The following is a 123444-nucleotide window of genomic DNA, read 5'->3' on the forward strand; positions in this document are numbered from 1 at the left end:
ATTGCGGGGGTGACATCACACGGGGGCGGAGTAGTGATGTCACGATACCCGGCAGTTTATGAGCTGGCAGCGCGGCATGCAGCTCAAAGAGGTGGGTGCCGAATGCAAGATTGCGGGGGTCCCCACGGTCCTTTGGATAGGGGATAAGATGTCTTAGGGCCGGAGTACCCCTTTAATTCCTTGTCATCTTGATTGGTCGCCACAAACAGTTCTTTTATTCATGGGAATGAATCTTCTGCCCAGTAAATTTAGAGCTTTGACCTGCTTAGTCTGTATAATAGCTAAAATAATCCTACTTCAATACTGGAAGTCTCCTACTATTCCAGATATGACAGAAGTAACTGAGTCCTTACGAGACAATTATTTCTTTGGGTAACAACTCTTATGATGCTTTTACCTTCAAATGGTTTTATTGGACCCACTCGCCATATTGTTCCCTGCCTTAACATACACTGACATTATTAGCCTCAAAATGAAATGTCTTTGCCTTCCATACTGCCTATTTACATGTGTTCTCCATTATAATTTCTCTCTTTCTCAGGTTGTGCTTCTGTTTTAGTTATTTCCATATTCATACATTCTGTAACCTTCATTGGTCTTTTCTATGTATTCCGTGTTAAATCTACATTTGCCTGATGCATTTGCAAATTGTTGCTGGCTATTGCTCTGTATATTTTGTTCTGTTTCTTTAAATGTGTATTTCCCCGTATTGTACTATAATGTTATGTATACCTGGGTACGTACAGTCTGTTTGTAATGTTAAAACCCAATTAAAAACATTTAAACAAAATAGATATTTACTCAATTCTGTCCCCTACAAAAGTGTTTGATTAGGTCTTTCTTGTACAGTTTACCCTGTAAGAAGAATTTGAAACAGGACCTCACATACAATTCCAAACTAGGACTCAAATGAGATGACAAAAAATCCCTAGTACAGCAGTGGTCAGCACAATATATATATATATATATATATATATATATATATATATATATATATATATATATATATATATGTATAGATGCAAATCATAAAATGTTGCAGTATCTTGTATCACTGGATCCCTGGACTAATATGGCTACTCAAATTTTATATATATATATATATATATATATATATATATATATATATATATATATATATATATATATTACAGACCTGCATCCTACAGCTGGGAATTGATGTTCTAAAAAATGATTATTTAAAGAAAACAGAGCTAAATAGTTATAGATGAGAGAGAGAGAGAGAGAGAGAGAGAGAGAGAGAGAGAGAGAGAGAGAGAGAGAGAGAGAGAGAGAGAGAGAGAGAGAGAGAGGGGGAGATGTTACATAGTTACACAGTTAGTACGGTTGAAAAGACACATACATCCATCAAGTTCAACCAGGGAATTGAAGGGTAGGGGTGTGGCGCGATATTGGGGAAGGGATGGGATTTTATATTTCTTCATAAGCATTAATGTTATTTTGTTCCAGGAAAGTATCTAACCCTGTTTTAAAGTTGTTAATTTTTCCTGCTGTGACCAGTTCCTAAGGTAGACTGTTCCATAAATTCACAGTTCTCATGGTAAAGAAGGCGTGTCACCCCTTGAGACTAAACTTTTTCTTCTCCAGATGGAGGGATTGCCCCCTCGTCCTTTGGGGGGGTTTAACCTAGAACAGTTTTTCTCCATATTTTTTGTATGGGCCATTAATATACTTATATACATTTATCATATCCCCCCTTAAACGTCTCTTCTCAAGACTAAACAATTGTAACTCCTTTAATCGCTCCTCATAGCTAAGATGTTCCATGCCCCATATTAGTTTAGTCGCGCGTCTCTGCACCCTTTCCAGCTCCACAATGTCCCTTTTATGGACTGGTGCCCAAGACTGAACAGCATATTCCAGGTGAGGCCGTACCAATGCTTTATAAAGGGGGAGTATTATGTCCCTGTCCCTCGAGTCCATGCCTCTTTTTATACATGACAATATCCTGCCGGCTTTGGAAGCAGCAGCCTGACATTGCATGCTATTCTGCAGTCTGTGATCTACAAGTACACCCAGATCCTTCTCTACCAGTGACTCTGCCAGTTTAATCCCCCCTAAGACATACGACGCATGCAGGTTATTAGTATCCAGATACATAACTTTACATTTTTCCACATTGAACCTCATTTGCCAAGTGGATGCCCAGACACTTAGTCTATCCAAGTCATCTTGTAACCTATACACATCCTCTATAGACTGTACCGTGCTACAAAGCTTGGTGTCATCTGCAAAGATAGAAACAGAGCTGTTAATACCATCCTCTATATCATTGATAAATAAATTAAACAACAGCGGTCCAAGTACTGAAACTTGGAGTATACCACTAATAACCGGGGACCAATCAGAGTACGAATCATTGACCACCACTCTCTGGGTACGATCCATGAGCCAGTGTTCAATCCAGTTACAAACTAAAATTTCCAAACTCATAGACATCTATGAGGGATAGTATCAAACCCTTTAGCAAAATCCAGAAACACTATATCCACAGCCATTCCTCTATATACAGAGCCCCCCTCTATATACACAGCCCCCTCTATATACACAGCCCCCCTCTATATTCACAGCCATTCCTCTGTCAAGGCCTCTACTCACCTCTTCATAAAAGCAAATTAGATTGGTTTGACAACTTCTATCCTTAGTAAACCCATGCTGGTTATCACTTATAATACAATTATTCCCTATGTATTTCTGTATGTAATCCCTTATAAGTCCTTCAAACAATTTACCCACAATGCACGTTAGACTTACCGGTCTATAGTTTCCTGGCGAATACCTAGAGCACTTTTTGAAGATTGGCACCACATTCGCCTTGCGCCAGTCCCTTGGCACAATACCAGACACCAGTGAATGTCTAAATATCATGAACAGGGGTACAGATATTACTGAACTTACCTCTCTAAGAACTCTTGGGTGTAGTCCATCCGGTCCTGGAGATTTGCTTACATTTATATTACTTAACTTACCTTGTACCATTTCTACATTAAGCCAGTTCAATACATTATATGATGTGTTACCAGCACTGACCTGTCCAATGTCAGCTCCTTTTTCCATAGTGTATACAGAACTAAAGAACCCATTCATTAGCTCCGCTTTCTCTTGATCGCCTGTGACAACCTCCCCATTATCATTATTAAGGGGTCCTACATGCTCTGTCCTTGTTTTTTTTGCATTTATATATCTAAAAAATATTTAGGATTAGTTTTGCTTTCTTTGGCCACCTGTCTCTCATTTAGAATTTTTGCTGTTTTTATTAAATTTTTACAGATTTTATTTAGCTCTTTGTACTGTTTAAATGTTATAGCTGACCCATCAGATTTGTATTTTTTGAAGACTATTTTTTTGTTGTTTATTGCTCTTTTAACATAATTTGTCAGCCATGTAGGATTTAGTTTTAATTGTTTATATTTGTTCCCCTTTGGTATATATTTAGCTGTATAGTTATTTAGAGTTGATTTAATTTGATGTTCCTATGTTTGGAACCATCTGTATGAAATGTAGAATGGGACTTTCTTATCTCCATGATGTCATGTACAACTAAATGTTTCACAAATTCTTATAAATTAATAATTCTTATTTTTGATCTGTTAATGAATTACAGATTTATTTTTATATTTCTCCATTGACCTGAACCCTGTAGACTCATCAGACGATAGCAGAGATATCTCCTGGGGGTTCTTCTACCTGGTCCCTTGTCTTCATCTTGTAGATAAATATCGGCAGGAAATGCTTCACATTCAGGGGTCTGGGGGTCATAGAAGCTGATGCTGCTCCTGTGTAACATTGTCCTCCATCCCCCCGGAGACCTGAGAGATGAGAAGAGATATTCATCTGAACATGAAGAATAAAGAAATATCTGATGTAAGTGACATATATATAATCCAAAAAGTGAGAAAAAATAAGCTGCCGAGCACTCACCTCTAAAAACTTCAAACTTTATTCAGCCATCTAAAATGCAGAAAGATTCCTGGCAGATAAAAAGGAAAAAAAACGCTACTGCATAGCTGGGCGTGCACGAGGCAACGGTGCCGTTTCGAGGCCAGAGGAAGCAGGGAATACCGCAAAATGGCTCCGTCACCTTGTGCATGCTCAGCAATGCCGTGGTGGTTTTTTCATTTTTATCTTTCTGCATTTTAGATGACTGAATAAAGTTTGAAGTTTTTAGAGGTGAGTGCTTGGCAGCTTATTCTTTCTCACTTTTTGGATCACAGTTTCTTATTATGTTTTCTTAGCTCCTTGTACCCCTCAGTTTTTGCTGTGGCTCCCCCATCCCTATATTTAATTATTGTTTGTTTAGTTCTGCATCCAGTTGTGCCACCCGCATCTTTCCTCTATTGTGCCTTGACATTTATATAACATTACAGGAGAAAGATTTCTTATAGGTGACTGGAAATGTCTGAGATATTATACAATCTACACAGATCAGATATAACTATAAATAACCTAATATTATGTAGATCCTCCTCACACTGTCAAACATCTCTGGCCCATCGAGGACCGGACTCCATAGACCTGTGATATGTCATGTGGTGTCAGCAGCAGATCCTGTAAGTTGTGAGGTGCGGCCTCCATGGATGGATCTTATTTCTCCAGAAAATCTCACAGAAGGTCAAACAGATTGAGATATGGGGATTTTAGAGGCTTAGTCACCATTTTAACCTTTTTGTCATGTTCCTCATTACTGAAGAATGTCTACAGTGAGGCCGGGGGCATTATCCTGTTGATAAAGGGCACTGCCATTAGAGGATCCTGCTGCCATGAAGGTCAAAGACTTTATCTGCACAATGTTCTAGTGAGGGATAACATGGTCCCCTAATATCCACATGATGCCAGGATCCATGGTTTTTAGTACAAAGCATCCCATCACCTTTTTCCCATACTGCTTCCTGTTACAAATTATGTAAAGGAAATCTTAATTTATCAGAAATAGGTGGAAACTTGTCAACATGGGCCCCCAGACTGTCCTGCTGCCTTACACAGTCCCTTACAAAGGAAGCTGCAATGCCCTGAGTGATCTAACTCCTTTCTGTAATTTTGCTCCTTGGACAAGTTTTGGTCAATGCCAACCAATGCATACAAGGAGCACCCAGCAAGATGTTCTGTCCCTGATATAAATATATAAAGTTATAGTATAGTAGACAATATATGTTATAATATTTCTCCATAGATCATATATTGGGGTCACTCTAAGTCTTGTGTCTTATGATAAGAGTAATTTCTTCTGGATTTATAACACATTATACCTACTGCCTAGATCTACATACAGGAGAACAACAGGACGGAGGTCACAGAGTTCCTTCTCTTAGGATTTCAGGTCAGTCGAGGTTTAAGACTTTTCCTGTTCTGTCTGTTCCTTGTGGTTTATTGTCTGATAATATGTGGGAATCTCCTGATCATCACCCTGGTGTCCACCAGCAAGAACCTCCACACCCCAATGTACTTCTTCATCTCACATCTGTCCATCAGTGACATCTTGTTATCCACAGATATTGTCCCCAACCTTCTCCACATCCTACTAAATAATGGGGGGACCATGACTTTTATTGGTTGTATCACTCAGCTTTATTTCTTTGCCACCTCAGAAGGATTTGCATGTTTTCTCCTCGCTGTGATGTCTTATGACAGATATGTGGCCATCTGTAATCCTCTCCGTTACTCCTCTATCATGACAAGTGGACATTGTGTTATACTGACCGTCATCTGTTGGTTGTCTGAATGTTCTGTTACTTTGATTTACACCATAACAATAACAACGTTAAACTTTTGTCGTCCCAATATCATTGACCATTTATTTTGTGACTCTATTCCCTTACTAGAACTTTCCTGTTCTGACACTTTCATTGTCCACTTGGAGATTTATGTAATAGGCATCCCAGATGTCTTCATTCCAACCACCATCATTGTAATGTCTTATACTTATATTGTTTTAGCAATCCTAAAGATCTCATCCAATACTGGTAGACAGAAAGCCTTCTCCACCTGTAGCTCCCACCTCATTGTGGTCTCCATATTCTATGGAACTTTGTTCGGGGTTTATGTTGTCCCAACAAATGGACAAACACTGACCATGAGTAAAATCCTCTCCCTGCTAAATACTGTGTTTACTCCTTTGGTCAACCCCATTATTTACAGTCTGAGAAATGATGACATTAAAAAAGCCGTACAGAAAACACTTCATAAGCGGGTGATCTGGTAAATCATCTATAATATTATAAGCAACTAATGCACAAGTAGAATAAAAACCAGATCTTGTGGGAACTTTTATTCTAAAACCTTGTATTTTTTTTTTACTCTACTTATTAAAGAAACAAGTCAAGCATGTACAATACAGTCCATCATCACCATTTCTAGAAAAGCCAAACAGACCATTTTACAAAATATAAAATGCACGAGAAAGAATCACGATTAAACATCCTCCATCTGAGAGTCTATAGGTCTTAAATCTTACCCATTGTCCTGCATACAGATCTACCATATATTAATTCACATGTCCAACTGCATAGGAATATGGAAAAGAAGATATATTTCTCAGTACCATGCCAGTGGTTCAAGGGTGAGATCAAAAAGTAGGGGAGATATTGGGCAACCCTGTCTCATGCCCTTCTGTAGGGTGACCAGCAGTGACAAAAACCTGGGGTGTAGACCTTTGCTTTTGAGGTGGAATACATTACTGACAAGTAATGTCTAAAACAACCTGCAATAATAAATGTATCTAACACTAACTGAAGCCAGGTCCAATTGACATTGTCAATGGCCTTCTTGGCACCCAATGCCAAGAGTTCTGGCACTCTCGCACTAGCTGGTGAATGAGCTACTGTATCTAGTACGGCCAGAACTGTAAGGATATTTGTCATCGACAAGTGCCCCTTAATGAACCCTATCAGATAAAGCCCTATGAGTACAGGCAAAAAGGCAGCTAATTGGCCAGGAGTTTGAAAATTATGTTCTTGATGTCTGGATTAATCAGGGATATGGGCCTCTAAGTGCATGTTTCTAGATGGCCTTTACCCGGTTTCTGTAGAAAAATTTGTTTCGATCTAAATTTATTTGCGGTGAAACTATATAAAAAACGGCTATTTCTGGCCAACATACAGCCTCTATAGGGGTATAGAACACTTTGCTGTGTTCTAACATGCATATGGAGTGTGCTGGGGAAGTGAAATAATACTTTTATTCAGAATAACATACAGATTACTGACATCGCTTTTAGAATCACTGCCACAGAGCATCACAATGACAGAGCCTGGTGGTGGCATCAGTGTCAGGAGACCATATAGTGACTGAATGACATAGTGTGGAGCTGTTGGCAGCATGAGGAGACCATATAGTGGCTGAATGACAAAGCTTGTAGGTGTTGGCAGCATGAGGACACCATATAGTGGCTGAATGACACAGCGTGGAGGTGTTGGCAGCATGAGGAGACCATATAGTGGCTGAATGACAAAGCGTGTAGGTGTTGGCAGCATGAGGAGACCATAAAGTGGCTGAATGACACAGCTTGGATGAGGCTGAAGCATGAGGAGAATATATAGTGGCTGAATGACACAGCGTGGAGGTGGTGGCAGCATGAGGAGACCATATAGTGGCTAAATTACACAGCATGGATGTGTTGGCAGCATGGGGAGACCACATAGTGGCTGAATGACACAGCGTGGAGGTGTTGGCAGCATGAGGAGACCATAGAGTGGTTGAATGGCACAGTGTGGAGTTGTTGGCAGCATGAGGAGACCATATAGTGGATGAATGGCACAGTGTGGAGGTGTTGGCAGCATGAGGAGACCATAGAGTGGCTGAATGGCACAGCGTGGAGTTGTTGGCAGCATGAGGAGACCATATAGTGGATGAATGGCACAGTGTGGAGGTGTTGGCAGCATAAGGAGACCATATAGTTGCTGAATGGCACAGCGTGGGGGTGTTGGCAGCATGAGGAGACCATATAGTGGATGAATGGCACAGTGTGGAGGTGTTGGCAGCATAAGGAGACCATATAGTTGCTGAATGGCACAGCGCGGGGGTGTTGGCAGCATGAGGAGACCATATAGTGGCTGAATCACACAGCGTGGAGGTGGTGAAAGCATGAGGACACCATATAGTGGCTGAATGACACAGCGTGGAGGTGTTGGCAGCATGAGGAGAACATATAGTGGCTGAAGGACACAGAATGGAGGTGTTGGCAGCATGAGGACACCATATAGTGGCTGAATGACACAGCGTGGAGGTGTTGGCAGCATGAGGAGACCATATAGTGGCTGAATGACACAGCCTGGAGGTGTTGGCAGCATGAGGAGAACATATAGTGGCTGAATGGCACAGCCAGGAGTTGGCAGCAGCATGAGTAGACACCAGGCCTTAACAATCCCTAAGATTAAAAGATGAATTCAGAAATTTAAACCGAAGATTTTGGATAGCTGGTGTTACCTACCATAACAAAATGTTTATTCCCAGACCCAGGTCCAGCAGCAGTATCAGTAAACCATATATTGCATGAATGACACAGCCTGGAGTTGGCCGAAGCATGAGGAGACCATTGAAATGCATGATTTTTTTATTTAAATTTACGATTTTGAAATTTAACTTTTAACTCCCAAGTTACATAGTTAGTATGGTTGAAAAAGACATACGTCCATCAAGTTCAACCAGGGTATTGAAGGGAAGGGTGTAAGGGGATAAGGGGAAGGGATGTTGTTTTATATTTCTGCATAAGCATTAATGTTATTTTGTTCCAGGAATGTATCTAACCCTGTTTTAAACCTATTAATTGTTCCTGCTGTGACCAGTTCCTGAGGTAGACTGTTCCATAAATTCACTGTTCTTATGGTAAAGAAGGCGTGTCACCCCTTTAGACTAAACCTTTTCTTCTCCAGACGGAGGGAGTGCCCCCTTGTCCTTTGGGGAGGTTTAACCTAGAACAGTTTTTCTCCATATTTTTTGTATGGGCCATTTATATACTTATATACGTTTATCATATCCCCCCTTAAACGTCTCTTCTCAAGACTAAACAATTGTAACTCCTTTAATCGCTCCTGATAGCTAAAATGTTCCAAGCCCCATATTCGTTTAGTCGCGCGTCTCTGCACCCTTTCCAGCTCCGCAGTGTCCCTTTTATGGACAGGCGACCAAAACTGAACAGCATATTCCAGGTGAGGCCGTACCAATGATTTATAAAGGGGGAGTATTATGTCCCTGTCCCTCGAGTCCATGCCTCTTTTGATACATGACAATATCCTGCCGGCCTTGGAAGCAGCAGCCTGACATTGCATGCTATTCTGAAGTCTGTGATTTACAAGTACACCCAGATCCTTCTCTACCAGTGACTCTGCCAGTTTAATCCCCCCTAAGACATACGACGCATGCAGGTTATTAGTACCCAGATGCATAACTTTACATTTATCCACATTGAACCTCATTTGCCAAGTGGATGCCCAGACACTTAGTCTATCCAAGTCATCTTGTAACTTATGCACATCCTCTATAGACTGTACTGTGCTACAAAGCTTGGTGTCATCTGCAAAGATAGAAACAGAGCTGTTAATACCATCCTCTATATCATTGATAAATAAATTAAACAGCAGCGGGCCCAGTACTGAACCTTGGGGTACACCACTAATAACCGGGGACCAATCAGAGTACGAATCATTTACCACCACTCTCTGGGTACGATCCATGAGCCAGTGTTCAATCCAGTTACAAACTAAAGTTTCCAAGCCCAAGGACCTTAACTTACCTGTCAGATGTCTGTGAGGGACAGTATCAAACGCTTTGGCAAAATCCAGAAACACTATATCCACAGCCATTCCTCTGTCAAGGCTTCTACTCACCTCTTCATAAAAGCAAATTAGATTGGTTTGACAACTTCTATCCTTAGTAAACCCATGCTGGCTATCACTTATAATACTATTATCCCCTATGTATTCCTGTATGTAATCCCTTATAAGTCCTTCAAACAATTTACCCACAATGCACGTTAGACTTACCGGTCTATAATTGCCTGGCGAAGACCTAGAGCCCTTCTTGAAGATTGGCACCACATTCGCCTTGCGCCAGTCCCTTGGCACAATACCAGACACCAGAGAATCTCTAAATATCATGAACAAGGGTACAGATATTACTGAACTTACCTCTCTAAGAACTCTTGGGTGTAGTCCATCCGGCCCTGGAGATTTGCTTACATTTACTTTACTTAACTTACCTTGTACCATCTCTACATTAAGCCAGTTCAATACATTATATGATGTGTTACCAGCACTGACCTGGCCAATGTCAGCTCCTTCTTCCATAGTATATACAGAACTAAAGAACCCCTTCAGTAGCTCCGCCTTCTCTTGATCGCCCGTGACAACCTCCCCATTATCATTATTAAGGGGTCCTACATGCTCTGTCCTTGTTTTTTTTGTATTTATATATCTAAAAAAATATTTAGGATTAGTTTTGCTTTCTTCGGCCACCTGTCTCTCATTTTGAATTTTTGCTGTTTTTATTACATTTTTACAGATTTTATTAAGCTCTTTGTACTGTTTAAATGTTATCGCTGACCCATCAGATTTGTATTTTTTGAAGGCTATTTTTTTGTTGTTTATTGCACTTTTAACCTCATTTGTCAGCCATGTAGGATTTAGTTTTAATCGTTTATATTTGTTCCCCTTTGGTAGATATTTAGCTGTAGAGTTGATTTAAAGATGTCCCATTTACCTTCTGCATCAGCATTTGAGAACACCTCCCCCCAGTCTATGTCCTGTAGTGCAGCTCTCAGCCCAGGGAAGTTTGCCTTTTTAAAGTTATATGTTTTTGCCTTCCCCGTCTGTCTTTGTTTTCTACATTTTAAGTCAAAAGTAACTATATTGTGGTCGCTATTACCAAGGTTTTCCCGCACAGTTACATTACCAACCAGCTCTGCGTTGTTGGAAATGATCAGATCCAACAAGGTATCACTTCTTGTTGGGTCCTCCACAAGTTGGCCCATAAAATTATCCTGCAATAAATTTAGGAATTTTCTCCCCTTTGTAGTTTTAGCCAACCCCCGGCCCCAATCTATATCTGGATAGTTAAAATCTCCCATTATTACCACTGTACCTGCCCGGGCGGCCCTCTCTATTGGTTTATACAGCCGACCTTCTATCTCTTCAGTGATATTAGGGGGTCTGTAGATTTCACCAAATATTATTTTTTCAGTATTTCCCTCCTTTTGTAATTCTACCCACAGTGATTCCACCTCCTCAGAATCATCACACACTATGGCATCGTTCACACTGACTTTCATACCACTTCTAACATACAGACAGACTCCACCACCTTTTCTGTTCATTCTATCCTTGCGAAACAATGTAAACCCCTGCAGATTAACAGCCCAGTCATGCGAGGAGTCCAGCCATGTCTCAGTGACCCCAACTATATCAATATGTTCCTCCAGTATCAAGGCCTCAAGCTCCCCCATTTTATTTGCTGGGCTTCTGGCATTTGTGAACATACACTTTACATTTCCATTAAGTTTTACACATATAGTCTCACTAATGGGATTTTCAGAGTTATTGGGGTTAATGTTATTTTTTGAGTTATAAGGGCTAATTGTACTATTTAAGCTATTGGGGCTAAAGGGATTTTTTGAGTTATTGGGTCTAACGTTATTATTTAAGTTATTGGGACTAATGGTATTTTTTGAGTTAATGGGGCTTATTGTAGTTATTGAGTTATTGGGGCTAATGGATTTTTTTGAATTATTGGGATTACAATTTTTCGGGCTACATTTATTTTTACAGCTGGTTTGTAAACCATGGATCTCCTTATCCACTGCTCTTAACCTCCCCCCACAGGACTCCTCTCCACCCACCATTATGTCCTGACCCCTCTCTAACCTAACCATCCCACTGTCTGCTTTCTTTGCTTTATTATCCTCCCCCCACTCACCTAGTTTAAATACTTAGCCACCCCTTCCAGGATTCTCTCCCCCAGCACAGCGGACCCCCTTCCATTCAGGTGCAAATTATCCGTAGAATAGAGTTTCTACCCCAATGGAAAGTCAGCCCAGTGCTCTAAAAACCCAAACCCTTCCCCCTTACACCACGACTTAAGCCATGCATTTAACTCCCTAAGCTCCCGCTGTCTTTCCTGCAATCCGCATGGCACAGGAAGTATTCCAGAGAACACAACCTTAGAGGTCCTTCCCTTCAGCTTGGCACCTAGTTCCTTGTAATTATTCTTCAAGGACCTCCACCTACCATATATTCTGTCGCTGGTTCCCACATGGACCACGACAGCTGGGTCATCCCCAGCCCCCCCTAGTAATTTGTCCACCTTTTCCACCACATGTCGAACCCTGGGACCAGGGAGACAGCAAACCATTCGGTTGAGGTGGTCTTGGCGACAAATTATTCTATCCGTCTTCCTGATTATATAATCCCCTACCACAACTAACTGTCTTGGCCTACCTGCGTTACCATCCCCCACACTACTAGTTGAGCTGTTCCCCCGGCTGTTAGGGAGACCAGTATCCACTAGGGTTGCCATCTCTGATACTGAGGCCCTCGCATCATCGCCCAACTTGGCAATTTTACTTGGGAGATCAGAAGCAGAAGTGGCCTTCCTTTTCCTTGCCCCCTTTCCAGTCCCTCTAACTACATTAACCCAGCTCCCTACTTGGGCCTCCTGGCTAGTTTCTCCAACCTCCATTTCTACCCCACTAACTGCTTGCTCTGTAAGATTATCAATCGCCCTCAATGTTGCATTTTGCTCCTCTGGATCTCTAATACGAGCTTCCAGGTGGGCAACATGCTCACATTTGTCACAGCGGTATTCACCCTGAAGCTGCTGCTCCAGAGATGTATACAAGTGGCACAATGTGCACTGAAGAAAACCTCCAATGCTGCTGTCCATATCCTTGGTGACAAACCGCTGTTATTAACTATTAAGAAAAACTACTTTTATCAAGGGAGTTTAATACTTACAGTTACAGTGGGTCCTGCTTACAACTCCTGCTTTTTAAAACTTCTGCGTATAAAACTTCTCAGATGGTTACACTTAAGAATACAACACTTAAGAATACAAACCAAAGCTTCAGAGAGACTCAGCCAGAGCAAGGCTCAACAGAGTATCCCAGTTAGTTTTATACACCTGAGAGCAGTTAATTAATTAACCCCTCCCCCAGGTGTGCTACGGACCAGAGGAAAAAAAATTCAAGGGTTTTACCACTGCTGGAGACACCCTGGTTGGAAAACAATGATCTACAGTATCTGCACCAACCCAAACTTGTCTTAGACTAAATTCAAACACTCCAAGCTTACAGACTTACACTCAGCACATGTACTACTGCGTATACAACTTCTCAGATGTTCACACTTAAGAATACAGCAGACCATTTGTTGTATAACCAGCAGACCATTTGTTGTGGAACAAAGACACAGATTTGCGCTAAATAACATATTCCTCCCTCCTCTCCTAACTACAGCTGAGCCAGCTTGTTCAAACGTATGAGGCAACACACAGCTCTCTGCCCCTCTCTGTAATACAATGCTGAAGAAAGTGACTGGGAGGTTAATGGTTGCAGTAAAAAATATTTTCTGTGCAAAAATGCACTGCTCTCTGTCCACCAGAACGCTGATGTGACTAGGAGGTGAAACACTGCTGGAAAAAGCTTTTCTGTGTAACACACAAAGTGCTGTCTGTCCTATCTCTCTGCAGTGAAAGGATGAAGTGACTAGCCGGAATATGGCTGCCGATTATATAGGGCTGTGACATCACAGGGCTATCTGGCTGCTGATAGGCTACATGCTGCACGTGATTCAGGGTCTTCCCGTCTACCCTTGTTCCAGCCTTCCCAGGCTTCCTTGCCCCATGTCATCATATGTGGATCCACCATTTTAGATGCCCTGGAGCCTGGATCGCACTAAATGGAGTTTAATGAAGCGATTCGCGCAATAGAATCACGGCGATGTTCACATTTGTTGCGAATCAAATTTTTAATGAAATTTGTAACGAATTTGGATTCATCAGATTTGATTAGCTCTTCTCTAGAGCTTATCGCCAAATACGGCTCCCTGTCCTGCTAACACTTAAAGGGGTTAACCAGGAAAAAAACTTTTTTTTTTTTTTTAAATAACATATATATATCTTAATTGGCTCCAGAAAGTTAAACAGATTTGTAAATTACTTCTATAAAAAAAAAAATCTTAATCCTTTCAGTACTTATGAACTGCTGAAGTTGAGTAGTTCTTTTCTGTCTAAGTGCTCTCTGATGACACCTGTCTCGGGAACTGTCCAAAGACGAAGCAAATCCCCATAGAAAACCTATTCTACTCTGTGCAGTTCCCGAGACAAAAAATTAAATACACAATAGTCCTTACTGGGTACAGATCTGTTACTCTCATCATCACTGTGACCAGGTTCCCAGGTGACCCTATTGTAGTATACATGCTGCTCCATGAGAAATGTGTATACAAAAAAAGCCGTGATGTCATAATGCTCAGGCCCTGTTATCGCCAATTTGGATAGGGGATAAGATGTCTTAGCGCCGGAGTACCCTTTAACCAGTGTTTAGCCAATAAAATATTACCTTTATTTAAATTCCATATAACATATATTGCACATGATCAGGTCTTTTATTGCAACAATCAAGTACCATAAAGTGCATGAAGGAAGAGGAATACCAGTTGCCAAACCATATCTAGATATTCAATCTATCACTGTATTACAATCTTATCAATCTTCCATGGGATAATTTATGTAGGAAATACACCAATACTCCATATAACAGCATGTATAGGGATGGGAAATAAATCACTCACCTATGGAGACCCTCCCCATATACTGCCCCTGTATCTATCACATACCTGTATCTCCAATTATAGCATTCTTCTTACCCATATCTTTTGACGGTCTAGCTCTGGCACCTCCCCCGACCTCAATGCACGTTCGCAGTCTTTTTCAAGAGGTCATGACATAACTTTTTAACCAAATTAATATACCCTATTTTTCGTCCTACAGGACGCACCGGCGTATAAGACGCAGCCAATTTATAGGTGCAAAATCAAAAAAAATCAAGATTTTGAACCCAATAGTGGTCTTCAACCTGCGGATCTCCAGATGTTGCAAAACTACAACTTCCAGCATGCCCGGACAGCCGTTGGCTGTCCGGGCATGCTGGGAGTTGTAGTTTTGCAACATCTGGAGGTCCGCAGATTGAAGACCACTGCATAGGAGGTAATACTCACGTGTCCCCGCCGCTCCGGACCCGTCACCGCTGTCCTGGATGTCGCTCCATCGCTGTCGCCGCGTCCCCGTCGCTCCGGAACGTCTCTCCTGCCAGCCGGGTATCCTCGCTCTCCGTCGCCGCCATCACATTGTTACGCACGCCGACGTGATGACGAGGAAGGAGAGCGCCGGCCATACAGGGGATCCCTGAACGGAGAAGACACCGAGGAGGCAGGTAAGGTCCCTCCCGGTGTCCTGTAAGCACTAACCTGGCTATTCAGTCGGGCTGTTCGGGACCGCCGCGGTGAAATCGCGGCAGTCCCGAACAGCCCGACTGAACAGCCGGGTTAGTGTCACTTTCCCTTCAGACGCGGTGGTCAGCTTTGATCGCCGCGTCTGAAGGGTTAATACAGAGCATCACCGCGATCGGTGATGTCCTGTATTAACCGCGGGTCCCGGCCATTGATGGCCGCAGGGACCGCCGCGATAGGGGTGTATTCGCCGTATAAGACGCACCGACTTAAAAAGAAGATAAAGTCTGTCTTATACGGCAAAAAATACGGTATTTAAAATCCCCCTATTTTGAAGACCTATAACTTTTTAGTTTTTCCGTATAAGCGGCGCTATGAGGGCTAATTTTTTTCGCCATGATCTGTACTTTTTATTGATACCATATTTGCTTAAATAAATCTTGTAATACATTTCTTATCATTTTTTTGGGAATAAAAAAAGCAGCAACTTTGGACTTTTTTTTTTAAGTTCACGCTGTTCACCGTACAGTATCATTAACATTATATTATAATAGTTTGGATATTTACGCATGTGGCGATACCAAATATGTATTAAATATTTTTTTTATTTTATTTTTTACACTTTTTGGGAGTGAAATGGGGAAAGTGGAACAAATTACATTTTTATTGGAGGATGGGGTTTTTCACATTTTTTTTACTTTTATTTTTACACTTTAATATTCCCCATAGGGGACTGTTTATAGCAATTATTTCATTGCTAATACTGTTCAGTGCTATGTATGGGGCATCTTCTACTCTGGTCTGCTCGAATGCAGACCAGAGCCAAAGACCCATAGAAAGCAGCGGAGGCAGGTGAGGGGACCTCCATCTGTCGTTCTGGATGATCGGATCGCTGTGGCAGCGTGGCATTCATTTTAGTGACCGCAGCGCTGCAGATGCTGTGATTTGTATTGATCACGGCATTTGACCAGTTAATGGCGGACATCCGTGCAATCGCAGATGTCGGCCATTACCGGCGGGTCCCTGGCTGCTATCAGCAGCTGGGACCTGCCTTGCATGACCCGAGCATCGCTCAGATGCTCACGGTTATGTATAGGGCGTAAATGTACATCCTGGTGCGTTAAGTACCACCTCACCAGGACGTACATTTACGTCCTGCGTTTTTAAGGGGTTAAACTCTGAAAAGACCCAGACTTTCCCTTTTCACCTCTCTCCAACCTAAGTTGAGATGCTTAGGACCACATATCCGTTTGACTGGCAAACTAAAAGTATTAATTATCTAGGTACCACCTTAATGACATCTGTTACCCAGTTGTACTCCATGAACTATGAGGTGTTGCTGGAGGATGTTAAAAAAAATTTAACTGCTTGTCTAAGCATGAAATATCTTGGATAGATAGATCTGCAACATTTAAAATGTTCATGCTCCCTAAATTTTTATATTTTTATCTCACCCTGCCTATATCAGAACCCACAACATTTTTCACATAAGCTCACTCATTACTTTCTACTTTTATTTGGGGCAACAAACATCCGTGCACAGAACGTTCTATTTTGACCAAGAGTGTGGGTAGGTGAGTAGGGGAAAAATCCCGGGTACCTGGCACGATCCACTAAAGAAGGACTTAGTCCAAGCAGGTGGTATTTTGAGGTGATTTTAATAACCAAAAGGCACAGACCCATTTCAAGGTGACAACCTCTTTCCCAATGTGAATATGGCATTACCTCCTGGGATAATACAACAAACACAAAAAGACCTCCAAGGAAACCACAGGATCAAGCAAGGCGCGTGGATCTTGAGTAGAGTGAAAAGGATTATTACCCACAATGCAACGCGTTTCGCAGAAGACCACTTCATCAGGCCTTATGAAGCGATCTTCCGCAAAATGTGTAGCATTGTGGGTAATAAACCTATTCATTCTACACAATATCCACGCGCCTTGCTTGATCCTGTGGTTTCCTTGGAGGTCTTTGTGTACTTACCTTTTTTGTCCATTCCTTTTCCTAACACATTAGGCATGACAGTGTCGGCCTCTACGACTGCGTGGACACAATTTCACCGTGTAGTTTCGCCTGATAATCGACTTGATGTTCAATCCCTAATGTTTTACTGTTTAATGGCCATGCTGCCACACACTTATCTCTCCCTATGGTCAACTAGTGGAATATGTACCGTGAGAGACCTTTATGATTAATCTACCATCCTCACATTCCAAGAGCTCAGATCCAAATTTTCTATTACTTCAAGGGATTTTTACAAATGCTTACGTTAGACATCTGTTGAGCAGACTGACCCCGTCAGGTCTTGGAGTGGAGTCATTGACAAACCTACACCTGTCAGGCATAAAAAAGGGTTTGGAGTTCTTCTATAATTCCCTCCTACACAATAATAAATTCCACACTTCACTTCCACTCCGTAGTTGGTAAGTAGAGATGGGAACCTCTTGGTCTGTATCAGTATCGTGACTCCACCCCCGTGGTAGGCACCCGGCAGTTTGTGACCTGGCAGCGCGGCATGCAGCTCAAAGAGGTGGGTGTCGAATGCAAGATTGCGGGGGTCCCTAGTGGCGGGACCCCCGTGGTCAGACATCTTATCCCCTATCCAAAGGATAGGGGCCGGAGTACCCCTTTAATTCCTTGTCATCTTGATTGGTCGCCACAAACAGTTCTTTTATTCATGGGAATTAATCTTCTCCCCAGTAAATTTGGAGCTTTGACCTGCTTAGTCTGTATAATAGCTAAAATAATCCTTCTTCAATACTGGAAGTCTCCTACTATTCCAGATATGACAGAAGTAATTGAGTCCTTACGAGACGATTATTTCTTTGGGTAACAACTCTTATGATGCTTTTACCTTCAAATGGTTTTATTGGACCCACTCTCCATATTGTTCCCTGCCTTAACATACACTGACATTATTAGCCTCAAAATGAAATGTCTTTGCCTTCCATACTGCCTATTTACATGTGATCTCCATTATAATTTCTCTCTTTCTCAGGTTGTGCTTCTGTTTTAGTTATTTCCATATTCATACATTCTGTAACCTTCATTGGTCTTTTCTATATATTCCGTGTTAAATCTACATTTGCCTGATGTATTTGCCAATAGTTGCTGGCTATTACTCTGTATATTTTGTTCTGTTTCTTTAAACGTATATTTCTCTGTATTGTACTATAATGTTATGTATACCTGGGTACGTACAGTCTGTTTGTAATGTTAAAACCCAATTAAAAACATTTAAACGAAAAACATATTTACTCAACTCTGTCACCGACAAAAGTGTTTGATTAGGTCTTTCTTGTACTGTTTATACTGTCTTTATGCTGCTTTATGTTACACACATTAAACACTGTAAGGACCTTCTAGAAGGGAGAGCAGAGCTAGTCCATCCGCTCTTCATAGGAGAAGTCAGAGGAATTTTTAGTTCAGAAAAGTGAGAGAGGAAAGAGAGAGAGAGAGTTGTTCCTATGTTTGGAACCATCTGTATGAAAGGGAGAATTGAACTTCCTTATCTCCATGATGTCATGTATAACTGAATGTTTCACAAATTCTTATAAATAAATAATTCAAATTTTTGATATGTTAATGAATTACAGATTTATTTCTAGTTTTCTCTATAGACCTGAACCCTGTAGAGTCATCAGACGATAGCAGAGATATCTCCAGGGGGTTCTTCTACCTGGTCCCTTGTCTTCATCTTGTAGATAAATATCGTCAGGTAATGCTTCACATTCAGGGGTCTGGGGGTCATAGACGCTGACGCTGCTCCTGTGTAACATCGTCCTCCATCCCCCCAGAGAGAGACCTGAGAGCAAAGAGAAGAGATATTCATCTGAACATGAAGAATAAAGAAATATCTGATGTAAGTGACATTTATATAACATTACACGAGAAATAATTTATATAGATGACTGGAAATGTCTGAAATATTGTAATCCATCTACACAGATCAAATAAAACTATAAAGCACCTAATATTATATAGATCCTCCTCACACTGTCAAACATCTCTGACCCATCAAGGACCGGACTCCATAGACCTGTGATGTGTCATGTGATATCAGCAGCAGATCCTGTAAGTTGTGAGGTGCGGCCTCCATGGATGGATCTTATTTCTCCAGAAAATCTCACATAGGATATAACAGATCTCAATATAGGGATTTTAGAGGCTTAGTCACCATTTTAACCTCTTTGTCATGTTCCTCATTACTGAAGAATGTCTACAGGCCGGGGGCATTATCCTGTTGATAGAGGGCACTGCCATTAAGAGATCCTGCTGCCATGAAGGGCAAAGACTTTATCTGCACAATGTTCTAGTAAGGGATAACATGATCCCCTAATATCCACATGATGCCAGGATCCATGGTTTTTAGTACAAAGCATCCCATCACCTTTTTCCCATACTGCTTCCTGGTACAAATTATGTAAAGGAAATCTTAATTTATCAGAAATAGGCGGAAACTTGTCAGCATAGGCCCCCAGACTGTCCTGCTGCCTTACACAGTCCCTTACAAAGGAAGCTGCAATGCCCTGAGTGATCTAACTCCTTTCTGTAATTTTCCTCCTTGGACAAGTTTTGGTCGATGCCAACCGCTGCATACAAGGAGCACCCAGCAAGATGTTCTGTCCCTGATATAAATATATAAAGTTACAGTATAGTAGACAATATATGTTATAACATTTCTCTATGGGTCATATATTGGGGTCACTCTAAGTCTTGTGTCTTATGATAAGAGTTATTTCCTCTGGATTTATAACACATTATACCTACTGCCTAGATCTACATACAGGAGAACAACAGGACGGAGGTCACAGAGTTCCTTCTCTTAGGATTTCAGGTCAGTCGAGGGTTAAGACTTTTCCTGTTCTGTCTGTTCCTTGTGGTTTATTGTCTGATAATTTGTGGGAATCTCCTGATCATCACCCTGGTGTCCACCAGCAAAAACCTCCACACCCCAATGTACTTCTTCATCTCACATCTGTCCATCAGTGACATCTTGTTATCCACAGATATTGTCCCCAATATGATCCACATCCTACTGAATAATGGGGGGACCATGACTTTTATTGGTTGTATCACTCAGCTTTATTTCTTTTCCACCTCAGAAGGATTTGAATGTTTTCTCCTTGCTGTGATGTCTTATGACAGATATGTGGCCATCTGTAATCCTCTCCGTTACTCCTCTATCATGACAAGTGCCCATTGTGTTATACTGACCGTCATCTCTTGGTTGTCTGGATGTTCTGTTACTATGATTTATACCATAACAATAACAACGCTAAACTTCTGTGGTCCCAATATCATTGACCATTTATTTTGTGACTTTATTCCCTTACTAGAACTTTCCTGTTCTAACACTTTCATTGTCCACTTGGAGATTTATGTAATAAGCATCCCAGATGTCTTCATTCCAACCACCATCATTGTAATGTCTTATACTTATATTGTCCTAACAATCCTAAGGATCCCATCCAATACTGGTAGACAGAAAGCCTTCTCCACCTGTAGCTCCCACCTCATTGTGGTCTCCATATTCTATGGGACTTTGCTCAGTGTTTATATGGTCCCAACAAAAGGACAAACACTGACCATGAGTAAAATCCTCTCCCTGCTATATACTGTGTTTACTCCTTTGGTCAACCCCATTATTTACAGTCTGAGAAATGAAGACATTAATAAAGCCGTACAGAAAACACTTCATAAGTGGAAGATCAGGTAAATCATCTATAATATTATATGTAGCAAATGCACAAGTAGAATAAATACCAGATCTTGCGTGAATTTTTATTCAAAAAACTTTTTTTTTTTTTTTTTAACTCTGCTTGTTAAAGAATGACAGAGCCTGGAGGTGGCATCAGTATGAAGAGACGATGTAGTGGCTGAATGACACAGCGTGGAGGTGTTGCCAGCATGAGGAGTCCATATAGTGGCTGAATGACACAGTGTGGAGGTGTTGGCAGCAGGAGGAGACCATATAGTGGCTGAATAACACAGTGTGGAGGTGTTGGCAGCATGAGGACACCATATAGTGGCTGAATGACACAGTGTGGAAGTGTTGGCAGCAGAAGGAGACCATTTAGTGGCTGAATGACACAACCTGGAGTTGGCAGCAGCATGAGTAGACACTAGGGCTTCACAATCCCTAAGATTAAAAGATGGATTTTGAAACTGAAATTGAAGATTTATGTTAGCTAGTGCTACCATAAAAAATGTTTAGGCACAGTCCCAGGCCCAGCAGCATCAGTAAACCATATATTGCCTAAATGACACAACCTGGAATTGGCTAAAACATGAGGAGACCATATAGTGTCTGAATGGCACAGCCAGGAGTTGGCAGTAACATGAGTAAACACTAGGGCTTCACAATCCCTAAGATTAAAAGATGAATTCTGAAATTTAATCCGAAGATTGTGGGTAGCTAGTGCTACCATATAAAAAATTTTATTCCCAGACACAGGCCCAGCAGCAACAGTAAACCATATATTGCCTGAATGACTCAGCCTGGAGTTGGCTGAAGCATGAGTAGACACCAGGACTTCACAATCCCTAAGAAAAAAAGACACATTTTGAAATTTAAATTGAAGATTTAGGGAAGCTAGTGCTACCATATAAAATATTTAGGCCCAGGCCCATCAGCATCAGTACACCCTGTAATGGCTGAATGGTATAGCCTGGAGGTGGCTGACGCATGAGGAGACCATTGAAATTTAAGAATTTATTTGGATATCCTCTATCCAAAGGACACGCTCCGGGGACATATTACAAACGGGGTGCCGCGTGCAAGATCACAGGGGTCCCAAGCGGCGGGACTCCCGCGATCAGGCATCTTATCCCCTATCCTTTTGATAAGATGTCTAAGCACCGGAGAACCCCTTTAACTCCCAGGTTTTAGTGTCCCGATCCACGAAGTGTGGGTACAAAGGACCATATCTAACAAGGAGTCACATATCCCATGGCAATACAATGACAGAGCCTGGAGGTGTCATCTGTAGGAGGAGACCATATAGATGGATGAATGGCACAGCCTGGAGTTGGTTGAAGCATGAGAAGAGACCATACAGTGGTTGAATGACTGCCTGGAGTTAGTGGCAGCATGTGGAGACAATTTAGTATCTGAATTGAACAGCCTGGAGTTGGCTGACGCATGAGGAGACCATATAGTGTCTGAATGGCACAGCCTGGAGTTTGCAGCAGATGAGGAGACAATAGGTCCTCACAATCTCTAAGAATAAAAGATGAATTTTGAAATATCCATTGAAGACCTATGGTACCTAGTGATAACATAAACATATATAGGTAATGTCCTAGGCCCAGCAGCATCACTAAACCATGTTGTTGCTGAATGGCACAGACAGGAGCTGGCTGAAGCTTTAGCAAACCATATATTGGATGAATGGCACAGCCTCTAAGTGGCCGAAGCATGAGGAGACCATAATGTGGCTGAATGACACAGCCTGGAGTTGGCTGAAGCATGAGAATTGACCACATAGTGGCTGAATGAAACAGCCTGGATGTGGCAGAAGCAGCATCAATAGTCCTGAAAGTGACCTGGTGACAGAGTGGTGTGGTGGGTGGCAATACCAGTACCTGGTGACAAAGGTGGATGAAAAAAGGTCTGATGCGAAGGAATGTTTGTAACTGGGGAGCAGCTCCTTAAATCTGTTTGGAACCATCCATATTTGTGAAGTGTTGGTGTGGGACCATGGTCAATCTACCCTCATGCATCAGTCATTGTTGGTTGGAAATCCTGGCTGATCCATGCCTGATTCATCTTGACAAAGGTCAGTCTCTCCACATTTTTCATGGTCAGACGAGTTCTCCTTGGGCCCCGCCGCTCTAAACACCCGCTCTGATAGCACACTACTGGCCAGGCAGGACAGCTTTTCCAGGGAAAAATCTGCTAGTTGCGGCCACATATCAAGTTTGGCTGCCCAGAAGTCCAGCGGATCTTCAAGGTGTGTTGGCATGGGCATGTCAAGATATGCCACCTCCCGCTGGTCCTGCTCCTGTTCTACCTGCTGCTGATGAGTTGCTTCCCTATGCGGGTGAAGAAAGCTACTCATTAGTGACTGTAGACTCAGGCTGCTGATGATGATAGAGCTGGTACTGCTCCTGCCACCCCAACCCTCCCCAGCAGCCATTGCAGTGGAAGGTGAGCTCAGGGGGCCCCCTGATTCAGACCTGCGAGAGGATGTATGATGATGCCGATAGGCATCGGCCAACTGACTACATAGAATGCCTCTGTAGTAGGTCATTTTTTCCTCCCTCTCAGTGGGTGTAAAAAAGTCCCCTATTTTGTGGAGGTAGCGAGGGTCCAATAAGGTGGAGATCCAGGAGTAATCCCGCTGCCAAATGGTGACAATCCGGCTGTCACTACGCAAGCAGGTGAGCATGCTTCGTGCCATTTGTTCAAGTGACTCGGAGGGACTCCCTGCCTCCATCTTCACTGCATACTGCCACGGTGTGTCTGGGTCCTCTGTCTCGCCTTCCTCATAACCCTCTAGCTCCTCTGGCTGCTCTTGCTCCTCCTCTCCTGTCAGATTACTAGAAAAAACTCCCATTTGGCGAAACCTAAACTGGGCTCCACTGTGCCCCTCCCCCTCCTCCTCCTCTTCCAGATCAGCCCCCACAGGGCTCATGTAGCCCTGGGATGTAGGCACCATGACTCCAGTGCCCTGACCAGCATTCGTTTCCAACACGTGTTGTAAAAAATGAAGCAGTGGAATGACGTTGTTCATCCCGTAATCCTGGTGACTGACTAATAATGTGGTTTCCTCAAAGGGCCTGAACAAACAGCAGGTGTCACGTATGAGCTGCCTCTGGATGACATTGAAGTTACACAGGGGAGTACCCCTATCCACTTGGATCATCAAGAAATCAGTGAGGGCTTTTCTCTGTTCGTACAGTCAGTCCAACATATGGAGGGTGGAATTCCAATGTGTGGCATGTTACAAATCAGACTATATTGGGAGATACCGTTCTAACGCTGTAGCTCAAGGAGGGTGTGCTTTACGGTGTACGAGTGGCTGAAGTGCATGCAAAGTTTTTTCCCCATTGTTAGGATGTCTTGCAAATGGGGGTAACACTTCAGGAACTGCTTGACAACCAGTTTGAACACGTGGGCCATGCAGGACGCATGGCTCTGCCTTCCCAATCGCAGCGCATGCAAGATGTTCTTCCCGTTGTCAGTCATCATGGTTCCCATATCCAGTTTTGGGGGAGTAAGCCATGCTCCGATTTCTTTACGAATGACTTTTAGCAGTTCCTTCCCTGTGTGACTCTTCTCGCCAAGGCAAACCATGTGAAGAACAGCGTGACACCATTGTGCCCTGCACACATGGTATGCTGAAGGGCCACTGAGACTTGTCTGGGCAGTGGAGGCTGAGGACACGGTGAAGGATGAGGAGGCGGAGTCGCTCACTGTCACAGGGCCAACGGGCTGAGAGCATGGAGGAGGAAATGGCGTGACCTGTCCAAGTTGGGGTTATGGCTCTGCAGGAACCACATTCACCCAGTAAGCCATAAAGGACATGTATTGTCCCTGAACGTAGTTACAGCTCCAGACGTCGGCACTGTCGTGCACTTTGGTAAACACCGACAGGCTCAAGGACTGGATCGCCTTCTGGCACTCTCCACCTCGGCTCAGCACAAGCCATCAGTTCTCTGAAAGGTGCAGAGTCCACTAGAAAAGGAAGGGACTGCAGCAAGAGCAACTTAGACAGAAGCACATTCAGCTTCTTTGTCATTGGATGAGTTGGTGCATACTGTTGTCTCTTGGACATGGCTTCGCCGATGGATTATTGGTGGAATGGCTGACCAAAAGTAAGAGGAGCAGGAGCATCTGGAGCGACAGAAGGAGGGTTTGACACACAGCTCCCTTCAGCTGAGGTGGTGGAGCCTTGGCTGGCTGAAGGAGGGAGCGGCATGCTACTGGGTGATGAAGCAGGCTAGACCACTACCTCAGAGCCACGGTTCTCCCAGGCCACTTTATGGTGGCGAAGCATATGTTGACGCAGGGCCGTGGTGCCGACATTGGGACCCTGGCTAAGCTTCAGTTTCTGCCTACATATCTTGCATGTGGCTATGTGAATCTCCTACGGATGCTTGATGAAAAACTGCCACACCGCCAAGCAGCTGATTTTCCCACCTACAGTCCGCACTAATTTGCTGCTACTGCCGCTGCCTCCAGGAACCCTTGTTCCACTACCACCCGGAAAGATAGGCTGCCGCAAAGCAGGTGGTCTCCCCCGGGCACCTTTGGCTCCAGAATTTCAACTTCTGCCACAACGCTGACTGCCAACCATGCTACCGCCTTGCTGGCTCAGCTGCTGCCTCACGGGCAACCTGCAACTCTCTTCTCCTGATGATGATGAAGCCCCTTCTGCATCCGGCTCCCAATTGCGATCGGCTTCATCATCATCAACAAGTGACTGCACATAACTGATGTCCTCCTCAGGTTCCTCAACAGTGTCTGCTTCAGGACCCTGTACCCTGGCAACGCCACCTCCCATGTCACTCTGCGCATCACTATTTACCCGCCTAGCAGAGAAATCGGCGGATGTCTCCTCCATTTCTTGGCTGCGCAATTGCTGCTGACTGTCCTCTATTAGATCGTCCTCACTGAATAGTGGAGCTGAACCCACAGCATAAGATACTTCTCTAGAAGAGGGAACAGCATAGGACAGAGGCAATGGGAGGACAGGGACTGCTCCCAGACCATGCCAACTGAGAGTTGTGTCTGAGGAACCCAACGACTGGGGGTGTAAGATGTCACTTGTGATGAAGTGGATGACCATGTTAACCAATTGATGACGGCAGATGGGTTGCTGGTTGAGACACGACCGCTGGCTGATAACAGGAGCTCAGGCCTCTCGCTGTGACTCCTGTTGCCACTCGCCCCTAGTCTGCTGTGACCTCTGGCTGAAGGATTTAGGTCTCTGCCACTCCTCTGTGCACGTCCTGGCACTTCTCTGTATGACATACTTAGTGAGTATATAAGGGTATTACAATATGCTTCACTACCCTTAAAACTGTATTTGTCTAGAACAGCAACCGGTGATTACTTTTTGCTGGCCTTTCACAGTATATAGGCCCTTGACAGATTAACAGGTACAAAATAGTACACTACTTAGATGTACGTATGTGGTATTCACTGATGAGGGCAGAAAAATGCACTACAGTATGCCTAAAATATTTTCATTTTTAGTAAAACACCAGCTGGTGATTACTTTTGGCTTTGCTTTCTCAGTATGTAGGCCCTTGAGAGATTAACAGGTACAAAATAGTACACTATTTAGATGTAGGTATGCGGTATGCACTGATGAGGGCAGAAAACCGTGCTACAATATGCCTAACAACTCTGTATTTTTGTAAAACACCAGCCGGTGATTACTTTTGTCTGTCCTTTCACAGTATGTAAGCCCTTGACAGATTAAAAGGTACTAAATAGTACACTACTTAGATGTACGTATGCGGTATGCACTTATGAGGATAGAAAAGTGCGCTACAGTACTGTTACGCCGAGCGCTCCGGGTCCCCGCTCCTCCCCGGAGCGCTCGCTTCTCTCTCGCTACCGCAGCGCTCCGGGCAGCTCCACTGACCCGGTGCGCTGCGATACCGTCTCCAGCCGGGATGCGATTCGCGATGCGGGTAGCGCCCGCTCGCGATGCGCATCCCGGCTCCCGTACCTGACTCGCTCTCCGTCTGTCCTGTCCCGGCGCGCGCGGCCCCGCTCCCTAGGGCGCGCGCGCGCCGGGTCTCTGCGATTTAAAGGGCCACTGCGCCGCTAATTGGCGCAGTGGTTCTAATTAGTGTGTTCACCTGTGCACTCCCTATTTATACCTCACTTCCCCTTCACTCCCTCGCCGGATCTTGTTGCCATTGTGCCAGTGAAAGCGTTTCCTTGTGTGTTCCTAGCCTGTGTTCCAGACCTCCTGCCGTTGCCCCCGACTACGATCCTTGCTGCCTGCCCCGACCTTCTGCTACGTCCGACCTTGCTTCTGTCTACTCCCTTGTACCGCGCCTATCTTCAGCAGTCAGAGAGGTTGAGCCGTTGCTAGTGGATACGACCTGGTCACTACCGCCGCAGCAAGACCATCCCGCTTTGCGGCGGGCTCTGGTGAAAACCAGTAGTGACTTAGAACCGATCCACTAGCACGGTCCACGCCAATCCCTCTCTGGCACAGAGGATCCACTACCTGCCAGCCGGCATCGTGACAGTAGATCCGGCCATGGATCCCGCTGAAGTTCCTCTGCCAGTTGTCGCCGACCTCACCACGGTGGTCGCCCAGCAGTCACAACAGATAGCGCAACAAGGCCAACAGCTGTCTCAACTGACCGTGATGCTACAGCAGCTACTACCACAGCTTCAGCAATCATCTCCTCCGCCAGCTCCTGCACCTCCTCCGCAGCGAGTGGCCGCTTCTGGTCTACGACTATCCTTGCCGGATAAATTTGATGGGGACTCTAAATTCTGCCGTGGCTTTCTTTCCCAATGTTCCCTGCACTTGGAGATGATGTCGGACCAGTTTCCTACTGAAAGGTCTAAGGTGGCTTTCGTAGTCAGCCTTCTGTCTGGAAAAGCTCTGTCATGGGCCACACCGCTCTGAGACCGCAATGACCCCGTCACTGCCTCTATACACTCCTTCTTCTCGGAAATTCGAAGTGTCTTTGAGGAACCTGCCCGAGCCTCTTCTGCTGAGACTGCCCTGTTGAACCTGGTCCAGGGTAATTCTTCCGTTGGCGAGTACGCCGTACAATTCCGTACTCTTGCTTCAGAATTATCCTGGAATAATGAGGCCCTCTGCGCGACCTTTAAAAAAGGCCTATCCAGCAACATTAAAGATGTTCTGGCCGCACGAGAAATCCCTGCTAACCTACATGAACTCATCCATCTTGCCACTCGCATTGACATGCGTTTTTCCGAAAGCCGTCAGGAGCTCCGCCAGGATATGGACTTTGTTCGCACAAGGCGTTTTTTCTCCCCGGCTCCTCTCTCCTCTGGTCCCCTGCAATCCGTTCCTGTGCCTCCCGCCGTGGAGGCTATGCAGGTCGACCGGTCTCGCCTGACACCTCAAGAGAGGACACGACGCCGCATGGAGAATCTCTGCCTGTACTGTGCCAGTACCGAACACTTCCTGAAGGATTGTCCTATCCGTCCTCCCCGCCTGGAAAGACGCACGCTGACTCCGCACAAAAGTGAGACAGTCCTTGATGTCTACTCTGCTTCTCCACGTCTTACTGTGCCTGTGCGGATATCTGCCTCTGCCTTCTCCTTCTCTACTATGGCCTTCTTGGATTCCGGATCTGCAGGAAATTTTATTTTGGCCTCTCTCGTCAACAGGTTCAACATCCCAGTGACCAGTCTCGCCAGACCTCTCTACATCAATTGTGTAAACAATGAAAGATTGGACTGTACCATACGTTTCCGCACGGAGCCCCTTCTAATGTGCATCGGACCTCATCACGAGAAGATTGAATTTTTGGTCCTCCCCAATTGCACTTCCGAAATCCTCCTTGGACTACCCTGGCTTCAACTCCATTCCCCAACCCTGGATTGGTCCACTGGGGAGATCAAGAGTTGGGGGCCCTCTTGTTTCAAGGACTGTCTAAAACCGGTTCCCAGTACCCCTTGCCGTGACTCTGTGGTTCCCCTTGTAACCGGTCTCCCTAAGGCCTATATGGACTTTGCGGATGTTTTTTGCAAAAAACAAGCTGAGACTCTACCTCCTCACAGGCCTTATGATTGTCCTATTGACCTCCTCCCGGGCACTACTCCACCCCGGGGCAGAATCTATCCTCTGTCCGCCCCAGAGACTCTTGCTATGTCGGAGTACATCCAGGAAAATTTAAAAAAAGGCTTTATCCGTAAATCCTCCTCTCCTGTCGGAGCCAGATTTTTCTTTGTGTCCAAAAAAGATGGCTCTCTACGTCCTTGCATTGACTACCGCGGTCTTAATAAAATCACGGTAAAGAACCGCTACCCCCTACCCCTCATCTCTGAACTCTTTGATCGCCTCCAAGGTGCCCACATCTTTACCAAACTGGACTTAAGAGGTGCTTATAATCTCATCCGCATCAGAGAGGGGGATGAATGGAAAACGGCATTTAACACTAGAGATGGACACTTTGAGTATCTGGTCATGCCCTTTGGCCTGTGCAACGCCCCTGCCGTCTTCCAAGACTTTGTTAATGAAATTTTTCGTGATCTCTTATACTCCTGTGTTGTTGTATATCTGGACGATATCCTGATTTTTTCTGCCAATCTAGAAGAACACCGCCAGCATGTCCGTATGGTTCTTCAGAGACTTCGTGACAATCAACTTTATGCCAAGATAGAGAAATGTCTGTTTGAATGCCAATCTCTTCCTTTCCTAGGATACTTGGTCTCTGGCCAGGGACTACAAATGGATCCAGACAAACTCTCTGCCGTCTTAGATTGGCCACGCCCCTCCGGACTCCGTGCTATCCAACGTTTTTTGGAGTTCGCCAATTATTACAGGCAATTTATTCCACATTTTTCTACCGTTGTGGCCCCTATCGTGGCTTTAACCAAAAAAAATGCCAATCCCAAGTCTTGGCCTCCTCAAGCGGAAGACGCCTTTAAACGGCTCAAGTCTGCCTTTTCTTCGGCTCCCGTGCTCTCCAGACCTGACCCATCTAAACCCTTCCTATTGGAGGTTGATGCCTCCTCTGTAGGAGCTGGAGCGGTCCTTCTACAAAAAAATTCTTCCGGGCATGCTGTTACTTGTGGTTTTTTTTCTAGGACCTTCTCTCCGGCGGAGAGAAACTACTCCATCGGGGATCGAGAGCTTCTAGCCATTAAATTGGCACTTGAGGAATGGAGGCATCTGCTGGAGGGATCAAGATTTCCAGTTATTATTTACACCGATCACAAGAACCTCTCCTATCTCCAGTCTGCCCAACGGCTGAATCCTCGCCAGGCCAGGTGGTCTCTGTTCTTTGCCCGATTTAATTTTGAAATTCACTTTCGGCCTGCCGATAAGAACATTAGGGCCGATGCTCTCTCTCGTTCCTCGGATGCCTCGGAAGTTGAACTCTCTCCGCAACACATCATTCCTCCTGACTGCCTGATTTCCACTTCTCCAGCCTCCATCAGGCAAACTCCTCCAGGAAAGACCTTCGTCTCTCCACGCCAACGCCTCGGAATCCTCAAATGGGGTCACTCCTCCCATCTCGCAGGTCATGCAGGCATCAAGAAATCTGTGCAACTCATCTCTCGCTTCTATTGGTGGCCGACTCTGGAGACGGATGTCGTGGACTTTGTGCGAGCCTGCACTGTCTGTGCCCGGGATAAGACTCCTCGCCAGAAGCCCGCTGGTTTTCTTCATCCTCTGCCTGTCCCCGAACAGCCTTGGTCTCTGATTGGTATGGATTTTATTACAGACCTACCCCCATCCCGTGGCAACACTGTTGTTTGGGTGGTCGTTGATCGATTCTCCAAGATGGCACATTTCATCCCTCTTCCTGGTCTTCCTTCAGCGCCTCAGTTGGCTAAACAATTTTTTGTACACATTTTTCGTCTTCACGGGTTGCCCACACAGATAGTCTCGGATAGAGGCGTCCAATTCGTGTCAAAATTTTGGAGGGCTCTCTGTAAACAACTCAAGATTAAATTAAACTTTTCTTCTGCATATCATCCTCAATCCAATGGACAAGTAGAAAGAATTAACCAGGTCTTGGGTGATTATTTACAACATTTTGTTTCCTCCCGCCAGGATGATTGGGCAGATCTTCTACCATGGGCCGAATTCTCGTATAACTTTAGAGTCTCTGAATCTTCCTCCAAATCCCCATTTTTCGTGGTGTACGGCCGTCACCCTCTTCCCCCCCTCCCTACTCCCTTGCCCTCTGGTTTGCCCGCTGTAGATGAAGTGACTCGTGATCTTTCCACCATATGGAAAGAGACCCAAGATTCTCTTTTACAGGCTTCATCTCGCATGAAAAAGTTTGCCGATAAGAAAAGAAGAGCTTCCCCCATTTTTGCTCCCGGAGACAAGGTATGGCTCTCCGCTAAATATGTCCGCTTTCGTGTCCCCAGTTACAAACTGGGTCCACGCTATCTTGGTCCTTTCAAAGTCTTGTGCCAAATTAATCCTGTCTCTTACAAACTTCTTCTTCCTCCTTCTCTCCGTATTCCTAATGCCTTTCATGTCTCTCTTCTTAAACCACTCATCATCAACCGTTTCTCTCCCAAATTAGTTTCTCCCACTCCTGTCTCCGGTTCTTCTGACGTCTTCTCAGTGAAAGAGATACTGGCCTCCAAGACGGTCAGAGGAAAAAGGTTCTTTTTGGTGGATTGGGAGGGCTGTGGACCTGAAGAGAGATCCTGGGAACCTGAGGACAACATCCTAGACAAAAGTCTGCTCCTCAGGTTCTCAGGCTCTAAGAAGAGGGGGAGACCCAAGGGGGGGGGTACTGTTACGCCGAGCGCTCCGGGTCCCCGCTCCTCCCCGGAGCGCTCGCTTCTCTCTCGCTACCGCAGCGCTCCGGGCAGCTCCACTGACCCGGTGCGCTGCGATACCGTCTCCAGCCGGGATGCGATTCGCGATGCGGGTAGCGCCCGCTCGCGATGAGCATCCCGGCTCCCGTACCTGACTCGCTCTCCGTCTGTCCTGTCCCGGCGCGCGCGGCTCCGCTCCCTAGGGCGCGCGCGCGCCGGGTCTCTGCGATTTAAAGGGCCACTGCGCCGCTGATTGACGCAGTGGTTCCAATTAGTGTGTTCACCTGTGCACTCCCTATTTATACCTCACTTCCCCTTCACTCCCTCGCCGGATCTTGTTGCCATTGTGCCAGTGAAAGCGTTTCCTTGTGTGTTCCTAGCCTGTGTTCCAGACCTCCTGCCGTTGCCCCCGACTACGATCCTTGCTGCCTGCCCCGACCTTCTGCTACGTCCGACCTTGCTTCTGTCTACTCCCTTGTACCGCGCCTATCTTCAGCAGTCAGAGAGGTTGAGCCGTTGCTAGTGGATACGACCTGGTCACTACCGCCGCAGCAAGACCATCCCGCTTTGCGGCGGGCTCTGGTGAAAACCAGTAGTGACTTAGAACCGATCCACTAGCACGGTCCACGCCAATCCCTCTCTGGCACAGAGGATCCACTACCTGCCAGCCGGCATCGTGACAAGTACCCTTAAAAAAATATATTTTTGTAAAACACAATCAGTACACGACAGTGCTGCAGCCCAAAAAAAAACTGTGTACTAAACACAAAATTGCGTTCTGTCACAGACTACTAGGAATGGACTGCTTGGTGTTATACCAGCTACAGACTAGTATAACCAGCAGATGATTTCTAGGGAACAAAGAGACTGAATTGCGCTGAAAAATTCTTCCTGCCTCCTCTGCTAAAGTTTATGAAGTTGAGGCAGCTTGTTGAAATGTATGAGGCAACACACAGCTCTCTGCCCCTCTCTGTAATACTATGCTGAAGAAAGTGACTGGAAAGGTTAATGCATGCAGCTGAAGTAAAAATCCTTTTCAGTGAAAAAAACAATCCTCTCTGTCCACGAGAATGCTGATGTGACTAGGAGGATGTTTAACACTGCTGGACAGCGCTTTTCTCTTCTGTAACACACACACACACAGGTTATGTGTCCTATGATCCTTCTGCAGTGTATTGTGATGAAGTGACTGGCCGCAAGATGGCTGCCGATTATAGAGGGCTGTGACACAGGGGTGACTGGGTGCTGAATGGCTGCATCCTGCATGTGATTCCTGGTCATCCTGCCTTCTTCCCTTCCCACCTTGCCTTCCTGCCTTTCCCAGCGTTCCTTGTCCCATGTACTGACATGTGCATCCGCCATTTTACATGCACTGGAGCCTGTACCACAGTAAATGGAGTTTAATAAAGCGATTTGTGCAAAAGAATCGCAACAATATTTGCATTCATTGCAAATCGAATATTTCCTGAAATTCGTAATGAATTTGAGTTTGTCAGCTTCAATTTGCTCATCTCTAGTCTATAGGTCTTATATATTACCCATTGGCATGCATACAGATCATCCATATATTAATTCACATGTCCAACCCCATTGGAATATGGAAAAGCAGAGATATATCTCGGTACCATGTAGGGGCGAAGGGCTCTCATTTGGAGGGACTGTCTTATTTGCTCGAAAAAAAAATAAATAAAAAAACTATTTAGTGTGAGGATAAAGAGAACAAACCCCAAAACACAACAGTCCCTCACCCTCCCTATAACTCCCCTTTCCACCCCAGCAGCAGTAAGTCACCTAAGCGACCCGCTAGTACCTCAATACAATACCAAGTTGTAAGCTGAAAACTTCCACTAGTCATTCTATTTTAGGTGAATTTTATTCATGTTCAATAAACAGCCTCCACATGATAGAAATCATTTAGTCTCCTTTTCTTTGTGTCGTTCGGCCTCCAGCTTATCATACATCAGAGGTGTTCTAAGAGTGGCCTCTATCTCTGTCAAAATTGGTACGGTTTGCGATAGCCAATGCCTTATAATACATTTCTGAGCAACAAGAAAAACAAAGTGGAGGATTTTAGCATTGGCTTTACCTAAGCTGTACCAGGCTGGTCCGGTGACAGGTCATGAAACAACACTCTCTAAGAAAGTAACGGTACTGAAGCCGACCATATATATGTATATATATAGCTAAGGAATTTTTTCCAATATGTCTGTAAAGAGGGCCAAAACCACAGACCATGATACAAGTCTGTCTTTTTTAGGGAGTATTTTGGGCATGCCCTTAGATAATGAGGAGTGTCGCTATAGGGTCATAAGTGTATGTGGCCTTGTGGACCAGACAGAAGTACATTTCTCGCCACTTCACATTGATCATTGCCCTATTCCCCCCGTCCCAACCTACGACAATTAACTTCAACAAATTTGGGTCCCCAAGTCTCTTTCCAATTTCCTAAAGCACGTCTATAATGTCCCCTGCAATATTCCTGTACGTATAGTAGAGTTAATGGTCGATAAAGAATCAGATCTTCTCAACAACTTGTTAAAAATAGTTCGAGTTTCCCAATATCCTTCACCAGGGACTTGCAATAAGCATAGACCTGTAGATTAGAGATGAACGAATCGAAGCTGACGAACCAGAATTCGTTACGAATTTCATGAAATATTCGATTTGCAACGAATGCAAATTTCACCGTGATTCTTTCGAGCAAATTGCTTCATCAAACTCCATTTTACAGTATTCCAGGCTAAAGGAGACCTAAAATGGCGGATCCAAATGTCAGTACATGGGGCAGGGGATTATGGGAGGGCAGGAAACTCGGTGGGAATGAAGGTAGACGGGCTGACCCTGAATTACATGTGAGATGCAGCCTATCAGCATTCGTTGACCCCTGTAATGTCAAAGCCCTTATATAATCGGCGGCCATTTTGCCTCTTTAAAGTTCATCTATGCACTCAGAGAGCGAGGACGGACTGCGTGTGTGTGAATAGCTCATACCACAGCGTTACACTGCAACTGCTAGTCACATCAGCATTAGGGAAAGGCAGGAGTGCAGAGTGCTGTGTTGTTACACTGAGAAGGATCATTGATTGCTAAACCTCCTATTCACGTTATTGAGCATTGCAGCAGAGAGGGGCAGATAGCTGTCAGCTGCCTCATACAGATCTTCAAGCTGCCTGAACTTTATCAACCATCTCCTAATTTTTCAACCCAATTGAGTTTATTTTTATTTGCTCCACAAAACTTCTGCTGCTCAGAATTGTGTGACAGAGTGCAATTTAATGTTTAATCCCTGTTTTCTTTTTTTTTGTGGTGCTGCACTGTTGGGTCCTGCTGCTGTTCACAAATATTTTTTTCTTCAGCGGACTGTAGTGCATTTGTCTGCCCTCATACGTGCATAACACATGCCTACATCAAAGCAGTCTACTATTCTGTATCTGTAACAAGTCTAGATACAGGGAAAGTCCTGGAAAAGTCATCACCGGCTGGTGTTTTTCAAAAATACTGATTTTTTTCTGCGTATTGTAGCGCATTTTTCTGCCCTCATCAGTGCATACCGCATATGTACATCTAATTAGTGTACCATTTTGTACCTGTTAATCTGTCAAGGGCCTACATACTGTGAAAGGACAGCCATAAGTAATCACCTGCTACTGTTCTAGACAAATACTGTTTAAAGAGTAGTGTAGCGCATTGTAATACCCTCATATACGCACTAAGTATGTCAGGCAGAGAAGTGCCAGGACGTGCACAGAGGAGTGGCAGAGGCCTAAATACTTCAGGCAGAGTTGGCAGCAGACTAGGGGCGAGTGGCAGCAGGAGTTGCAGCAAGAGGCCTGAGCTCCTGTTATCAGCCAGCGGTCGTGTCTCCACCAGCAACCCATCTGCCGTCGTCGATTGGTTAACACGCCCATCCACATCATCACAAGTGCCATCTGACACCCCCAGTCAACAGTCGTTGGGTTCCTCAGACATAACCCTCAGTTGGCATGGCCAGGGAGCAGTCCCTGTCCTCCCATTGCCTTTGTTCTATGCTGTTCCCTCTCCTAGAGAAGTATCTTATGCTGTGGGTTCAGCTCCACTATTTACTGAGGAAGATCTAATAGAGGACAGTCAGCAGCTACTGCCCAGCCAAGAAGGGCAGGAGACATGCGTGGCTTGCTCCGCCAGGCGGGCAAGTAGTGATGCGGAGAGTGACGTGGGAGGCGGTGTTGCCATGGTTCAGGGTCCTGAAGCAGACACTGTTGGGGAACTTGAGGAGGACATCAGTGACGTGCAGACAACTGTTGATGATGATGAAGCCGATCGCAATTGGGAGCCGGGTGCAGAAAGGGCTTCATCATCATCAGGAGAAGAGAGTTACAGGTTGCCCTCGAGGCAGCAGCTGAGCCAGCAAGGTGGTAGCATGGTTGACAGTCAGCATGGTGGCAGGAGTGGAAATTCTGGAGCCAAACGTGCCCGGGGGAGACCACCTGCTTCGTGGCAGCCTACCTTTCCGGGAGGTAGTGGAACAGGGTTCCTGGAGACAGTGCCAGTAGCAGTCAATTAGTGCTGACTGTAGGTGGGAAAATCAGCTACTCGGCGGTGTGGCAGTTTTTCATCAGGCATCCAGAGGAGGTTCACGTAGCCACATGCAAGATCTGCCAGCAGAAGGTGAAGCGTGGCCAGGGTCCCACTGTCTGCACCACGGCCCTGTATCAGCACATGCTTTGCAACCATAAAGGGGCCTGAGAGAACCGTGGCTCCGATGTAGTGGTCCAGTCTGCTGCATCACTCAGTGGCCATCCACTCCCTCCTTCATCCAGCCAAGGCTCCACCACCTCAGCCGAAGGGAGCTGTGTGTCATACCCTCCTTCTGTCGCTCCTGCTTCTCCCGCTTTTAATCAGCCATTCCTCCAACAATCCATTGGCGAAACCATGTCCAAGAGACAACAGTACACGCCCACTCATCCAACGGTGCAGAAGTTGAATGTGCTCCTGTCCAAGTTGCTGGTGCTGCAGTCCCTCCCTTTTCAAGTGGTGGAATCTGCACCTTTCAGAGAATTGATAGTTTGTGCAGAGCCGAGGTGGAGAGTCCCAAGCCGTCATTTCTTTGCTAAGAAGGCAGTACCAGCCCTGCAAAAGTTTGTACAAGAGAAGGTGGGCCAGTCCTTGAGCATGTCAATGTGTTCAAAAGTGCACGGCAGCGCCAACGTGTGGAGCTGTAACTTTGGACAGGGACAATACTTGTCTTTTATGGCCCACTGGGTAAATGTGGTTCCTGCACAGCCACAACAGCAACTTGGACAGGTCACACCGCTTCCTCCGCCAAGCTCTCGCTCTCAGGCAGTTGGTCCTGTGTCAGTGTGTGACTCCGTCTCCTCATCCTCCACTGTGTCCTTGGCCTCCACTGCACGTAGAAATCTCGGTGGCCCTTCATCATACCATGTGTGTAGGGCAAGGCGGTGTCAAGCTGTTCTTCACATGGTTTGTCTTGGCGAACGGAGTCACACAGGGGAGGAACTGCTAAAATTAATTCGTAAAGAAATCCGAGTATGGCTTACTCCACGAAATCTGGAAATGGGAACCATGGTGACCGACAACGGGAAGAACATTGTGTCCGCGCTGCTACAAGATATTGTGAAACATGCGCCCTGCATGGCATACGTGTTGAATCTAGTTGTCAAGCACTTCCTCAAGTCTTCACCCTATTTGCAAAACATCCTGAAAATGGCAAGGAAACTGTGCATGCACTTCAGCCACTCGTACACCGCCAAGCACACCTTCCTTGAGCTGCAGCATCAGAACGGTTTCCCACAACATAGTCTTATTTGTGACGTTGCCACACGTTGGAATTCCACCCTCCATATGTTGGACAGACTATACGAACAAAGAAAAGCCATCACCGATTTCTCGATAATCCAAGCAGAAAGGAGTACTCCTCTGTGTAACTTCAATGTGAACCAGTGGCAGCTCATACGTGACACCTGCCGTTTGCTGAGGCCCTTTGAGGAGCCACATTATTTGTAAGTCGCCTGGATTACGCCATGAACGCCGTAATTCCACTCCTACATTTCCTACAACAAATGATTGAAACGATGGCTGGTCACGGCAATGGAGACGTTGCGCCTACATCTCAAGGCTACATGAGCCCTGTTGGGGTTGAACTGGAGAAGGAGGATGATAAGGGGCAGAGCAGAGCACTGTTCAGGTTGGATGAGATGGCCTGTGTTTCTAGTCTTCGGACAGGAGAGGAGGAGCAGGAGCAGCCAGAGGAGCTGGAGGGTTATGAGGAAGTTGAGACAGAGGACCCAGACAAACCATGGCAGTATGCAGTGGAGATGGAGGCAGGTAGTCCCTCCGAGTCACTGGCGCAAATGGCACGATGCATGTTCAGTTGCTTGCATAGTGACCCCTTAATTGTCACAATTCATCAGCGGAATTACTTCTGGCTCACCACCTTATTGGACCCTCGCTACCATCCCAGAATGGGGGCCTTTTTTACACCCACTGAGAGGGAGGACAAACTGACCTACTACAGAGAGATCCTACGTAGTCAGTTGGCCGATGTCTATCAGTGACATGGTCCATCCACTCGCAGGTCTGACTTGGGGGGCCCTCTGCACTCACCTTCCACTGCCATGGCTGCTGGGGAGGGGAGGGGTGACAGGAGCTGTACCAGCTCAATCAGCAGCAGCCTGAGTCTACAGTCGCTGATGAGTAGCTTTCTTCACCCGCATAGTGAAGCAACTCATCAGCAGCAGGTAGACATGGGGCAGGACCTGAACCATCAGGTGGTGGCTTACCTTAACATGGCCATGCCAACAAACATTGAAAATCTGCTGGACTTCTGGGCAGCCAAATTTGATTTATGGCCGCAACTAGCAGAGTTTGCCCTGGAAAAGCTGTCCTGCCGGCCAGTAGTGTGCCATTAGAGCGGGTGTTTAGTGCGGCTGGGGCCATAGTCACCCCAAGGCGGACTCGTCTGTCCACTAAAAATGTGGTGAGACTGACCTTTATCAAGATGAATCAGGGATGGATCAGGCAGGATTTCCAGCCACCAATGCCAGATGCCTCAGAGTAGATTGACCATGCTGCTACACCAACACTTCCAAATTATGGTTATGAAACCATCTTGGGTACTGTGAATGCCTGCTCCGGACTCATCATGTGTCTCAGGAACTACTTGCTTCACAGATGCTTCGGGCCTTGGGCCTTTAATTTTTGGAAGTTTAGCAGTAGCTAAATACATGCTTAATGCAAATTTCAACATTGATCTTTAGTGAAGGGGTTATGAAACCCTCTTGGGTACTGTGAATGCCTGATCCTGACTCATCCTGTGTCTCTTTCAGGAACTACTTGCCTCACTGATGCTTTTGGCCTTGGGCCTTTCATTTTTTGAAGTTTAGCAGTAGCTAATACATGCTTAATGCTAATTTCAACAATGATCTTTAAATTCTCGGCACTCTGCCAGGGCCGTTGCCTACCCCGCCAGGGCCGATCCGAGGACCTCACTAAACTGTCCAATCGGTAGTAGAGACAGGCGATGTGTATAAAGGGCAGGGACCTAATGAACCCGAGCTTATGATCCACACTTAGTTGGAATTCTTCTTTCATGGCAAATAATTGCAATCCCCGATCCCTATCACAAACGGGGTTCAACGGGGTTACCCGCACCTGTTTCCCGCATCTGAGGGCATCACACACCTGTTATTGCTCAATCTCGCGATTGATCGTGCAATGTAAGGGGTTATGAAAGCCTCTTGGGTACTGCTGATGCCTACTCCTAACTGCTCCAGTGTCTTTCAGGAACTACTTGCCTTCATGATGCTTCTGGGCTTGGGACTTTAATTTTAGGATTTTTGAAATAGAAACATATATGCTTAATTTACATTTAAACTGTCACGATTCGGCTGGCAGGAGGTGGATCCTCTGTGCCAGAGAGGGATTGGCGTGGACCGTGCTAGTGGACCGGTTCTAAGTTACTACTGGTATTCACCAGAGCCCGCCGCAAAGCGGGATGGTCTTGCAGCGGCGGTAGTAACCAGGTCGTATCCACTAGCAACGGCTCAACCTCTCTGACTGCTGAAGATAGGCGCGGTACAAGGGAGTAGACAAGAGCAAGGTCGGACGTAGCAGAAGGTCGGGGCAGGCAGCAAGGATCGTAGTCAGGGGCAACGGCAGGAGGTCTGGAACACAGGCTAGGAACACACTAGGAAACGCTTTCACTGGCACAATGGCAACAAGATCCGGCAAGGAAGGGAAGGGGAAGTGAGGTTAAATAGGGAAGTGCACAGGTGAATGACTGATTAGACCCACTGCGCCAATCAGCGGCGCAGTGGCCCTTTAAATCGCAGAGACCCGGCGCGCGCGCGCCCTAGGGAGCGGGGCCGCGCGCGCCGGGACAGGACCGACGGAGAGCGAGTCAGGTACGGGAGCCGGGGTGCGCATCGCGAGCGGGCGCCACCCGCATCGCGAATCGCATCCCGGCTGGGGGCGGTATCGCAGCGCACCCGGTCAGTAGATCTGACCGGGGCGCTGCAATAGCGAGGATGTTGCGAGTGCTCCGGGGAGGATCGGGGACCCGGAGCGCTCGGCGTAACATAAACATTTATGGTGCAATGTATGGGGTTAATAAACCCTCTTTGGTACTGTTTTTTTCACATTTTCTGATAATTTTCTCAATAATAAACTTGAATTTTCCAGAATAATAACCGTTACACCATTGAATGCTTGTTGTGTGTGATTTTTTAATTAAAATTTTCAAAAATGATACGGAGATGGATGAACTCTGCTTCTTTATTTCAGAAAACATTACTTTAGTGGTCCACTGTCCTGCATTATAGAGTCTCCTGGACTCTTGGATATGCGCTTGTTCTTAAACAAAGGTACAAAAACCAAATATGGCCGGTCAGGGCAATGGAGATGTTGCGCCTACATCTCACGGCCACATGAGCCCTGTGGGGGATTGTTGGATTTGGTCCTTTGCACCCACACGCTGGGGTCCGGGACACTCAAACTTTGATTTAAATTTCAAATAAAAAAATGATGGCGCTGCTGGGCCTGGGTCTGACATTTCAATGGTCTCCTCATGCATCAGCCAACTCCAGGCTGTGTCTTCAGGCAATATATGGTTTACTGATGCTGCTGCTGGGCCTGGGTCTGGGAATTTCAAATTTTCTCATAGGTAGGACCCGCTATCCAAAATCTTCTTCAAAAATTTCTTAAATTGTTGTGTTTTTTGGGGGGATTGTGAAGCCCAGCTGTGTACTCGTGCATCAGCCAACTCCAGGCTGTGTCATTCAGGCAATATATGGTTTACTGATGCCGCTGCTGGGCCTGGATCTGGGAAATTAAAATGTTATCATAGGAAGCACCTGCTATCCAAAATCTTCGGTTTAAATTTCTAAATTCATCTTTTAATCTTAGGGATTGTGAAGGCCTAGTGCATACTCTTGCTGCCAACACCTTCACGCTATGTCATTCAACCACCATATGGTCTCCTCATACTGCCAACACCTCTACGCTGTGTCATTCAGCCACTATATGGTCTCCTCATGCTGCCAACACCTCCACACTGTGCCATTCAGCCACTATATGGTGTCCTCATGCTCCTAACACCTCCACGCTGTGTTATTCAGCCACTATATGGTCTCCTCATGCGGCCAACACCTCCATTCTGAGTCATTCAGCCACTATATGGTGTCCTCATGCTGCCAACACCTTCACGCTGTGTCATTCTGCCTCTATATGGTGTCCTCATGCTGCCAACACCTCCAAGCTGTGCCATTCAGCCACTATATGGTCTCCTCATCCTGCCAACACCTCCACACTGTGTCATTCAGCCACTATATGGTCTCCTCATGCTGCCAACACCTCCATTCTGAGTCATTCAGCCACTATATGGTGTCCTCATGCTGCCAACAACTTCACGCTGTGTCATTCTGCCACTATATGGTGTCCTCATGCTGCCAACACCTCCACGCTGTGTCATTCAGCCACTATATGGTCTCCTCATGCTGCCAACACCTCCATGCTGTTTCATTCAGCCACTATATGGTCTCCTCATGCTGCAAACACCTCCATGCTATGTCATTCAGCCACTATATGGTCTCCTCATGCTGCCAACACCTCCACACTGTGCCATTCATCCACTATATTGTGTCCTCATATGCCAACACCTCCACACTGTGTCATTCAGTCACTATCCTGATACTGATGCCACCACCAGGCTCTGTAATTGTGTTGCTGTGTGGCAGTGATTCTAAAAGTGATGCTGGTAATCTGAATGTTATTCTGAATAACAGTATTATTTCACTACCCCAGAACACTCCATATGCATTTTACAACACAGCAAAGTGTTCTGTACCCCTTTTGAGACTGTCTGTAGGCTAGAAATAGCCTTTTTTTATATAGATTTGCCACAAAAAATATTCGGATTGAAATGAGCTTTTTTGGAAAATTCGGCGAATCGGCCGAATCAAAGTTTTCAAAAGTCAGCGCATCTCTACTTTAGATTCTGTAAATAGTGGTTAGTGCCTAAACTAAATTTGGGTTCTAGTTCTTTCCACGGATGAAGTCGTCCCAAGAGGGGTAGTTGCAACCCATACGTTTTAGCAGGGCCAGCTTATTGTATGCTATGTGCGGCCTTTTTCTGCCATAAGAATGCCAGGAAGGCAGATTGTAATCTCTGCTGATCAGCATGTTTGACAAGGAGGTGAATAGTTCGTAAAGTAGATAATAAGCGCAAGTGGGCCCTGCCGAAGAGAATAGGACTGTCACTCTTTGGCAGTTATAATTATTTTACAATTTTCAGGAAGACTTGAAGAAAATTCAGTGTATAAAGAAGAGATGCAGAGAGACCGATCCTAACACCCAAATAGGTCAAAGTCATGGGCGAAGTATCTACCAACTGTCATATGCTGTCAGGAGGGAACCATGTCTTCAGAGAGAGTAAGGGACTTTATAGCCCAAAAACGAACCACACTCCATCAAGAAGTCAAGAATGGCAGGCAGATGGACCGCCGGGTCAGCCAGAAATAGAAGCATATCATCCAAGAAACATGTAAGTTTAACTGTATGTGTCCCTACCCGTATCCCCTCAAAAACCAACCTATTTCAAAGGTGCCAGTAGTTCCAGGGTGAGATCAAAAAGCAGCGGAGATATTGGACAACCCTGTCTCATGCCCTTCTGTAGGGCGACCGGCAATGACAAAAAACCTGGAGTGTAGACCTTTGCTTTTGGGGTAGAATACATTAACACCAACTGAAGCCAGGTCACCGACAAGTGCTCCTTAATGAACCCTATCGGATAAAGTCCTATGAGTGGAGGCAAAAAGACTGTTGGCCAGGAGTTTGGAGATGATCTTGATGTCTGGATTAATCAGGGATATGGGCCTATACGTGCATGTTTCTAGAGGGTCTTTACCTAGTTTCTGTAGAGCTTTGATATAGGCAGCTTGGCCCAAGGGGGGAAATAAGGAATCAGAAAGCGTATTAAAAACATCCGGCAACACTATGGAAAATTCCTGCACCATATATATGAAATTCCCCGGGGTACCCGTTCGGACCTGGGGCCTTGTGAGAGGGTAACAATTTGATCACAGTCAATACTTCTCCAGCAGTTATCGGGGCATTTGAAGTCTGCAAATTGAAGTCAAGGTCATTAAGACAGTCCCTCCCTTTATCAACAAAAATCGATTCTTAGGAGTATAAGGACTGAAAATAAAAGTATAACACATTGTTGACATCTTTCAGTTCCATAACAGTCACACCCTGGGAAATTCGCAAGGCCTGAATATGTGTGGGCAGTCTCCAACCCCCTCCCCACGTAAGGCACCTGATTTATTTCCATATCTAAAGAAGTCAGTGTCCCTCTGGTCTTTTCTATAATTCTCCAGTCTGCCAAGCCACAATTCCCATTCAGCATAAATGGCCAACCAATCAGCCTCATCTGTCAGGAGTTGGTGGTATGATGTGTAAGCAAGACAAAGCTTTTCACTAGCTTCCCTATACGTCACAGAGTCTTACGTTTCCCTGTCATCAGAAAAGCTATGCTGTGCCCCTTAATACTGCTTTGGCTGTGTCCCAATACAAAACCGGCTGAGTGACATGCGGAGAGTTTGTAGTCTGAAAGCCCATCCAACACCCATTTAAATGAGCCACAAAAGCCTCTTACCATGTGCTAAATAGGAGCGCCACAAATAATCAGACCCCATGTGGTAGATATCAGAGAATTGCACTATAGCCAAACATTACCATGACACCCTCAAGTCTACCCTGGATCAAATGGCACCCCCTAAAACACGAACCTCCCGACACAGACGGCAGCAACCCTGGCACACGCTAACAACCCGCTTTTTCAGGCGATGCTCTAGGTGTGCTGAACGTCTGTGGAGGAAAACTAAGACTTCCTCAGACTATCTGCACTATAAATTAATGCTTAAATCCTATTACTCTGCTCTTCATCTCGCCAAACAAACATGTTTTACCTCCTTCATCTCCTCTCTGTCTAACAACCCAAAACGCCTTTTTGACACGTTCAACTCTCTCCTTCGGCCTAAAGTACAGACCCCAATCACTGATCTCTGTGCTGAAGATCTGGCCAAATACTTCAAAACTAAAATCGATCACATTCGTGATGAAATCCTCTCCCAGTCCCCTAAAAGTTATGATCCAATTCCCAGCCACGTTTCCTCTTCATCACTCTCAGTTTTTGAGCCTGTAACGGAGGATGAGGTTTCCAGGCTCCTCTCCTCCGCCCGCCCCACTACCTGCTCTAGTGACCCCATGCCTTCACACCTCATCCAGTCTCTCTCTCCTGCTATCAGCTGTCACCTAACTAAAATCTTTAACCTCTCCCTCTCTTCTGGGGTCTTTCCCTCCTCCTTCAAACACTGTATCATAACCCCACTATTGAAAAAAACATCTTTGGACCCGTCCTGTGCAGCCAACTATCGACCAGTCTCAAATCTCCCCTTTATCTCCAAACTCCTGAAACGCTTGGTCTACTCCCGCCTTATCCGCTATCTCTCCGAGAACTCTCTCCTTGACCCCATACAGTCTGGTTTCCGCTCCCTTCACTCCACAGAAACGGCCCTTACCAAAGTCACTAACGATCTTCTGACGGCCAAGTCAAATGGCAATGTCTCTTTACTGATTCTCTTGGACCTGTCTGTGGCTTTTGACACTGTGGATCACCAACTCCTCCTCAGTAGTCTCCGCTCCATCGGTCTCAAGGACTCTGCTCTCACCTGGTTTCCCTCCTATCTCTCTGGCCGCTTCTTTAGCGTCTCATTTTCTGGCTCTACTTCTTCTCCTCTTCCCCTTGCTGTCGGGGTTCCCCAGGGATCGGTCCTGGGTCCTCTACTCTTTTCACTCTACACATCCCCCATTGGAAAAACAATCAGTATATTTGGTTTCCAGTACCACCTCTACGCTGATGACACCCAACTCTATACCTCTTCCTCCAATATCACCCCTGCACTCCTACAGAATACCAGTGACTGTCTCTCTGCCATCTCAGACATCATGTCCTCTTTATATCTGAAACTAAATCTTTCTAAAACAGAACTTCTTGTCTTTTCTCCATCAACTGATACTGTACCTAACCCTGACATTTCCATCTCGGTATGTGGTACTACCATAACTCCCGGGCAGCAGGTTCGCTGTCTTGGAGTTATACTTGACTCTGATCTGTCTTTCACTCCCCATATTCAGTCTCTTTCACGTTCTTGTCACCTGCATCTCAAAAACATTTCAAGAATCCGCCCGTTTCTCACTATTGAAACTGCAAAAACTCTCATTATTGCTTTGATTCACTCCCGCCTCGAATACTGTAACTCTTTACTAATAGGCCTTCCTTTCTCCAAACTCTCACCACTCCAGTCCATCTCTCCCTGCCACAGCCAAACTCATATTCCTCTCCAGCCGCTACACCGACGCCTCCTCCCTGTGCCAGTCACTACACTGGTTACCAATTCAGTCCAGAATACAGTACAAAATCCTCAGTCTCACACACAAAGCTCTCCACAATGCTGCACCTCCCTACATCTCCTCTCTTATCTCCGTCTACCATCCTACACGTTCTCTCCGATCTGCTAATGACCTCACACTAACATCTTCTATAATCCGAACTTCACACTCCCGTCTCCAAGACTTCACTCGTGCTGCACCGGTTCTCTGGAATGCTATCCCTCAATCCCTCAGACTCAACAACAACATCCATAGTTTCAAATGTGGCCTAAAAACACATCTCTTCAGACAGGCCTATAACAGTCTCTAATTGGACTCAACATATCATCAACATATGCCCAACATATCCCCAACATATCCTCAACATATCCTCAACATATCCTCAACATATCCTCAACATATCCTCAACATATCCCCAACATATCCTCAATATATCCCCAACATATCCTCAATATATCCCCACACCTCTTGTTTGAATAGTTATTGTGTAATATTATGTCTGATACTTGTCTTTGTTTGTACTCCATAATTGTAAGTGCTGCAGAATCTGTAGGCGCTATATAAATAAATAAAATAAATAAAATAAAATAAATAACTGGGGAACGGTTCGAGATAATCAAGGGGCCTACAGAGACCTCTCACACCTTGCTCAACAGGCCCAGCAGCATCAAGATCTGAGGGTAGGGGCGTGGGCTGTGGGGTGGGGGTGTGGGGGCATGGGCGACTATGTGGGGGTGGGGAGGGGGCGGATCACAGGGCCAAACTGCTGGGCTGTATCTTCAAGGAGACATGGGAGAAGGAGAGGGGTCTTCACTCCTCTTCTTCCTCATCGACGGCCGGGCTGTCCAAGATGGAATTATCTCTAAGCAGGCTCTTGATGAACCTGCGGCAGTCTCGGACGAACATGTTCTCCCTGTTGATCACGAGGCAGTTCCTGGCAAGCCACACTGCGTCCTTAAAACAGTTCATAAGGCGCCAGGCCTCCTGGATGGCCTCCACGTCGAGGGTCCCAGGGAACAGCCAGTAATGCACCGAGTGGTACGATTGGCAGTTCCTGGGTACAGAGTCTCTGAATTCATGTTCCAGGGCGTTCAACAGACCCTGTGCAAAGGGGCACTCCCAAAACACGTGCAAAGATGTTTCCTCCACATAGGGGCACCGGGGGCAGTACCGGGTTGTGCACAGGTTGCTGGCAGGCATGAACGACCTGAGAGAGAGTCCTCCCTTGACGGCCATCCACAAGTCCATTGGTAAGCCGCTTTGAGGCCACATTAGTCCAAACTGTCTCTGCAGTGGCTGCGGGGAGTCCCGGAACCAGCTCAGTCAAGTCCTTAGCTCGGATGAGCTTGTAGATTGTCTTAGGCTTCCATAGGTCAGGTTTCAGTCCTTCCAGCTGGTGCTCCCTCACAAATCGGACAACATCCCCATAGAACCAGGGAGCGTTCCAGTTGTAAGGGATGGAGCTGTCCCACCTGTCCCAGCCCAGCTGTCTCCAGAGGGTCATGAGAAACAAGCGAGACATGGACCTGCCCGCTGAGCCAGTCTTTTCAACAAGAGTCCGCTGCACGTTGACACATGCAAAGGAGGCCCTCAGCAGAGTGGGGATGTCGGGCACGCCCTTCCCACCCTTGCGGAGCTCCTTATACATCACAGTCCGCTTGACTCTGTCCATTTTGCCCCAGATGAAGCGAAACACTATCCGGGTGATGGCCTTGCAAACGGTGGTATGGGGAGGCCAGGCCTGTGCGGTATATTGGAGCACAGGCAAAACTTCACTCCGCAGGACAAGTGTTTTGCCCTCAATAGAGAGCTTTCTGGAGCTCCACAGTTCAATCTTCGAGTTAATCTTTCATAGTCGGTCTTGCCAAGACTTGAGGGCCGCTCCTTCCTTGCCAAACCAGACTCCGGGAATTTGAATGAAGTCTGGTTTAACAGTAAAGGGGAAGGGGGCGGAAGAAGCCAGGTGCAACTTCCCGAAGAGCATGGCTTCCGACTTCCAGCAGTTTACTTTTGCCCCTGAAGCTCTGCCGAAGTCCTCGCAGGTCTGGACGAGTGCAGTCACCGAACACTGGTCAGCGCAGAAGATGGTCACGTCGTCCATGTAGAGCGAGCACTTGACCTCGTAGCGATCTGGTCCTGGTGCGGTCATCCCTCTGATCTCTCCATTCTGCTGGATAGTCTCTGCGAAGAGCTCTATAAGACAAACAAAAAGAAGAGGTGAAAGAGGGCAGCCTTGTCTAACCCCTGAAAGGATGGAAAAGTGGTTAGTCTTCCAGCCGTTTACCAGCACCGTGCTGTAAAAATCAAAATACATGCTGCCCCCCACCACCATCTCCTCGTACACCTCTAACAGGTCCAGACAGATCAGGTCACCCAGTGCTACATAGAGCTCGGCCGGGCCTGTCACACGTCAGGAGTGGCATCCTCTCCCCGAGGAAAATACTGATCCCGTTTAGCTAGTCAGAGGCCTCTCACCCAGCCAAGCCAGATAACCCTGCTCTGTACTGACGAGGGGCATGAACCATGAAACAGCATTGTGGTAGAGATTTTGCGTAGTACGATTGCAGTACTTTTCGTTCTTATTAGAACCGCAATTCTCGAGAGCATATCACCTGAAGATCATCTCCTGCCTGTCTCGGAACATCTGAAGAAGGAGAAGATCTTGAAGACTGCAGCTCCGTAAGAAGTCGACGAAGAACTTGGAAGAAGGGAATCGGCTGTGAATTCCGGAACTTCGGCGAAGACAAAGGCGGCGCAAAATCTTTTCGAAGAAACTCGCTGCCTTTGGAGAAGGATTTGCATAGCTCCTCCCACCTGGGAAAGAAGACTTTCCGAAGCCTCTCTACAAGCAAGGAAGCGGAAAAGAGCCTGCTGGAAGAAGCCATGGCCTCAACCAGCAAATCCACCCAGGAGGCTGCAGGGCAAGGCCTGGAGGTCCAGCCCCAACCATAGCAAGCTTCAACCTCCACCAGAGCAAATCAGAAGGGTGGTAGAATCCCCAACCTTGAAGCTCCAACCCTGGAGCCCTGGATGAGGCAGACTGTTGCCTTGAAGCTGAAGCCTGTGGACGGAAGGGTGCCGGACATGTCCCACGACGTGTTCTGCAAGAAGATGCTGGCGGATCAAGGCTTCTCCAAGGCTGATAACCTAGGAATAGCAACGTTCATGTCCGGAATCTTCTATATCACCTTTGCCACCATTGGGACCTGTAGAAGATACTGGGAGGCGGTGAAAACGGCGAGTCGCGGATCCCTTTTCTCTCGCTTTGTGGGCAACTGCCCTATTCAAAGAGAGGAGAGGTGGGTGACGGTCTCAATGCGGAACCCACACACCCCAGGCACGGAGATCTCGACCTTCCTGAAGCGTTTCTGCACCGTTGTGAGGGAGCCCACCCGCATCCAGAACTCCCTAGGATACTGGACCTGCAAGTGGTCTGTGGTCGTCAGACTGAACAAGAACCTTGCTTCTCCAGATGGACTACAGCACCTGCCACCGACATTCTCCTTGGGCAACTCCACAGAACTTATCTTCTACCCGGACATGCTGCAGACCTGCAGGAGATGTGGCAAGATGGGCCACGAGGGCAAGGACTGCTGGTTTTGATGTGTGACAGGTCACACGACCAAGGATTGCCCCAAGAGCAAAACCTGCAACCTTTGCGAATTGGTGGCCCACAGCTACAAGGACTGCCCCCAGAGGAAGAGAACATGGGCATCTGTGGCAGTGAGAGCACCGAAGCCAGCCTCAGCTCCAGAGCCAGTAGCACGGATTACCAAGCCGACCAAGGAGGGTAAGAAGGCGAAAGCCACCACCCCTGCCCGTTCCCCTTCCTACTGGTCTGGTGGGGGTGACAGTAGGTCTGCGGGGGTGGCCATCCTGATCAGGGGAGGTAACTTTGCACTTGATTCCGTCCGGGAGCTCGTCTGTGGCAGACTTCTCGTCGCAGACGGTTCCTGGGTGGGTGAGCCCGTGTGGCTCATAAACGTGTATGCCTCCCCTGAGAAGAATGTCCGACTGGAGGTTCTCCAGGCCCTGCGGGCTCAGCTTGCCACCACTAGAGCAGTAGTGTTGGGTGGTGACTTCAACTGCCCCATTGAGGTGGACGGGCGCAGTTCTTGCACATCCGCCAACCTGGACGTGACATCTAAGCTGCTGATTGAGATGGTGACAGAGGCATCCTTGCAGGATGTTGTTGGGTCCATCGGGAACGGCTCCGTAAACTATACGTGGAGCCACCCCGATGGCTTGCTCCGTTCTCGGATAGACTTCATCTTCACTTCGAGAGCAGTCAGAAAGGTGTTGTACTCTATGGTCCCCTGCTTCTTCTCTGACCACAGGGCCATTCGATTTCGGGGGACTCTGGGCCATGGATTCCCACCTGGCCCAGGCTCCTGGAAGTTGAATTGTGCCCTGTTGGCTCAGAGGGAGGTCATGGAGGAACTTAGGGATGCGTACCTTGTATGGCATAATGACAAATGTCTGTTTAACTGCATCAGCGATTGGTGGGAATATATTAAAGTCGAGTTCCGTAGTTTCTTTCAGGCAAAAGGCAGACAACAGGCGTGTGCGAAGAAGTGGGACTTCAGGAAACTGCAGCGCAAGCTGCGGTCCCTGCAGGACCTGCTCCAGTGTGACTGGGACGTCAGGGGGAGCTGGAGGAGACCAAAAAGAGCTTGAAAAGGCACTTTGAGGAGGAATCCAAGCGAATCGTCTTTCGTTCAACCTGGAGAAGGGTGAGAAGTGTAACTCTTTCTTTTTCAGGAAGCTCCATGCTGGCCACACGCCCCTGGCTGAGCTACGAGATGAGACCGGACACATGACGAGGGGCAAGGAGGAGGTGGTGGGGATCGTCTCTGACTTCTACAGCAACCTCTATGCCCCCAAGTCAACCAACCCCGAAGTCGCCGAGAGGTTCCTGTCAGGTATCACTAACGTTGTTGATCCCGCAGGTGCAGCGGCTATGGACGATCCCTTGACGGTGGGGGAGCTGCTCTCTGCCACTAAATCCTTTAAGCCCGACAGGACCCCGGGCAGTAACGGTCTCCCGGCCGAGCTCTATGTAGCGCTGGGTGACCTGATCTGTCCAGACCTGTTGAAGGTGTACGAGGAGATGGTGGGAGGGGGGCAGAATGCCTCCGTCATTGAGGGAAGGAATTATCACGATCTTGTATAAGCGGAAGGGGGAGAGATGTAACCTGAAAAACTGGTGTCCCATCTCTCTCCTGAACGTGGACTACAAGATCTTCGCCAAGGTGCTGGCCAACAGGCTGAAATCTGTCATCGGGTAGATCGTCCATCTGGACCAGACCTGCGGCATTCCTGGTTGCAGGATTGCTGACAGCCTTGCCCTTGTGAGAGACAAGGTCCATTACATCCAGGACCGTGGTGGCCGCGCCGCCCTGGCCAGCTTAGATCAGGAGAAGGCGTTCGACCGTGTCTCCCACGCATTCATGGGCAGGGCTTTGCGAAGGCTAGGTCAGGGGAAGATGTTTTGATCTTTTGTTAACGTCATGTTGATATATAACGAATTTTGATATTTACTGCACGGTGTTGGCGAACGGCTGGAAGACTAACACCTTTTCCATCCTTTACGGGTTAGATAAGGCTGCCCTCTTTCACCTCTTCTTTTTGTTTGTCTTATAGAGCTCTTCGCAGACACTATCCAGCAGAATGGAGAGATCAGAGGGATGACCGCACCAAGACCAGATCGCTACGAGGTCAAGTGCTCGCTCTACATGGACGACGTGACCATCTTCTGCGCTGACCAGCGTTCGGTGACTGCACTCGTCCAGACCTGCGAGGACTTCGGCAGAGCTTCGGGGGCAAAAGTAAACTGCGGGAAGTCGGAAGCCATGCTCTTCGGGGAATGGCACCTGGCTTCTTCCGCCCCCTTCCCTTTTACTGTTAAGCCGGACTTCATTCAAATTCTTGGAGTCTGGTTCGGGAAGGAAGGAGTGGCCCTTAAGTCTTGGCAAGACCGACTAGGAAAGATGAACTCTAAGATCGGACTGTGGAGCTCCATAAAGCTCTCTATTGAAGGCAAAGCACTTGTCCTGCGGAGTGAAGTTTTGCCTGTGCTCCATTATATAGCACAGGCCTGGCCTCCCCATACCACCGTGTGCAAGGCCATCACCCGGACAGTGTTTCGCTTCATCTGGGGCAAAATGGACAGAGTCAAGAGGACTGTGATGTTCAAGGAGCCCCGCAAGGGTGGGAAGGGAATACCCGATATCCCCACTCTGCTGAGGGCCTCCTTTGCATGTGTCAGCGTGCAGCGGACTCTTGTTGAAAAGACTGGCTCAGCGGGCAGGTCCATGTCTCGCTTATTTCTGATGCCCCTCTGGAGACAGCTGGGCTGGGACAGGTGGGACAGCTCCATCCCTTACAACTGGAACGCTCCCTGGTTCTATGGGGATGTTGTCCGGTTTGTGAGGGAGCACCAGCTGGAAGGTCTGAAACCTGACCTATGGAAGCCGAAGACAATCTACAAGCTCATCTGAGCTAAGGACTTGACTGAGCTGGTTCCGGGACTCCCCACAGCCACTGCAGAGACAGTTTGGACTAATGAGGCCTCAAAGCGGCTTACCAATGGACACAAGGACTTGTCGTGGATGGCCGTCAAGGGAGGACTCTCTTTCAGGTAGTTCATGCATGCCCGCAACCTGTGCACAACCCGGTACTGCCCCCGGTGCCCCTATGTGGAGGAAACATCGTTGCACGTGCTTTGGCAGTGCCCCTTTGCACAGGGTCTGTTGGACGTCCTGGAACATGAACTCAGAGACTCTGTACCCAGGAACTGCCAATCGTACCACTCGGCGCTTTACTGTCTGTTCCCTGGGACCCACGACGTGGAGGCCATGCAGGAGGCCTGGCGCCTTATGAACTGTTTTAAGGACGCAGTGTGGCTTGTCAGCTACCGCCTCGTGATCAACAGGGAGAACATGTCCGTCCAGGACTGCCGCAGGTTCATCAAGAGCCTGCTCAAAGATTATTCCATCTTGAACAGCCCGGCCGTCCATGAGGAAGAAGAGGAGTGAAGACCCCTCTCCTTCTCCCATGTCTCCTTGAAGATACAGCCCAGCAGTTTGGCCCTGTGATCCGCCCCCTCCCCACCCCCACATAATCGCCCACGCCCCTACACTGATCACAGATTGTATTGTTTTTCGATATCTTGTGCTTTTCTATTACAGGATTGAGCGGAGTGTTAGAGCAGCATAATGTGCAATGTATAGCTTAGGGAGCCTTTGCTGTGTATTGCACTGTCATGCTTTGTGTGATTGTAATTTATTGTATGACTTATAATGACTGAACGGACAATAAAGCTCTTTCAATAAACCCTGAAACAGCTGTCTGCAGATGAGTTCTCTTTCCTTCTGGAGAGAGTTCTGGCTTGGCATAAAATCCCAATCAGTTCTGAGACTTCTTAACTGGAGTCGGAGCTGGTTGCAGGACACACTACCTGTATAGGGGGGTGTGGTGAGCTCATTTGAATATTTTTTACCCAGGTGCCCGCGGAGTGCAAATGGCCTACTTAAATCTCCGTCTCACGTCAGGAGTGGCGTCCTCTCCCTGAGGAAAATACTGATCCCATATATATATATATATATATATATATATATATATATATATATATATTATTATTATTATTTTTATTTTCACATACCTGACTGTCCGAGCCATTATGAAATCAACAAAGAATGATGAAGGTCTCTATTCAGAGCACGAGCACTTATAAAATAAATAACGGTAATCAATCAGTACCGTATAAATGGGTACAAATGACCCCAAAATATAAAACATATACCTGTAAGTACGAAGAACAATTTAGATCATGTAATATAGGAACGCACCAGAACTGTAGGCACATGAGAAAAATTACCAAACTATAAAACTACTAATTCTCAAGTCTGCTAAATCCTAAAAGGTAACTGCATACCTGAGGAAAAAATGCCAATTCACCAACATATGGGTAAAAAAGGGGATATTTTCTGCAGCACTGGACCAAGTGGATTAAAATAGACTAAGCTCTAATAAGTGGATAAAATGGCCTTTATTTGTAGCACTGGCATATATTTGTAGCATATGTACATATTTACAAAATTAGTAAAACATGATGCAATCTATACAAATTGGATAATGTTTTATCCATCCCGACACAGCGGCGCGACACCCGAGATCTTCCTGCAGCACCCATCATTCGTTTAGAATGCCAGGAGGCTCATGGAGGCTCATGATGTCATGGCCACGCACCATCATGATGTCACAGCCACACCCCCTCAATGCAAGTTGATAGGAGGGGGTGTGGCAACCATCTTGCCCCCTCCAATAGACTTGCATTGAGGGGGCATGACCATGATGTAATAATGGGACGTGGCCATGATGTCACGAGCCTCCAGTGCCACAGCCAGCATTCTAAACTGCGGCATGGATTAAACAATACCCAATTTGTATAGATTGCATCATGTTTTACTAATTTAAAAAAATCTGAAACAGAATTTAGAATTTTTTTTTTCATTTATTATTTTCTGACCTCTATAACTTTTTTTATTTTCCCATGTTTGAGGGCTTATTTTTTTGCACCGTAATCTGTTGTTTGAATCGGTACCATATCAGTATTGATCAGACTTTTTGATCACTTTTTACTTCTTTTTTTCTGGGGTATAATGTGATATAAAAAAAAAATCTTTTTTTCATTTATGCGGTTCACCGAACGGGATAAATAATGTTTTATTTTAATAGTTTGGACAATTACACAGGCGTCAATACCAAATATGTTTATTTTTTATATTTTTTCATATTTTTCTATGGAAAACGGGTAATGGGGGAGGGGGGGTTATTTAAACTTTTAATATGGAATGAGTGTTTTTTCATCTTTTATTTAACTTGTTTTTTACAGTTCCCTTAGAGGACTTTTAGGAAGAACCTAAAACTCATACAGTTCAATGCAGTGCCATAGAACTACATTGATCTGTGTGCTCTATGCTCATTTGATTAAGCCTGCTGCAGACAGCGGCGATCTGAATGGTTAATAGCCAGCTGTGGTGATTGCCAAATGACAGCTATTAGAGGCGGCCCTCAGCTACAGGAGTCAGCTGAGGGCCGCCCAGTATGGCGAAAGCTCAGGTCAGGAGCATACACCGTTAATGGCACAAGGACGTGTATACATGTCCTTTATCGTTAACAGGTTAAAGGAAAACTGTCACATGTTTGCTCCAGCACTTTCCACAGGTACTGATGGATAGTGCGGGAGACGTTGATTCCAATAAGCCCTACCTTAGTTGGATCCTCCGGCTGTTCGCCGGACATCTTAGTTTTATTACATGTGGAAATCTGGCTGTAATGAGCACGGGCGGGGTTTCTGTAGCTTAACTTGCACTGACGTCAGTGACGCTCGTCCACAGTGCCGCCCACTTATGAATATTCATCCCCCCTCCTTCCAGTTAGGTGCAGCGAAGAGAGGGAGAGCTGGAGGGAGGGCTTATGAATATTCAAAAGTGTGCGGCGCTGCGGACGGGCGGCACTGACGTCAGTGCAAGTTAAGATACAGAAACCCTGCCCGTGCCAGTTACAGCCAGATTTCCACATATAATAAAGCTAAGATTGGCGAACGGCCGGGCAGATCCGACCAAGGTAGGGCTCTCTCGCACTATCCATCATTACCATCATTACCTGTGGATATTGCAACCTCAAGTACTGTGTGTGTGTGTGTGTGTGGGGGGGGGGGGGGGTTGGGGTTAAATCTGATGTTAGACAATTATACAGTCTTACACATAAGAGACTTTCTCCATCAAATCTAGAAGATACGCTTATTCTTGGCAAAAGCTTTTTTAAAGTCTTTGTTCCTCAGAGTGTATATGACAGGATTAAGCAGGGGGGTCACCACAGTATAAATCAGAGACAAGACCTTACTCAGGATCGGGGATTGTCCTATTGAAGGAAACATATAAACAATTATTAATGTCCCATAGAATATGGAGACCACAATGAGGTGGGAGCTACAGGTGGAGAAGGCTTTCTGTCTACCAGTATTGGATGGGATCTTCAGAATGGTGATGACAATGGACGAATAAGACATCAAAATTACAATGAAAGGGCAAAATCCAGTTAGAACACCAATGACCAGACTCTGTTTATGGATTATGGATGTATCCGAGCAGGAGAGCAGCAAAATAGGCTCAAAATCACAGTAGAAATGGTGAATAACATGTGGTCCACAGAAATACAGCTTAGTGAAAGAAATAGCGTAGACCGACATCACCAGAAAAGCCACCAACCAGATCATTCCTGCGGACGTCACACAAAACCTATGAGTCATGACAGAATTATACCTGAGGGGGCTACAGATGGCCAGATACCGATCATAAGACATCACCGACAGCAGAAGACATTCCGAAAACTCTGAGATGGCAAAGAGACAAAACTGGATGATGCAGCCGATGAGGGTCATAGAGCTCCCTCCATACAGTACAGTGTGAAGAAGGACGGGGACGATGTCTGTGGTCACCAGGAGGTCACACAATGATAACTGTGTAAGGAAGAAGTACATGGGGGACTGGAGGGGTGTACTGACTAAATACAAGGTTATTATGAGAAGGTTTCCTAAAATAGTCCCACAGTATATAAGAACCAGAAGAGGAAAGACTGCGATTCTGAGGTTTTGTATATTTGAAAATCCAAGAAGAAAAACTGAGGTGATATTATTTGGATGTCTGACCTGGAAGAAGCAGAAGAAATAGAAGAACAATTTTATTCTCAATTATTAAAAATATTTGTAATTTCTGATGTAATAATTTAAATATTATTATTATTATTATTATTATTATTATTACCATATTGCACATGAAGGGATTCAATTTAAATTTTAAGCTCAGCTGAAAGCGGAGATGATCGGGACTATTGCTACAAAATCGCGATGTCCCGATCAGCTTACTGGACAACGAGAGGGTCCTCACCTACCTGTTCGCCATCTGCTCAGCAATCTGTTGCTCAAAGCCTACTTAGCAGGCTAGAGCAACAGAGTGCCGAGAACACTGATCAATGCTATGCTAAGTCATAGCATTGATCAGTGTAAGAAATCAGAAGATTACATGTTAAAGCCCCCTAATGGGGCTAAAAAAAAGTGAATTAAAGTGAATTAACCCCTTCCCTATTAAAAATTTAAATCACCCACCATTTTTTAAATAAAATACTATAATAAAAATAATATGTAGTACCGCCGCGTGTGTAAATGTCCAAACTATTAACCACTTAGGAACCAAGGGCGTGCAGGGCCCTGACACCTTGGTACTTAAGGAGGCATCCCGTGACAATGCCTGGGGGGGTCCTGAGACGCCCCCATGTCGGCGATGGGAATTCACACCGGCGATCTGCAGCGATTCCGGTCATACGGGTCACGTGTGACCTGATGACCCAAAATTAGAATGTGATCTGCGGTGTACTATAGATCTGTGCCCCTCAGGGCTGAAGAACTGTCCTCTAGTGTCCAATAACTCAGGGTGAGTTCCCAATACAAGGACAGGTAGGAAAAAAAAGTTAAAAAAATTGACTAAGTTATTTTTTCTGTGACGACTTTGTCAATCATATGGTGGAGCAAACGAACTTGTACGCCCAACAGTTCATTGCCCACCACCCAGGTTATTTTTTTGGCTAGGTCCAATGAATGGTACGCCATCAATGCAGCCGTAATGAGGACATTTTGGGGCCTCGTGCTGCATATGGGCCTAGTCAAAAAAAGTGTCAGGCAGTACTGGAGCGGTGGCATCCTCTACCAGACTCCACTTTACAGTATGGTCATAGCACAGAGGCGGTTCTAGGCCATTCGGAAATGCCTGCATTACACTGATAATGTTGCATGTCTGTCCCCCCCCCCCTCAAAGTGATCCCGCCTATGACCAGCTTTACAAAGTGAGGCCGGTCATAGATCACTTTGAGGCCAAATTTTTGGAGGCCTACGTACCACTCAGGGAGCTCTCAGCTCTCGGTAGATGAGTCTCTTAACAGTTTTAAGGGGAGACTCATCTTCCGCCAGTATATTCCCTCAAAGCTGGCGCAGTGTGGCATGAAGCTCTACAAACTTTGTGCGAGTACCTCCTGGTACACTTAAAAATTTACAGTATGTAAGGGACAAGGTTCCTGTATTGAACCCCCAGAATGTTGCCCCAAAATCGTTTGGGACCTTGTGAACCCATTGCTGGATAAGGGTTACCACCTTAACGTGGACAACTTTTATACCAGCATCCCTCTTTTCGCATCCCTTGCCGCCAGATCCACGTCCACTTGTGAGACCGCGCGGAAGAATAAGAGAGGCCTCCCTCTAAATTTACTCCAGACACCTATGCTCAAGGGTGAGTCCCGTGACCTTACCCATGAAAACCTGTTGCTGGTCAGGTATAAGGATAAGAGGGATGTCCTTATGCTGACCACTATTCATGGTAACGGCAGCTCACCTGTCCCTGTGCGAGGTACCACAACAACGGTCCTCAAGCCCGATTGTATTCTAGACTACAATCAGTATACTCCGATCTCTCTGATCAAGTCCTCAAGCCATATAATGCCATACGGAAAATATTGGTATGGTACAAAAAATTGCGGTCTTCTTGGTACTGGTTGCCAAGTACAACTCTTTTATACTGTCCGAGCACGCTGGCAACACAGAGACATTCCTGCAGTTCTCAAGAAGAAGTCCTAAGGGCCCTGATCTTTGGCAACCGGGAAAGAGTGGGCCAGACTTTCCAAGGAACTGAAGTTATAGATGCCAGGATTGTCCCAGGCCAGCACTTTCCAGGTGAGGTCTGCCACACTGGAACGAAGGGAAGATCCCAGAAAAAATGCAGAGTGTCTCACAAGAGGGGGATATGGAAGGACACCACCACTCAATGTGAGACTTGTCCTGATCTTCCGGGCTTCTGCATTAAAAACTGCTTCAGGGAGTGTGACCCTTCCATGGAGTACACAATTTTTCCCTTTTCATTTTGATTCCCCATAATTTGACCCCAATGTACCAAGTCCAGAGTACATTCCATTTTTTAACCCTATAAACCACTAAATTGCCCAAAAAACTCTTCTATAAAAAAAAATAAAAAACAAACCTGATAAGACCTCTGGGGGTATTTTTTCCAAAATTGGGTCATGGGTCACTGAGTCACTATCATCGGGGACTTTTTTATGTTTCCTCAAATGTGCAGCGCTCTCTCTCCACCTGAGCGCGGTGCGTATTTGAGGAAACGGCCACACACATCACATTCCCAGATTGATGATTCAGAGCATAGGGTTTGGGGCGGGCATATTTTTTAGTTTTGGCTATGCTCTGGGTCATCATTCTGGGATCAACCTAGTTTGTAATTTTACAGCCCGCTGTACCCCACTTTAATAACTCAGTGGACCCCATGTAACGTTCCTTGACGGGGGGTCCCATTGTTCTGGCTCCATAGGTATCTCTGTAAATGCTCAAGGCCCCTGACTGTGCTCCTGCTCTTCCGAGACATGGTGTAAAGCCGTAGAGCAGTTTACATCGAGATATGAGGCATGTCCTTACTTCCAAGAAATTTATTTCCAAATTTATGCTGACAGTTTCTACTATTGTGAAAATGAAAAAATTGGGGTAACGGCGGCATTTTAGTGTAAAAAATCAAATTTTTCCTCTTCACATCCCACCTATGGGGTGTTAAGGCTTACTGTCCTGCTTGTTACGTTCCTTCAGGGGCGTAGTTTCCAAATTAGTATGCCATGTTTTTTTGGGTGTTCTGGCACCATAGGGGCTTCCTAAATGGGACATGCCCCCCAAGAACTATTTCAGCAAAATTTGCTTTCCAAAAGCCAAATGTGACTCATTCTCTTCTGAGCATTGTAGTTCATGTAGTTCACCCACAGTGCACTTGACATCCACACATGGGGTATTTCCATACTCGGAAGAGATGGGGTTACAAATTTTGGGAAGCATTTTCTCCTTACCCCTTTTAAAAATGTAAAATTTGGGGGAAAGCCAGCATTTTAGTGAAAAAAAATCCATTTAAACATCCAACTATAATGAAAAGTCTTCAAACATCTGTGGGGTGTTAAGGCTCATTGTACTCCTTGCTACATTCCTTGCGGGGTGTAGTTTCCAAAATAGTATGCCATGTGGGTTATTTTTATTTTTTATTTTTATTTGCTGTTCTGGCACCATAGGGGCTTCCTAAATATGACATGCCCTCAAAAAACATTTCAGAAAAACTCACTCTCCAAAATCCATTGTCCCTGCTTCCCTTCTGAGCCCTCTACTGCGTCCGCCGAACACTTTACATCCACATATGAGGTATTTCCTCACTCAAGAGAAATTGGGTTACAAATTTTGGGGGGATTTCTCTCCTTTTACCACTTGTAAAAATTTAAAAACTACAAGAAGATTTTTAATTTTCTCCTTCAATTTGCTGCTATTCCTGTGAAACACCTAAAGGTACATTTACTGAATGTCATTTTGAATACTTTGAGGGATGTAGTTTTTTCATTTATGGGATACTTCTTATATGAAGGCCCGTCAAATCCACTTCAAAACTGAACTGGTCCCTGAAAAATTCAGATTTTAAAAAATTTGTGAAAAATTGAAAAATTGCTGCTGAATTTTGAAGCCCTCTGATGTCTTCCAAAAGTAAAAACATGTCAACTTTATTATGCAGACATAAAGTAGACATATTGTATATGTGAATCAATATATCATTTATTTGGTATGTCTATTTTCCTTACAAGCAGAGAGCTTCAAAGTTAGAAAAATGCAAAATGTTCAAATTTTTCATGAAATTTTGGTATTTTTCACCAAGAAATAATGCAAGTATCGGCAAAAATTTACTACTATGTTAAAGTAGAATATGTCATGAAAAAACAATCTCTGAATCAAATTCATAAGTAAAAGCATCCCAGAGTTATTAATGATTAAAATGACAGTGGTCAGATGTGCAAATAACGCACTGGTCCTTAAGGTGAAAATGGACTTGGTCCTTAAGGGGTTAAAACATAAGGTCGACTTTGGTGAAAAAAATTAAAAACCAACGTCCCAAATTGTGCATTTTTTGTCACTTTATATACCATAAAAACTAATAAAAAGCAATCAAAAAGTCTGATCAAAACAACAATGAAAACTACAGACCATGGTGCAAAAATGAGCCCTCATATAGCCCTATATGCAGAAAAATAAAAAGTTATTGGGGTCAGAAGATGACAATTTTAAACATACTAATTTTGGTGTATGTAGTTAGGATTTTTTTTAAAGTAGTAAAATAAAATAAAACCTACATAAATTTGGTATCCCTGTAACTGTATGGACCTACAAAATAAAGGTGTCATTTTTACCAAAAATTGCACTGTGTAGAAATGGAATGACCCAACATTTACAAATGGTATTTTTTTTCCAATTTCACCCCACAAATACTGTATAAACTCGAGTATAATCCGAGTTTTTCAGCACGATTTTTCGTGCTGAAAACGCCCCCCGCGGCTTATACTCGAGTGAACAAAAACAAACAAAAAAAAGCTTCTGGCATTGCTGTGAGGGGATGGGCCAGGCCATCCATCTTCGGCCATCTATGCTGCAGGGACCATCTGGTGGGGAGGGTTAGTTGTTCCGGGCAGTCCATCTTCACCCGCGCAGGGACATTCATGCGCAGGGATGCCCCGGATGTCACAGAAGTCTACTGCGCACGGACGTCCCTGCACATTGTCGTCAACGCAACGTCACTAGTCCATGTCCAGCCTGGAGCGTAGAAGAGGGCCTCCCGGTGAAGATGAATGGCCCGAACCAGCTCACCCTACCTTCCCACCGGGAAAGCAACAACTGGGGAGGGGAGTAGAAAACAAAAGGGGGGTCTGGATGATGACGAAGGGATTGGCAGGCGGTGATGATGAAGGGGGGGGATGATGACAAGGTTGATAATAACAGGGTGATGATGACGGGGTGATAATGACAGGGTGATGATGACGAGGGTGATAATGACTGGGGTGATGATGATTGAGGTGTTAATTAGAGATAAGCGAACTTACTGTAAATTCGATTCGTCACAAACTTCTCGGCTCGGCAGTTGATAACTTATCCTGCATAAATTAGTTCAGCTTTCAGGTGCTTCGGTGGGCTAGAAAAGATGGATACAGTCCTAGGAAAGAGTCTCCTAGGACTGTATCCCCCTTTTCCAGCCCACGGGAGCACCTGAAAGCTGAACTAATTTATGCAGGATAAGTCATCAACTGCCGAGCCGAGAAGTTCGTGACGAATCAAATTTACTGTAAGTTCGCTCATCTCTAGTATTAATGATGGGGGTCTGAATGATGACAAGGGGGGATGATGACAGGGGGGGGGATGATGTATTTCCCACCTTAGGCTTATAGTTGAGTCAATAACTTCTCCTAGGTTTTTGGGGTGAAATTAGGGGCCTCAGCTTATATTCGGAACGGCTTATACTTGAGTATAAATGGTATTTTTTTTTTGGTTTTGCGGTAGATTTTGTCATTAAATGATTGATGTCATTACAAAGTAAAATTGGTGGCGCAAAAAAAAAAACAAGCCCTTACATGGGTCTGTAGGTGCAAAATTGAAAGCGGTATGATTTTTAGAAGGAGAGGAGGAAAAACAAAAGTGCAAAAAACGAAAATAGGCCTTGTCCTTAAGGTAAAAATGGGCTTGGTCATTAAGGGGTTGAACTAATTATTGAAGACTAGAATATTTTAATCAATTATTATAAAACAGGTATTGACATTATTTAAACAGTAGCCAACCCCTCAAAGTTCGCATCAGTTCCCTGATACAAGAATGAGAATTATTAATAATAAAAATTGGATCGTACTTCAATTAAAATATGACAATGTATATTTATTACACTGTTTAAAATATGTATAATTTTTTGTCAGTATATCCTCTAAGCTTGTGCCGAGGAAATTATATAAAATAAAATAACAATATCAACAAACACCGATAACTTGCATAAAAAATGTAGGGGAATGTAACAATTTTAATGTCACTTTGGATGATCCGGCCTCCGGTGATCCGGAAAATGAGCTCAAGTCCTATAAATGTTGTAAATTCCAAAACAATATAGGTGAATAGGGTAAATTTATAATTACCAATCTGCAATATACTTGTCACCTGGATTTATGTTGTGAGGTCCGCACTTTTAGGTGGTAGCAGACGCTGGCATGCGTCTTAGCGGCGGTCAGCCTGCCACGGACCAGTTGGAAAATTAGCCGCTTTCAGAAGTTGAGCTCCACACTTTTGAGATGGTACCAAACGCTGGCATGCGTCTCAGCGTCTGCCACGGGCCAGTTTGGACAGATAGCCGCTTTCAGAAGTTATTCGCTGTGGGTGGTATCTCAGCAGAAGAACAGGTGCAGGCCTCTGGAAAACTGAGTTATAGGTGACGTCACAGGTGCTTGGCAGCGCTACCTGGAAGATGGTCTCAGGGATCGTCTGTTGATTTGCAGAACTGGATCGGAGGTCACCAGTGGATAAGCGAGTATCGGTGATGTAGGATAAACCTAGACGCGTTTCAGGGCTCTCATATGTTTTAAACACGGCCCTTTCCTGAGTAGGCTTGTATCGATACGAATAACTTCTGAAAACGGCTATCTGTCTAAACTGGCCCTTGGCAGGCGGACTACCGCTGAGATGCATGCCAGCGTCTGGTACTATCTCAAAAGTGTGGATCTCAACTTCTGAAAGCGGCTAATTTTCCAACTGGTCCGTGGCAGGCTGACCGCGTCTGCTACCACCTAAAGGTGCGGATCTCACAACATAAGTCCAGGTGACAAGTATATTGCAGACTGGTAATTATAAATTTACCCTATTCACCTATATTGTTTTGGAATTTACAACATTCATAGGACTTGAGCTCACTTTCCGGATCACCGGAGGCCGGATCATCCAAAGTGACATTAAAATTGTTACATTCCCCTACATTTTTTATGCAAGTTATCAGTGTTTGTTGATATTGTTATTTTATTTTATATAATTTCCTCGGCACAAGGGCCCTGTGCTTAGAGGATATACTGACAAAAAAATTATACATATTTTAAACAGTGTAATAAATATACATTTTCATATTTTAATTGAAGCACGATCCAGTTTTTATTATTATGAATTCTCATTCTTGTATCAGGGAACTGATGCTATTTTTGAGGGGTTGGCTACTGTTTAAACAATTTCTTTGCTATCCCCCAACACCTGGTGTAGGTGTATAACACCTGGTGTAGGTGAGCTGCACATCCCCAATCTCTTTTTAGATATTGCCATTAGCTTTAGTTGTATATCTGTTTTATACTGATAAATTAAAATATACTATTTTTAATAAATACTTTAACACTATGAGTAACAATCCTTGGGAACCAGTTCATCTTTTGATTTTATATTGTATCTATTTTGGTGAATTTGGGGCACTCACAAGACTTTGAATTTTATGGCAACTTCCAGGTTAAAGGGGTTATCCAGGAATAGAGAAACACAGCTAATTTCTTTCAAAAACAGCTCCACGTCTGTCTCCAGGTTTTGTGTGGTTTTACAACTTGGCTCTCGTCAATTCAATGGAACTGAGATGCAGAACCACACTCAACCTGGAGATAGACAGGGAGCAGTTTTTGAAAGAAGTTAGCTCTGTTTTTCTATTCCTGGATAACCCCTTTAAGCAGGCGGCCATGCTTTCTAACTGTTTAATTGTATAATTTCATGTTTTGTTATTTATTATCTAAATTGTATAAAAAAATGATGCAAAGTAAGAACTCTTCCAAAAATAGTGTAAATATTTCATTTGTAATCAATGAACAAAATGCAAAGTAAATGAACGGAAGATAAATGTAAATCCGATCAGGATTTGGAGTGACCGCCCTTCATCTTCAGTATCGGTTCTTCCATTTGCAGACAGTAGTGCACACAAATATGTTCTCTTCTCCTCTTCTGCAGTATAGCCCACAAGCCCTATACCTTAAGGATGATATTAAGTCTTTAAATTCCATTTTCAGGTTATTTATCCATTTTATTGTTTTTTTTTCTGATTTAAATAAGGATAAGAAAAGGTTAATGTTCAATAAATTACCATATTTTTCGCCGTATAAGACGCACTTTTTCTTCCCCAAAACTGGGGGGGGGGGGAAACTTGATGCGTCTTATACGGCGAATACACACCTATCGGGTCGGTCCCGGCGGACATCAATGGCCGAGACCCACGGCTAATACAAGGACATCACCGATCGCGGTGATGCCCTCTATTAACCCTTCAGACACGGCAATCAAAGCTGACCGCCGCATCTGGAGCGAAAGTGGCAGTAACCCGGCTGCTCAGTCGGGCTGTTCGGGACTGCTGCGGTGAAATTGCGGCGTCCCGAACAGCTTACAGGACACCGGGAGGGACCTTACCTGCCTCCTTGGTGTCTGCTCCGTGCCGGGATCCCCTGCATGGCGGCGCTCTCCTTCGACGTCATCAAATTGTCGCGCACGCCGTCCCGTCATCCAATAGGAGCGGCGTGCGTGGCGACGTGATGACGGCGACGGAGAGCGTGGATCCCGAGGAAGAAGACGTCCGGAGCGTAGGGGACACCGCGGGGACGCGGCGACAGCGATGGAGCGACATCCAGGGCAGCAGTGACAGGTCCAGAGCGGCGGGGACACGTGAGTTCTACCTCCTATCCAGTGGTCTTCAACCTGCGGACCTCCAGATGTTGCAAAACTACAACATCCAGCATGCCCGGACAGCCAACGGCTGTCCGGGCATGCTGGGAGTTGTAGTTTTGCAACATCTGGAGGTCCGCAGGTTGAAGATCACTGTTGGGTGCAGAATCTTTTTATTCTAGATTTTGCACCTTTAAAATTGGGTGCGTCTTATATGCCGGTGCGTCCTATAGGGCGAAAAATACGGTAAGTGACTTTTAATCTTACTGAGAAAAAATAAAATACATGAATAATTCATCTGTTCTCCTAAGTGTTTCCCTATAAATGATATTCACCTTGGCTCTTTCCTGTAGGGCGTCCATTTGTGGCTCCATTCTAAACTATGTCAACTCAATATTATTACAATAAGGCAGTGACAGCGATAATACATGAATATAAGTGAAGATGAGTCCAGACAGTATACAAAGCATCTCATAATGTATCTACATCCAGTCATTCTGTAGCTGTATTTATACCTGCTGAGTCCGGAGACAGATCAACAACCAATCCCTCAGCTCCTGTATAATACGTCTCTATTGGGACATTATCTGTAGGGATTTGTTACGTAAATCATATTACAGAATATCAAAGAGAAAATATTAAACAAGAAATAAACAGAATTTTTTATTATTATTATTATTATTATTATTATTACTAATAAAAATAATAATAAACTGCTTAATAACTTTTGATAAATTAAAAAAAAAATGTTAATAAAAATGTAATGCAACAAAATTTGAAAAAAAAATATGGGTAACTTCGATCAAAGACTTTGACATAAAGGGAATGTTCACACGTGGCTTATTAGTTGAAGAGATTTCTGCCACTCAAAATAAACTTCATTATGTTAACGTAGAGCAGAGATTCTTTAAAAGTTCAGTTAGTCGGGCTCGCCACATTTTTGGAAAATGTCTGGTTCGCGTTGAACTCGTTCTCCACAAACCGGCAATGAAATAAGCCCCTAAAATAAATAATGAAATAAAATAAGCCCCTCAATGCACTCGTGGATATTTTCAGGCTTTTTAACACTCAAATAAAGCAGCATTAACCCCTTAAGGACCAGGCCCATTTTGACCTTAAAGGGGTTATCCACCATAAGATAATTTTAGTATGTACCTGACAGGCAGACAGTAATGGGCATGCTTAGGAAGGATCTGCGCTTGTCTTGGGGCTAAATGGCTAAGTCAAGAAATTACCATAACACTGTGGCTTTTTGTGAACTTGTATTTCCTGTTTGACTTTTCTTTTTTGAACTACAAATCCCACAATTCTATTTCCCTCCTTCCTACATATCAGCCACCCCACCCATTGAAACATAAATGAGCTGCAGACCTGTGGTTTTCAATCAGGGTGCCTCCAGCTGTTGCATTAGTTGCAGATTGATCCCTCCACCCATTGAAGCAGACAGGCTCCCTGTCATCAGCTGACTAGTGAGTCAAGTCTTGGCCGCATTGCAACCTGGGAAAAATTCGAGACAGCAGTCATTTTGTATGGTGTTAAAAATAAATATTGGAGTAAAAATCACAGAAGAATTGTGAGAAAACCGTCACACACAGGTACAGACACTATATTATGAACTACACTTACTTAACAGCCCCTGAAGCATAGTCAAATAAAAAAAAAATCCCGGAATACCCCTTTAAGTACAAGGCCAATTTTATTTTTGCATTTTTGTTTTTTTCCTCATTATCTTCTAAAAATCGTAACTCTTTTATATTTTCATCCCCAGACTAGTACGAGGGCTTGTTTTTTGTGCAACCAGTTTTCCTGCGTAATGACATCACTCACTTTACCATAAAATGTATGGCGCTACCAAAAAAATACTATTTGTGTGGGGAAATTAAAAAGAAAACTAATAATTTTGGAAGGTTTCATTTTCACGCCGTTCAATTTTAAATTATACAATTTTACAAAATGACGTGTTCTTTATTTTGTGGGTCACTATGATTAAAGTGATACCCATGAATATATACTTTTCTATTATTGTTGCGCTTCAAAAAAAATCGCAAACTTTTTAACCAATTTGGTATGTTTAAAATCCTTCTATTTTGATGACCTATAACTTTTTCATTTTTCCGTATACACGGCAGTATGAGGGCTCATTTTTTGCACCATGATCTGTACTTTATATTGATACCACATTTGTGTATATAAAACTTTTATTAATTTTTTAATAATTTTTTTAAATAAAATGAGACAAAAAAGCAGAAATTTTGCACATTTTTTTAATGTTCACGCTGTTCACGGTGCGGCATCAATAACATTATATTTTGATAGTTTGAACAGTCACGCACGCTGCGATACCAAATATGTGTATTAATTATTTTTTTTTTTACACTTCATGTGGGTAAAATGGGAAAAAAAGGACATTTTACATTTTTATTGGGGGAGGGGATTTTTCACATTGCTTTTACTTTTTTTTAAACTTTTTTTACTTTCACTTTTACACTTTAATAGTCCCTATGGGAACTATCTATAGCAATCCTTTGTTAGCTAATACTGTTCAGTGCTATGCATAGGACATAGGACTGATCAGTATTATGGGTCACCTTCTGTTCTGGTCTGCTCGATCTCAGACCAGAGCAGAAGACCCCGGGAGATGGCTGGAGCAAGGTGATGGGACCTCCGGCCGCCATGCTGGATGAATTGATCACCGCAGCAGCGAAGCGGGCGATCCGATCATTCATTCAAAGTACAGCACTGCCGCAGATGCAGTGATCTGTATTGATCTCGGCATCTGAGGGGTTAATGGCGGACATCCGCTCAATCGTGGATGTCCGCCATTACTAGGGGGTTCCTGGTTGCTGATAGCAGCCAGGGACCTGCCGCGCATGATGCAAGCACCGCTCCGATGCTCGCGGTCATGACGGAGCATAAATGTACGCCATGGTGCGTTAAGTACCGCGGCACCATGAAGCAAATTTACATCCATTGTAGTTAACGGGTTAAGTATCCGTGGATTTTGGTTGATGCTGACTAACGACGCAATGGATTTTTACAAGCATTCCAAAAAGTGTCCCTTTTTTACAGATGAACTTTGTATGTGTAGAACAGTCTGGTAGTAGTAGCAGCAGCAAGGATGATGGCGGATAGTGGGAATTGTAGCCAGGGTACAGGACAGTGGGAGATGGCAAACTAGTGGTAGTTATAGTAGACATGGGACAGCAGAGGTGGTGGACTGGAGGAGTTGTAGTAGTCAGTGTACAGCAGGGTTGGTGGCAGTACTGTCTAATCACTGGAATCGACCGCAGGAGGTAAATTTCACACTAATCCATGCCTGATTCAGTTTAATAAACATAAGTATTTCCACATTGCTGACTGACAATCTTGTTTGCTTCGGAGTGATGCTGCCTCCTGTGCTGAACACTCTCTCTGTGAAACTACACCAGAGTGTGGACAAGACAGAACACCCTGGGCAAACTAGGCAAGTTCTACTCAATTTTCTTGTGACCCAGAAGTCCATGGGGTCTGGAATCATGATGTCTGCCAGAGAAAGGGCACTGCTGAGGTAGGCCTCAATCTGTTTGCTGTTTGTGCTGGGTGTGTGCTGGGTTAGTGAAATAATACTGTTACTCAGTATGACATACAGATTAGATGTGTCGCTATTAGAATCACTGTCGCAGAGCAGCAGGCACAATGATAGAGCCTGGAGTAGGCATTAGTATGAAGAGACCAAATAGTGGTAGAATGACACAGCATGGAGGTGGCTTCAGCATGAGGAGACCATATAGTGGCTGAATGACATAGCGTGGAGGTGGCGGCAGCATGAGGAGAAAATATGGTGGCTGTATGGCACAGCCTGAAGTTGGTGGGAGCATGAGGAGACCACATAGTGGATAAATGACACAGCCTGGAGTTGGCGGCAGCATATAGTGGCTGGCTGTATGACACAGTCTGGAGTTTGCAGCAGCATGAGGAGAACATGTAGTGGCTGAATAACACAGCCTGAAGGTGGCAGAAGCATGAGGAGGCCAAAAAGTGGCTGAATGACACAGCGTAGAGGTGGTGGCAGCATGAGGAGACCATATAGTGGCTGAATGACACAGCCTTTAGGTGGCAGCAGCATGAGAGAACATACAGTGGCTGAATTTCACAGCCTGGAGTGGGCGGCAGCATGATGAGACCACATAGTGGCTGAATGACACAGCATTGTGTTTGAGGCAGTATGAGGAGAACATATAGTGGCTAAATGACACAGCCTGGATGTGGCGGAAGCATGAGGAGACCATATAGTGGCTGAATGACACAGCTTGGAGGTGGTGGCAGCATGAGGAGATCATATAGTGGCTGAATGACACAGCGTTAAGGTGGCAACAGCATGAGGAGAACAGATAGTGGCTGAATGACACAGCCTGAAGGTGGTGCAAGCATGAGGAGACCATATAGTGGCTGAATGACAGCCTGGAGTTGTTGGCAGCATGAGGAGACCATATAATGGCTGAATAACAAAGCTTGGAGTTTGTGGCAGCATGAAAAGAACATAAAGTGGCTAAATGAGACAACCTGGAGATGGCGGCAACATGAGACCACGTAGTGGCTGAATGACACAGCCTGCAGTTTGCGTGGGCATGAAGAGAACATATAGGGGGACATTTATCAATGTTTGCTTCTGTATTCCTTTATTTTGTAATTTTTTTCTTACAATTTTTTTGGTTACATGCGACTTATTTATCAACTGGTTTCAGCCTGTTGATAAATTTCTTTCACGTAAGCAATTTATTTAATTTATTTGGTTTAGTAGTGGCTTTTTCTGCTCCATGTCTGAGCTGGAGTAAATTTTGTAGGTTTTTTTCATGCAATGCGACTTTTTTGCCACTTTCGCACTTGATAAATCTCTGACCACTGCAATTCAAAAATCACTTTTTGCTTTGGTAAGCAAGATTTATATTTTTTGCTTATGGCACTGCACAATCAAAAAGTCGCAGAACAAAGAGAGTGGTCACAAGTGCGTAAATTTTAAGCAAAAAAAAAAAAAAACTGCTAGATGCTTTGATAAATGTCCTCCATAGTGGCTTAATGACACATCCTGGAGGTAGCGATAGCATGAGGAGACCGTATAGTGGCTTAATGACACAGCGTGGAGGTGGTGGCAGCAAAACAAGACCATGGAGTGCCTGAATGACACAGCGTGGTGGTGGTGGCAGCATGAGAGACCATATAGTGGCTAAATGACACAGCCTGAAGTTAGTGGCAGCATGAGGAGACCACATAGTGCCTGAGTGACACAACCTAGAGTTGGCGGCAACATATACTGGCAGAATGACACAGCCTGGAGGTGACAGCAGCATGAGGAGAACATATGGTGGTAGCATGAGACAGCTTGGAGCTGGCATCAGCATGAGGAGAACATAAGGTGGCAGAATGAGACAGCCTGGAGGTGGCATGAGAACAAGGAGAACATATGATGGCAGAATGAGACAGCCTGGAGGTGGCAGCAGCATCAGGAATCCTGAAAGTGATCCAGTGACAGAGTGTTGCGGTGGGTTGCAATACCTCTACCCTGTGACGAAGGTGGGTGAAAAAGGTAAACTTGGCATCAGATGTTTGGCATCAGCAGGTGACAGGATCAGAATAGTAGCTGAGGCAGGTAGGCAGAAGAAAACTCTCTTCTTTGTAAATGTGCTAGTGTGCAAACATAAGTATTGAGGATATGCATTACTTAAAACTTAACTTTTAATAATATGCTTAGGATAAAATATATGGACCCAATATTTTGGGGGAAATCAAACAAAAGGAAAGGTGTGCAAAAAACAACATGTGTCACCTACACCACCAAGTATTGATGTGATGCAAAGACCTCTAAAAGGTGGAAGGGAACAACGTATGGTCCATTATAACCATTGGGGGTAAAAACCTCCCCTGTAAGGCCCTAACTTTAATTCCCTTCTTGGCAAGTGTTACTCGCCCTCAAAAGGGCGGCCCCACACAGAAACCTCTCCCTATTTCAACCTACAAACATTGCCATTTCCCAGGGTTTTTAGGTGGAAATGGGGAAAGGTTCCTGTGTGGGGCCGACCTTTTAAAGACAAGTAACACTTTCCTCGAAAAGGTGGAAGGCAACAACGTATTGTACATTATAGCTGGTGGGGGTAAAAACTTCCCCTGTAAGGCCCTACTCTCGCCCTATAATTTACTTCTTGGAAAGTGTTACTCACCCTAAAAAGGGCGGCCCCACACAGGAAACTCTCTCTATTTACACCTAAAAACCCTGGGAAATGTCAGTGTTTGTATGTGGAAATAGGGAGAGTGTCCTGTGTGGGGCCACCCTTTTTAGGAAGAGTAACACTTGCCAAGAAGAGAATTAATAATGTGAGAGTAGGGCCTTACAGGGGAAGTTTTTACCCCCACCGGTTACTATGGACCATACATTGTTCCTTTTCATCTTCTAGAGGTCTTTACATCACTTCAATACTTGGTGGTGTAGGGATACATGGTATTTTGTGCACACCTTTCCTTTTGTTTGATTTCCAAAACATTTTGGGTACATATATTTTATCCTAAGAATATTATTAAAAGTTAATTTTTACATAATGCATATCCTCAAAACTTACTTGTGGTCTGATGCGCAGGAATGTCTGTAACTCGGGAGCAGCGCCTTAACCCCTTAAGGACCGGAGGTTTTTCCGTTTTTGCATTTTCGTTTTTTGCTCCTTGCCTTTAAAAAATCATAACTCTTTCAAATTTACACCTAAAAATCCATATGATGGCTTATTTTTTGCGCCACCAATTCTACTTTGTAATGACGTCAGTCATTTTGCCCAAAAATCTATGGTGAAGCGGGAAAAAAAATCATTGTGCGACAAAATTGAAAAAAAAAAACGCTGTTTTGTAACTTTTGGGGGCTTCCGTTTCTACGTAGTACATTTTTCGGTAAAAATGACACCTGATATGTATTCTGTAGGTCCATACAATTAAAATGATACCCTACTTATATAGGTTTGATTTTGTCGGACTTCTGGAAAAAATCATAACTACATGCAGGAAAATTAATACGTTTAAAATTGTCATCTTCTGACCCCTATAACTTTTTTATTTTTCCGTGTATGGGGCGGTATGAGGGCTCATTTTTTGCGCCGTGATCTGAAGTTTTTAACGGTACCATTTTTGCATTGATAGGACTTATTGATCACTTTTTATTCATTTTTAAATGATATAAAAAGTGACCAAAAATGCACTATTTTGGACTTTGGAATTTTTTTGCGCGCACGCCATTGACCGAGCGGTTTAATTAATGATATATTTTTATAATTCGGACATTTCCGCACGCGGTGATACCACATATGTTTATTTTTATTTTTATTTACACTGTGTTTTTTTTTTATTGGAAAAGGGGGGTGATTCAAACTTTTAATAGGGGAGGAGTTAAATGATCTTTATTCACTTTTTTTTTGCACTTTTTTTTTGCAGTGTTATAGGTCCCATAGGGACCTATAACACTGCACACACTGATCTTCTATGTTGATCACTGGTTTCTCATAAGAAACCAGTGATCAACGATTCTGCCGGATGACTGCTCATGCCTGGATCTCAGGCACTGAGCAGTCATTCGGCGATCGGACAGCGAGGAGGCAGGTAGGGGCCCTCCCGCTGTCCTGTCAGCTGTTCGGGATGCCGCGATTTCACCGCGGCTATCCCGAACAGCCCACTGAGCTAGCCGGGATGCTTTCGGTTTCACTTTAGACGCGGCGTTCAACTTTGAACGCCGCGTCTAAAGGGTTAATAGCGCGCGGCACAGCGATCAATGCCGCGCGCTATTAGCCACGGGTCCCGGCCGTTGTTAGAGGCCGGGCCCGACCCGCTATGACGCGGGGCCACGCCGTGGCCCCGCGTTATAGATCGGGAGTGGACACATGACGTTCCAGTACGTCATGTGTCCTTAAGGGGTTAAAGGGGTACTCCGGTGAAAAACTTTTTTTTTTTTTAAATCAACTGGTGCCAGAAAGTTAAACAGATTTGTAAATTACTTCTATTAATAAATCTTAATCCTTCCTGTACTTATTAGCTGCTTAATACTACAGAGGAAATTATTTTCCGTTTGAAACACAGAGCTCTCTGCTGACATCATGACCACAGTGCTCTCTGCTGACATCTCTGTCCATTTTAGGAACTGTCCAGAGTAAAGGAAATCCCCATAGCAAACATATGCTGTTCTGAACAGTTCCTAAAATGGACAGAGATGTCAGTAGAGAGCACTGTGCTCATGATGTCAGCAGACAGCTCTGTGTTTCAAAAAGAAAAGAATTTCCGCTGTAGTATTCAGCAGCTAATAAGTACAGGAAGGATTAAGATTTTTTAATAGAAGTAATTTACAAATCTGTTTAACTTTCTGGCACCAGTTGATTTAAAAAAAAAAATAAAGTTTTTCACCGGAGTACCCCTTTAAATCTGTTTGGCACTATCCATATTTGTGAAGTGTTGGTGTGGCACCATGGTCAATCTACTCTCATGCATCAGGCATTGGTGGCTGGAAATCCTGGCTGATCCATGCCTGATTCATCTTCACAAAGGTCAGTCTCTCCACATTTTTTGTGGACAGACGGATTCTCCTTGGGGTTACTATGGCCCCCGCCGCACTAAACACCCACTCTGATGGCACACTACTGGCCGGGCAGGACAGCTTTTCCAGGGCAAACTCTGCTAGTTGCGGCCACAAATCAAGTTTTGCTGACCAGAAGTCCAGCGGATCTTCAAGGTGTGCTGGCATGGGCAAGTCAAGTTATGCCACCACCTGCTGGTTCAGGTACCTGCTGCTGATGAGTTGCTTTTCTACGGTAAAGAAAACTACTTATCAGCGACTGTAGATTGAGGGTCTACTGATGGAGCTGGTACTGCTCCTGCCACCCCTACCCTCCGCAGCAGCCATGGCAGTGGAAGGTGAGCACAGAGGGCCCCCCGAGCAGACCTGCGAGAGGATGAACGGTGGCACAGATAGGCGTCGGCCAACTGACTACGTAGTTTGTCTCTGTAGTAGGTCAGTTAGTCCTCCCTCTCAGCAGGTGTAAAAAAGGCCCCAATTTTGTGCTGGTAGCGAGGGTCAGATAAGGTGGAGAGCAAGAAGTCATCCCGTAGTGACAATTCGGCAGTCACTACGCAAGCAAGTAAGCATGCATCGTGGCATTTGTGCAAGTGATTTGAAGGGACTCCCTGCCTCCATCTCCACTGCATACTGCCACGGTGTGTCTGGGTCCTCTGTCTCGCCTTACTCATAACCCTCTAGCTCCTCTGGCTCCTCCTGCTCCTCCTCTCCTGTCAGAAAAACCACCCATCTCGCGAAACCTAAACTTTGCTCCACTGTGCCCCTCCCCCTCGCCCTCCTCCTCCAGTTCATCCCCCACAGGGCTCATATGGCCGTGAGATGTAGGCGCGACGTCTTCAGTGCCCTGACCAGCCGTCCTTTTCAACACATATAGTAGATGAAGCAGTGGCATGAAGTTCATCCTGTAATCCTGGCGACTGACTAATAAAATGGCTTCCTCAAAGGGCCTGAGAAAATGGCAGGTGTCTGCACGTCACTGATGTACTCCTCAGGTTCCTCAACAGTGTCTGCTTCAGGAGCCTGAATGATCGCAACACCACCTCCCACGCCACTCTCCTCATCACTTGCACACCTAGTGGAGGAAGTGGCGGATGTGTCCTCCCCTTCTTGGCTGTCCAGTAGCTGCTGACTGTCCACTATTAGATCGTCCTCATTAATAGTGGAGCTGAACCCACGGAATAAGATACTTCTGTAGGGGAGGGAACAGCATAGGACAGAGGCCATGTGAGGACAGGGACTGTTCATGGGCCAGGTCAACTGAGGGTTGTGTCTGAGGAACCCATCAACTGTTGACTGGGACCCACCGACTGTTGACCTCTGGCTGATACCGGGAGCTCAGGCCTCTCGCTGCGACTCCTTCTGCCACTCGCCCCTAGTCTGTTGCGACCTCTGCCTGCGCCTGATGAGTTTAGGCCTCTGCCACTCCACTATGCATGTCCTGGCACTTCTCTGCCTGACATACTTAGTGCATATATGAGGGGAGTACAATACGCTTCACTACGCTTAACCCCTTAAGGACCAGGCCATTTTACACCTTAGGACCAGAGCGTTTTTTGCACATCTGACCACTGTCACTTTAAACATTAATAACTCTGGAATGCTTTTAGTTATCATTCTGATTCCGAGATTGGTTTTTCGTGACATATTCTGCTTTAACATAGTGGTAAAATTTTTTGTAACTTGCATCCTTTCTTGGTGAAAAATCCCAAAATTTTATGAAAAATGTGAACATTTTGCATTTTTCTAACTTTGAAGGTCTCTGCTTGTAAGGGAAATGGATATTCCAAATAAAAAAAATTTTGATTCACATATACAATATGTCTACTTTATGTTTGCATCATAAAATTGACGTGTTTTTACTTTTGGAAGACACCAGAGGGCTTCAAAGTTCAGCAGCAATTTTTCACAAAATTTTCAAACTCACTATTTTTCAGGGATCAGTTCAGGTTTGAAGTGGATTTGAAGGGTCTTCATATAAGAAATACCCCATAAATGACCACATTATAAAAACTGCACCCCCCAAAGTATTCAAAATGACATTCAGTCAGCGTTTTAACCCTTTAGGTGTTTCACAGGAATAGCAGCAAAGTGAAGGAGAAGATTCACAATCTTCATTTTTTTACACTTGTATGTTCTTGTAGACCCAATTTTTTAACTTTTACAAGTGGTAAATGGAGAAAATGTATACTTATATTTGTAGCCCAATTTATCTCGAGTAAGCACATACCTCATATGTCTATGTAAATTGTTTGGCGGGCGCAGTAGAGGGCTCAGAAGCGAAGGAGCGACAAGGGGATTTTGGAGAATACGTTTTTCTGAAATGGTTATTGGGGGGCATGTTGCATTTAGGAAGCCCCTATGGTGCCAGAACAGCAAAAACAAACAAACACATGCCATACCATTTTGGAAACTAGACCCCTTGAGGAACATAACAAGGAATTAAGTGAGCCTTAATACCCCACAGGTGTTTCACGACTTTTGCATATGTAAAAAAAAAAAAAAAAAAGTTTCACTAAAATGTGTGTTTCCCCCCAAATCTCACATTTTTGCAAGGTTAATAGTAGAAAATACCCCCAAAATTTGTAACCCCATCTCTTCTGAGTATGGAGGTACCCCATAAGTTGACCTGAAGTGCACTACGGGCTAACTACAATGCTCAGAAGAGAAAGAGTCATATTTGGCTTTTTGAGAGCAAATTTTGCTCGGGGGCATGTCGCATTTAGGAAGCCCCTATGGTGCCAGAACAGCCAAAAAAAACACATGGCATACCATTTCGGAAACTAGACCCCTATAGGAACTTAAGGAATAAAGCGAGCCTTAATACCCCACAGGGGTGTCACGACTTTTGCATATGTAGAAAAAAAATTTTTTCACTAAAATGTGTGCTTCCCCCCAAATTTCACATTTTTGCAAGGGTTAATATCAGAAAAGACCCCCCCAAAATTTGTAACCCCATCTCTTCTGAATATGGACATACCCCATGTGTGGATGTCAAGTGCTCTGCTGGCGCACTACAATGCTCAGAAGAGAAGGAGCACCATTGAGCTTTTGGGAAAAAAATAGTTTGAAATGGAAGTCAGGGGCCATGTGCGTTTACAAAGCCCACCGTGGTGCCAGAACAGTGGACCCCCCCACATGTGACCCTATTTTCGAAACTATACCCCTCACAGAATTTAATAAGGGGTGCAGTGAGTATTTACACCCCACTGGTGTTTGACAGATCTTTGGAACAGTGGGCTGTGCAAATGAAAAATTAAATTTTTCATTTTCATGGACCACTGTTCCAAAAATCTGTCAGACACCTGTGGGGCGTAAATGCTCACTGTACCCCTTATTACATTACGTGAGGGGTGTAGTTTCCAAAATGGGATCACGTGTGGGTATTTATTTTTTTGCGTTTATGTCTGAACCGTTGTAAAATTAGCCACCCCTGTGCAAATCACCAATTTAGGCCTCTATTTTGGGGGTCTTTTTTTCCTTTTAACGCTTGTGAAAATAAAAAGTATAGGGCAACACCAGCATGTTAGTGTAAATTTTTTTTTCGTACACTAACAAGCTGGTGTAGCCCCAACTTTTCCTTTTCATAAGGGGTAAAAGGAGAAAAAGCCCCCCAAAATTAGTAGTGCAATTTCTCCCGAGTACGGAGATACCCCATATGTGGCCCTAAACTGTTTCCTTGAAATACGACAGGGCTCCGAAGTGAGAGAGCGCCATGCACATTTGAGGACTAAATTAGGGATCGCATAGGGTGGACATAGGGGTATTCTACACCAGTGATTCCCAAACAGGGTGCCTCCAGCTGTTGCTAAATTCCCAGCATGCCTGGACAGTCCGGAAATGCTGGGAGTTGTTGTTTTACAACAGCTGGAGGCTCCGTTTTGGAAACACTGCCATACAATACGGTTTTCATTTTAATGGGGGGGGGAGGGACAGTGTAAGGGGGTGTATATGTAGTGTTTTACCTTTTATTATGTGTTAGTGTACTGTAGTGTTTTTAGGGTACATTCGCACTGGCGGGTTACGGTGAGCTTCTCGCTAGGAGTTTGAGCTGCGGCGAAAAATTTGCCGCAGCCCAAACTTGAAGCAGGAAACTTACTGTAAACCTGCCTGTGTGAATGTACCCTGTACGTTCACATGGGGAGGGCAAACCTCCAGCTGTTTCAAAACTACAACTCCCGCATGTACTGACAGACCGTCCATGCTGGGAGTTGTACTTTTGCAACAGCTGGAGACACACTGGTTGGAAAACCTTCAGTTAGGTCCTGTTACCTAACTCAATATTTTCCAACCAGTGTGCCTCCAGCTGTTGCAAAACTACAACTCCCAGCATGTACTGATCGCCGAAGGGCATGCTGGGAGATGTAGTTATGCAATAGCTGGAGGTACGCAACTACAACTTCCAGCATGCCGAGACAGCTGTTTGCTGTTTGGACATGCTGGGGTTTGCAGTTTTGTAACATCTGGAGGTTCACAGTTTTAGAGAACACTGCAAAGTGATCTCCAAACTGTGGTCCTCCAGCTGTTGCAAAACTACAATTCCCAGCATGCCCTGACAGCAAACAGTTGTTTGGGCATGCTAGGAGTTGTAGTTTTGCAAGATCTGGAGGGCTACAGTTTAAGGACCACTATATAGTGGTCTCAAACTGTAGCCCTCCAGCTGTTGCAAAACTACATATTCCAGCTTGCCCAAACAGCTGTCTGGGCATGCTGGGAGTTGTAGTTTTGCAACATCTGGAGGGCTGCAGTTAGAGACCACTGTATAATGGTATCAAACTGTACCCTCCAGATGTTGCTAGGCAACTCACTCACCCCCCCCCCCCGCCCCCGATCTGCTATTGGTGGTCACGTCTAGACAACCAATAGCAGGGATAGGAGTGGTGGCATCCGTGCCACCTCACTCCTATCACTTCAGGGGGATCCTGGGTGTCTTAGACACCCGCGATCCCCCTTACATTCCGGGTCACCGGGTCACTATAGACCCGTTATGACCCGGAATTGCGCAAATCGCAAGTTTGAATTCACTTGCAATTTGCCTCGATCGCCGACATGGGGGGGTCTGATGACCCCCCTGGGCATTTGCACGCAATGCCTTCTGAATGATTTCAGCAGGCATCCCGGTCCGATCCCCACCCGGCGCACGGCAGGGACCAGAACTGCCCATGACGTAACTGTACGTCCTTGGTCCTTAAGACCCAGGGTGTCTGGATGTAACGTTACGTCATGGGTCCGGTAGGGGTTAAAATAGTATTTGTCTAGAACAGCAGCAGGTGTGAACTTTTGGCTGTCCTTTCACAGTATCTAGGCCCTTGACGGATTAACCTCTGCAAAATAGTACACAATTTAGATGTATGTATGTGGTATGCACTTATGAGGGCAGAAAAATGCCCTACAGTATGCTTTAAGAAACTTATTGGAGTAAAACACCAGCAGGTGAGTACTTTTGTCTGGACTTTCACAGTATCTAGGCCCTTGAAAGATTAACCCCTTAAGGACCGGGGGGGTTTTCCGTTTTTGCATTTTCATTTTTTGCTCCTTGCCTTTAAAATATCATAACTCTTTCAATTTTGCACCTAAAAATCCATATTATGGCTTATTTTTTGCGCCACCAATTCTACTTTGTAATGACGTCAGTCATTTTCCCCAAAAATCTACGGTGAAACGGAAAAAAAGCCGTTTTGTAACTTTTGGGGGCTTCCGTTTCTACGTAGTACATTTTTCGGTAAAAATGACACCTTATCTTTATTCTGTAGGTCCATATGATTAAAATGATCCCCTACTTATATAGGTTTGATTTTGTCGGACTTCTGGAAAAAATCATAACTACATGCAGGAAAATTTATACGTTTAAAATTGTCATCTTCTAACCCCTATAACTTTTTTATTTTTCCGTGTATGGGGCGGTATGAGGGCTCTGAGGGCTTTTGCGCCGTGATCTGAAGTTTTTAACGGTACCATTTTTGCATTGATAGGACTTATTGATTGCTTTTTATTCATTTTTAAATGATATAAAAAGTGACCAAAAATGCACTATTTTGGACTTTGGAATTTTTTTGCGCCCACGCCATTGACCGAGCGGTTTAATTAATGATATATTTTTATAATTCAGACTTTTCCGCACGCGGTGATACCATATATGTTTATTTTTATTTTTATTTACACTGTGTTTTTTTTATTATTGGAAAAGGGGGTGATTCAAACTTTTAATAGGGGAGGAGTTAAATGATCTTTATTCACTTTTTTTTCCACTTTTTTTTTGCAGTGTTATAGGTCCCATAGGGACCTATAACACTGCACACACTGATCTTCATCATTGATCACTGGTTTCTCATAGGAAACCAGTGATCGACGATTCTGCCGCATGACTGCTCATGCCTTGATCTCAAGCACTGAGCAGTCATTCGGCGATCGGACAGCGAGGAGGCAGGTAGGGGCCCTCCTGCTGTCCTGTAAGCTGTTCAGGATGCCGCAATTAGCAGCGGCTATCCCGAACAGCCCGACTGAGCTAGCCGGCAACTTTCACTTTCGGCCGCGCGGCTCAGCTCTGAGCGCGCGGCTAAAGGGTTAATAGCTATTAGAGGCGGGTCCCGGCTTCACTATGACGCCGGGCCCGCCGTGATATGATGCGGGGTTACTGTGTAACCCCGCGTTATATCAGGAGAGCAGGACCAAGGACGTACCGGTACGTCCTTGGTCCTTAAGGGGTTAACAGGTACAAAATAGTACACTACTTAGATGTACATATGTGGAGTGCAGAAAAATATACTACAGTACACTTAAAAAAAACACCAGCAGTACACAACAGTGCTGGAGAACACAAAATCTGTGTACTAAACCCAAAATTGCACTCTGTCAAAGACTATTAGGAATGGACTGCTGGGTATTATACCATCTATAGACTAGTATAACCAGCAGATGATTTGTTGTGGAACAAAGACACAGAATTGCACTGAAACATTATTCCTGCCTCCTCTGCTAAGGTTTATGAATTTGAAACAGCTTGTTAAAATGTATGAGACAACACACAGCTCTCTGTCCCTCTATGTAATACAATGCTGAACAAAGTGACTGGGAGGTTAATGGCTGCAGCAAAAATCCTTTTCAGAGGAAAAAAGCACTGCTCTCTGTCCACCAGAACGCTGATGTGACTAGGAGGAGAAACGCTGCTGGAAAAAGCTTTTCTGTGTAACACACACACAGGCTGTCCATTCTATCTCTCTGCAGTGTAATGAATGATGTGACTGGCTGCAATATGGCTGCCGATTATATAGGGCTGTGACATCTCAGGGGTGACTGGCTGCTGATAGGCTGCATCCTGCATGTGATTCAGGCTCATCCCGCCTACCGTTGCTCCCGCCTTCCCAGAGTTCCTCACCCCATGTATTCACATGTGGATCCGCCATTTTAGATGCCCTGGAGCCTGGACAGCACTAAATGGAGTTTAATTAAGTGATTTGCACAATAGAATCGCGATATTCGCATTCGTTGTGAATCAAATTTTTCATGAAATTCGTTACAAATTTGGATACGTCAGCTTTGATTCGCTCATCTCTAATTATCACTGTTTTCTACAGAGCTTCTCATTACTCACTGAACCTAAAGTATCTGGAAAAAAAAAACTACACATGGGAAGAACATACAAACTCTGTAACAATGTTGTTTTTTTGTAGGGTTCATTTGAACCTTGGACCTTAATACTGAAGATAACAATGATAAACAATGAGAGACTATGCTGCCCCAGTGGTTACATGCCTGTTTCACAGTAAGTGTAATAGTATTTATTCGATATATGTGCCAAAGACATAGAATGGGAAATATATGCCCCCCCCCCCTTTCTCCCTCATATTACCCTCCTTCTCTCTTCTTTCTCTCCCCCCTCGGAAGACTTATCTATCTTTTTTCCTATTATTTTCCTGTTTTTCCTACCCTCTGTGGTCCCTTCTCCTTCATTTCTCACCTTTTTCTTGTACTAACCATCGTAACGATGAATGGTATACTGCCGTTTCTGTTCTCTGTGCATCGCTGTCTTTGTGCTGGACCGGCACTTATTGTCATTTTGAGTACTGTAATTATTTTTGGAAAACTTTAATAAACTTTTACTATTGGAGAATGGAAAATATAGACTGGGCCAGGGTGAGAGGGTGATTAGTGTCAGCCATGTGACCTTAAAAAAAAAATTACAATGAAAAAATAAACAAATAAATAAATATGTGGTGTCCCAGAGCGGGGTTATATGTTGCCACTCTGAACACTGTTCGGGTGGATGTAGTCACACAAGTGTTATGCCCCACGCTCCGGCCGCACACTTCTCTCTGCTGCCAGCGCGGCTGGGATTCGCACTGCGGGATGCGCCCACATGCAAATCCCAGCCTGTCACTCACCTCCTGCTCCTCCTGCCTCTGTGCCGGAGCTCTAAGATTTAAAGGGCCAGTACGCCCATTAATGAAATAATCACCTGTGGCTCCGTTAATAAATTCCTCCTCCCCCCACACTTCCCTGACGGATCTTTGTTGATCTAGTGCCTGAGAGAAAGTGTTCCTGTGTATTACCTTGACGTGCATCATATCCTTTGCTCCGTGACCTGACCTTGCTCCTTTGCCGCCTGCCTACTGACCACTTGCTATGTTGCCATATCCTACCTGTGCCTCAAACTCCTCAGCCAAACTCCTCAGCCACCTATGTGGCCAAGCCATGCCAGAGGTAGTGACCTTGGTGCCGCCTACCACAGCAAGTCCATCCCGCTTTGTGGCGGGCTCTGGTGAAAACCAGCGGCACCTTAGACTCTGCTCCCTGGTATGGTCCATGTCATCTGCCTGACAGGTCCAGCGGATCCACAATCCACCAGTGTTCCTGTCTACTGAAATGTGAGTGTTTTAACAAGGTTATGGTTTGGTCTGTGTCCTCAAGGCTGAGGCCTATATCTCTACAGTTTATTACACACTGAAAATTTATTTTTCTGTGGTTCAACAGATTAACTGCATGAACTGAGAAATAAATAAAGGGTAAGGGGTTAACAATTTCTACCCAAAAGTCTATCTTCACAGTGATTGGTGACAATTAACCAATTGCTGCTAGGCTACACAGTGTATCTAAGTACTGTATCTCAAATCAGGATTATCCAAAAGTGTAACTTCTCTGCAGCAGAAGTAAAATTCTAGTTTTTCCTATAAACCCCGGCTTTAGAGGTGTTATTTCCCGGGCCTTGTATACAGAAGACAGCTTGTTTGAAGTAATAGTTTTGTGGGATTCAATTCAAAAACACAGGGTTGCACCACTTCTGCCACGTGATACTACATCCTACGTACAATCTGAACACGCCAGTTGTCCATCCCGCCTCACCACAAATATCAGAGTTACAATTACATGAGAAGTCCCTGCATGTAGCCTGCAGCCTATTGTAGAGTTGTCACCTCTCTTGACTACAAGTCACTAGCCCCAGCTATCCGTGTTTGCTGTTGTAGAGATGTGAAAGCCTCATCAGATCTATGATCCTCCAGTAACCTCCAGTTAGGCTCCTGCACCATCCAGTGGTCAAGGCAACAGTGATTCACTCCTAGTTTGATATATATATAAATATATATATATATATATATATATATATATATATACAGTAACCAGAGCTACACATTTAAAACTGAGGTCCACAAGCCTTTAGTTAAGCCTCCGTTCTCAGCTGATTCAGCTCCAGTCCAGTTGCATATATAAGTCCATTCCTCAATCTCTTTCTTCCAAACTAGACAAATCTGATTTTATGAAAAACTTCCTTAAAGTCTTTATTCCTCAGAGTGTATATAATAGGATTTAGCAGTGGGGTCACCACAGTATAAATCAGAGACAAGACCTTACTAAGGATTGGGGATTGTCCTTTGGTAGGAAACATGTAAACAATAATCAACGTCCCATAAAATATGGAGACCACAATGAGGTGGGAGCTACAGGTGGAGAAGGCTTTATGTCTTCCGGTATTGGATGGGATCTTCAGAATGGTGATTACAATGGACACATAGGACATCACAATTATTATAAAAGGTAAAAATCCTGTTAAAACACCAACTAAAAGAATCAGTTGATGAATAATATATGTATCAGAGCAGGAGAGCTGCATTATGGGTTCAAAATCACAGTAGAAATGGTCAATGATGTGAGGTCCACAGAAATGCAAATTACATATATAAATCGCATACATTAACATAAACAGAAACCCAACCAACCATATGGTAGTAATGGATATTACACAAAACACATGAGTCATGATGGAGTGATAGCGGAGGGGGTTACAGATGGCCAGATACCGATCATAAGACATCACCGACAGCAGTAGACATTCCGTAATCTCCGACATAACAAAGATAGAAAACTGTGTGATGCAGCCGATGAGGGTCATAGAGCTCCCTCCATACAGTACAGTGTGAAGAAGGACGGGGACAATATCTGTGGTCACCAGGAGGTCACACAACGAGATCTGTGTAATGTAGAAGTACATGGGGGACTGAAGGGTTTTACTAACCAAATATAAGGTGATGACTAGAAGGTTTCCAGAAATGGTCCCACAGTATATAAGAAACAGGAGAGAGAAGAGTGGGATATTCAGGTTTTGAATAATTGAGAATCCCAGAAGATTAACGGTGGTGAAATTTTTTCTAAATAAGGCCTGAAAAAAGGGGAGCAATTAAATTGTGAAAAATGGTAATATTTTTTTAATTCTATATGAAAATCTTCACTATGCAAAACCAGATAAAATGATGTTAAAAAAAAATTTTCCTGAATATTTTTTTAATGTATTTTCTGGCTCCTTCCATCAATCTTGATCATTTTTTTACACCTTGATTGGAGTCACCTGTGATAAATTTAGCTGATTGGACAGAATTTAGAAAGATGCAGCCCTGTCTGTATAAGGTCTTACAGCTATAAATATATATCAGAGCAAAAAAAAAAAAAAAAAAAAAGCCATGAGAAGGAAAAACTAGCCATAGAGCTCAGACACAGGATTGTGTGTAGGCACAGATCTGTAGAAATAGACAAAGAAATTCTGCTGCACTAAAAGTTCCCAAGAGCCACAGCGACCTCCATAATTCTAAAGTGGAAGAAGTTTGGAACAACCAAGACTCTTCCTAAAGCTGCCGCCCCTCCAATCAAAGTAATTGTGGAAATACCCTTAGATAGGGAGGTGACCAAGAACCTAATGTCACTCTTGTTGAGTTACATCTCTGTGCAGATAGAAGAAACATCCAGGAGGTTCAGAACCACCAATGGCAGAAAGAAGCCTCTCCTCACCTGCCCAATACAATCCCTACAGTGATCATGGTGGAGGCAGCATCATGTCTGGAGGAAACCAGGCACTGTCCATCACCTGCTCAATACCATCCCTACAGTGATCATGGTGGGGGCAGTATCATGTCTGGAGGAAACCAGGTACTGCCTATCACCTGCCCAATACCATCTCTACAGTGAAGCGTGGTGGGAGAAGTATCATACAGAGGACACAGGGAGACTGGTCAGATTGAGAAAGTTGAATGGAATAAAGCACATAGATATTCTTAATAGGAACTCAGTGTCAGACTATATGGACCCAAATTTTTTCAGACAATCATGTGTGGCGTCCATCTTAATTGTTCAAAACAAAAACTCCATGTTATGTAAAGTTGATTTTTAGTCTGAAATTCCAGAATTTCACATGGTGTCTGCAAGTGTGAAACATCTCCTTGTTTTTGCTCATATAAACCATTTTATGGCTCAAATAAGAGCATTAGAATTAGGTCACTTCCAATACTTTCAGGAGTATGTACACAAACACATGGAGGAGATACTTGGGTATATATATATATATATATATATATATATATAAACATAATTTTCCTTTTATTCTTGACAGTAGTTAGATATGCATTATCTATTATTATTATTAGTAGTATTAGTAGTAGTAGTAGTAGTAGTAGTAGTAGTAGTAGTAGTAGTGGCAGCATGTTTATATTATGTGGTCAGTATACCATTTGTATCCTATTCAGTTTTCCTGCTTCTATAAATTAGCATGTATGTAATCTGATGATCTCATTTTGTTCCATGAATAGACTCTACAGTTATGTCTTATCTGATAGATTTATAACTGTAAGTCTAGACAATTTACTAAGGGTCTTTTCATTAGTTAATTTTGGGTGGGACCAATAATGCCAGATTCAGATCGAATACTTGGGAAAATCCCGAGATATCTGCAGTGTGTTTCCAGCTAACTATATTTATTGGCCATTAGTTGGAGAGATGACTCAACATGATATATCTATATCTTAGGTAATGGCAATGGCTAATTTTTAGGACAAATATTTAGCAACTCGTGGACAAGAGTGTCCTCTCTGGTCAGTGAAAAAGTTGCATCTGGGCGAGACAAGGGTCTAGAACGTTTTTTTTGTTCTAGAGACGTGATTGGTTAATTTCTTATCTGATCAAGATAAGGGAGCCTTGTTTAAACTGTAGTGGTGAGGCAAGGGGGATCCATCATCCTTTGTTCCTTCTTTGGAGAGCACCCCGGATTATCTTTCTGTGACTGCTTAGTAAACAGGCTGATCCCATCCAACTTGCTTGACCCACTGGCATTTCTACTTTGTGGTAACTATAAAATAATTGTAATATCTTTTGATTATTGTTGGCTATACTATAGCAGGGTTAGTTTGCACTTAAGATAATATATATTTTCCCTCCCATAACTTGTGGATGAATTTAGAGATTTCTGTCCAGGTATGACTTTAGTGAATTGGCAGACACTGACATCTATCTAAACAGAATAACTTTAATTGTACTTTTAAATCATTTTTTCCAAAAGAAATAGTCCCAAATTATAGAATTAGTAAGGGAAATTCCCCTCTGCATAGCCGCCAATAATTAATATGTTATCATTTATTAAGATAAAGTTTCATTCATAATATCTCTAAGTGGAAAAATCACTGTTGCATGTAGTAACATATCTTGTACTTAAAGGGGTACTACCGTGGAAAACTTTTTTTTTTTTTAAATCAACTGCAGCCAGAAAGGTAAACAGACTTGTAAATCACTTCTATTAAAAAATCTGAATCCTTCAAGTACTTTTTAGGGGCTGTATACTAAAGAGAAATCCAAAAAAGAAATGCATTTCCTCTAATGTCCTGACCACAGTGCTCTCTGCTGTCCCAATAGCAAACATATGCTTCTCTGGACAGTTCCTAAAATGGACAGCAGAGGTCAGCAGAGAGCACTGTGGCCATGACATCACAGGAAATGCATTTCTTTTTGGATTTCTCTTTAGTATACAGCCCCTAAAAAGTACTGTAAGGATTAAGATTTTTTAATAGAAGTGATTTACAAATATGTTTAACTTTCTGGCACCAGTTGATTTAAAAAAAAAAGTTTTTCATGTTAGTACCCCTTTAAGATACTCTTTTCTTATGAATGCCAACTGCGTTTATGCTATATACCATTGATATCTATGCTGCCGTCTTGTGGTCAGTTTAGAATACCGTTGTGAACTAGGGCAGTATACTCCCATCTAGCGGGCAAATTTAGGTATTACTGTCACTTAGTATGGTATAATGACATGATATTGATCTGCATATTCCATCGTATTTTATATTTCTATATTTTAATTAATAAATTGTATATCTATTTTTACATATTTAAAATTTGTTTACATTAAGTTGATGTCTTATTTGTGCGACAATATTCCTATCTTCCAAATCTTAACGAATAATAGAGGTATTTATTGTGTCAACCTCTGAGGATCTCACTTGTTAAAAACATTTTTTGTCCTCATATTTTTATTTTTGAGAGATAATGTTTATTACTTTATCTTCCTTGCATATAAATTATATGACATCAGACTGGGCTAAAGGTTCACCTTCCAACTAAACAATGACCCTAAGCACACCGCCAAGATGACAACATGACAGGAGGATTAGAGACAAATCTGTGAATCACCTTGAGTGGCCCAGTCAGAGCCCGAGCCCAATGGAACATCTCTGGAGAGACCTGAAAATGGCTTTTACAGATTGTCTCCATCCAACCTGTAAGAGATGAGAGGATCTGCAGAAAAGACTGGAGAAAAATCCCCAAATCCAGGTGTGTAAACCTTGTGGCCTCATCTCCAAGAAGACTGGAGGCTGTGATCACTGCCAAAGGGGCTTCACTTAAGTCCTAAGTAATGGGTATGAATACTTATGTCACTGCAAGATTATTGTTTTTCCTTTTTAATAAATTACTGACAATTTGTAATATTCTGTGATCAGGATTGAGGGCAGAATGATGAGGAAACTCAAGGAGCAACATAACAAAATGTGGCCAAAGTGAAAGGGTCTGAACATTTTCGAAATGCATTGTAAACTGTGTATCAAAATAACGATAAGAAAAAGTAAATATAGCAGAACATAATTGAACCATATATAAATGAAAAAGAACAAGAAGTCGGCGACTCACCGGAGCTGGTTTTCAGGCAATTTCTTCTTTATTAGTCCTCACATACATGGGGAGAGATAAGACGTACAGGGGGTACAGCTGTCTGGCAACGGGACCATTTCACATGCTTAACATGCTTCGTCTGGCCTGGACGTCTTATTTCTCCCCATGTATGTGAGTACTAATAAAGAAGAAATTGCCTGAAAACCAGCTCCGGTGAGTCACCGACTTCTTTTTCATTGATATATGACCATTGCTTTACGTCAAGTCAGAGCACCACTAAGGTTTCAAGGAAGCAGCTCACCAAGCTATCCCTTCATCCACCTAAGTCCCGTACACACTTCACAGACTGAGCAGTGCCGATCTTACTTGTCTTCTTCAACTGTTTTTATAATTTAACCTTAATTTTACTGGGCAATAGAAATCCTCAGCTCCCTCACCTCCATGTGTGTGTCCATCTATAATGATATTTAGTCAGTCTTGTTGTAATAGAATAATAGAGTAAATGCATAAATACAAATATACAACTGTGGAGTCCGGACAGTATAATAGACATATTATAATGTATCTGGTTATATTACAGCTGTATTTATACTGTGTCTTACACCTTCAGAATCCGGAGAGATCCTCAGCCGTCTCCTGAGACCCTGTGATATGCTTCTCTACTGAGACATCATTTTTTGCACTTGTGGATTTGTACTATTTATGGGATGTTTGCTAGTTGTTACAAAATAATAAAATAGAAAGAAATATATGCATTAAAATCAGTAAAATAAAGACATGTTTAGATATTAAAAAAATTACATAATTAAAATGTCTAAATTTCAAATTGGCCTAAATATAAATGTTTTCCTTCTTAAATGGGCACTGTCATATAGACAAAGGAAAAGATACAGGAAAGAAAAAATTAGGTTGCCTGATCACATGACCCCAGGTTATACAGTGATATACAGGTTTATGTGTCATGCAGCTCCAAGGCCAATAGGACACAGGTAGGGTCGTTAATACAGTTGAAACCCTATGTATGCCACCATTCTGGAGGGAGACAGTGAGAGAAGGAGCAAGCTCTGTAGAAGCCAGAAAGTCTTCCCATATTATAACCTCCACAGCAGGCTGAACCCATACCCTAATCTATACAATTCAACAGCAAAGTGAGCACATCCTTAATCTGTGGGCTGATCTCGGGGACCTACTGTCCTGTCCTTTCTTGCAGAAGTCTGACTGTGCACTACAAATCCCAGCCAGCAGTATTCCAGCCCATAAATAGTTTTACATACAAATATCTATACAACTAACTGAGCAAAGCTTTCGGCTGACATGTATTTAGCAAGTGCCACCAGTTTGCTACCTCTTGCTATATGCTGGGTACAAAAGACCTAGTAGTCCACCACCTCATGCTTAATGCTGGCTACTTAAATACTGCCATCTCCAGATGTATGCTGGCCACTATAATACCCTCTAGTACACCACCTTCTGCTTTTTGCTGTATACTTATCCCCCTACTGCTGTACGCTGGTTACTTAAAGTCTGCCATCTCCTTCTGTAGCCGTCACCTCCTGCTGTATGCTAGATACTATAGGCCCCAACAGTCCGCCACTATCTGCTTTGCACTGGCTACTACAAGTTTTCCACCTACAGCTTTACGCTGGATGCTTTTGAACTGCCACCTTCTGTTTGTTGGCTACTACAGATTCCACTGGTCTGTCATTTTATCCTCTGCACTGTTTACTACCAGATTGCACCTCCTGCTGTACACTGGATACTATTTTTCACCAGTCCACCACATCCTGCTGTGCACTGAATGCTACAAGTAAATAACCCCGTGCTGTATGCTAGCAACTACTAATTCCATTAATCTGCCACCTCCCGCGCTGCCACCTCCTGCATTCTGCTGGCTACAACAGGTGCACCATCTCCTGCTGTACGCTGGATGCTACAAGTCCCACCAGTCCACCACCTCTGGCTCTATGCTGGTAACTATAAGCCACCACCTCCTGTTGTATGCTGGATACTACACTTTCCACCAGTCTGCCATCTTCTGCTCTATGCTGGCTACTATAGGTCCAACCAGTCCGCTATCACCCTAGCTGCTGTTACTTCCTGCCAGGCCTACACATAATAACCAATGCTGCCCAAAAATTGGTCTTTTTTGGGGGGCTTTTCATACAAAAGCTGATTCTTCTTAACAATTTTGGGACACCAATCAACTTCTTTACTGTCTAGAAGGTTTTTGATATTTTTTGTAGCACTTCGCCCAAAGGAATAAATTCATCAAATTTACTGTTTACAGGTTTAGATTTATTCAAATTTATAAAATAAATTTCTTCACTGTCATCAGTTTCTTGATTATTTTGAGTCACCATCATCAATCCTGTTCACTACTCACTAAAACTGATAATTTTTTTAATGCTTGGTCAAAGCCTTTGTGTCCTGTTACCTCTGTTTGCATTTTGAACATCACGGATACTTTATGCAGCTTTATTTTAAAGTAAAAAAGCATAAAAAATCTACTATCACATTAAAAAAGCTGCTAGCTACAATGGGTTACCACATATTGCCATATGTAAGCCCTAAAGGGGTACTCCATGGGAAAACATTTTTTTTTCCTTTAAATCAACTGGTGCCAGAAAGTTAAATAGATTTGTAAATTACTTCTATTAAAAAAATCTTAATCCTTGCAGTGATTATTAGCTGCTCTATGATCCACAGGAAGTTCTTTTCTTTTTGAATTTCCTTTCTGCCTGACCACAGTGCTCTCTGCTGACACCTCTGTCCATTTTAGGAACTGTCAAAATCCCCATAGCAAACCTCTCCTGCTCCAGACAATTCCTAAAATGGACAGAGGTGTCAGCAGAGATTATTTGCGTCCTTTTTTGGTTAAAAATCCCCAAATTTCATGAAAATTTGGAAAATTGTGCATTTTTTTTACTTTGAAACTCTCTGCTTGTAAGGAAAATGGACATTCTAAATGAATTATATATTGATTCACAAATACAATATGTCTACTTTATGTTGACATCATAAAGTTGACATGTTTTTACTTTTTGAAGACATCAGAGGGCTTCAAAGTATAACAGCAATTTTCAAAATTTTCACGAAAATTTCAAAATCTTAATTTTTCAGGGACCAGTTAAGTTTGAAGTAGATTTGAGGGGCCTTTCTGTGAGAAATATTCCAAAAATGACTTCATTATAGAAACTACACCCCTCAAAGTATTGAAAATGACATTCAGAAAGTTTGTTAACCCTTTAGATGTTTCACAAGAATAGCAGCAATGTGGAGGAGAAATATCAAAATCTGTATTTTTTACACTAACATGTTCTTGTAGACCCATATTTTTTTTTATAAGGGGTAAAAGGAGAAAAAGCCCGCCAAAATTTGTAACCCAATTTCTCTCGAGTAAGGAAATACCTCATATGTGGATGTAAAGTGCTCTGTGGGTGCACTAGAGGGCTCAGAAGAGAAGAAACGACAATGGAATTTTAAAGAGCGAATTTTTGCTGAAATGGATTTTGGGGGGCATGTCGCATTTAGGAAGCCCCTATGGTGCCAGAACAACAAAAAAAACACCCCACATGGCATACAACACCCCTCAAGGAACGTAACAAGGGGTAGAGTGAGCACTTACACCCCACTGGTGTTTGACAGATCTTTGTAACAGTGGGCTGTCCAAATGAAAAATTACATTCTTCATTTTCACGGACCACTGTTTTAAAAACCTGTCAGACACCTGTGGGGTGTAAATGCTCGCTGTACCCCTTGTTACGTTCCGTGAGGGGGGTAGTTTCCGAAATGGGGTCACATGTGGGTGTTTATTTTTTTGCGTTAATGTCAGAACCACTGTAACCAGCAGCCACCCCTGTGCAAATCACCAGTTTAGGCCTCAAATGTACATAGTGTAGTGCGCAGTCACTCCTGAGCCATGTTGTGCGCCCGCAGAGCATTTTACGCCCACATATGGGGTATTTCCGTATAAGTTTTCCATTTACCTCTTATGAAAATGAAAAGTATGAGCCAACACCAGCATGTTAGTGTAAAAAATAAAAAAAAATTACACTAACATGCTGGTGTAGACCCCAACTTTACATTTTTATAAGGGGTAAAAGGAGAAAAAGCCCCCCAAAATTTGTAGCTCAATTTCTCCCGAGTACAGAAATACCCCATTTGTGGCCATAAAATGTTGCCTTGAAATGCGACAGGGCTCTGAAGTGAGGGAGCACCATGCGCATTTGAGGCCTAAATTAGGCATTTTCATAGGGGCAGACCCGGATGTAAGCGTTACACTTGCCTCCTCCACCAAAAATACTGTACGTCAGTTTTCCCCAAACAGGGTGCCTCCAGCTGTTGCAAAACTCCCAACATTCCTGGACAGTCAATGGCTGTCTGGCAATACTGGGAGTTGTTATTTTGCAACAGCTGGAGGCTCCGTTTTGGAAAAACTGACGTACAAGACGTTTTTTATTTTTATTGGGTGGAGGGGCACAGTGTAAGGGTGTAATGAATATGTAGTGTTTTACTCTTTATTTAGGGTTAGTGTAGTGTAGTGTAGTGTAGTGTTTTTAGGGTACATTCACATGGGCGGACGTTTACAGTGTGCTTCCTGCTGCAGCGGAAAATTTGCCGCATCTCAAACTTGGAGCAGAAAAATTGCTGTAAACCCCTGCCCGTGTGAATGTACCCTGTACATTCACGTGGGGGAGGGGGTGAGCAAAACTACAACTCCCAGCATGCACTGAAAGACTGTGCATGCTGGGAGTTGTAGTTATGCAACAGCTGGAGGCACACTGGTTGGGATTGGGAAAAACTGAGTTAGGTAACAGACTACCGTATTGTTTCCGCACCATTGTCTGTTTCCTAATTCAGTGTTTCCCAACCCGTGTGTCTCCAGCTGTTGCAAAACTACATGCATGGTCTGTCAGTGCATGCTGGGAGTTTTAGTTTTTCAACAGCAGGAGGCACACAGGTTGGCAAACACTGAGTTAGGAAAAATACAATGTTTCCCAACCAGTACGCCTCCAGTTGTTGCAATACCACAACTCCCAGCATGCCCAGACAGCCGAAGGACATGTTGGAAGTTGTAGTTATGCAACAACTGGAGGAGAACAGTTTAGAGACCATTGTATAGTGGTCTCCAAACTGTAGCCCTCCAGATGTTGCAAAACTTCAACTCCAAGCATGCCCAGACTGCCCAGGCATACTGGGAGCTGTAGTTCGGCAACATCTGAAGGGCCAGATGTTACAGAACTACAACTCCCAGCATGCCTGGACTTTCTGGGTATGTTGAGAGTTGTAGTTTTGCAACATCTGGAAGGACACAGTTTGCAGACCACTGCATAGTGGTCTCCAAACTGTGGCCCTCCAGATGTTGCAGAACTAAAACTCCCAGCATGCCCAGACAGCCAAAGGCTGTCTGGGCATGCTGGGAGTTGTAGTTTTGAAACTCCTAGAAGCTGCATTGAAGATCACTTTACGGCGATCTTCACTGCAACATCTGACGCCACCGCCGTACCACTTGCCTGCCGCCGGTCCTGATCCCCGCGTGACTGCCCCCGGTCCCAGGTAACGGCCACCGGTCCGTGCCGCATACACGGCCCCCGCACCTCGCTGCCATCTTTCCCCTGCTCTGACCCGACATTCAGGCAGAGTGGGGGAAATGAACGTTCACCCCCGCCCCTGCCCTGCGATTCGACGATCAGTCCGCCGATTGGCCAATGGCAGGGGATAGGAGGAGGTGGCACCCTGCCACCTCGCTCCTATCCTCTAGGATGATCGGGGCTGTCTCTGACAGCTCTGATCATCCCTATTTTCTGGGCTATGGGGTCATCAGAGACCCGATCAGCCCGGAATAGCCACAAGTCACCGATCTGAATTGATCGGCGATTTGCAGCGATTGCCGACATGGGGGGGGGGTCTCAGGACCCCCCAGGCATTTGCACAGGTTGCCTGCTGAATGATTTCAGCAGGCATCCCGGTCCAGTCTCTGCCGCGCAGCAGGGACCGAAATTCCTGCCGGCGTACAGGTACGCCCTTGGTCCTTAAGTACCAGGGAGCAAGGGCGTAGCTGTACGCCCTTTGTCCCCAAGAGGTTAAAATTGATTTGTGGTCATACAATATTAGTTCAAAGTAAACACCAGGACATTATACTTGGGAATCTAATCTAAATCTTACATTTAAATAAAAAAAATCTATGTAATATTTTCAAGACTGAGGCCCTATAGTCGTAGACGTCACATTACCTGTGGAATTATAACAAGAATCCAATGAAACAGCTTGGAGCGATAACAATGAACCATAACTGATTAAATGAAACATTCACACTTTCACAATCAGGGGGGTGCTGAGAGCCAGGGGCTGGAACAGGTGGGATCTCACCTGGCGGAGGACCACCAGCTCAATGCTCACCAGAATGGGTAATCAAAAAATTTTAATCAATTGAAATTAAATTAAATTAAAATTACATAAAAAAAATCTGCCACATCCAGACGCTTTGCAGCACTGATTCTGATAGTGATGCCTGCAATCTGCATGTCATACTGAATAACAGTATTATTTCACTAACACATCACACTCCCTATGCATGTTACGATAAGGCAAAGTGTTCTACACCCCTATTTAGCCTCTCTGTTGGCCAGAAATAGCCAATTTTAATAGTGATTTGCTGCGAGTAAATTTGGACCGAGCCAAATTTTTTGGGAAAATTCGTTGAATCGCCTGAATAAAATTTTTCTGAAATTCACTCATCTTTAACCTCTTCAGGATGCCGGGCGTATGCATACGCCCTGCATCCCGAGTCCTTAAGGACGTGGGGCGTATGCATACGCCCATGGGAATTCCAGTCCAACATAAAGTGGACATATTGTATTTGTAATTTTAAAAAAAATTATTGGGAATATAAGAGAGCTTCAAAGTTAGAAAAATGCAACATTTAAAAAATTTTCATGAAATTTGGGGATTTTTCATCAAAAAAGGATGCAAGTAACGACGAAAATTTACCACCAAAATAAAGTGGAATATGTCACGAAAAAACATTCTCAGAATCAGAATATTCGGTAAAAGCTTTTTAGAGTTATTAATGCGTAAAGCGACGGTGGTCAGAATTGCGAAAAAGGGCTCTGTCCTTAAGGGGAAAAAGGGCTGCGTCCTTAAGGGGTTAATAATGATACACCCTATCTCTAAGGCTTGCTTTTCCCATGTAAGAAGGTCAAAGGAAACTGAACGAATTAGAGGGGGATAGTTCAAAAAGTAAATGTCAGCTAGGTTAGATAGGACGTGAAAGCCCAAGAGAAGGATCATCAGCACCGATTCATTTAATTTCCAAATTTGAATATTATTTCTGCACTTTTTGTGTTCAAGATGGTCTATATTGTTAGACAGAGAATGTAAGGCTTGACTATGAGTATGGACCGCAGCTTGTAACTCACAAATGGTAGTTTGTTGAAAGTCCTTGGACACTTCTACACTTCTAACGCTCATGGCCGGCACAAGACATTGTGCTGCCCGGGTCAAGGAGGGAAATTCGGCATCCCCCCACAAAAAAAGGTCAATGTTATTGCATATCAGGAGGAAATAAGAAAAAACACAATTTTGGGGTTTTATGCGTTTTTTCACTTTCACAACATTTACCGTACGGGATCAATAATGTCATATTTTAATAGTTTGGACAATTACGCACGCGGTGATACCAAATATGTTTATTTTACTTAAGTTTACATGTTTTTCAAAAATCGGAAAAGGGGTGTTATTTGAACTTTTAATATAGAAAGGGTTATTTTTTATTTATAACTGTTAAAACTTTTATAAAACTTTTATTTTTTTTGACCCTTTATAGGTCCCTCAGGAGACTTTTAAGAGGAATCAGTAGATTCCTCATACAGATCAGTGAAGTTCCATAGAACTCTGCGTTCTCTGCTCTGCGATCATTTGGTAGAACCTGGCCTAGCCATGGATGGGCATGAAGGAGAGGTAAGCTGTTCGGCTACCTCCACAGTGGATCGCCCCTCCCCACTGGGCCACCAGGGATGGTTTAAAGCTCACTTTAGACATCGCTGTCAGCTTTGACAGCGGCAATCTAAAGGGTTAATAGGTGGCTGCGGCGAACAAGGCAGGCCGGCTATTAGCAGCAGCCCCAGCTAACAAATGCTGGGGGCAGGGGGCCAGGGAGTGGGCTCAAGTCATTAGCCCACTCCATACACCCTGAGCGGCACCATGACGGACTAGGTCCGTCATGGGTTGCGAAGGAAGGGATCATAAATCTTCTCAGGGCGGCAATGTGCTGCCCCTTTGAAGTTGCCACCTGGGACAGTGGGACCCATTGCAGGGCCAGCCCTGCTGACACTTCTACCTCAGCTTCTAGCGGGTGGACCTCAGTCTGCACACCTTTTAAATTCTTCATCCAGGACTGCTTTAGATCCACAACAGGTGTTGAAAGGTCAGCTTTTGTTCGGAATAGGGTCAACAAAGCTTCTAATTCAGGGTGATCCTCAAGAATGGGAGAAGCTTCCTCAGGACGAAAAGGTGAGGCAGGGAAAGAGACCCGGCCAAAGTGCATATTGAATTTCCTGCCTCGAACCGTGCATATGCTGGACCCCGAATCTGTATTGCTAGAGTAATGTGAAGAGTCTTCTGGTGGAGCAGGAACCTCAGCGAAGAAGGACTGTACAGTGGCAGTGACAGGATCATTGCGGTCCCAGAGCGGTGTGGCCCATGACAGGGCCTTGCCAGACAGGAGACTAACCACGGAAGCCACCTTCGACCATTCTGTAGGAAATTGGTCCGACAATATCTCCAAATGTAGGGAACATTGTGGCAGGAAACCACGGCAAAGTCTAGAGTCCCCATCAAATTTGTCCGGCAGGGACAAGCGGAGGCCAGGAGCGGGCACTCGCTGCGGAGGAGGTGTAGGAGCTGGCGGAGGAGATGGTTGCTGCTGTAGCTGTGGCAGAAGTTGCTGTAGCATGGCGGTCAACTGCGACAGCTGCTGTCCTTGTTGGACGAACTGTTGTCCAAGTTGCTCTATCTGTTGAGACTGCTGGGCGACAACCGTGGTAAGGTCAGCGACAACTGGCAGCGGGACCTCAGCGGGATCCATAGCCGGATCTACTGTTACGAATCGGCAGGCTTGATGTGGATCCTCTGTGTCAGCGAGGGATTGGCATGGACCGTGTCGGTGGACCGGTTCTAGGTTGCTACTGGTATTCACCAGAGCCCGCCGCAAAGCGGGATGGTCTTGCTGCGGCGGTAGCAACCAGGTCGTATCCACTGGCAACGGCTCAACCTCGCTGACTGCTGAGAAGGCATGGGATAGAAGGACTAGGCAGAGGCAAGGTCAGACGTAGCAGAAAGTCGGGGCAGGTGGCAAGGTTCGTAGTCAATAGCAATAGCAAGAGGTCAGGAACACTAGTAAGGCAAACACTATAAACTCTTTCTCTGGCACAAGGCAACAAGATCCGGCAAGGAAGTGAAGGGGAAGTGAGGTTAAATAGACAGGGAGCAGGTGGAGGCTAATTGGACTGATTGGGCCAGGCACCAATCATTGGTGCACTGGCCCTTTAAATCTTAGACAGCCGGGGACCGGGACAGGTGAGTGACTTGGGATGCGATTTGCGAGCGGGTGCGTCCCGCTATGCAAATCGCATCCCCGCCGGCAGTGTCAGTGCAGCGCTCCCGGTCAGCGGGTCTGACCGGGGCGCTGCAGAGAGAGGAACGCCGCGAGCGCTCCGGGGAGGAGCAGGGACCCGGAGCGCTCGGCATCACAGGCTTCACAATCCCCCCCCAAAAAAACAACATTTTTGGATAGCGGGTGCTACCTATGAGAAAATTTGAAATTCCCAGGCCCAGCAGCGCCATCAGTAAACCATTTATTGCCTGAATGACACAGCCTGGAGTTGGCTGATGCATGAGTACACACCAAAGCTTCACAATCCCTACGAAAAAAAGACAAACATTTTTGATGAAAATGTTTTACGAAAATTTAAGACAGCGGGTGCTACCTATATATTAATTGAATGACGCAGCCTGGAGTGGGCTGAAGCATGAGAAGACAATTGAAATGTAATTTTTTTTTTTTTATTTAGATCAAAATTTGTGTCCCGGACCCCGCCGTGTTGGTACAAAGGACGTAATGTCACAAGCACCCACAGGGCTCATGTGGCCGTGAGATGTTGGCGCAATGTCTCCATTGCCCGGACCGGCCATTTTTTGTTTTTGTACCTTTGTTTAAGAACAAGCGCATATCCAAGAGTCCAGAAGACTCTATAATGCAGGACGGTGGACCACCAAAAGACATTCTTCTCTAAAGTAATTTTTTCTGAACGAAAGAAGCAGAGTTCATCCCTCTCCGTATTATTTTTGAAAATGTAAATTAAAAAATTATACACAACAAGCGTTCCATGGTGTAATGGTTAGTACTCTGGAAAATTCAAGTTTATTACCAAAAATCGTATCAGAAACTTTTGAAAAAAAACGTACCCAAGAGGGTTTAATAACCCAATACATTGCACCATAAATGTTGAAATTTAAATTAAGCATGTATGTATCTATTTCAAAAATCCTAAAATTGAAGGACCAAGCCCAGAAGCATCATGAAGGCAAGTAGTTCCTGAAAGACACAGGAGCAGTCAGGAGTAGGCATCAGCAGTACCCAAGAGGCTTTCATAACCCCTTACATTGCACCATCAATCATGAGATCGAGCAATAACAGGTGTGTTATTCCCTCAGATGTCCGGGGCTGCACGCGCGCTACACTGAACGGACCAGTCTGTGTGTATTCTTCAAGCGACAGGTGCGGGTAACCTGCTGAGCCATGTTCGTGATAGGGATTGGGGATTGCAATTATTTGCCATGAAAGAAGAATTCCAACTTAGTGCGGGTCATAAGCTCGGGTTCATTAAGTCCCTGACCTTTGTACACACCGCCTATCTCTACTACCGATTGGATGGTTTAGTGAGTTCCTCGGATCGGCCCCGGCGGGGTAGGCCACGGCCCTGACAGAACGTCGAAAATTTAGAGATCATTGTTGAAATTTGCATTAAGCATGTATTTAGCTGCTGCTAAACATCCAAAAAATTAAAGGCCCAAGGCACTAAGCATCAGTGAGGCAAGAAGTTCCTGAAAGACACAGAATGAGTCAGGAACAGTCATTTGCAGTACCCAAGAGGGTTTCATAACCCCTTACATATAAAAATCAATGTTGAAATTTGCATTAACCATATATCTAGCTACTGCTAAACATCCAAAAATTTAAGGCCCAAGCCCGAGGCATCAGGGAGGCAAGTAGTTCCGGAAAGACACAGAATGAGTATGGAGCAGGCAATCGCAGTACCCAATAGGGTTTCATAACACCTTACATTTAAAGATCAATGTTGACATTTGCATTAAGCATGTATTTAACTACTGCTAAACATCCAAAAATTAAAGGCCCAAGCCACCAAGCATCAGTGAGGCAAGAAGTTTCTGAAAGACACAGGATGAGTCAGGAGCAAGCATTCGCAGTACCCAAGAGGGTTTCATAACCCCTTCACTAAAGATCAATATTGAAATTTGCATTAAGCATGTATTTAGCTACTGCTAAACATCCAAAAATTAAAGGCCCAAGGCCCCAAGCATCAGTGAGGCAAGTAGTTTCTGAAAGACACAGAATGAGTATGGAGCAGGCAATCGCAGTACCCAATAGGGTTTCATAACACCTTACATTTAAAGATCAATGTTTACATTTGCATTAAGCATGTATTTAGCTACTGCTAAACTTCCAAAAATTATAGGCCCAAGGCCTAAGGCGTCAGGGAGGCAAGTAGTTCCTGAAAGACACAGAATGATTCTAGAGCAGTCATTCGCAGTACCCAAGAGGGTTTCATAACCCCTTACAATGAAAGATCAATGTTGACATTTGCATTAAGCATGTATTTGGCTACTGCTAAACTTCAAAAAATTATAGGCCCAAGGCCAGAAGCATCAGTTTCCCCATATTAGGAGCATAGTTGTCCCCCAGATTAGGCAGCATAGATGTCCCCCAGATTAGGACCATAGTTGTCCCCCAGATTAGGAGCATAGTTGTCCCCAGATTAGGCAGCATGGATGTCCCCCAGATTAGGAGCATACTTGTCCCCCAGATTAGGCAGCATAGATGTCCCCCATGTCACGATTCGGCTGGCTGGAGGTGGATCCTCTGTGCCAGAGAGGGATTGGCGTGGACCATGTTGGTGGACCGGTTCTAAGTTGCTACTGGTATTCACCAGAGCCCGCCGCAAAGCGGGATGGTCTTGCAGCGGCGGTAGCAACCAGGTCGTATCCACCAGCAACGGCTCAACCTCTCTGACTGCTGAAGATAAGCGCGGTACAAAGGAGTAGACAAGAGCAAGGTCGGACGTAGCAGAAGGTCAGGGCAGGCAGCAAGGATCGTAGTCAGGGGCAACGGCAGGAGGTCTGGAACACAGGCTAGGAACACACAAGGAAACGCTTTCACTGGCACAATGGCAACAAGATCCGGCGAGGGAGTGCAGGGGAAGTGAGGTATAAGTAGGGAGTGCACAGGTGAACATACTGATTAAGCCTGCTGCGCCAATCAGTGGCGCAGTGGCCCTTTAAATTGCAGAGACCCGGCGCGCGCGCGCCCTAAGGAGAGGGGCCGCGCGCGCCGGGACAAGACAGACGGGGAATGGGTCAGGTACGGGAGCCGGGATGCGCATCGCGAGCGGGCGCCTCCCGCATCGCGAATCGCATCCCGGCTGGGAGTGATATTGCAGCGCACCCGGTCAGCAGGTCTGACCGGGGCGCTGCGAATGAGAGGATGATGCGAGCGCTCCGGGGAGGAGCGGGGCCCCGGAGCGCTCGGCGTAACAGTACCCCCCCCCCCCCTTGGGTCTCCCCCTCTTCTTGGAGCCTGAGAACCTGAGGACAAGACTTTTGTCTAGGATGTTGTCCTCAGGTTCCCAGGATCTCTCCTCTGGGCCACAGCCTTCCCAATCCACCAAAAAAAATCTTTTCCCTCTGACAGTCTTGGAGGCCAGAATCTCCTTCACAGAGAAGACGGCAGATGAACCGGAAACAGGAGTGGGAGAAACAACTTTGGGAGAGAAGCGGTTAATGATGAGTGGTTTAAGGAGAGAGACATGGAAGGCATTGGGAATACGAAGAGAAGGAGGAAGAAGGAGTTTGTAAGAGACAGGGTTAATCTGGCACAAGACTTTGAAAGGGCCAAGATAGCGTGGTCCCAGTTTGTAACTGGGGACACGAAAGCGGACATATTTAGCGGAGAGCCATACCTTGTCTCCGGGAGCAAAAATGGGGGGAATTCTTCTTTTCTTATCAGCAAATCTTTTCATCCGGGATGAAGCCTGTAAAAGAGAATTTTGGGTCTCTTTCCATATGGTGGAAAGATCACGAGTCACTTCATCCACAGCGGGCAAACCAGAGGGCAAGGGAGTAGGGAGGGGAGGAAGAGGGTGACGGCCGTACACCACGAAAAATGGGGATTTAGCAGAAGATTCGGAGGCTCTGAAGTTGTATGAGAATTCGGCCCATGGTAGAAGATCTGCCCAGTCATCCTGGCGGGAGGAAACAAAATGCCATAAATAGTCACCCAGGACCTGATTAATTCTTTCTACTTGCCCATTGGATTGGGGATGATAAGAAGAAGAGAAGTTTAATTTGATCTTGAGCTGTTTACAGAGGGCCCTCCAGAATTTAGACACAAATTGGACGCCTCTATCCGAGACGATATGCGTGGGCAAACCGTGAAGGCGAAAAATGTGTACAAAAAATTGCTTTGCCAACTGAGGCGCTGAAGGAAGACCAGGAAGAGGAATAAAATGTGCCATCTTGGAAAATCGATCAACGACCACCCAAACAACTGTGTTGCCACGGGATGAGGGCAAGTCCGTAATAAAGTCCATACCAATCTGTGACCAAGGCTGTTCAGGAACAGGCAGAGGATGAAGGAGACCAGCAGGCTTCTGGCGAGGAGTCTTATCCCGGGCACAGACAGTACAGGCCCGCACAAAATCAACAACATCAGTCTCCAGAGTCGGCCACCAATAAAATCGAGAGATGACTTGCAAGGATTTTTTGATGCCCGCATGGCCTGCGAGGTGGGAGGAGTGTCCCCATTTGAGAATCCCGAGACGCTGGCGTGGAGAAACGAAGGTCTTCCCTGGAGGAGTTTGCCTGATGGAGGCTGGAGAAGTGGAGATGAGACAGTCCGGAGGAATGATGTGTTGCGGAGAGACCTCTACTTCAGAGGCATCAGAAGAACGAGAAAGGGCATCGGCCCTAATGTTCTTGTCAGCAGGGCGAAAATGGATTTCAAAGTTAAAACGGGCAAAGAACAACGACCACCTAGCCTGGCGAGGGTTCAGTCGTTGGGCAGACTGGAGATAGGAGAGATTCTTGTGATCCGTGTATATGATAACTGGAAATTTTGATCCTTCCAGCAGGTGCCTCCATTCCTCAAGCGCCAATTTAATGGCCAGTAGTTCTCGATCACCAATGGAGTAGTTTCTCTCCGCCGGAGAGAAGGTCCTAGAAAAAAAACCACAAGTAACAGCATGCCCGGAAGAATTTTTTTGTAGAAGGACAGCTCCAGCTCCCACAGAGGAGGCATCTACCTCCAATAGAAAGGGTTTAGATGGGTCAGGTCTGGAGAGCACAGGAGCAGAAGAAAAGGCAGACTTGAGATGTTTAAATGCGTCTTCCGCTTGGGGAGACCAGGACTTAGGATTGGCATTTTTCTTGGTTAAAGCCACGATAGGGGCCACAATAGTGGAGAAGTGTGGAATGAATTGTCTGTAATAATTGGCGAACCCCAAAAAACGTTGGATAGCACGGAGTCCGGAGGGGCGTGGCCAATCTAAGACGGCAGAAAGTTTATCTGGGTCCATTTGTAGTCCCTGGCCAGAGACCAAGTATCCTAGGAAAGGAAGAGATTGACATTCAAAGAGACATTTCTCCATTTTGGCATAAAGTTGATTGTCTCGAAGTCTCTGAAGACCCATGCGGACATGCTGGCGGTGTTCTTCTAAGTTGGCAGAAAAAATCTGAATATCGTCCAGATAAACCACAACACAGGAATAAAGGAGATCACGAAAAATTTCATTAACAAAGTCTTGGAAGATGGCAGGGGCGTTGCACAGGCCAAAGGGCATGACCAGATACTCAAAGTGTCCATCTCTGGTGTTAAATGCAGTCTTCCATTCGTCCCCCTCCCTGATGCGGATGAGATTATAAGCACCTCTTAAGTCCAGTTTGGTAAAGATGTGGGCGCCTTGTAGGCGATCAAAGAGTTCCGAGATAAGAGGTAAGGGGTAGCGTTTTTTTACCGTGATTTTATTAAGTCCGCGGTAATCAATGCAAGGGCGTAGGGAGCCATCTTTTTTGGAGACAAAAAAAAATCCAGCTCCGGCAGGAGAGGAGGACTTGCGGATAAACCCCTTTTTTAAATTCTCCTGGATGTACTCCGACATGGCTAAAGTCTCTGGAGCAGACAGAGGATAGATTCTGCCCCGGGGTGGAGTAGTACCCGGGAGGAGGTCAATAGGACAGTCATAAGGCCTGTGAGGAGGTAAAGTCTCTGCTTGCTTTTTGCAAAAAACATCAGCATAGTCCATATAAGCCTTAGGAAGACCGGATACCGGGGGAACCACAGGGTCACGACAGGGAGTACTGGGAACCGGTTTAAGACAGTCCCTGTGACAAGAAGTACCCCAGTTCTTGATTTCTCCTGTGGACCAATCAAGGGTTGGGGAATGGCGTTGAAGCCACGGTAATCCAAGAAGAATTTCTGAAGTGCAGTTGGAGAGGACCAAAAATTCAATTTTTTCGTGATGGGGTCCGATGCACATTAGGAGAGGTTCCGTGCGGTAACGCACGGTACAGTCCAATCTTTCATTGTTAACAGAATTCATGTAGAGGGGTCTGGCGAGACTGGTCACCGGGATGTTGAACTTGTTGATGAGAGAGGCCAAAATAAAATTTCCTGCAGATCCGGAATCCAAGAAGGCCATAGCAGAGAAGGAGAAGGTAGAAGAAGATATCCGCACAGGCACAGTAAGGCGTGGAGAAGCAGAGTTCACATCAAGAACTATCTCACCTTTGTGCGGAGTCAGCGTACGTCTTTCCAGGCGGGGAGGACGGATAGGACAATCCTTCAAGAAGTGTTCGGTACCGGCACAGTACAGGCAAAGATTCTCCATGCGGCGTCGTGTCCTCTCTTGAGGTGTCAAGCGAGACCGGTCAACTTGCGGGAGGCAGAGGAACGGATTTGTCACGATTCGGCTTCCAGGTAGTGGATCCTCTGTGTCAGCGAGGGATTGGCGTGGACCGTGCTAGTGGACCGGTTCTAAGAGGCTACTGGTGTTCACCAGAGCCCGCCGCAAAGCGGGATGGTCTTGCTGCGGCAGTAGCAACCAGGTCGTATCCACTAGCAACGGCTCTACCTCGCTGACTGCTGAGAAGGCATGGGACAGAAGGACTAGGCAGAGGCAAGGTCAGACATAGCAGAAGGTCGGGGGCAGGCGGCAAGGTTCGTAGTCAAGATGGATAGCAAGGGTTCAGGTAACACAGGCTTTGGACACACTAAACGCTTTCACTGGCACAAGGCAACAAGATCCGGCAGGGGAGTGCAGGGGCAGTGATCAGATATAGTCTGGGAGCAGGTGGGAGCCAATTAAGCTAATTGGGCCAGGCACCAATCATTGGTGCACTGGCCCTTTAAGTCTCAGAGAGCTGGCGCGCGCGCGCGCCCTAGAGAGCGGAGCCGCGCGCGCCAGCACATGACAGCAGGGGACCGGGACGGGTAAGTGACCTGGGATGCGATTCGCGAGCGGGCGCGTCCCGCTGTGCGAATCGCATCCCCGACGGCCATGACAGTGCAGCGCTCCCGGTCAGCGGGACCGACCGGGGCGCTGCGGGGAGAGAGACGCCGTGAGCGCTCCGGGGAGGAGCGGGGACCCGGAGCGCTAGGCGTAACAGTACCCCCCCCCTTAGGTCTCCCCTTTTCTTTGTCCGGTAACTGCCTCCCCTGGGATGAGGACACCGGGAAAGAATGGAGGGTTTCCTCAACGGCAGGCAGCACAACAGGAGTGGGAATGGGGAGGGAGGGCAGAGGGCGAAGCCTGGCACGGGGCAGTGTGAAACCAGGACGGGGGCCATGAGGAGGCACTGAGGCTTGCCTGACGGGACTGGTAGGGGGGGAGAGGCACTTCCTATGGCAGGCAGAGTCCCAGTTCTTGATCTCCCCGGTGGTCCAATCAAGGGTGGGAGAATGAAGCCGGAGCCATGGCAGACCGAGGAGGACCTCAGAGGTACAGTTGGGAAGGACGAATAACTCAATCCTTTCGTGGTGGGGTCCAATAGACATCAGGAGGGGTTCTGTGCGGTAACGCACGGTGCAATCCAATCTGACTCCGTTGACCGCGGAAATGTAGAGCGGCTTGACGAGACGGGTCACCGGGATGCTGAATTTATTCACAAATGACTCCAAAATAAAATTCCCAGAGGCACCAGAGTCCAAGCAGGCCACGGCTGAGAGGGAGGAGTTGGCTGAAGGAGAAATCCGCACGGGCACCGTGAGACGTGGAGAAGCAGACTTAGAACCAAGAGACGCCACACCCACGTGAGCTGGGTGCGTGCGTTTCCCAGACGTGGAGGACGGATAGGGCAATCCACCAAGAAATGCTCGGTACTGGCACAGTACAGACAAAGATTTTCTTCCCTACGGCGATTCCTCTCTTCCTGGGTCAGGCGAGACCGATCCACTTGCATGGCCTCCTCGGCGGGAGGCCCAGGCGTAGACTGCAAAGGATGCTGTGGGAGAGGTGCCCAAAGATCTAAGTCTTTTTCCTGGCGGAGCTCTTGGTGTCGCTCAGAAAAACGCATGTCAATGCGGGTAGCCAAATGGATGAGTTCTTGCAGGTTGGCAGTAATCTCTCGTGCGGCCAGCACATCCTTGATGCGACTGGATAGGCCTTTTTTAAAGGTCGCGCAGAGAGCCTCGTTATTCCATGATAACTCGGAAGCAAGAGTACGAAATTGGATGGCGTACTCGCCCACTGAAGAATTACCCTGGACCACTTTCAACAGGGCAGTCTCGGCAGAAGAAGCTCGGGCTGGCTCCTCGAAGACACTCCGGACTTCAGCGAAGAAGGACTGGACTGTGGCTGTGGCAGGATCATTGCGGTCCCAGAGCGGTGTGGCCCAAGACAAGGCCTTTCCTGAAAGAAGGCTTACTACGAACGCCACCTTAGACCGTTCTGTAGGAAACAGGTCCGACAACATCTCCATATGCAGGGAACACTGAGACAAAAATCCACGGCAGAGTCTGGAGTCCCCATCAAATTTGTCCGGCAGGGACAAGCGGAGGCTAGGGGCGGCCACTCGCTGCGGAGGAGGTGCAGGAGCAGAGGCAGAAGTTGCTGTAACGTGGCGGTCAACTGCGACAGCTGCTGTCCTTGTTGGGCAATTTGCTGCGATTGCTGAGCGACCACCGTGGTAAGGTCAGCGAGACTTGGCAGCGGCACCTCAGCGGGATCCATGGCCGGATCTACTGTCACGATTCGGCTTACAGGTAGTGGATCCTCTGTGTCAGCGAGGGATTGGCGTGGACCGTGCTAGTGGACCGGTTCTAAGAGGCTACTGGTGTTCACCAGAGTCCGCCGCAAAGCGGGATGGTCTTGCTGCGGCAGTAGCAACCAGGTCGTATCCACTAGCAACGTCTCTACCTCGCTGACTGCTGAGAAGGCGTGGGACAGAAGGACTAGGCAGAGGCAAGGTCAGACGTAGCAGAAGGTCGGGGGCAGGCGGCAAGGTTCGTAGTCAAGATGGATAGCAAGGGTTCAGGTAACACAGGCTTTGGACACACTAAACGCTTTCACTGGCACAAGGCAACAAGATCCGGCAGGGGAGTGCAGGGGCAGTGAGCAGATATAGCCAGGGAGCAGGTGGGAGCCAATTAAGCTAATTGGGCCAGGAACCAATCATTGGTGCACTGGCCCTTTAAGTCTCAGAGAGCTGGCGCGCGCGCGCCCTAGAGAGCGGAGCCGCGCGCGCCAGCACATGACAGCAGGGGACCGGGACGGGTAAGTGACCTGGGATGCGATTCGCGAGCGGGCGCGTCCCGCTGTGCGAATCGCATCCCCGACGGCCATGACAGTGCAGCGCTCCCGGTCAGCGGGACCGACCGGGGCGCTGCGGGGAGAGAGACGCCGTGAGCGCTCCGGGGAGGAGCGGGGACCCGGAGCGCTAGGCGTAACAGGATTGCAGAGGACCAGAGGAGAGAGGAGCCGGGGAGAGAAACCGCCTCGTGCGAACAAAGTCCATATCCTGGCGGAGCTCCTGATGCCTTTCGGAAAAACGCATGTCAATGCGAGTGGCTAGATGAATGAGTTCATGCAGGTTAGCAGGAATTTCTCGTGCGGCCAGAACATCTTTAATGTTGCTGGATAGGCCTTTTTTAAAGGTCGCGCAGAGGGCCTCATTATTCCAGGATAATTCCGAGGCAAGAGTACGGAATTGAATGGCGTACAGAAGAATTACCCTGGACCAGGTTCAGCAGGGCAGTCTCAGCAGAAGAGGCTCGGGAAGGTTCCTCAAAGACACTTCAAATCTCCGTGAAGAAGGAGTGTACAGAGGCAGTGACGGGGTCATTGCGGTCCCAGAGCGGTGTGGCCCATGACAGAGCTTTCCCAGACAGAAGGCTGACTACGAAAGCCACCTTAGACCTTTCAGTAGGAAACTGGTCCGACATCATCTCCAAGTGCAGGGAACATTGCGAAAGAAAGCCACGGCAAAACTTAGAGTCCCCATCAAATTTATCCGGCAAGGATAAACGTAGGCCGGAAGCGGCCACTCGCTGCGGAAGAGGTGCAGGAGCTGGCGGAGGAGATTGTTGCTGAAGCTATGGTAATAGCTGCTGTACCATCACGAACAGTTGAGACAACTGGTGGCCTTGTTGCGCTATCTGCTGCGACTGCTGGGCGACCACCGTGGTGAGGTCGGCGACAACTGGCAGTGGGACTTCAGCGGGATCCATGGCCGGATCTACTGTCACGATTCGGCTGGCTGGAGGTGGATCCTCTGTGCCAGAGAGGGATTGGCGTGGACCGTGTTGGTGGACCGGTTCTAAGTTGCTACTGGTATTCACCAGAGCCCGCCGCAAAGCGGGATGGTCTTGCAGCGGCGGTAGCAACCAGGTCGTATCCACCAGCAACGGCTCAACCTCTCTGACTGCTGAAGATAAGCGCGGTACAAGGGAGTAGACAAGAGCAAGGTCGGACGTAGCAGAAGGTCAGGGCAGGCAGCAAGGATCGTAGTCAGGGGCAACGGCAGGAGGTCTGGAACACAGGCTAGGAACACACAAGGAAACGCTTTCACTGGTACAATGGCAACAAGATCCGGCGAGGGAGTGCAGGGGAAGTGAGGTATAAGTAGGGAGTGCACAGGTGAACATACTGATTAAGCCTGCTGCGCCAATCAGTGGCGCAGTGGCCCTTTAAATTGCAGAGACCCGGCGCGCGCGCGCCCTAAGGAGCGGGGCCGCGCGCGCCGGGACAAGACAGACGGGGAACGGGTCAGGTACGGGAGCCGGGATGCGCATCGCGAGCGGGCGCCTCCCGCATCGCGAATCGCATCCCGGCTGGGAGTGATATTGCAGCGCACCCGGTCAGCAGGTCTGACCGGGGCGCTGCGAATGAGAGGATGCTGCGAGCGCTCCGGGGAGGAGCGGGGACCCGGAGCGCTCGGCGTAACACCCCAGATTAGGAGCATACTTGTCCCCCAGATTAGCCAGCATAGATGTCCCCCAGATTAGGCAGCATAGATGTCCCCCAGATTAGGAGCATACTTGTCCCCCAGAGTAGGCCGCATAGATGTCCCCCAGATTAGGCAGCATAGATGTCCCCCAGATTAGGCAGCATAGTTGTCCTCCAGTCAGTGCGGGCCGGTCAGAGCCAATCAAAGGACCGTATATGGCAAGCGGGCCATACAATGCCCAGGTCTGCCCCAGAGGGTTTCATAACCAATCATAATTGAGAAATTTTTGTTGTAGGAGCATGGTCAATCTACTACGAGCCATCTGGTATTGGTGGCTGGAAATCCTGGCTGATCCATCCCTGATTCATCTTGACAAACATCAGTCTCTCCACATTTTTAGTGGACAGACGAGTTCGCCTTGGGGTGACTATGGCCCCGGCCGCACTAAACACCCACTCTGATGGCACACTACTGGCCGGGCAGGACAGCTTTTCCAGGGAAAACTCTGCTAGTTGTGGCCATAAATCAAGTTTAGTTGCCCAGAAGTCCAGCGGATCTTCAATGGTTGTTGGCATGGTCATGTCAAGGTATGCCACCACCTGCTGGTTCAGGTCCTGCTCCATGTCTACCTGCTGCTGATGAGTTGCTTCACTATGCGGGTGAAGAAAGATACTCATCAGCGACTGTAGACTCAGGCTGCTGCTGGTTGAGCTGGTACTGCTCCTGCCACCCCTCCCCTCCCCAGCAGCCATGGCAGTGGAAGGTGAGCGCAGAGGGCCCCCCGAGTCAGACCTGCGAGTGGATGGACCATGTGGCCGAAAGGCATCAGCCAACTGATTACGTAGAAACTCTCTGTAGTAGGTCAGTTTGTCCTCCCTCTCAGTGGGTGTAAAAAAGGCCCCCATTTTGGGACGGTAGCGAGGGTCTAATAAGGTGGATATCCAGAAGTCATCCCGCTGACGAATTTTGACAATTCGGGGGTCACTACGCAAGCAACTGAGCATGCATCGTGCCATTTGCGCCAGTGACTCGGAGGGACTACCTGCCTCCATCTCCACTGCATACTGCCACGGTGTGTCTGGGTCCTCTGTCTCAACTTCCTCATAACCCTCCAGCTCCTCTGGCTGCTCCTCCTCTCCTGTCAGAAGACTAGAAACACCGGCCATCTCATCCAACCTAAACTGTGCTCCGCTCTGCCCCTCATCATCCAGTTCAGCCCCCACAGGGCCCATAAAGCCTGGAGATGTAGGCGCAACATTTCCATCCATGGTTTCAATCATTTGTTGTAGGAAATGTAGGAGTGGAATTACGTCGTTCATGGTGTAATCCAGGAGATTCACAAATAATGTGGCTTCCTCAAAGGGCCTCAGCAAACGGCAGGTGTCACGTATGAGCTGCCACTGGCTCACATTGAAGTTACACAGGGGAGTACTCCTATCTGCTTGGATCATCAAGAAATCGATGATGGCTTTTCTTTGTTCGTATAGTCTGTCCAACATATGGAGGGTGGAATTCCAACGTGTGGCGACGTCACAAATAAGACTATGTTGTGGGATACCGTTCTGACGCTGCAGCTCAAGGAAGGTGTGCTTGGCGGTGTACGAGTGGCTGAAGTGCATACAGTTTCTTTGCCATTTTCAGGATGTCTTGCAAATGGGGTGAAGTCTTGACCAAGTGTTGACAACCAGATTCAACACGTGTGCCATGCAGAGCGCATGTTTCACACTTCCTTGTCACAACGCGGACACAATGTTCTTCCCGTTGTCGGTCACCATGGTTCCCATTTCCAGATTTCGTGGAGTAAGCCATACTCGGATTTCTTTACGAATGAACTTTAGCAGTCCCTCCCCTGTGTGACTCCGTTCGCCAAGGCAAACCATGTGAAGGATGGCTTGACACCGCCGTGCCCTACACACATGGTACGATGAAGGGCCACCGAGATTTGGCCGTGCAGTGGAGGCCGAGGACAGGGTGGAGGATGAGGAGGCGGCGTCGCACACTGTAACAGGACCAACTGCCTGGGAGCGAGAGCGTGGAGGAGGAAGCGGTGTGACCTGTCCAATTTGCTATTGTGGCTGTGCAGGAACCACATTTACCCAGTGAGCCGTAAAAGAGAAGTATTGTCCCTGCCCGTAGTTACAGCTCCACACGTCGGCGCTGCCGTGCACTTTTGAACACACCGACAGGCTCAAGGACTGGCCCACCTTCTCTTGTACAAACTTATGCAGGGCTGGTACTGCCTTCTTCGCAAAGAAATGACGGCTTGGGACTCTCCACCTTGGCTCGGCACAAGCCATCAATTCTCTGAAAGTCCACCACTTGAAAAGGGAGGGACTGCAACACCAGCAACTTGGACAGGAGCACATTCAACTTCTGTGCCGTTGGATGAGTGGGCACATACTGTTGTCTCTTGGACATGGCTTCGCCGATGGATTGTTGACAGAATGGCTGACTAAAAGCGGGAGAAGCAGGAGCGACAGAAGGAGGGTTTGACACACAGCTCCCTTCGGCTGAGGTGGTGGAGCCTTTGCTGGATAAAGGAGGGAGCGGATGGCCACTGGGTGATGCAGCAGGCTGGACCACTACATTGGAGCCACGGTTCTCCCAGGCCGCTTTATGGCGGCGAAGCATGTATTGACACATGGCCGTGGTGCCGACATTGGGACCCTGGCCACGCTTCACCTTCTGCCGACAGATCTTGCATGTGGCTACGTGAACCTCCTCCGGATGCCTTATGAAAAACTTCCACACCGCCGAGTAGCTGATTTTCCCACCAGAAGTCCACACTAATTGACTGCGACTGGCGCCATCTCCAGGAACCCCTGTTCCACTACCTCCCGGAAAGGTAGGCTGCCGCAAATCAGGTGGTCTCCCCCGGGCACGTTTGGCTCCTGAATTTCCACTACTGCCACCACCACGCTGACTGCCAACTGTTCTACCGCCTTGCTGCCTCAAAGGCAACCTGCAACTCTCTTCTACTGATGATGATGAAGCCCCTTCTGCACCCGGCTCCCAATTGCGATCGGCTTCATAATCATCAACAGTTGTGTGCACGTCACTGATGTCCTCCTCAGGTTCCCCAACAGTGTCTGCTTCAGGACCCTGAACCCTTGCAACACCGCCTCCCACGTCACTCTCAGCATCACTACTTGGCCGCCTAGCAGAGCAAGCAGCGCATGTCTCCCCCCCTTCTTGGATGGGTAGTAGCTGCTGACTGTCCTCTATTGGATTGTCCTCAGTAAATAGTGAAGCTGAACCCACAGCATAAGATACTTCTTTAGGAGAGGGAACAGCATAGGACAAAGGCAATGGGAGGACAGGGACTGCTCCCGGGCCATGCCAACTGAGGGTTGTGTCTGAGGAACCCACTGACTGTTGATTCGGGGTGTCAGATGTCACTTGTGATGATGTGGATGAGCGTGTTAACCAATCCACGACAGCAGATGGGTTGCTGGTGGAGAGACGACTGCCGGCTGATAAAGGTAGCTCAGGCCTCTCGCTGCGACTCCTGCTGCCACTCGCCCCTAGTCTGCTGCCAACTCCGCCAGAAGTATTTAGGCCTCTGCCACTCCTCTGTGCACATCCTGGCACTTCTCTGCCTGACATACTTAGTGCATTTATGAGGGTATTACAATACTCTACACTACTGTTTAAACAGTATTTGTCTAGAACAGCAGCAGGTGATTACTTACTGCTATCCTTGAACGGTATGTAGGCCCTAGACAGATTAACAGGTACTAAATGGTACAATACTTGGATGTACCTATGCGGTATGCACTGATGAGGGCAGTAATATGCCTAACTATTAGCAGAAAAAACTCTGTATTTTTGTAAAACACCAGCCGGTGGATACTATGGTTTGGACTTTAACGTTATGGAGCACCTTGACAGCTTAACAGGTGCTAAATGGTACAATACTTGGATGTACCTATGCGCTATGCACTGATGAGGGCAGTAATATGCCTAACTATTAGCAGAAAAAAACTCTAAAAAAAAAAAAAAGACAGTGAATAGTATTGTTTGGACTTGCAAAGTATGTAGCCCCTTGACAGATGAACAGGTACAAAATGGTGCAAATGCACTACAGTCCACTGAACAATCACATATTTCTGAACAGCAGCAGGACCCAACAGTGCAGCACCACAAAACAAAATAAAAAAATAAAATACAGGGACTAAACCCTAAATTGCACTCTGTCACACAATTCTGAGCAGCAGAAGATTTGTGGAGAAAAAAAACCCCACTGAATTGTGCTGAAAAGTGAGGAGATAAAATGGTTGATAAAGTTCAGGCAGCTTGGAGATCTGTATGAGGCAGCTGACAGCTATCTGCCCCTCTCTGCTGCAATGCTCAATAACGTGAATAGGAGGTTTAGCAATCAATGATCCTTCTCAGAGTAACAGCACAGCACTCTGCACTCCTGCCTTTCCCTAATGCTGATGTGACTAGCAGTTGCAGTGTAACGCTGTGGTATGAGCTATTCACACACACACAGTCCCGTCCTCTCCATCTGAGTCTATAGATGAAATGAAGAGAGGCAAGATGGCCGCCGATTATATAGGGGCTGTGATATCACAGGGGTCAGTGAACACTGATAGGCTGCATTTCACATGTGATTCAGGGTCAACCCGCCTAGCTGCACAGATTAGATATATAGCCCACATCTGCCCGCAGACCTGTACAGTGCCATATAGGACAGGTGACGACACTACAGAGAGGCCATGTGCTGTACAGGTTAGATATATAACCCATACCTGCCCGAAGATCTCTATCGTGTTATGCAGGACATGGTGAGGACACTGCAGAGGAGTTAGTAGCTGTACAGTTCAGATACATATCCTATAACTGCCTGCAGGCCTCTATGGGGTCAGACAGGACTGGTGAGGACACTACATAGGAGCCATGAACTGTACATATAGGTTGTGTAATCCATAACTGCCTCCAGAACTCTATTTTATCCTACACTAAAGGTGAGGACACTGCAGATGATTCGGGAGCTGTACATACCAGGTACATAACCCATTCATGCCTGTAGCCTTCTCCGTGATATACAGGACAGGTGAGGACACTGCAAAGAAGCCAAGAACTTTACAGTTGAGATACAAAACCTATAACTGGTCGCAGACCTCTATTTAGCCATATAGGACAGGTGACTATAAAGGAGCCAGGAGCTGTACAGATCGGAGCAAAATAATAACTGCCTGTAGACCTCTATGGTGCCATTTAGGACACTGCAGAGAGGCCAAGAGCTGTACAGATCAGAACACAATCCACAATATCCTACAGACTTCTATGGGGCCATACAGGACAGGTGAGGGCACTGCAGAATAGCCAGGAGCTGTACAGAACAAAACAAAATCAATAACCTCCTGGAGACCTCTATGGGCCATTTAGGACACTGCAGAGGGGCCAGGAGCTGTACAGATCAGAACACAACCTACAACATTATATAGACTTCTATGGGGCCATACAGGACAGGTGAGGACACTACAAAGAAGTCAGGAGCTGTACAGATCAAAACAAAATCAATAACTGCCAGGAGACCTCTTTGGGCTATTTAGGACACTGCAGAGGGGCCAGGAGCTGTACAGATCAGAACACAACCTACAACATTATATAGACTTCTATGGTGTCATACAGGACAGGTGAGGGCACTGCAGAATAGCCAGGAGCTGTATATAGCAGAAACATGACCAAAAAGTCCCTGCAGACCTCTACTGTTCCATATTGGACAGATGATGTCACCGCAGAGGAGCGCTGTACAGATCAGATACATAACCTACTGTATATCTGCCTCCAGACCTCTATGGTGTCATACAGGACAGGTAACATAACATTCATTATAATATGGTAATTAAGGATATAACCCTAAAGGCATCCTTCCATTGGATGAACTGTAACCTTGGATAGTATAGGGATGTCCTATATTTTCTTTTACTGTATAGGAACAAAGTATTGCACAACAATTGGTAAATCTTTTATTTTTATTTTTTTACATTTGTATTATAGCTGAGTTGTATTATATGTGATATATAGTCTTCTGGTGCTGATCACAATCCCTATGAATGTATACTGTGTGGGTACAATCACTATAGACTGATAGAACATAATGTAATATCCTATGTCTATAGTCAGTGTGATCTGAGCCGCCATCACACAGTTAACCACACATCATTCACATCTCTCCTCTCCATTCCTCCAGTGGTTTCTCTCCTCACTAAGATCTAGAGATGATGTAATGGGCTCATTTGGGATGAATGTTAGTGAATCATTACATTGTGACTATAGACATTGTACCGGGGACGTCCTGATGGGATTAGTTATCTCGGATGGTAATTGAAATGATTATCGTCTCCATAGAATTTGGGATAATTTACTAATTCTAATAAGCACAATAGCAATGAGGTAACTCCAGGTCAATGTTTCCTATTATTTCAATGATACCAATGTTCTGTCATTCAGATTGATAACTTATAGTTACTGATCATTGTAAACCCAATGTATATAGAGTTATACAGGCCCGATCCCTCCACCAGCTCAGTGTATATTGTATTTTCCCTCTACCTCACATCCTCATAGGCTGCTGATATGATTCTAGTGAACGTGATAACAAAGTAACATGGAAAAGCCACATATATAATACAAAGCCCTCAGTACTATAGAGCCACAGACACCCCATGTGCTGCCATATGACGCTCTGTAGGGCACCATATTATGGTGATATTCTCCACTAGAACCAATGCTATAAATAAAGTGTATAGATTTAATGCACTAGCGCTGGTGCTGTGGATCTAAGCTGAGTTGTCAATACTGCTGCTAAAAACATAATTTTGGCCCCTGTATATCATATAACATAAACCAATAAAATTACTATAAAAGTCAGTGCTGTATTGGACTTAAAAGTATAATGTAGATAAGTTATGGAAGATTAGTATATACTGGATAGCTAAATGTATCTTATGAAGCTGAAAGTGCTGGAGTATCCTTAATTTAAAATAGTACAATATAAATCCATTGTAGTAGTAGCTCCTGGAAAATCAGTCTTTTAATCCTGAAGTGTTGGTCCTATAGTTCAAGCGATGTCCGTTTGGGGGATAGCAGGAGTCAATCCCGGCCAGTGGTGTCTCTACTACCATGCACCCAGCTGCAAGGTAATCTAGATGGAATTAACGTGGGTAGTGCTGCCACTACATGTGAGATGTGCAGTCCAAAAATCAGTCTAAATAAATAATATTGTTTAAAGTGTCTAGAGATGAGCGAGCCAAGGCGAAGCCAGATTCCACCTGAACTTTAGGATTTTTCTGGCTAGGCCAACACTCGAGCTTTAATTGGTTTGGTTAGTGCAAGCCACTAAATAGCACAAAAAAACGTAAAACGTGTTTTATTTTAGCGGACGATAGAAGCAGGGCAGGCAGGGGGCAGTGAGATGATGTAGAGACTTCAGCAGATCACATGATAACCGAGGTCTATCATGTGCTTTGATGCTCACTGTGTCAATCAGCACAGAGGCCAATAGGACACAGCAATGGACACAGATAAAAGGCCAGTGATGTCACCCACAGCGTTCAGAGCGCTCAGGACTTCTGCAGGGAGGAGATAGAGAGATATAGAGAGAGGGGACCAGATATAGGGACAGTTAGTTAGAAACATGGAGATACAGACTAGAAAGAGAGACCATGTGTGTGTATGTGTCTGAACAGGATTTTATCCCCATACAAGAATCCTCTAGGGGCACGTATACACCAAAGCAGCATATAATGGGTCATACTAATCACAGCCTCTAACGGGGCTCATTTTTTGCAACCATCTTTTGCCTTTTTCAATGCTCATACCCATGTGGCATTGGGGATGTGATGTCTTTTATATTCCTCTTGAAGCAGACGCTGATGGCGATGATGGAAGAAGGAGGGATGGAGGAGACTTCCCATCTTGATGGCAGCAGTACGGATGTTCTCCTTGAGGAGGAGGAGTTGGATGAGGAGGTGGTGAGACCTGAGGAGGATTTGGAGATGGGCTCTATGGAAGAGAGAGGGGACGAGGATCTTATATAAGGCAACACTGATAAAGACAAGGAGGAGCATGACAAACCTTTGCAGCATGGGACATTAGTAGAACAAGTTGGGCCCTCAGAAAAGCTGGCAAGGATGTCTAGGTGTATGCTTTCCTGCTTGCACAATAACAAGCATATTGTGAGCTTGAAGGGAAGAGAAGAGTACTGGATAGCCACACTGTTAGACCCTCGATATAAACACAAAATGGGGGAATTTTATCTCTTACCTCAGCAGTGCCCTTTCTCTGACAGACACCATGAGCCCAGACTCCATGGACTTCTGGCTCACTATAATAAACCATTGGCAAAATCTTGCCATGGGCTGCTGGCCAAATACAAATATATATATTTTTTGCAACCTGCTACTTCCTGCCAGGCCTGGTCCACCTGGCTGGCTGGGAAAAAATACAAATCGATTGTGGTTACTTTTGTAAACACCCTGCGGCCAGCCAGAGCTGCTGGTCAAATTCGAAATTGATTTTCTTGGAAACCTGAAACTTCCAGCATGCTATATGCAGGCTACTACTCTTCCTCCAGTAAACAACTCTGCTATGCTGAAGGTTGCTGTTGCAACCTCCCTGCAGCCAGCCAGGCCTGGTCAACTGGCTGGCCAACTTTGAATTATTTTGAATGGTTTCTCAACATACTTCTTTATGCAGGCTACTACAATTGCCACCAGTTAACCACTGTAACATGCTGAAGGCCTGGGTCATCTGGTTTGCCAAATTCAAATTGATTTGAAAAGTGTCTCAACCTGCTGCTTCACTCAGACTACTAAAACTTCCTCCAGTAAGCCACTATGACATGTTTTGCTGATAGTTTCAGCCAGATCTATGCATGCACAAGCCATGCATGTCAGCATCACCAATTTAGGAACCATATAATTGAATTTTTATTTCATAATTAAAAAACTTAATTGAAACAAATTTAATTTGAAAACCCCCACCTTCCTGCTACTACGATTCCACCATCCCCTGCTGTTCGCTATTGACATAACTCCGCCATCTCATGCTATATGCTAGTAACATCAGCCAGCCACCACCTGCTGTACGCTGGCTATTAATAACACCAATCCACCATCACCCTACTTCCAGCCAGGCCTACACGTACACAACCCATCATCCACAAAAAAAGGGATAATTTTTTGCACGCTTGGAAAAAGCCTTAGCGTCTTCCCATGCCTCTATGTGCATATTAACACTGGCAGGCATCTACCGACAACCAGGGATATTTTATGCCATTTTGTTTTGTGTGAAAAGGCCTAGAAATGGGTTAGCTGTAATAGTTACCATGGGTTACCGCATGTCACCATAACTGAGCCTTAGAAACACTTTAAAAATACTGAATACACTCCTAACAGTGTTAGACAGCGGTTTAGAGGTTTTAGGCGGCATTATGTGTTTAGGGGCTAATTTAATTGCTGGTTCAAGTCAAACCGAGCCAAACCGAACTCGTGATTTCTGAAAAATTTGGTGAGTCCAGCGAACCAAACTTTTCAGTAGTTCACTCAACTTTAAAAGTGTCTAATGAATTCGGCAAATATGTACAGCACACAAACAATCACAAATAAAAATGGTCCGAAAAAGTATTTTATCGCGTCAAATGATCCTACACCCTCACATTCATGGTGCTCAGCATGACTCCCCTCTCCTTCCTTGACCCCATGTGATTTCTGATCACCAACAAGAATACCCTACATGGTTTACCATCTTATTTTTGGTCATCCATCTAATCACTAGTCCACAGAATCGCTTTTCATTTATTGTCTTGTCCACAACATGTATTTCCTTCTCATTCCTTTTCTCTAGCATGGCTCCCTATCTCAATTCATAGTCCTTAGCAGGACTCCCTATCTGATTCCTAGATCCCAGAATAGTCTCCCATTTCTCCCCTGCCCCACAACATAAGTTTTTCTTCTTCCTTAAGCCCCAGCTTGGCTCCCCTTCCCCAGTTTAGCTTGGGGTTTCATTGAGTTGAGCACAAGCTGACTAAAATGTGAGTTAGAGTAACATCTTGTCAGTGTTACAGAGGCTTATTTAGGATCGCTTGGAATTATCCTGTGGTTCCTGAAGATCAAAGTAGCATTGCCCCTATCTAAGGGATCCACTAAGAGAATAAAATGTATTCAACTTTTGCCTTCACTATGAAGGATGACTGTCAGAATTGGCCAGCAAGGGTTAAACAAGGACCTCTCAGCTTTCTTGGTATCTGCAAGGGCCTCAGGCTTGGACCAGTACTTTGTCGCAATCACATTATGTCCCCCATCAGAACTCCATTCTGGAAACACAGTAAGGAACAATAGACTCAACACACTGCCAGTAACACTGTTTCACCACTTTTAGCTGCCTTAAGAATTGTAAGGACTGTGAAGAAATCTGTTGCATTCCACCCCTTGAATCCCGGGTATCTTGACTTTATCTAAACCCCATAACTTCATGGGCACCTCAACTGCCATCAGCGAGAATTCTGCACCAGGGTGTTCCCTGGGGTAGTACATTCCCCAGCAGCCATGCAGCCCCCTCATCACTGTACTGGCCCACCAGAGTCTGGGAGTTTTTCTGAGACATCCAAAGGATAGGGGATAAGATGCCTGATCGCAGGGATCCCGCCGCTGGGGACCCCCGTGATCTTGCACGAAGCATCCCAGTGCTCCGGGGACTGATTTTAACTGGGGTGCTGCGTGCAAGATCACTGGGGTCCCCAGCGGCAGGACCCCAGCGATCAGGCATCTTATCCCCTATCCTTTGGATAGGAGACAAGATGTCTAAGCGCTAGAGTACCCCTTTAAACCTCATTGTGACAGGGCTCCAGCACATCTCAAGTCCCAGACATGCTGAAAGTGAAACTTCTCTAGGCAGCTCTTCAATACAGGACAGAGACCCTACTCCATTTTTTTATAACACTGTTTGCTAAGAACTAATAATATATGAGGAGAGAAGAGTTGGGCATGTGTTATGTCCACTGCTCTACCCTACTGTTTTAAGAGAGATAAGTCACAACCAGAGCTTTCTGGCAGTGGCTTACCCCTCCTCTCTCTATAGAAAACAAATGAACATTCGTCTGAAGATCCATGTGTGTGGGAAGATTGGAATAAGTACCTGTTTTGTCAAACATCTTTTGAAATCGTATAGCCACCTTTAGAGTGTCAGTAGATTATGTTGTTGTGAATGCTGGCAGTCTCAAAGCATTCATCACTGATCACACTGGGAAGAATACTTAATCTTAGCAAGTTGTGCATTTTTTTTTTCAAATTTGCATGTGCCAAGGCGGCAGGAAGAGGGACAAAGCTCCAAATGAAGGGGGTGTGTAATGGGTTCATCCTCTTCAGATGCGACTTCAGCCAATGTACAATAGCAAATTTTAATATTTGGAATGCTTGGAAAAAGCCATTGGGGATTACAAAACCTCTGTGTGCATTATAACACCGGTGTTACGCCGAGCGCTCCGGGTCCCTGCTCCTCCCCGGAGCGCTCGCGGCATTCTCCTCTCTGCAGCGCCCCGGTCAGACCCGCTGACCGGGAGCGCTGCACTGTCACTGCCGGCGGGGATGCGATTCGCATAGAGGGACGCGCCCGCTCGCGGGTCGCATCCCAATCTACTTACCTGTCCCGGTCCCCGGCTGTCACGTCCTGGCGCGCGCGGCTCCGCTCTCTAGGGCGCGCGCGCTGGCTCTCTAAGATTTAAAGGGCCAGTGCACCACTAATTGGTGCCTGGCCCAATCAGTGTAATTAGCTCCCATCTGCTCCATGCCTATAAAACCTCACTTCCCCTTCCCAGCATTGCCGGATCTTGTTGCCTCAATGCCTAGTGAAAGCGTTTCTGTGTTTGCCTTACCAGCGTTACCAGACCTTCTGCCGTTGCCCTTGACTACGAACCTTGCCGCCTGCCCTGACCTTCTGCTACGTCTGACCTCGCCTCTGTCTAGTCCTTCTGTCCCACGCCTTCTCAGCAGTCAGTGAGGTTGAGCCCTTACCGGTGGACACGACCTTGTTGCTACTGCCGCAGCAAGACCATCCCGCTTTGCGGCGGGCTCTGGTGTATACCAGTAGCAACTTAGAACCGGTCCACCGGCACGGTCCACGCCAATCCCCTACTGACACAGAGGATCCACCACCAGTATCCTCACAGTATCCGGATCCTGACAACCGGCAGGCATCTAAAGACAACCAGGGATACTTTATGTAGATTTATTTGAGTGTTAATAAACCTACAAAATCTGCTAACTCATTTAACAAGCTGTCAGTTACCATGGGTTACCACATGTAGCCATAACTGAGTCTTAAAACCATTTTTAAAATTACTTTAAAATACATTCCTAGCAGTGTTTTATGTGGCTTTAGAGCTCATAGACAGAGTTATATATGAATTTGAGGTTTATTTCTCTGCTGGTTTGCCAAGAACCTGTTCGTCATGAACCAAACTTTTTGGAAACCTCAGGAAAATTGCTAAACTTTTGAAAAGTTTCCTAAACTCTAATCCTAATCATTGCCCTGTACTGTCTAGTAGGTAAGGTCAAAGGTTATGGATGTATGATCCTCCATCATCTCATTTTTTTTCTTTAATAACTTTTCATTGAAATTTTCAATTTTTTTTTAACAAAGGATACAAAATAGAGTATGATAAGAAAGCTCTGTCCTGATAAACAACAAAACCTTCCAAAGGGCAAAAGGGCGACTCATTACAATATCCGTAACAATATGAAACACAAAACTAGTAGTAAGCAGGGAATAAGGCTTTTACATAAAACTGCAAATGATCTGCATAAATAAACTAGGATATAAACATGAAAGGGAAAGGAAAAAGGTTCGTTGTCTGTGATAGTGAAGTACGCAACATGGATATACAGCATTGAAGGTAAATAATGTGACATGAATGGAGGAAGTCATAGGAAAGAGTTGTGTATTAAGGGAGGGAAAAGACAAAGAGAGAGGGGAAAGAGGGAGAGAAATTAAAGGTGTACTCCGCCTGAGTTACAGGCTGGAGCAATCAATCACCGATTTCACTGATTGTTGCCATGCAACAGCGAGGCAGCAGTCTGTGAATGAAATCAGCCATTGCAAGCTGATAGGTCTCTATGGCACCTATCAGCTTGCAAAAAAAAAGTGTAAAAAAAAAGTTAACCCCTTCAGGTATTCCCTTCTGAATTAATAGTTTAAATCACCCGACATTTCCTAGTAACAAAATAAAACAGTGTAAATAAAAATAAAAAAACACATATGTGGTATCACCGCGTGCGGAAATGTTCGAATTATAAAAATATACCCCTTTTTAAACCGCACCTTCAATGGCGTACGCGCTAAAAAATTCCAAAGTCCAAAATAGCGCATTTTTGATCACTTTTTATACCACAAAAAAGTGAATAAAAAGTGACCAAAAAGTCTGATCAGAATAAAAACTTCAGATCACAGCACAAAAAATTAGCCCTCATAGCCCCCTGAACGCAGAAAAATAAAAAAAGTTATAGGGCTCAGAAATGACAATTTTAAACATATACATTTTCCTGCATGTATTTATGATTTTTTTCTGAAGTAATGCACAATCAAACCTATACAAGTAGGGTATCATTTTAACCATATGGACCTACAGAATAAAGATAAGGTGTCACTTTTATCGAAAAATGTACTGCGTAGAAACGGAAGGCCCCAAAATTTACAAAATGGCATTTTTCTCAAGTTTGTCGCACAATGATTTTTTTTTCCGTTTTGCCGTGGATTTTTCGGTAGAATGACTAATGTCACTGTAAATTAGAATTGATGGCGCAAAAAATAAGCCATAATAGAGATTTTTAGGTGTAAAATTGAAAGGGTTATGATTTTTTAAAGGCAAGGAGGAAAAAACGAAAATGCAAAAAAGTGAAATCGCTCAGTCCTTAAGGGGTTAATGGCTTCTATTGACAAATGGTGACTAATGTAATATCATGGATTTTTGGTTCATCCTCTAGTTGAAATAGTCTGACAAAAACAAGAGCAATATCACACTAGCCACAGCAGGGTCATCTGCTTCTTTTTGAATTGCCTAGTTTGAGATTCTTCTTCAGTAGCACAAATTGCCACACTGAGGGCAGGGTCACATGGGGGGAAGCGGATTTGCAGTGTATTTGCACTGCAGATGTGCCCGACGGCAGTCACAAGAGGGACTGCACAGCAAACTAATGGCTGAATCTGTGTAGCTCTGTGTGTTTGCTTA

General features: G+C 45.4%; 3 protein-coding genes across 3 annotated transcripts; 2 read left to right on the forward strand and 1 right to left on the reverse strand.

Annotated features, from left to right (window-relative positions):
* The first annotated feature begins 3837 nt into the window (after positions 1–3837).
* LOC130367150 (olfactory receptor 1500-like) lies at positions 3838–6220 on the forward strand. The gene is made up of 2 exons (XM_056569553.1): positions 3838–3885; positions 5279–6220. The coding sequence occupies exons 1-2, from the start codon at positions 3838–3840 to the stop codon at positions 6218–6220; spliced, it is 990 nt and encodes a 329-aa protein (XP_056425528.1).
* A 311-nt stretch (positions 6221–6531) lies between these two features.
* LOC130367151 (olfactory receptor 10A7-like) lies at positions 6532–53101 on the forward strand. The gene is made up of 6 exons (XM_056569554.1): positions 6532–6577; positions 19052–19173; positions 20233–21170; positions 48451–48543; positions 51508–51581; positions 53055–53101. The coding sequence occupies exons 1-6, from the start codon at positions 6532–6534 to the stop codon at positions 53099–53101; spliced, it is 1320 nt and encodes a 439-aa protein (XP_056425529.1).
* A 2556-nt stretch (positions 53102–55657) lies between these two features.
* LOC130367152 (olfactory receptor 10C1-like) lies at positions 55658–56410 on the reverse strand. Its single transcript, XM_056569555.1, has one exon. The coding sequence runs from the start codon at positions 56408–56410 to the stop codon at positions 55658–55660; it is 753 nt and encodes a 250-aa protein (XP_056425530.1).
* Positions 56411–123444: the final 67034 nt, after the last annotated feature.

Source organism: Hyla sarda, chromosome 4 (genome assembly GCF_029499605.1).
Source record: "Hyla sarda isolate aHylSar1 chromosome 4, aHylSar1.hap1, whole genome shotgun sequence".
In the NCBI taxonomy this organism is placed as follows: Eukaryota; Metazoa; Chordata; class Amphibia; order Anura; family Hylidae; genus Hyla; species Hyla sarda.

Coding starts and splice junctions, on each gene's coding strand:
- LOC130367150 (XM_056569553.1), top strand. CDS start 3,838: ATGAGAAGAGATATTCATCTGAACATGAAGAATAAAGAAATATCTGAT. Junction 3,886..5,278: donor AGAATAAAGAAATATCTGAT/GTAAGTGACATA, acceptor CCTACTGCCTAG/ATCTACATACAGGAGAACAA.
- LOC130367151 (XM_056569554.1), top strand. CDS start 6,532: ATGGAAAAGAAGATATATTTCTCAGTACCATGCCAGTGGTTCAAGG. Junction 19,174..20,232: donor TTGTAGATAAATATCGTCAG/GTAATGCTTCAC, acceptor CCTACTGCCTAG/ATCTACATACAGGAGAACAA. Junction 51,582..53,054: donor CAAGACCAGATCGCTACGAG/GTCAAGTGCTCG, acceptor TTTCTATTACAG/GATTGAGCGGAGTGTTAGAG.
- LOC130367152 (XM_056569555.1), bottom strand. CDS start 56,410: ATGTACTTCTTCCTTACACAGTTATCATTGTGTGACCTCCTGGTGACC.